This window comes from Acomys minous (assembly GCF_964271855.1).
Source record: "Acomys minous genome assembly, chromosome: 9".
NCBI classification, from domain to species: Eukaryota; Metazoa; Chordata; class Mammalia; order Rodentia; family Muridae; genus Acomys; species Acomys minous.
This window is the reverse complement of record NC_140490.1, coordinates 60,327,088-60,471,266: the sequence shown is the minus strand read 5'-3', so window position 1 is coordinate 60,471,266 and position 144,179 is coordinate 60,327,088. Positions and strand designations below refer to the sequence as shown.

General features: G+C 42.9%; 3 protein-coding genes across 6 annotated transcripts; 1 reads left to right on the top strand and 2 right to left on the bottom strand.

Annotated features, from left to right (window-relative positions):
- Positions 1-5,053: 5,053 nt before the first annotated feature.
- LOC311605019 (metallothionein-2-like) lies at positions 5,054-5,340 on the bottom strand (the record flags this gene model as incomplete). The annotated part of the gene is made up of 1 exon (XM_084795324.1): positions 5,054-5,340. One exon carries the CDS (start codon positions 5,338-5,340, stop codon positions 5,062-5,064), a length of 279 nt encoding a protein of 92 aa, XP_084651450.1. The 3' UTR covers positions 5,054-5,061.
- A 70,529-nt stretch (positions 5,341-75,869) lies between these two features.
- On the bottom strand, positions 75,870-105,417 carry SERPINB9 (serpin family B member 9). Of its 4 annotated transcripts, none has more exons than XM_084796423.1 (7): positions 105,292-105,417; positions 85,046-85,218; positions 83,688-83,825; positions 83,103-83,220; positions 81,207-81,349; positions 78,652-78,807; positions 75,870-77,249 (listed from the first exon to the last, which is right to left on the bottom strand). In XM_084796423.1, exons 1-7 carry the CDS (start codon positions 105,320-105,322, stop codon positions 76,851-76,853), a joined length of 1,158 nt encoding a protein of 385 aa, XP_084652549.1. In that variant the 5' UTR covers positions 105,323-105,417; the 3' UTR covers positions 75,870-76,850. The 4 variants fall into 4 exon arrangements, with proteins under 4 accessions (XP_084652549.1, XP_084652550.1, XP_084652551.1 ...); XM_084796424.1 differs by lacking the exon at positions 105,292-105,417 and adding an exon at positions 86,192-86,338 and having other exon boundaries at positions 76,341-77,249; XM_084796425.1 differs by lacking the exons at positions 75,870-77,249; positions 78,652-78,807; positions 81,207-81,349; ... (1 more) ...; positions 83,688-83,825; positions 85,046-85,218 and adding exons at positions 92,933-93,835; positions 96,457-96,612; positions 99,022-99,164; ... (1 more) ...; positions 101,959-102,096; positions 103,306-103,478 and having other exon boundaries at positions 105,292-105,347.
- Positions 105,418-141,778: 36,361 nt separating this feature from the next.
- Positions 141,779-142,739, top strand: LOC311605715 (prothymosin alpha-like). Its single transcript, XM_084796441.1, has one exon. It carries the CDS (start codon positions 141,932-141,934, stop codon positions 142,262-142,264), a length of 333 nt encoding a protein of 110 aa, XP_084652567.1. The 5' UTR covers positions 141,779-141,931; the 3' UTR covers positions 142,265-142,739.
- Positions 142,740-144,179: the final 1,440 nt, after the last annotated feature.

Below are 144,179 nucleotides of genomic sequence, written 5' to 3'. Positions count from 1 at the left end.
GGTGGGCCGTGGTTCCACAGCCCTGCTGGGTTATACACATACCACTGTGCAAACCGTTTCCCACAGCATGGTGCAGTCTTCAGTAGTGAAGTTGCTATGGTTTGGATAGCCACTAAGACGGCATGGGTTGGAAAGTCGGTCCCCAGTCCAGCACTCCTGGGTCCTGAAGAAAGCTGTCAGGCCATACGGACTCCACCCTCACAGATGGATTAATGGCAACCTCTTGCTTTCTGTAGCATCCTTTAGTCCTCCCCCTTTTCCAGCACCAAATGATTCCAAAAGGCTGGGCCCCGACACAGCCCCTCCACCCTGAACTTCTCAGCTTTCAGAAGCATGTACTGAACAAGTTTCTGTTTGTTAGGAATACTCCATTATGAGTTAACCGAAGCCTAAAATGGAAAGAGAGAAATGGCTTTGTCTCTGAGTCTCACTTTGTTTATAACCTCTCCCACTAGAATATGGCCAGTCCCAGAGCCTCCTTCCTAAGCCTGTTGCTTGCCAAGGGGGGTGGGGTCACCTGTGTGTTTCCCTGGGTACCTTCGTAACTTAGCTCCACTCGCCTTCCTAATAAGCCTGGAGGAAGCAAGATACATTATGAATTGCTTGGTATGGAAGGTGAGTCAAAACCCTCAAAGATCCGGTGTCTAAGAAGGAGCTGCTATGCAAAGCGGCTGATCTTTTGTTTTTATGGGACAGCAAGGTGAGCAGGCAAGGTCAGATCCCAGAGGTGAGGAGGGCTGAGGTTCCCTGTGGGGGAATTCTAAGGTAGAAGGGTGAGCAGAGAAAGCAGAAGGGAAAAGAGGAACTAGAGAGGCTGGAATTTTTATTAGTTTTTGCTCCTCTGTTGGGCAGGTCAACAGACACAAAACACAACAGCTATGTGGCAAAGAGGGTCTGAGTTGACACCTGTGGGTGTGTCCTCCCACTTCCTGCCCCTTTCCTGTAACCTCTCCCATTGTGTGACATTTTTCTCATAGTTCAGCTCAGAATGTGGGCTCTGGGGTGGGGGTGGGCGTGGGGGGGGGAGGAGACCACAGGGACAAAGTGTCACTGTCAACATGTCACTTCACATCGATATGACTAATTGCTGCTAGTGGTCATTGGTGACCTTGTGGCTGAGGAGACTTTTTTTTTTTTTCAGTTTTTTCACTGCAACCTTCCCACTCACAATGACAGACATATCTTCACCATCCCATCATGCACTTTAATACTCAACCACTAATATCACTTCCTGACAGGATTCCAGACATACAGAAGAGCTACACAACCACAATTCCTCCAGAGAAAAACCTCTTGGATTCATTTCCACCTCTGCACACTCCTGAGTTAGTAACCTTGTGAATTGTGTCTGTGTGTTCAGAAATCTTGTGTGCAATTCCAAAGTTAATCTTTTTTTGTTTTTTTTTTAACATTTCCAGAGAATTCAGATAACGTCCTGCTACAGCATAGAAGTGAACCTTAGCCTTACACAGAAAACATCAAATTTAATTTTGTTGTCCAAATTTGTGGAGTGGAGCTTGACAATTTGGTGTGCATATGCATGCTAGGGTTCAGGGATAGCCTAATAGTGACCACTTGAACACCAGTCTCAGATTGATGAACGTTTATTTGAATGTTGAACAATAACCGACAGGTCAGGGCCACAAACTGTGACATTGGTAACAGGAACTCATCAGTCAGGACCATGGCCTGAATTTAGGAATCAGACAGTGACATCGGTCTGCTTCTAAGGCAGGATTTTCATAAGAAAAACTGTAACCAGGTAACAACCAGATAACCAGGTGGGAAGCAAGGGGGAGGGGCAGCATTGCATCATTTTGACCAGTTAAACATAAGGAAGAATCGATTTTGTTCTGAGCACGATGTATCCAGGTGGCTAGACAAAGCAGTTTAAGCTGATTGACTGCGATTTGGAGCTCTTGGGGCTTTCCAGCTCTCTGGGAATAAGAAACATAGTAGGATATTCAGCCTTATCTGTAACCCAAGCAAAACATGCACTTATCACCTATTGTATTTTAAGCAGTAAGTGTTGAACCTTCCTGGTTTCCAGCATGTGTGGCCTGAGAACTTGGACTTAATTTCACCTTATAATCAAAATGGTACCTTGGAGTCAAAATGGCTTCTGATATGCTAAGAGCTGGTGTTAACAGAGGAACTATAGTTATGCTAGGAACTAAAGTAGGTTCAATGCAGGGGCTATAGAGTTTAAGCAGATTACAACATTACAGTGTGTAAAAGTCACATGATGATAGAAACCAATTTTCCCTCCTTAAAAATTAAATGATTTTGGATTAAAATATAATACTTGTATGCATTCCTTATATGCAAGTGTGATATTTCAATACATGTGTGCAATAGGTGTTGACCAGACCAGAATAATGTTTTCCTTTTCTTGTCATTGCTTTGTGTTTGAAGACCTCAGGTTCCTCTTACCTAGGTGTGCATAAATCATGCAACAGATTTATGTGAACTATGTTTTCCCATTGTGAGGAGGAAGACTAGAACTACTTCTGTTTTCTGGTAGTCTTATCCAGTCTTCCTCTAATTCTGGCCCTTCTCAGTCTCTCGTAATGACCATGCTGTGTCTAGGTTGACATTTTTACATGCTCTTACTTACAATCAGGCTGTTCTGTCCAGTGCATAGGGCCAACCCACCATGGACCAGACCCTTTGATATTGTGAGCTAAACACATCTTTCCTCATTAAGTTGGCCTCTTGGGTATCTTGGGCACATTTAGAAGTGATTAATTCAGCGTTTGCACCAGGCTTTGATATTATTTGTGTAGATTTAAGAAATAATAGTCATTCTAACTAAAGTGAGATGACACAGAGTTAATATCCAGAATATGTACAGAACTTAAAAATCTCAGCAGTAACAACAACAACAACAATTATTTCAACTTTAGCAATGGGGACACTATCAAGCTCTGCCTTGCCAAGGACATCAGATCATCTGGACCTTTTCAATTCTTCCCCAAACCTCTAAATAAAATAGTTTAATATCACCATCCCCCCAAAATGCAAAATGGGTAAAGGACATGAACAGATGCAACAGAAATATAACCCCTAGTGAAATAAATGTAGTAATTAAAAGTCTCAACCAAAAAGGCCCAAATAGTTTTAGTGTAGAGTCTTACTAGAATGTAAGAGAAGAATTAATGCCAATATTCCTCAATTTATTCTACAAAAAAGAAAGAAACAGAAGAAATTTGTTTTACGAACCCATCATTGTTCTAATATCTAAACCATATGAAGACCTCACAATGAAAGATTATTTCAGACCAAAATTCTCAATAAAATACTTGTAAACCAAATCCAAGAACACATCAAAAAGATCATCCACCGTAATCTCATACGGTTTATCCATAGATGCAGGGATGATTCAATATTGATAAATATAATGCACCATAACAGACTGAAAGACAAAAACCACATGATCATCTCATTAGAAGCAAAAAGGGCCTTTAACAAAATCCAACATCCTTCATGATAAAAATCCTGTTGAGACAGGGGCATAAGGGACACACCTCAGCATAATAAAGGCACTGTACACAAAACCCATAGCCAACATCAGCCTAAATGGAGAGAAACTCAAAACAATTCGCTAAAATTAGGAACAAGAACAGGTTGCCCACTCTCTCCATATTTATTCAGTATAGCACTTGAAGTTTTGTCTACAGCAACAAGATAACTGAAGGAGATTAAGTGGATAAAAGTCAGATGGCATAAAGTCAAAGCATCTTTATTTGCAGATGATATGATAGTATAAATAAGTGGATCCCACTAGGAAACTCTTAGAGCTGTTAAACACGTTCAGCAAATTATTAGGATACAAAATTAACTCACAAAAATCAATAGTCCTCCTGTACACATATGACACATGGACTAAGAAAGAAATCAGGGAAAAAACATTCTCCACAATAGCCTCAAGAACATTTTGGCATAACTAACCAAGCAAGGGAAAGACTTGTCTAATAAAAAAACTTTAAGACATTGAAGAAAAAAAAATTGAAAAAGATATCAGAAGATGGAAAGAACTCCCATGCTCATGGACTGGTAGGACTAATATGGTAAAAATGGCCACCCACCAAAACAATCTACATATTCAATGTAACTCCCTTCAAAATTCCAACACAATTCTTCACAGAAATTGGAAGGGAAAATTTCAACTTCATATTGAAACAGAAAAAAAAATACTCATCATAGCTAAAAACAATCCTGAGTAATAAAATAGCTGTTAGAGGAGGCAGTTTCCCCAATCTCAGATTGCACTACAGAGCTATAGTAATAAGAACACTATACTGTTGCATAAAAACAGACACATTAATCAATGGAAACAGACATAAGTATACACACCTATGGACCCCCACTTTTTGACAAAGAAGTTAGAAGTGCACACTGAAAAGAAGACAGCATCTTCAACAAATGATGCTGGTCAAAAACGTATGGTTGTATGCAGAATAATGCAACTAGAGCAAACTTATCACCCTGAACAACGCACAACTCTAAATAGATTAAAGACCTTACTGTAAGGCCAGATACATTGCGTCTGATGGAAGAGAGAGTGGGACATAGTTTTGAACTGATCGGCAAAGGAAAAGACTTTCTGAAAAGAACACTGGTAGCGGAGGAACTAAGATCAGCAATTAAATAATGAGACCTCCTAAAATTGAAAAACTTCTGTATGACAAAGGACACTGTCATTCAGACAAAGTGGCAGGCTACAGAATGGGAAATGATTTTTTGAAAGCAACTACATACATATCTGAGAGAGGGCTAATATTAAAAATATATTAAGAACTCAAAAAGCAAACCAAACCAAAACACTGATCACCCAGAAAACAAATAAATCAATTTACAAAACAGCCAGAAATTGGAAATAGCTTAGATGCCCATCAACAGATGAATATATAATGGAAATGTTGCAGTTTTGCACAATGGAATATTATTCAGCTGTTAAAAAATTGAAATCATGAAATTTGCTGGTAAGTGGATGGATATATATATATATGGTTTCTACACACTGTTCTATTTACTGTCAGTAGTTGGGATGTCTGGACTTCAGGCACAGCAGCTGCATTTGTCCAAAGCCTCTTTGCAGATGCAGCCCCAGGAGCACTTCACACAGCTCAGAGGGCAGCAGGAGCAACAGCTTTTCTTGCAGGAGGTGCGTTTGCACTCTTTGCATTTGCAGGAGCCAGCACAGGAGCAGCGTCCATCTGTGGCACAGGAGCAGCTGGGTCCATGGCCTGTGGTGGCCCTGGCTGAAGACCAATGAAAGACTGGTGGTGTTGGAGCGATAGGAGTAAGGGTGATCTTATTTTTATTTTTTAACCTCATTTTTTGTGTGTGTCTATATTATGATTTCCAATTTTGTGTTTTTAACGGGTTTCTGTGTGCGAGTGTGTGTGTGTGTGTGTGTGTGTGTGTGTGTGTGTGTCTATATCTATATGTACCTTGTGCTTTTTCTTTGGGCCTTTTTCTTCCGTTTGTTTTGTCAAGTCTGGTTTGTTTGTTTTTGTTTTATCTTATTACTACATTCTAGGCACCTGCTAGTAAAAGGAACTTTTATTAGCCTATTTCAATTGTTGTCTTGGAGATTTATTCTTTCTCATAACCTAGGCCTAGTCCTGGAAGTTTCTAGCCTCCATACAATCTAACCTAAGCCCAGAATGTTTTCAGCTTCTGAATCTTATTGCTTAATAAGCTCACTCTTTCTTGTTCTTACTGAGCTCTGGGCTGGCTGGTTCAACTCAGCTTTTCTGGCTCAGACTCCTCTCCCAGATGACTTGCTCAATCTGGCTTTTCTCTTGGCCTCTGAATTGCCCTGCTTAGCGTCAAACTAACTCTAGCAGTCTTTTCTAATCTTCTGGCTCCTTCTCATTTTCTGGGTCATTTGTTCTTCACCTGTGTCCAGCTCCTTTCTCTGCAACCTGTCTCTCTAGTACTGTTCAGGTGAAACTGCCTCCTCTCTCTTTCGTTCTTTGTGTTGCTTCCTTAAGTAGCTTCCCTTTCCTAATGCTGTGAGAGCCCATCTAACAGAAACAGGATGTCGCTGCCAAGGTCAAGCGCCGCATCAGTTTGCTGACCACTGCTATCTTCCCAGTGGATCCCTGCTCACACGGACTTCCTGAAGAGAGATGATGGATATGGGGCCACTAGGGAGAACAGGAGAGTGTAGATGGCTGGCAGAAACGAAAACGGAAGCATGTTATTACACCTGGTGCATGCAGGCTGCTCAGGTGCTGCCAGACAAAGCAAAGCCAGTGCTCTAGGTTCCTCTTGGCAGGCGTAGGGCCCGGGTTCTGCTCTCTCTGGGCTGTGCCTGGTCTGCCGCCCGGCCCCGCCCCACCTCGCCCCTCCCCGCCCCACCTCGCCCCTCCCCGCCCCTCCCTGCCCTTTGGCGCTGGCTCCCACCCGCACAGCTGCTGTGCAGGCTGGCTCCCGCCAGAGGGCGCTGCGGTTCATTGCCACGTGGCCCAGCCAGTAACCTCAACCTTATCTCCCCAGCCCTGCAATATCTTCTTGTAAGAAACAGGCTATTGTGCTTTGTGAAGCTGTCCGGAAGGTCTAACTTCCCCTGTTCTTTATTCTTTGTCAAGTTGTGGGTGAAGATCCTCGACCTTTCAAGGAAACCAGAAGTGGCTACCAACTCAATCAGAACACTGCACTACACCCCACCCCAGCCTCAGAAGACCTTTACAACACGTACACACGGTGGGAACAGTTTCTATATCTATCACCTTTCTAGCACTGTGACAAGATAACTGGAATAAACCAGTCAAAAGAGGAAGGCTTGGTTTTGGCTCATACCCTCAGGCGTTCCATCAGCGGTTGCTCATTCATATTTTCTTAGGAGCTGTTGTGAGACAATATATTATGGCAGTGAGCCCTTAGCACGGAACGCGTCTTGACAGCAACATCCTGTTTCTGTTAGATGGCTCTCACAGCCCCTAGCATGGATCTTAGAAGATCTTCATCCATAGACCTAAGAAAAACTAAGGGAAAGCTTGTGGAAAACCTTCAAGACTTAACTCACTGCACCTTTTAGTTGATTTTAAAATTTCCTAATTCTGCAGCTCATGCAGCCATATGCCGTTAGCCTCCCGTTACCTTTGCTGTGGATAGCATTTGCGGTCTGTGGCTTATGAAGATAATGCTTGCCTAGGATAGTTTTCATGAACACAGGGCTACCTTGGTCAAATCCTCCAGCTTTTCAGTTGGGCCTGTGGACATGCACAGAAGACTGCAAACACCAATCTCAGGTTGAACTAACTGCCATCTTCTGAACTTGCATCCCAAGGAGAGCCAGAGAGATTGCTTACACATGCCTAGATGATTGAGCACATGCTTTCAGTCACCTTCCCTGTACCTCAAAACACCCTCCTTTTCCTTCCCATAAGCACCCCTGAGACCTATCCATGGTGAAGCATATTTAGAATTTACTTTCCTATCCCCTTAAACTGTGTCAGACTTTTCTAGGGAACACACACACACACACACACACACACACACACACACACACACACACACACTCATTGTTCAGTGTCCAGTGAGTCGCCTGGGTTCTGCGTCAGTCAGGCTGGTCCAGGTGCAGCTTGCTTCTGGACTAGAACAAATGGACCTTGAGATCAAAGGTCCTGTTTCTCTCAGGAATGGCTAGAGTGATTTAGGAAGAGGCCCATGTGCTAGGCAAGGCTTCCAGGGGAAGTAGAAACGATTTTTTCATGGAGTGTTATAGTTTAGCTCATTTATAATAAAATTGCTGCTATCAGATGGCAGTGGAGACTCAGAAGCTCCATAATCCCATGATGATACCCAGAGTGTTCCAGCTCCTTGGTAAAGCTACTTGTTAAGCACAGTAGAGAAGCAGGTGGATGTATGAAACCAGGCGGCAGGCAGGTCTGGTGAGATGCAGGACCAATGGTGCCTCACCAGCTGTCAGCTCCAAGCTAGTGGTGATGGAGCAGGCTTCAGCGACTGCCAAAGCAGCTCTGCTGTCGCTGCCTTGACAGACAGTCAAGCCCTAGGCAACCAACGGTGATTCTTCCCCTGAGTAAATGGAGTCTCAGATGGTCATGACAGAGGAATAGCACAAGCAGCAGAGAACAACACAGTCAACTTTTATAAATCTTGGGCAGTGGGGAGGGGATTTAAGGGTGACTGTGTCTGATTTGCTGGGGCTAGAGGTGCCAGGATACTTAATCTACATGTAATGGCACAGTATCTCATTTTTATGCTGTACCACTGAAAATTATCACAAAAAGGAAAACAGTATTTAATTATCCCATGGGTCAGGGAAGCACTTCTAGGTCTGATTAAAGGTTAGGATCTCCTTACTATAGAGTGGGGAAATCCCCAGGTGCTTGCTCAACAGGTTTTACCAGGAGAGGGTCAGGCCTGTACTCTTCCCCAAGGTCTATTTGACTCTCCTTACAAGATCTAGGGTTCTCCAAATCAGGTGAAGAGGGAACCCTACTGTGGGGAGCTGCCCGTAGCGGCTCTTGGCTTAAAACATTGGGTAATTCCACCTTGTCTGTAGGTTCCATTTTCTATACCTCTGCCTGGCACGTAGCAGGCTGAGGTCAGCCCAGGCCACTCCACCTGGACCTAGGAACTGCTGCCTGACACGTAGCGGGCTCCTCCGGATCCTGGGAGGCTGCTTGCTTATCTTGCTTCCCTCAGAGCTCAATCCCTAATTTTGGAGTTCTTCCTGCCAAGGATGGATGGCTGGTTATCTGCCGTTAGGTTCCCACAGCAACCCTGCCCTTGCCCTAGATATTGCCTATATAAACCCTGTAAGAATTTTCAATAAACAGGGCTTGATTAGTGTTCAGACTTGCCCTCATTTCTTTGTGTCTCCTGTCCTTTACTTTCACTTCGGCACCCCCTCCCAGGTTCTGTTTGAAGACCCCGCGGGCCGGGGCACCCTGCTGAAAAAGGAAGTCCATTATATACTGACATCAGAGGCTTTCTGGAAATGTCAGACTTCAACATTTCCAGGAGGGTTTTACACACACACACACACACACACACACACACACACACACACACACACACACGGTATCTCATACACACACACACACACACACACACACACACACACACACACACAGAGTCATGGTCTGGGCCTCTGATGATTTGACCCTAGGAAGAATAACAGAAAACAGTGTTTAAATTCTGGTCCGTGATTAGGACCTTAAAGCTCTCTTCTCGTTTCTTCCAGATGCAACAGATTCTCTAGTTGCCTTCAAGTTGTTCCGAGGGCACCAGGGTTGCAGCTTTCCTGGATCATCTTTCACATTCAGGTGGGATTGTCAGAGACGCAGCTGTATTTGAGCCTCCCATGCCCCTTGTAAGTGATCCCTCACTCTTATTCTACAAGTAGCCCTGCTAAAAGCTCATGGTTCACTAAGTTGGATTTTGGCAGAATACATCACTATGGGGTCCAGATCTGGGGTAAGTAGGCATGAGTAAGTGAATGTGTATGTATGTGATGTGTGGCTCCCAGCTAAGGATAAACACGGTCAAGAGCCTAGTCCAAGCAGAGCATGGTGGCCTTCCTCAGGAAACAGCACTCAAGGCATTCGACAGCAGACATAAACAAGGGTCTGTGAATGTTTTTCCTGTTTTCCCTGGGACGTAAGAAAATGAAACAGAGCAGACTTCAGTTGCAAAAAGAAGACACACACACACACACACACACACACACACACACACACACGGAACTGCAACGGAAGAGGAGTGTGTGTGTATGTGTGTGTGCGTGCGTGTGTGCATGTTCTTTAAGGTTCTGGTGTATTTATGGCCAAAGAGGCAAGAATAAAAGGAAATAGGTCTTAAGTTTCCATCCACCCTCCCCTCCCTCGCTGACCCTTTCTCCTTCCTGTGTTTTGTATTTCCTTCTTCCCTTCATCAGAAGAAGGATCAGTTCTACTCCACGGCCCTCAAAAGTTCACTTAGCCTCACCGACTGCATGGGCTTCTCTGTTGAGATCCCACTGAGAACATGGAACTCTGTTTTCTATCGGTTTCCATTCCCTCTACCTCTACCTCTGCTTCCCAGATGCCCACCAGCCTCTTTTCACTGTCGTCATCCTCTGAGCTAGCATGTGAATTGTTTATTCATTAAATGCTTCAGTTGACGTGCAAGGAAATACGCTGGGTCCTGGAGATGGGAAGTGAAACTGTTTCAGCCTTCAATGAGGCTGTGTGGTGACCCTGATCACATGCTGGCAATTCAGTGCGAGCACAGCCTGTGTAGCACCTACCCATCTTCCTCCCTGCCTGAGTCTGGGTGCAGCCAGATCTCCTCTGCAGCTTGACTTTTATTGGTGTCTTTCTTAGTGCATCTTTTCCAGTGTTCATCCATCAGCCTGCTGCATGAATTTGGAGTTTCATGTCCTTTGTCTCCTGCCTCTGTCTTCACTATCAAATGCCCACACTTATACCCCAGCTACTGCTGCTTAGAATAAATATGATTTTAGACAAGTGATTAGCTTGATCTTAGGCAAGTTACTCCCTTTTCCACTCAATTCCACATGCACACACACACAAAAAAGTGATGAGTTCTGCCTTGCCTGCACATTCAAGTTGTTATAAAAACAGCAAAGAGAGTAGGAGAAGGGCAGATGTGCACAATATACAATGTATACTGTGGGAAAAATGTGCTGGCAATGTATACTGTGGGAAAAGTATATGGCAAATACCATATACAAAGAATATATACAATGAAAAATTTTAATGTATATGTAAATAAAAAACCAAACCCAATTGTGCGTGGTGGTGCACGCCTTTAATCCCAGCACTCAGGAGGCAGAGGCAGGTGGATCACTGTGAGTTCCAGGCCACCCTGGTCTGCAAAGTGAGTCCAGGACAGCCAAGATAACATAGAGAAACCTTGTCTTGAAAAACAAAAAACAAAAAACAAAAACAAAAACAAAAGCAAGAAAGAAAAAAAGAAAAACCAAACAAACAATCAAGATAATATGTTTTCACAGGATGTGAAGAAAAGAAACTCTCATACATGGTTTGTGGGAATACAAATCTGAACAGATATTATTGAAAACAATATGGAGTGTGCTCAAAAAATAAAAAATAGACCTACCATATGGCTTAGCAACCCACTCTTGGGTGTATAGGTAAAGAACATGAAATCAAAAGATGATAACACCGTGTATTTATTACAACACTAATCCCAACAGCCAAGTTACAGATCTATCTGGTCCATCAACAGAGGAACAGGAAAAGAAAGAGTGATGTGTGTGCAGAGGAGCAATGTAACTCTGCTAAGCTGTAAAGAGAAAGAAATCTTTCGTTTTAACACCATAGACAGATTTGGGGGGTGGGGAGTTACTTCATTGTCTGGTACCTGAGTCTTTGGGTGAGGTATATCTGGGCTGAGAACTTCTCTTGTTCTCAAAGATCTGCCTTTCCAGTTGTGGAAATTCTCGACGGACCTGCTGCCTACTGCGGTCCAGCTTGTATTAAAGACAGGTGTGTTTTTTCTTTGAGCTAGGGACTGTACTTCTTAAAGAATGACAAGTCCCAGGTACCTCCATGCTTTCCATTGTTTCTCATTTCCAAGCGTGTTTACATCGGTGGCAGAGAGATGACTGAGTTATGGGAAGCTTAGCAGAGGGGGCAGGGTTTATGGACAAAGGACAAGCTAGAGAATGCAGAAACACAGGACTAAAGCAGATTAGTCATTTCAAAGCCATTTTTCTGATAAGCCAGGCACAGGGAGACTGAAGAGCAAACAATTTCCTGGCTGGTTAACTCTAGTGCTAGGGTTTGGTTTGGACCTGGACTCCCCCAAAGGCCCATGTGGTAAAGGCTTAGTCACAAGCCTGTGGTACTACTGAGAGGTGACAGAACCTTTAGAGGGAACCTTTTTTTGCGGGGGAGGATTCTGGGTTATTAGGAGTGGAGGGTTATGCTCCAAAAGGGCTGATGGATCTCTGGGTCTCTTCCTTTTCTGGTCACTGTAGGGGATCAGGAGAATGGCTTACTACACTTTGCACTCCTGAAGTTACGTTCTCTCACAGGTCCCACAGGTCCCAAAATGCATGGGTCCAGACTCTGAAACTATGAGCCGCAATGAGCCTGGCCTTCAAGTACAGTGTCTTTGTTGTTGTTTGTTGGTTTGTTTTATGAATTCTGTCCCAGGAGAGAAACTGACTTACTTTTGTAAATCAGTCTCTCCTGATTTATCCCAAGGTCAGGTGAGAACTTAGATTTGACTTGGTAGCTTCAATTATTGTTGTAGACTCCATCTAGATTTTTCCATCCACTCTCTTAGGTATAGGGATTGAAGGAAGTTTTGATGCATGAAGTCCTGAATGAATGTGTATTACTGGCTTCGCATAGCCATATGTTGAGGACTCTAGTGCATCAGCCCCATGGTAGTGCCAAAGCGTGACTTACATGAGGCTCAGAGGGATAGCAGAGCTTTCCTCAGGGCCCTGAGTGCAGACATGAGACCACTGTCTCAAAACTAGCAACTGCAGCTTCTTCCTTCCAGGTGATTGGAGCCAGAGGTATCTTGTCCACAGAGACCTCCTACCTATACTATCAAAATCTCCCCCTGTGCTGTTCATAATAAACACACTGAGGTTCTGGGTTTCCACATAGTAGATATGGCTCCACACCCTACTGGACATCAGCTCTTCTGAACATGTGTCTGTGTCTAAGTCCTGTCTTCATTTTCTTGCAGCCTCTAGTCTGGGTTCTTAGACCCAGGCCATTCCAGTAGAGATAGTTAGGGCCCAAACTAAAGCCTTAGTCCCCCTGAAATGCAACAACGCCAAACTTTATTAGATTCTATCTATCTATCTATCTATCTATCTATCTATCTATCTATCTATCTATCTAACTAACCTGTAGCTAGAACCTTCCACCCTAACCCACAAAAACTATTTTCCTCATCTAAATGCTGGAAATACTTTCTACATTTCCCATCAGGCTCTCTGAATATGACTTAGCTCTGATTCATGAATGTCCAAATATGTTCCCTAAATATTTAATGTGCTTAGTGGTTTATTGCTTCTGTTTTAAAGCACACCACCCAGAATCTCCACGAGCAAGTGCTGAGAAGGCTCTGTTTTCCATAGAGGTACACAGGCACAGTGCAAAGCAAGTGTCCTGTGTCAGGACACAGAACTCGAGCCCCTTGACAAGTCATCTGTGTTGAAGGGTTCTTCCCAAAGGAAGCAATTATTACTGAAAACATGACAGGAAGGAGAAGGCAGGAGTTCAACTCACTAAAAAATATGAACTTGGGCGCAGTGGTCACGGGTCCGCATGGTGGGTGCGGGTCCGTGGGGTTTGAAAGATGAGGTCCTCAGTGCATTTTGAAGATGATTGTGTTCCAGAGCTACACAGAAATGTTCACCCCTGAGGGCGGCCTGATTGGGAGGAAACGCTTAGCGCAATGTATTAGAAATACCCAAGCATAGATCATCCAAGATGGTGTCAATCTCACACTGTGTATGATTCTGGAACAGCAGTGACTGCATAGTCACCAAAAGACCACACTGAGAGCTCCAAAATGCACAGCCGATGTTTCCCAGAAAGAAGGAAATCCCTTCATGTGGACTATCCATGCCCTCCCGCCACAGGACCATGGGACCACGCTCCGGTGAGCCCCCATGGGCCCTAACCCGCCACTGCCACTGCTGCTTCTTTTTGGGTTGCAGTGCAGACTAAGGAGATGGCGTTCCAGGAGGGGGTGCTGTTAGAGCTGAGCCAAATGAGGACCTCCACTCACCAGACGCGGCCGTGGTCAGTGCTGAGAGCTGGATCGTACAGGGGCATCACTGAGGCGGGGGGCCCATGGCAGATGGAGCATGTGATGGAACCAGAGACTCAGGAGGCAAGAGTCAACAGAGCCACAAGTTCCCCGGGGCAAGAAGCTGAGCTGGGTCAACATCAATGGTTTCTGTGAGCAACTCAATGAAGACTTTGAGGGGCCTCCACTTGCCACTTGCTTGAGGGCCAACAAAATCCAGTACCCACAGGAGTGGGAGGACATCCAGGCCTTGACAGCCAGCAACAATCTGACCAATTGAATCGGAGCAAGAGGGCTGGCCCTGAGGACACAGAAGTGGGAGAGCTGACCCTGAGAACATGAGAGTGGGTGAGCCAGCTCTGCCCTGATGATATGGGAGCAGGTGAGCTGACCATGCCCTGAGGACGCAGGAGAGTAGGCCCTGCCCTGAGGACATGGGAGCCAGCCCTAATCCAGTTCTCTGAGTGGACCTCATCCCAACATCTATCCCATGTATGACCTGCTGCAACACATGAAGGAGCCAAACCTGCAGATTCAAAAATTAAGAATCTCCTTGACACATGGCAACAACAGGATATCCAACAGCAGTCCCAGTGAGGATCCTGTAACGATAGTGTAGGCCTCAAACCAGACCCATGACTCATAGCAATGAACATTTGAAAGTAAACATATGTGGACAAAAGGCTATACTGTGTGACAAGATTTTTTTTGTTGGTTTTTTATTTTACTGGGGGGAGGAGAGGGATTTTGATGCATGACGTGTAAATCACAGATATTCAATAAAAGTTAAAAAAAATATGAAGTTGACTCAGAGTGCTCACATGACACCACCAAACAGAAGTCAGGCTCTTCTTGTTTATTAGAACTGAAAATGCAAGGGGGATGATTGTGATTCTTAACCTTCTATGTCAGTGGTACTGTGACCTCCACGTCGCCGTACATATCTCTGCTACAGAAAGTGGCATGAGAGGAACTGAGAATGTCACAGTTCTGGGAACTCCTTTACTGATGGACATCTAGGTTGATTGCATGTCCTTAATATCATGCATAGAGCTGTAGCGAACATGGATGAGAACATATGTATATAGAGTCCTGTGGGTATGGGCCCAGGAGTTGTATCACAGGGTTACATGGTAGCTCTGTTTAGCTCTTTGAGAAACTTCTGTGCTGATTTTCATAGTGACTGCTCTAGTTTACACTCACACAAACCATATAGGCTCCTCTTTTCACACATCCTCATCACCATTTGTTTTCTTTCTTTATTCTTAAAAGCTTTTTATCGACTCTTTGCAAATTTCACATCATGTACCCCAACCCCACTCATCTCCCTGTCCTGTTGTATCTGCTCTCCTTCCTTGCAACCTTTGTCCCAAAAGAAAAAGAAAGGCATATATATATATATATATATATATATATATATATATATATATATATGTAATACTGTACTTAGACATCAGTCATCAGCATAAGCAAGACCTTAGGTTACAACTCTTGCTTTGCTCCTCTTTATTTCTCATCTTCTTTATTCTCATTCTTTCTTGGTCCTCCCACTTGGCACCTCATTGTTCAGGGCCCTTCTTTTTATGGGTTCAGATCATGACAAGGCCCAGAGACAGTGGACAGTGTCACTCTTAGGCTGCAGGTCCTGGATTGTATAATAAGCCGGATATGGCCAAAATTCAGTATTTTGTTATCCAAGTAAAAGCCAAACTAATACAAAAGATAGTTCATTCCTTTTAGAACTTGACATCACCCATCTACCAGACTGGATGCACATTAGTCTTGGCTTTTGCCTTAGTTGGGGTTTCTACTGTTGTGACGAAACACCATGAACATCATTATGGGTAGGGAAGTGTTTATTCAGCTTACATTTTCACAACACTATTGATCATTTAAAAAAAAGAAGAAAAGTTAGGAATGGACCTCACACAGAACCAGGAGGCAGGAGCTGATGCAAAGGCCACAGTAGAGTGCTGCTCACAGACTTGTTCCTCCTGGCTTGTTCAATGTGCTTTCTTATAAACAGAGACCTCTTGTACAGGTGTGGTGTCACCCACAATGGGCTGTGCCTTCTTCACACATCAATCACTAATTAAGAAAATAGAGAACTAGGCCCATCCTCTCCCACTGAGGCCAGACAAAGCAGCCCAGTTAGGGGGATGGGGCCCAAAGGGAGGCATCAGAGTCAGAGAGGACCCCCTTTTCCATTGTTGGGGTATCCACATGATGATCAAAATGCACATATGCTACATATGTGTAGTGGGCCTAGGACCAGTCCATGCATGCTCTTTGCTTGGTGGCTTATTCTCTGGAGTCCTCATGGGCTCAGTTTAGATGACTCAGTAGGTCTTGTAGAGTTCCTGACCACTGTGGCTGTCTTTTCTGGGAGAGGATGCACATAGTTCTGCTTTGAGTTAATATACCAGGATGGGTTGGTACCCATGGGGAACCTGCCCCTTCTCTGAGGGGAAGGACAGGGGAGAATAAGGAGGACAAGTGTATGGGGGACTGGGAGAAGAGGCAGTGTGTTCCAATCAGGGAGTGAGTAGAATAACATTTTAAAATAAAAAATAAATACTGTAAAAGAAAGGCAGAGAGAGAGAGAGAGAGAGAGAGAGAGAGAGAGAGAGAGAGAGAGAGAGCTACATGCTATGGAGGCATTTCTCAACTGAGGCTTCTTCTCCAGTGACTCTATCTTATGTGAAATTGATACAGAACTATTCCATACAGCTTTCTAACTCTTGTCATGCGTTCAGTGTAACAGCACGATTTCCTTATGTATTGTGTGAGATGGGCTCCTGGCTCCATTATTTGGTGCTACCAATCTGGCTACAGAGAGCATCCAAGTCGCTGGCCTTTCATGGACTTGTGTGATGCTATCACTGGTATATGTCCTGGGATTGAACCTTCTGGAACACAGGTCAGTCCTATGCTGATGTCTAGGAGTACATCCTGGCTTAGCTTTATCATGTTCATAACCTCATGGCTCCCTATTACTCTATTTCCTGCCTTTTCCCAGTAAGGTTCCCTTCCTGGTAAGAAATTAATGGTGTTTTATGTGCATTTTTTCTGATTACAACTTACTCATTAATTTTATCTGAATTACAGGAATTTTTTATCCAGTTATTTGTACATGTGCTCATGGTTCAGGCAGAAAACAACTTGCTGGAGTCGGTTCTCTCCTCCACCAAATGAGTTCCAGGAAGAACTCAAGTTGTCAGGCATGGCAGCAAGACCTTTACCCACAGAGTCATCTCTGAGAGCCCTGATTACAGAGCTTTTCATCTGTCCTTCTTTACTCCCTGTTCAATCATGGTATTTTTCTTTCAGCCTTATGGTTTTGTTCAATATATGTCATTGAGTAACTCCTATCTTATCCCACAGTTTGAAGCATTGCATTTCCTTCTCATTGGTCATTAATTCATGATTCAAAAACAATTACAAATTATGGGACAATTGGATGTTCATATATAAAAGAATTGCATTGGGCTTCTATATCATACCACATATAAAATGTAATTCATACTGGACCTCTTAAATATAAAAGTCAGAAACCATTAAAGCCTTAGAGGAAAACATAGGGGCCGTTTTTTATTTTTCCTGACCTTGGCATTGGCTGTGGAATTCTTAGCTGTGGCCTGGATACAACATGATAAGAACAGAATTGATCAAGGGGCATGCCACTGAAAAACAAAATCTGTGTGCATGAAAAGAGATGGCCAAGAAAGCAAAGATACAATCAGTACAAAATGTCCACAATAGGAAAAGCGGCAGAGACAGAGAGGAGATTGGTGGTGATGCAGACAGAGGAAGGAAGAATGGAGAGGCATTACTTAATGCCTATGCAATGTGTGTGCAAAGGGATGAGCACATGACAATGATATGTCACTGATTCTTACCCATAAATTGTTGATATTGTTAAAAAAAAAAATCCCGAAAAGCCACAATAGCAGATACTATTCAATTTATTAAACATGCTTTTATTTTTTAAATTTCCTTCTATGTGTGTGAATATAAGCACACGAAGCGCATGCAAGACCCATTAGAAGCCAAAAAAAAAAAAATGACATCAAGGTCATGAAAATGGAGATTAAGAACCTTAGAGCAGTCATATGGTGGTGGGAAATGTGCCTGGGCCCTGTGTTAGAGCTGGAAGCTCTCATGACTATTGAGCCTTCCCTCAAGCTCCATTATGGTTCCCTTACACAGTGAGATCACTTCTAGTTGACTATTAGTTATTGGCTATAAGTTGCTCCTACCAGAGGCATAGCATAGGCTATAGGGCACCATTAGGTTTAACCTGGCAAAGAGCACAATGGTTGTTGTGATAGAAAGAGCCAAATGCAGGCATCATAAGATCAGGCTGCCAGGAGGAGGTTCCCTCAGCTTGGAACATGGCTTCCCCTTATTTGCACACCCTCGCAGAGTGATGAGGAGATGCTGAAGAGAGAACTGTGCCCTATGGAGTAAATGTGCCTTTATGGAGATGAGAACCTGCCACAAAACAGGATGCTGTTGGTTTTGTTGTGCCTGATGAAGAAAAGGAAGGGGTGGTCAGCACAGAACACTGGGCATAGGCTAGCACAATCTGGGGAAACGTGAGCAGCTGACCCTGCTGCAGCCTCAGTGCCGTCCTCATTGACCTCCACCACACTCTTGTGAACAAACATGGTCACACACAGGGCTCTCTCTGGAAACATGACTGATAAGTCAGCTGTGTCCTCGTGGAAGACATCCACTACTCCCAACTTCGGGAACAGAGATTTCATGTCATAATCCTCTTGCAGTGTAAATTTTGGAAGGTAAACATAAATCCAAGTTTTCTTCATGAAACCAGGTTTGGTCCAGGCTGTTAACTTCTCAAAAGTGAGATTGTTTTCCACCTGAAAAAGTAGAAGTAGAGACTTTGAGACTCATAATTGAGGTCTTGCCTAGAGCCACATGGGCACTTCATGGTCACAGAACCTCCAACATCTTATAGGGGGCACTGCCTAGTCACATATCCAGTGTGAGGGTCCCATTGTCCTGCTAGTCTCTATGTGGCTTCCCTGACAGGCATGGGCACCAAGCAACTGAGGATAGGAAGACCTGCCTGTCCTCCCCTAAATCACTGTGAGGTATCTTTGATTCCTACAGGTTTCCATGTCCAGGTGACTGTGGTTAAGGTTCTGTCTGATTTTGTTTTCTTGAACTAGACTTAGTTCCAAAGATAATAAATCATTTGTGCTGGAATAAAACTTAAACATCAAAATAGAAAGGACTCTTGGTGTGAGCCAAAGCAGAAGGGAGGTCAACCCAGGGGGGAATTCTAGTGCTCTGTGTGCTGTTATGGGTTGAGTGCAGAAATACATTTAAAGGCTCATAATGAACCCTTGTTCTGAAGCTTGTGGCAACTTTTAGCGAGGCACCTAATACTTTAGAGTGGAGATGGGGTTAGCTGAATAAAGGAATTAATTGCTGGAGGTGTACTTCAGGTGTGCATCATCCACCCTTTGCCCTTTCTCCTTTCTCTATTTCCCGAAAACTAAGAGGTCCATATTCTCTTCCACATTCACCAGACCAATGAGTGATGGAGCTAGGTAACTTGAAGTGAACTCTCTGAATCTCTTTGCTGAGAGAACTCCTTCCTCCTGTAGGTTGTTCATGTCAGGTGTTTTGTCAGGGATGAGAAACTAGCTATCACCATAGAGAAGCAATGCCACAATTAGGGAGCTGGATGGAGAGAGCCACGGGAGCTGTTCTGCTTACAAAGACCCCTGAGGTCCTTCATACTCCACCTCCCACCATGCAAAAGATGGTTCCCCACCCCCCGTGGGAAATCCTGCTACAAGGAAGTCCAAGGTGTGACACAATGACCTTCCTGACTCTGCCCTCCCAGCTGCACCCTCCTCTTCCTCTTTGTGAGACAAATGTAATAACTTTCTGGCTATTTTGTGTTCTCAGATATTACATAAAATAATGACAAAAATCATGACATAGATTATAGTACAGTGAGTGAGTATTTTCCATGCACTGTGCTATGTACTGCTTGAGTTCTCTTCATTTCGTCCTCTGTAATAAACATCTCTGAAGTTATGTCATTTGCCAGGTGCAGAGAACCCACAAAGGGAGCCCTGGACACAGTTTCAGCCCAAAGCCCAGAGCCCACACATAACTCAAGTGTGGGTCTGTGAGTACTACCTTCTCTAATAGCAATTGCCAAGGTGACAACATTGGGTTCTGTTCTAATGATAAGTGGTCCCAGGGATGCTTGATTTTATTAAAGACATTTAGAGTGGTCAATGATACAGACTCTTATTCCTCACCTTGCTGAGGTCCACACCTTCCTTTGGGAGCAGGACCAACAAGCTCAGCTCCATGCCCTCATAGGGAATCTCCAGTATTTCTGCCTGGACTTCCTCCACATAGGCGAGGTTAAACATGTTTTCCTGATTCATCATCTGCACTGGCCTTTCCTCCTTCTGTACAGACAAATACATGCCATAAACAATATTATTGAAAGCGTTCAAGATTTCCAAATTAGCTGCAGTTAATTTTGGCAGTCACTGCAATATCAACATTATTCATATTCATGTGAGCACTTAGAAAATATCTGCTAGCCTCTTTTTGGTTTTGTTACAAACGAGTGTAAGCCAGTATGGGATTGTATCTCTTAACATTTATCCTGTGTGATGAAACATCATGTCAAAAAACAACTTTGGCTGGAAAGGGTTGATTTTTTATTTCAACTCTCAGGTCACAATCCGACACTGTTGGCAGACAGATCAGGAACTCAGGCTGAAGACATGGAGAAAGACAACTTATTGACATGTCTCCATGGCTTTCCCACTCTGGTTTCTTACATAACTCAGAACCATATACCCAGAGTTGTGCACCATTCATAGTGTGCTGGGATCTCCTCAAGCAATCATAAATAAAAAAAATGCCCCAAAATTTGCCTTTAGACCAATTTTATGGAGGTAATTTCTCAACTATGAATATTTATTTTTCTAACTTTTCTCAGATTGACACACAGAAGTACACAAAGACATACATGGACCAACAGCCAGACACCACACAAACACACACACACACACACACACACACACACACACACACACACACGAGCAAAAACAAAAAGTGAAACCCCAAAATAATCAGTATATGAGCTAACTACAGAAAGATAATGCATTATCCAGAGAAGGATGTGGAACATTCAACCGTTACTATTTAAGAATCCTAGGTTTGGGTTTAAATGATCCACAAAGGCTCATGCTCCAAAGCCTTTGTCCCCAGATAATGACTACCGAGAGCTAACCAAACTTTCAGGAGGTGGAGACTAAGGGAAGGGAAGTTACATATTGGAAAGGATGTTCCCCTGAAGGACATATTGACCTGCAGCCCCTTCCTGTTTCTCTCTTTTGCTTCCTGACCGCTGTGAGGTGGGCAAGCCTCCACCATGCATTTCTGCCATGCTGTACTGCACCACCACAACCATGATTGGACCAACTGACCCAGAAGGAAACTTCAGGATCCATCAGTCTAGATAAACACTTCCTACTTTACGTTGACTATGTCAGTTAGTTACTCTAATGGAAAGAAGACTAATACATCACAACTAGAATTTAATCATTTAATACACTCAATATTATATCTAAAGAAACAGTGCAACCAACTATAAAAAAACCAGAAAACATTTTCATAAAGTAAACTGGAATATTTTCATGGCTTTGTGAATGAGACCACAGGCAGATACTTCCTCTCAGATAACAGCCTGGCAACAGGAGCACACATGCTCAAAGGTTACAATGGGTTACATCCTTCTAACCAATCACAGAATAGAAAGCTCAAGAGGACATATACTCACAGGCTTAGGGCAGAGCTACATCCTCATAGTGAATTGGAAGGAAGGGAAATCCCAAGTTAAGTTACTACAAATGTGAACCATATGGGCAGATCTCCACGTATCTTTGTGATGTAGAAAAAGTGTGATAATCCATCACACTGCAGAAAATGCTTTTTATCTCATTACAGGTTGGGAGCCTTCTGCCTAGAACCTTATGTATTTGCTTATCATTTATTCCAATTAGTTCATTTCTAATAATACTTAAGTAGTAATTAAATAAAGAAATGTGCCATTTGGGAAGATTTTAATGACAGTGAATGCAAAATTTTCCTACAGGTCATCCATAATATGGATTAAGTTTTTGAAAAAAAAAGTCATTTTTTCAAACTTTTAAGAATATGGCTAATAAAAAAGGGAATGGGAAGTTTAACATTCACAAACTCCAAAATGCATTAAGTTATATTTTATAGGAATTGGACAAAAGCTACTTTAATTCAAATTATACTCTAAATAACACTAAGATCTTTATCACTCGTTTTCTTTATTAAAAAGCTCTGAATACTACTTAATAATGATAAATTGAACAATAATTTAAATGGTTCTATTTTAAATAAAAAATGTGAAGTATGTATATGTTTGTGTATTCTTTCTACTTTGTGCCCATAAATAGATTATACTACATTAGCAGCTCAGTTTTCACTTTTTCTTGAACTTAATGGAACATTTAGTTTCTACTATGAGGCAAAACCAAAAGTTTTATGAGAAAATTTCAGAAGTAGTAAGAGTTATCAACAGAATACAAAATCACACAGGCAGTAAATACTATTTATTTATATATTAACTTCATGAAGTTTAGATTTTAATTCAGAAATAGAAATCTCAAAATGTTTTCTGTGCTCTCCTGAATTTCTTCTTCCTGGGCTCTGATGACCCCCAGCACTCACACAGGATATACAGTCTCTACTACTGAGACATGAGCTGCATAGTCATGATTACCACTTTGTAGGCCGTTTCTTCACTGCATGGACTTTTGGATACTGGTCCTTACCTCATTTATTTTAAAGGGCATTTCCCTGGTGGTTTCTCCATCAAAAGGTTGATACCACTTTCCTTTTAAATATAAGGCATTGACAAGAATCAGCCTGGTCCCTGGATCAACTGAGTCACCTGACAACAGCTCTGGAATTTTTCCTTTTGAGAAAGCAGAGACTTCATTTAGGTTCCTTAGTACAAATGTGAGAAATAAACTGATAGGATATTTGGGCAGATCCAAACATCATGTTTTGATATTTACTGAATATGGATAAACATATTAAAAATAAATCAAAACAATATACCAACGTCCATGTTTGACTAGAGGCCATGTACACTTGAAGAACATTGCCAAGGTGAGGAGAGAGAGAGACTTATAAGTCCCTCAAGGAAAGCAGGTTGGGGAAAAGCAGAAAAAAAACCAGCTTCTGGGTGGAGAAGAAAACAAGCCAGAAATGTGGAAGAGGTGAGAGGGGAGCAGGGTTACCCTCTGGAGTAGGTACTCCTGGTTCTCATCTGGACTGGCTATAGAATCAGCTAAGAGACATGTCTGGCCGGTCTGTGAGGTCATTTCCCAGAAGAAGTAAGTAATGGAGAGGAATCGCCTCAGAGTGGGCAACACCCTGTTGTGATGATTGATCCAAAGGCAAGAGAGAGAAGCAACAGTGCTTTGGTCTGCCTGCCTCTGACGTTGTTGCTGAGTGCACTGTACGAAGCACTGCACCTGCCAATTTTACCTGACAATCGATCTGCCCATCATGAGGACGAAGACTATTGGCTCTGCAGAATCCTCTAGGCCTTGCATGCCAGACTAAGACTGCTGAGGTGTCCACTGCATAGACTGAGCAGCTCCCACATTCTTAGCCCCTCCACATGAGGAAAGTCTACTGCTGAGTGCTCAGCTTATATTGTGTGTGTCCATCTATTTAAACTCATCTATAATAAGTATTCATTCTGTTCCTCTAGAGGACCTGACTAGTAAACTAATGTTAAATTCAGCGTCTCCTCTAGCACTCCAATGTCATGGCCAGTTCTATCCTCCCACAATATGTCAGAGACTCAAGGGCAGAAAGCAGCTCATGGAGGAGGTCTTCCTAGTCCACACTCTGGAGTGCTGTCCATCCCTGGAAGATGTAATGTAGGTGAGAAGATAGATTCCCATCTCCCCTATTAAGGAGTATCCTTTCCCTGATGAAGACAGTCCTTGCTAACTCACAATATCAAGTGTTCCCAAGAGGTAAGACTTCAAAAGAAATGGAAAAATAATTGTTGAATGAAAGAAAAAAATTTCGAGGATCATCCAAGTTGGCATCAATTGCACTGTGTCTGCTCTGCAGAACAGCAGTGACTGCACAGCCACCAAAGGACCATACTGAGAGCTCCAAAACACAGTGCTGGTGTTTCCCAGGAAGAAGGAAATCCTGTCATGTGGATTGTCCATGCCCTTCTCCCACAGGTCCGTGGGACCATGCTCCAGTGAGCCCCCAGGGACCCCGGATGCTGCCGCCGCCACCACAGGTGCTTTTTGGGTTGCAGCCTGAAGCAGTGATGGGCAAGGAGATGGCATTCGAGGCGGGGGTGCTGTCTGAGTTGAGCCCAAGCGAGGACTGCACCACTCACACCACAGGCCTCATGTACCTCCTCTCACTGGCCTGGGCTATGCTCAGTGCGGGGAACTGGATCGTGAAGATATAGATACTAGGGACAGCACCAAGGAGGGGGACCATGGTGTATAGAGCACGTGATGGAACTAGAGACTTGGGAGGCGAGAATCAACAGAGCCACAAGTTCCCCAGGACAAGAAGCTGAGCTGGGCCAACATCAGTGGTTTCTGTGAGCTACTTAGCGAAGACTTTGAGGGGTTTCTACTTCCCATCTGCTTGATGGCCCAGAAGATCCAGTATCCTCAGGAGTAGGAGGCCTTCCGGGCCTTGACAGCCAGCAGCAATCTGGCAAATTGGATGGGAGCAGGAGAGCTGGCCCTGTCTTGAAAACATGGGAGCAGCAGAGCAGGCCCTGCCATGATGCAACAGGAGTGGGAAAGCATGCCCTGCCCTGAGGACAAAGGAGCAGGAGAGCAGGCCCTGCCATGAGGACATAACAATGGGTGAGCTGGCCCTGTCCAAGGACAGGGAGCAAGTGAGCCAGCCCTGCCCTGAGGACACAGGAGCAGGAGAGCCAGCCCTGCCATAATGACATGGGAGTGGGAGAGTGGACCCTGCCCTGAGGACATGGGAGCAGGTGAGCTGGCCCTGCCATGATGACACAGGAGCAGGAGAGTGGGCCCTGCCCTGAGGACGCAGGAGCAGGTGAGCTGGCCCTGCCATGATGACACAGGAGCAGGAGAGTGGGCCCTGCCCTGAGGACGCAGGAGCAGGTGAGCTGGCCCTGCCATGATGACATGGGAGTGGGAGAGCCATGCCTGCCCAGAGGACAAGGGAGTGGGCCCTGATTCAGGGCTCTGAGTGGACCTAACCCAAACATCTACCCCATGTATGACCTTCTGTATGAAGGGGCCAGACCTGAAGATTCAAAGATTAAGAATCTCCTTGACACACGGCAACAACAGGATATCTGTCAGCAGTCCCAGTGAGGATCTGGTAACTATAGTGTAGGCCTCAATCCAGACCCATGACTCATAAAGTGAACATTTGAAAGTAAACATATGTGGACAAAAGGCTATATTGCACGATATACTACAGCTTCTGTGACAAGGAAAAAAAAAAGAAAAATTTTCATTCAGGGCTGACTTTAAGCAGAAATAGGAATGTACATAGCAATGTGAAGGCATCTGAATGGTTTAAATATCAAGCAATTGTCTCAGTGATCTGAAAGACCAAGGCTGCAAGATATCATCTCTGACATAAAAACAAGTAAGGTTCAATTCCAAATGGGAGGCTCTTTAGGTCGTTGTAACTGACAGCCCTGACAGAGTGTCTTCATTGGAGATCAAGTCTAGGTTCATGAAACAGAAGTAACAGCCCTGAAGCAGGGTGTATGGAGGTAGAGAGAGAAGTTTAAGGTGCTGAGGGCTGACCCAACACAGGATGAAGGAAGAAGCAGACTCAGGCAGGTTGTAGGGAAGGTTTTCCAAGGTAATCTCCACCTCAGAGATGGCAGGGTTACATGACCTGTGAACACTGCAGGACACCTGTGTCTTCTAATGAAATTGCTTGACTTGAAATCAGGCCCATGAGTTCTCAAGACATTTGCATCAGCCCCTCTGTCCTAGAGAAATACAGCAACATCTCTGTCTTTAAAATCTCAGTGTCTGAGTAGAACCTCAATGAATTCACTGAGCTCTAAATTCTACCATGTGTACTAGCTAGTCTGCATCATTTTGATGCTGTGAAGTAACAGTGAGATTGGTCCATGGTGAGAAGAAATAAAAATTAATAGAATGAGGAGGGGAGGAAGGTGAGGGGCAGGCATGGCAAGGACAAGACTGTGGGGTGTGAGTAACTTGAGATTCTGACCTTCAGTCTGTTTGGAGACCCACGTGTTTATGTGTTTCCTGGACTCCTCTGCAGCTGTGACAAAGGAGAGCTGCTCCATCTGTGAGTGATAGAACTGAAGACAGGACTCCTTAAAGGCCTTTGGAGAGAAAAACGTTCAGGAAGGTAAATTTCAAATAAATGTCAGGAAGCGCTCCAACTTTCTGAACTCTATGGCATTATAAAAACAAAACTATAGTGAGTGTAGATATCACTTTAAACTACAGACATCTTCATATACTAGGCCATTGCTGTGGGAAGAAACAGACATAAAGAAATAAAATTAAAAATAGATTTTAAATCTTTCAAGATTGAGGATGGTTACATAGGTGAGTCTCCCATTATGTAGCCCAAGCTGGCTTAGAACTCATGACCCTCCTGTTTCAGTCGTCTACAAGCATGCGATAAAGATATACGCCCTCATACTGGATAGCACTTAATCCTTACTTTTCTCAAGTTCTCTAGGGTCCTTCTCCTGGGATCTACAGCAACAAATATTTGAATACAATTGTTTCACTCTACTGGTACAAGGTACTTACTGGGAGCAATTCAAAAGTGCTCTCTGCAAAGAGCCTGTTGGCCATTCTAAGTGCATATTTTCTGCCTGGCTTGTTCAGGGTGTTCAGAAGCAACTGGAAGCCCTGGTGAATGTCTTTCTCTGGGTTTAAACCAAGTGCCTATGAAGAAAAACAATGAAACATTATTAGCTCAACGAAGAATCATTTTGTTGCAAAAGGAAATTTATAGGTAAAGGGAGTAAAGTCCCTGAGGATCTGAGTTGGATTCCCACAAAGCACATAAAGAGATGGGCCCACTGTGTGCCTGTAATCCAGTTTGGGATGGAGTGACAAGAGGAAGACACCCAGCATTGACTCATGCCTTCTTCATAAAGATGCAGACAAGGGCACATGTACGCACATATGCACACATCACACACACACACACACACACACACACACACACACACACACACACACACTATTAATGCAAGTTAGAACATAAAGACTAATTATGACGAAGCCTCTTCCTAGCATTTGTCTTCTTGTCCTCATGGTCTTAGTTTAGAAATGATTAAGTTGAACTGGTAGGGATGCCTGAGAGGATCTTCATAAAAAAGAAAGTCCTGGGCAACCACAGAGCAACAGTCACACCTTAACTCCATGGAACAGTATGCTAAGGGTTTTTTCCTTTGAAAATGCCTCCTGCCTGATCTGGAACTCCCATTCCAAACTCCCTGCCCAGATGTCAGAGACCCATTCCTAATCCTCTGGAAAGCTCTCAGGAGGCTTGTTAAAAGTAATCCACCTAAGGTCCACTCAGGATGGGGACTAGATAAACATGTTGTAGCCTCTTCAACACCTTAGCTGATACAAGGAAGGTTGGACAAAATTCAGAGCAGGAATTATGTTTCCTTGTCCTCAAATGATTACAAAGTGTTTTGCTCTAAAAATATGATAGGTCAGCGTGGGATGGAGGCACACACCTTTATCCCAGCACTTGGGAGGCAAGGCAGGTAGATATCTGTGAGTATGAGCTGGACTGATATACAAAGTCAGTCCAGGACAGCCAAGACTCTGCAGAGAAACACTGTCCCAAAAAATTAAAAAAAAAAAAAAGGTAGGTCTCAGCAACCTGTTTCAAGTAATTACACCATCTTCTTTGTTCTTACATTGCTGTACCTGAGACTGAATCTAAATTACAACCCTAACATCCTCCTCCTCGTTTAAAAATATTTTTTAAAAAGACCTTTTTTAAAACTTTTAAAAAGACTTTTAAAAAATCATTTTTTTAAAATTGAAAGTAATTTTTCCAGGACTTGGGATCCTCCCGTCTCAGTCTCCTTAGTAAGTGGAATTAAAGGCCTTTCCCAGCAGGCTCTGCATGAGATTACTATGCACCACTGTTATATGGAATCTGAACAAAATTTTGAGTGTGCCCCCCAAGCCATAACTCAGGAAATCTCATTTCCAGTGTTAGTGGAGGAGACTCTGTCTTCCTTCCTCTTTAGCTGCTGATCCATGAACCAGTGTGTGCACATTCCTACTGTGCCTTCTCAGAAGCTCTTATTCATGCAAAACAGGTGTAGGGGTGACACACAACTTACCTGAGATATCTGGGCTGCAGTCTCTCCCTTCGCCCCCAAGAGGACCATAGCTAGAGCAGAGGAGATGCTCACAGGAGAAAAACATACATTTTTGGAAGGGTCATGTTGACAAAGCATCTTCAACAGTTGGATGGCAAAGGTGCCATTGGCTTCACACACAGTGTTCATGATGCAGAGTCTGGAGGCAAAGGAGAAATAGTATTCAACAGTGAGCTGACATTTCACTGATTGGACACAAGGAAATATGGAACTGTACTTCTTGTTTTCACTTCAAAGCTCAAAATATTTTAACCTGGACTTCAAAAATGTTATTCTAGATCCCAGTCCTTGACTTTTAAATTCATCAGCTAAGTGTGGTCATGGCAGCAGGCCAAACTAGCTTCTGTTTCATCAGCACAGGTAAAAGGAAAGATCACCAGGAACCCATACACAGGACACAGCTGAGGGGCGTGCTCTAGTCTCTTTCCATACAGAGCAGCTCCTCTCTTCTGAAGATGGTTGAGTGTTGGATAAAGAGAAAGATGAAGGGAAGAGGAGTCAAGGCAGCAGACAGCCATGACGTCCAGGTCCTGTGGCCTGGCTGCATCAACTCTGCATTCCTGACTTTGCCTGGGAAGAATCCTCCTGAGTGATCCATGAGCCATTAGACAGTGTCCTCTGCCTTTTCCAGCTGCTATGACTGAGACATTCATTGGATGAGACCCAACAACAGGTTGGTGCTGTGCAGCAGGCAGTATTCTCCTAATGTCCAGGGGCCTTGAACCATCCAAAGGCACACAGGCTGCTGTTCCCTAGAGCATGCCTCACCTCCCAGAGGAATGGACAGCTTGCCCCAGGCTAAGTGACTGCTACTGTCACCTTAACCCAATTATGGATCCCATGACTGTGCTCTTACTGACTTATGTCATTTGACACTGGAAGTGTGATCCAGTGACTCTCTTCTGTTGTAAGAGGCAGGTGAAATATCTCAGAAAGCTTTAGATCACCACAACACATTCTTCTTCCCTTTTCCTGACAGAGGGACACAGCCTCCTGAAGTGTACCTAGACCTTTTGGCTCCTCCATTTAAATCCCCCTCCTAGTTTCTTCCGGAAAGTCTGGGCTGACTTATGTAAATGACTTAACCTCCGCTTGGTCCTCTTAACTGACCCAGCTTACTGCTCCTGCATTCCTGCCCATTCTTTTGTCATTTTCAAGTTTCATCTGAATCCTTGAAGTACTGTTTATTCCACTTAGGTTTTCATTACTCCATCCTTGTCTCTGAGTTCCAATTCCTCAGCCTTCCCACCTTCCCTGGGACAGGCCAGCCTCAGGGCCTCTGCTGTCCTCCCCTAGTGCAGCTGCCCCACCCAGGTCTGCTCTCCACTCCTAAGTGTCATCCTTTCTCTTAACAATTGTTGTCTCCACAACTCTCCCTGTTCTGGAACTCTGTGAAGGCAAGGGAGATGCCTGACCCTCTAATTCTAAGCCCCTGGGAGCCTGCTGAAGTAAGGGAGCTTTCTGTCAGTATGAAGTGAGTTATTTTGTAAATGGAAATGAGCAATGCTCAAGTTTGGACTAGACACTGAAAATTATTAACAGGGCCAGAAGTAAAAGAGATATTATTTTTATAAGATCTACAGAGAGAAAGTGAAGCAGTCAAATTACCTGGGTGTTAGAGCATTAGTTGATGCTTGAAATATGCCAGCAGATAAAAGATGCTAGTATAGAAATCCCCCATAACCCTGCAACACCAAGGCCTGCCTGAGGAGGAGCCAACACAGCTCTAGGCACCAGCCCTTGGTCCAGCCTGTGTGAGTGACATTGGTCAGTTGAGGTTTCTAGATCAGTCTCCTTTTAAAATGCACAACAAATACCGCATCCCAGCTGTCCCTTTTTCTAACTGCAATTTTGGATTTCACTCATGGACTCAGTGTCTACCTTATAAACACGGCCTCTGTGGGTACCCCAGCTGCAACCTGAGCCAGGCACACTTACCTTCTAAATTCAAGGCTTCTCTATGTAGCATTTACAGCTTGGATGCCTCCAGGAGCTCAGTAGTGTTTCTATCAGACTCTGCTGGCCTTTTATTCATTCCCTACAGGGCGGGGACTTCGTGTTTGGTGTCTCTGGTCATGGGAGGGGAGAGAAGCCTCCTCAAGCCCTGGCCTCCGCAGGAAGAATTTGGGTGGGGCTTGGGGACTAACTGGTCCCTTAGAAATTGTGAAAGGAGAAAACGTTTTTGCTGGATGCCAAGGGAGAATGTTTGCAGGATTTTAATAATGTTCTGAGGGGTTGTGGGTGGGTTTGGGGTGCCAACCATTTTTACACACTCATTCACTTTTCTGGCAAACACTAATCCAAACCATTTTCTGTTCCTCCACATCCCTCAGACCAGCAAATAGAGGTGCTTGTAAAGGGAATATATGGTCATGGGTGTCTTCTTTTGCTTTTCTGATGTTTCCAAGGCTCAGTGACTGGAAGATATGATTGAAATTATCGATACATCAGTCAAAGAAAATGTTAAAACTAAAAAGTTCCTGACACAAAACACCCAAGAAATCTGGGATACTTTAAAAAGACAAAAAGTAAGAATAATAGGAATAGAAGAAGGAGAATACTCCAAGTTCCAAAGCCCAGAAAATATTTTCAACAAAAATCATAGAAGAAAACTTCCCCAACCTAAAGAAAGAAATGTCCACAAACATACAAGAAACCTACAGAACTCCAAATAGATTTGACCAGAAAAGAAAATCCTCCTTCCACATAATAATCAAAGCATTAAATGTAAAGAACAAAGAAACATATTAAAAACTTCAAGAGAAAAAGGTCAAGTCACAAATAAAGGCTGACTTCTCAACAGACTATGAAGGCTACAAGGGCTTGGACAGAAGTCATGCAAACAGTAAGAGACCACAGATGCCATCCAGACAACTATAGCCAGCAAAACTTTCAATCACCATAGATGGAGAAAACAAGATATTCCATGAGAAAAGCAAGTTTAATCAGTACCTAACCCCAAATCCAGCCCTACAGAAGATAGTAGAAGGAAAACTCCAACCCAAAAAGGCTATCTACACCTAGGAAAACACAGGAAATAAATAACTCCACACCCACAAGTCCAAAACATAGAAACACACACATTCTACCACCACCACCACCAAAACAAAAGGAACTAGCATCCACTGGCCAGTAATATTTCTTAACATCAATGGCCTCAATTCCCCAGGAAAATGACACAGGCTGACAGAATGGATGCAAAAACATGCTCAATAATTCTGATGCATACACACCTCAGCAATAAAGATACTCATTACCTCAGAGTAAAAGATTGAAAAACTGTAGTCCAGGCAAATGGATGCAAGAAGCAAGCTAGAGTAGCCAGTCTAGAATCTGATAAAATAGACTTCCAATAAAAGTAATCAAAAGAGGTGGGGAAGGTTACTACATCCTCATCAGAGGAAAAATATGCCAAGATGATGTCTCAGTTGTGAACATCTATGCCCCATATGCAGGACCACCCACATTTGTAAAAGAAATGTTACTGAAATTTAAGCCACACACATTTCACCCAAATACAAAAGAATACACCTTCTTTTCAGCAATTCATGGAACAGTCTCCAAAATTGACCTCAAACTTGGACACAAAGCAAACCTCAACAGATACAAAAAAAATTAAAATAGTCCCTTGCACTCATCAGACCACCATGGATTAAAAATGGAACTCAACACCAAAAGAAACCATTGAAAGTCTACAAACTCATGGAAACTGAACAACTCCCTACCCAATGACATCAAAAGAATTCCTGGGCCATATGGAAACTCTACATTTAATATTTTTGATGAACTACATAATTAGTTTGAAAGCTTCTGTGTTATTATATTTCCCAGCCAGCAACTTATGTGTTTCAATTTCTCTCTGTCTCTTGTTTGACCTTTCTAATTTTAACCAATGTGTGTGATGTGACTACTCACAGTGGTTTTGATTTTATTTACCTGATTAATGATAAAGTCAGTCATAAGCTCATGTACTCACAGATGATTTATAGAGTTTTCCAAGGAATGCCTACTCAAAGTCCTTTATACATTCAGTTGAGGGGGTGGCTAATTGTCATTATCACTATCATCACCATCTCCATCACATCACCACCACCATCACCAATCATCATCATCATCATCACCAATCATCATCATCATCATCATCATCATCCTGGCATTGAATTGCATGACACCAGATTTTTATCTCTCTCTTTGACCCAGTTAAATCCTCCTAAGACTGAAGGCCCTTACCCACCATGAACATGTTATGTGACTCTGTCTTCTCTTGGGGACAGGATTATTGTTAAGATCCTCCTAGTCAAAGTCACGCTCTTGGTCTGCCTCTCCCTAGAACCTGTGTGACCTTTGTTAAGAAAACTCCCATATAAACAAACTGAAAAACAAACAAACAAACAAACAAACAAAAAAACACATGATCATCTCCTTACATGGAGAAAAGGCATTTGATAAAATCCAACACCCATTCATCTTTAAAGTTTTGGAGAGATTAAGGATGCAAGGCACATACCTAAACATAATAAAGGCTATACACAGCAAGCCAATAGCCAACATCAAAATAAATGGAGAGATACGCATGGAAATTCCTCTAAAATCGGGGACCAGGCAAGGCTGCCCACTTTCTTCATATTTCTTCACATGGTATATACTCACTTATAATTGGACACTAGCCCAAAAGGCATGACTATGAAAGTCTTCATTTACCAGGAGATTGGGATAGATGTGAGGACATCCTATTGGGACTCTAGGTGAGAGAAGTATGGGAGAATAGGGAAATAGAAGGACCCAGAGGGTCCTAGAAACCTACAAGAAGAACATCATGCCAGATGGATCTGGGCCCAGAGGGGTCTGTTCAAACTACAGCACCAGCCAAGGACAATAAAAGCAGTAAACATCAAACCCCTACTCAGATCTAGCCAATGGACAGGACATTCTCCCTGGAGCTTTGCTGTGGTGCACTTTGTCTTCTCCAGAGTGCTCACCCTTTTCCTCTTGGCTCTGATGTTTCCATAAAAGGATGTTCACACCAATGTTTTCTAATGCTTTACTAAGCAGGAAGTGACAGCAGATACAGAAATATTGTTTATCATGTGGCTTTCTTTCTCATCTTGCTTGAGGAAAGGTTTGGCTTGTTTATGTGCAGCATCTGCATCCCCAGGTTTCTCTATTTCCTCTGCTCTGAGATTCTATCTTACACCTATACAAATGGCTAAGATCAAAAACTCAGGTGACAGCACATGCTGGCTTGGAAGTGGAGAAAGGGGAACGTTCCTCCACTCCTGGTGGGACTTCAAACTTGTACACCCACTTTGAAAATCAATCTGGTGCTTTCTCGGGAATTTTGGAAGAACTCTACCTCAGGACCCAGCCATACCACTTCTGGGAATATACCCAAAAGATGCTCCAACATACATCAAGGACATATGCTCAACAATGTTCATAGCAGCTTTATTCATAATAGCCTGAATCTGGAAACAACCTAAATGTCCCTCAACAGAAGAATGGATAAAGAATATCTGGTACATTTACACAATGGAATACTACTCAGCTACTAAAAACAAGGAAATCTTGAATTTTGCAGGCAAATGGATAGAACTAGAAATGATCATCCTAAGTGAGATAACCCGGACCCAAAAAGACACTCATGGTATATATTCACTTATATGTGGGTTTGAGCCCTACATACATGTCCTCTGAGAGACTCCATCTAGCAGGGAATAGGGACAGTTACTGAGACTTGAAGGTGGATCTGGACAAAATGCCGAGAGTGTATGGGTGGCCTTGCCCGTTCACAGAGGAAGAGGTTGTATGTTGGATAGGGGACACTAGATAAGCTGAGGGCAGACATTAGCGGAGTAGGGCTGCCCTTTCTAAGGACTAGGGGAGGGAGGGAAAGGGGATGAGAAAGGGCATGGGATCAAGAGATGATGAGGGCGGGGGTAGGATTAGGAGGTCTTGAGGGAGGGGTTGGTAATTGGGATGTAAATAATTGAAACTGCAGAACAAGCAGGTAACTTATATTGCTAATCCCACTACACAGGAATAGCTCTAAGACTGGCGGAGATAGGAATGTAAATGCATAGAGAACCTTCATGCTGGCCACACATTCTCTGTGACTTATTGCTAGAGGCATTCTTAGTATGGCATGAAGGAAGATTTGCAGATGTCTTACTACTGTTCACACAAAGAACAGAATCATAGTTAATTGCTCTGTACATCCCACACACCCCATATGATTAGAATGTTAGAAATGTATAATGCTTGTGAAAAATTTTGTTTTCAGAACAAAAGAACTCGAAACCAATGCTGGATCAGGATTCATTCGCCTCAGCACGACAGACACTGAAATCCTGCCTTCTCCCTTGTTCCAGGCCCAGGTGCCTCTGTTGCTTTTACCCATCAGAATTGGTCAGCTTCGTGGACAGTGTTATAGAAAGCTTTTAATCCCAATTGGTCCAGCATTTCAATCTGCCCTACACTGGACCACAAATGCACTCCTTGGATTGATTAACCATTTTCTCCAATATTTTGGGTCCCTTCTATGGTGTTATATGCCCCAATTTAGTCAGAAGAAACCTTAAGGAAGCAATATCCCATTCCCTCTAAGATGGGTTGGGTAGGTTTCTGTTTGCTCTTTTGGTCTACAAATGCTTATTTTCATCCGGAAGTGGTTATAAGTTATTATAGGTCTTATACAGAGAGAAAACTAGGCTTAACTCAGGGATGTCTCTGTTTTCCTTTATCTTTCATCTGTAGGAAAGGAGATAAGAACTGAAAAAAAAAGAAAGAGGTATATAGAAATATAGAGGGAGGATAGAACAAAAGGTAGATGATTGAGTCTAGTCCTTAACTCAAGGTTATCTCTAAGTTATTGGTATAGAATTTTATATATTGATGCAGATCATGGTCATTCCAAATACTAGTCTGATTTAGCAAAGAATATATATATATCTTTTTTTCTCCTTTATTAATTTATTCTTGTTACATCTCAATGGTTATCCCATCCCTTGTATCCTCCCATTCTTCCCTCCCTCCCATTTTCTCCTTATTCCCCTCCCCTATGACTGTTCCTGAGGGGGATTACCTCCCCCTGTATATGTTCATAGGGTATCAAGTCTCTTCTTGGTAACCTGCTGTCCTTCCTCTGAGTGCCATCAGGTCTCCCCCTCCAGGGGACATGGTCAAAGGTGAGGCACCAGAGTATGTGAGAAAGTAATATCCCACTCTCCACTCCACTGTGGAGAGTGTTCTGTCCATTGGCTAGATCGGGGTAGGGGTTTAAGGTTTACCCCCTGTATTGTCCTTGGCTGGTGCCTTAGTTTGAGCGGGACCTCTGAGCCCAAATCTGCCTATCATAATGTTCTACTTGTAGGCTTCTAGGACCCTCTGGATCCTTCTACTTTGCCATTCTCCCATGCTTCTCTCATCTAGAGTCCCACTAGAATGTCCTCCCCTCTGTCTCAGTTTCCTGGTAAGTGAAGACTTTCGTGGGACATGCCCCTTGGGCTAATATGCAGATATAAGTGAGTATATACCATTTGAGTCTTTCTGCTTCTAGGTTAACTCACTCATTATGATTATTTCTAGCTCAATCCGTTTGTCCACAAATTTCAGGAATTCCTTGTTTTTAATAGCTGAATAGTATTCCATAGTGTATATGTACCACAGTTTCTTTATCCATTCTTCTATTGAGGGACACTTAGGCTGTTTCCATGTTCTGGCTATTATGAATAAGGCTGCTATGAACATGGTTGAGCATTTGTCCTTGTTGTATGGTGGAGCATCTTCTGGGTATATTCCCAAGAGTGGAATAGCTGGGTCTTGAGGAAGCCCTATTCCCATTTTTCTGAGATAGCACCAGATAGATTTCCAAAGTGGTTGTACTAGTTTGCATTCCCACCAGCAATGAAGGAGTGTTCCTCTCTCCCCACATCCTCGCCAGCATGTGGTGTTGCTTGAATTTTTGATCTTAGCCATTCTGATGGGTGTAAGATGGAATCTCAGAGTTGTTTTGATTTGCATTTCCCTGATGATTAAGGAGGTTGAGCATTTCTTTAAGTGTTTCTCAGCCATTTGATATTCCTCTGTTGAGAATTCTCTGTTTAGTTCCAAGCCCCATTTCTCAATTGGGTTATTTGGTTTGGTGGTGTTTAATTTCTTGAGTTCTTTATATATTTTGGATATTAGACCTTTGTCAGATGTAGGGTTGGTGAAGATCTTTTCCCAGTCTGTAGGCTGTCGCTTTGTTCTCTTGTCAGTGTCTCCTGCCTTACAGAAGCTTCTCAGCCTCATGAAGTCCCATTTATTAATTGTTGACATTAATGCCTGGGCTGTTGGTGTTCTGTTCAGGAAGTTGTCTCCTGTGCCAATATGTTCCAGGCTCTTCCCCACTTTTTCTTCTAAGTGACTTAGTGTCTCTGGTTTTATATATATATATATATATATATATATATATATATATATATATATATATATATATATATATATATAAAGTCTTACAGTTAGATATGATTCTATAGCCATATAAGGTAAAATAGTTAAATTAGGTCTTCAAAGGCATCAGAGGCCGACAGAATACAGCATTTAAAGATGTTTTTATTATTCTAAAGATTCTTTGGCAACACGACAAGTTAACTCCTGACAACACCCAGCCTGCTTGAAAAAAGATGATGACCATCAAAGAACATCCTTATGGAGTTGGCTTCAAATGTGGCAAACAAGGCTCTGGGCAAAATGTGCTTGTTTCTGCCACAGACAGAATTCTGCCTAAAAATGGGCAAGCTTAGATGCAAGCAGAGTTGATGGCTGAATTCTGGCAAGACAGGGTAAGCAAGTCCTCAATAGTTTCTGCCTCATGAATAAATCTGGCAGAAATACTGGGCCAGAAAGCCAAAGATGAGGCTCCAACATTACAGAGAGTGTTGGGTGACTGTTCAGGCAGTAAACTGTCTCAGTCATTTTTTTTTCATTTTGGAAGCTGCTAACCTGCACTACTGGTTCACTCAGGCATCTAAGTTTTATTCCTTCTCAAGTCTCTGCTGGGGATTGAAGACCAGATAGTTTATTTTACAATCAAGTTTAGTTGGATAGGGGATAAGATTTTTTTAGATCAAGATAAAGGATATAAAGTAATACAAATAAGATATGATAGATATTGAACTTCATTCAGAAATTTAGACCGAACAAGATAGGAAACATGTTTATTTCAAGTTTGAAAAATACAAATAGCCAAATCACTATGAATGTAGCATTTATATAACACACGATGGTCTCATAGTTCTTCCTGCTGTATGTAGTTTTTTTTAATTCATGTGTAATAAAATAAATATATATGTTGAAAAAAAAGCAAAACAAAAAAACCAAAACCACAAAGTTGCTGAGAAGCACTCATTCCCCTGGACAATTAATAGTGTTCCAATTTTTAGTTGTTTAGTTATGTAAGGGCAAGTGATTAAAACTATAGTGAATGAAGCCATATGTGACCAAGACACATAAGCAGAACTTCAGCATAGAAATAGGAACATTAGAAAGACTTCACACACAGGAAAACCTCACACTGTCTACAGGATTACTCACACAGTTCTCCTGGAGAATGTCAAGGTTTGATTTTGCTGTTCCTGAGAGCTCACTCAATGTCAAACTGTCTGTGGTTTTCACTCTTTGCTTTCCATTGTGACTAAAGGATGGCCTCTTTTCACCAACCTCTTCCTCCCTGGAGCTTTGCTGTGGTGTATTTTATCTTCTCCAAGGTGCTCACCTTGTTCATTTTGTCTTTGATGTTTCCATAAAAGGATGTTCATACCAATGTCTTCTAACCCCTGACCCAGCAGGAAGTCACAGTAGATGCAGAAATATTGTTTAGCTTGTGGCTTTCTTTCTCATCTTGCTTGAGGAAAGGTTAGGCTTGCTCATTGGCAGCATCTGTTTCCCCACTCACTGTCTGCTCTCCACCAGCAGAAGGGGGATGTCAACATCCTGTCCCTTTAAGTTTCTCTATTTCCTCTGCTCTGACCAACAACCAGTCCAACCATCTCCTGCCTTAACTTATGTTCTTTGGGCCACTTTTCACTTTGGTCCCACATCACTGAAACAGCTGGCCCATAGTTTTCTTCCTTTTTGTCCTTGTGTCCTCTGACACACAGACTCCTTTCTGCTCTGCTTTTCCTTCTTCCTCACCCTGCTCACCCCAGCCTCTTCCTTGTTATCCTCTTCTTACAAAAGGCCATGTGGTTTTATTTTGTTGGCTGAAATGCTCTGGCCTTGTCTGCTCCCAACTCCACAGCCCCCAGTTAGTGTTCTATCTGTAGTGTGTTAGAACATGGACCTTGCATGCTTAGGCTGTCAGCAAGATTGCTGCTTTACCATTCTTCTTTAAAACTGGTATTATGTGCACATCACCAACCTTCACAGACAGGATGAACTGGGATGGCAGGAGCCTTCATCAGACTCAGGGGTGCAGGGCTTCCTTCCTTCCTTTCTGCAATCTCCTTACTTTCTTGGTCTTTCTTTGCTTTCTCTAGACAGTATTTGTCAGACTTTTGCTTCTTTGCCTGACTAAAGATATAAGAATAATATTATATAAAATCTGTTTTTCAGTTTGTTAACAATAGATTTTTCTTGTCTTATCTACTATTAATTTTACTATGGACATTTATGTATAAATTTATGTATAGACATTTGTACTCTTGGAATTACTTTGGGGATAGCCTGAGGAATTTCTGGGCCATATGGCAACTCTACATTTAACATTTTTGAAAAACTGTCTAATGAATTTGAAGGCTTCTCTGCTATAATATTTCCCTACCAGCAAATTATGTGTTTCAGTTTCTCCCTGTCTCTGGCTTGTCCTTTTTTATTTAAACCGATGGGTGTGATGTGGTTACCCATAATGCTTTTGAGTTTTATTTCCCTGATTAATGATAATGTCAGTCATAAGCTCAAGTACTCATTGGCCATTTATAGATCTTTCCAAAGAATGCCTACTCAAAGTCACTTTTATTCCTTCATTTGGAGGGTGACTAATTGTCATTATCACCATCATCACCGTCTCCATCACCATCACCACAACCACCACTAGTACCACTACCACCACCACCATCACCATCATCTTCATCCCCCTATAATCCTGGCATTGAATTGCATGACACCAGAGTTTTAACTCTCTGCTTGCCCCAGTTAGCTTCTTCATCTCTATGGTAAATTTTAAATCCTCCTAAGACTGAAGACCCTTACTCCCTATGAACATGTTAGGTGACTCTGCCTTCTCTGTGGGACATGGCTAATGTTAAGATCCTCCTAGTCCTAGTCACAGTCTTGGTCTGTCTCTCCCTAGAACCTGTGTGGCTTCTGTTCAGAAAACCCCCTCTCAGGTCTTAATAGCTCCCATTTAAATTCCTTTATTCAGCATTCATCATTGACGACTTGACTGGTTCACTGAGATCTCTTTCTTAGGGATGGCTGGGTCCAATATTGATGATGCTCTCTCACTTTGGAGATAGTTTATTTTTAATCCCGTTCAGAAAGTGGCATGTCTTAATGTAGTTTTCTCTCAGTTCCTGTAGGTGAGAGACTGACTATAGCTGGAGTAAGTTCCTTCCCCAGCCAGCCTGTGGGTATCTGACTCTAAGTGCCTGTGGTTTGTGTACTGGACTTTGTGGGCCTTTGCTTTCTTGAGTCAGACTGTTTTTGCCTCCTTGACACCATGTGCTTGCTGTAGGCTGCCTGCTTCATGGCCTTTACTCACAGTGAATAAATAAGTTTGATTGGTGTCTCCTCACAATATTTCAAAGTTCCAGCCACCTATGATCCTTCTCATATCCTAGAATTAGAATGGGGACTGCACATTGGAAGAAAGCTAACTAGGAAGCTGCTCGCAGGCTACAAAGTGGCCAATCTAATGTGCTTTGAAAGATCTTACCTGAAAACAAATGTAATATCAGAAATAATACAGGAGAGTTTAACACATTTTATGTGAGTGTTGAGCTGTGAAAACTTGGTTTAACAGGGTACAACCTAGGCATGCCAAATAAGAATCATTATCAGACACTTTCATTATGATGAGCAAATAAATCATTTAAACTTGGTTGTGGTAGTACACGTTAGAAATGTCAGAATCAAGAGAGAAGAGAAAGTATATCTCTGTGAGTTCAAAACCAGCCTGGTGTACATACCAAGATCCAGACTGCCTGGACTAAAAAATGAGACTGTATCACAAACAAAGAAAGGATGTCCGGGAGGCAGGAAGACATTGCCGAGCTCTAAATCACTGCTGTGTTCAGCACTACTTACTTTTGCCCTGGTCTGACTCAGCACTCCAGACCTTTCCTGATGCAGGCTCTGTCTTTACAAAGACACTCCCACAGCATGGCTTCCCACTGCAGGGTTTCCACATACCTAGTTCAAGTGCAGTTCTATGTTGAATCAGGCCAAGATGAGCAAGGAGGAACTGATGTCCTGATCCATCTGTCCTGGTGATAGGCACTTTATGGAGCCCCTGTCAACCCCATCTCATTCAGCACTGACATCCTAAGGCATATTCATGTTACTGTGAGGATTGTATTTGCTAAGGTTGAGGTAAGGAGGACCTTGTGTGAAGTCTGCAGAAGCCATCCTATCTCTTTTCCTCCTACATGGTGGTAAGAGAGCAGAGACAGTGGGTCCCAGCATGACAACAACTCTTAGGAAAGCTGCTCTTCATCCATGCTCTCTAAAGCTTTTCTGTATTATCTGTTACTTGTGAGATGCTCAGAGAGCTAAGGCACTTCCTTTTTTTGAGTGGCTATTTCCTCCAATTTGAAATAGTCCTTCTTGGGGATATACATAGGGAGCTCTGGAGAGCAGAAAAAAGTTAAAAGAACTAATAAGGAAGTTCTAAGGGTCCAGAGTCCCTGCATTGAGGTTGTATGACAGTGAAAAATGGCTCTGGGAGAGGTCTCCTCAGTGGAACTGTCTTCAGGTTGCTCAAGCTGCTCCAATGATGGCATGGTAATGAGAAGTTGTTGTCTTTTTGTGGACTTGTATGATGCTATCACTGGCATATGGCCTGGAACTGAACCTTCTGGAACAGAGGTCAGTCCTATGCTGATGTCTAGGAGTACATCCTGGCTCAGCTTTATCATGTTCATAAGCTTATGGCACCCCGTTACTCTACTTGCTGTCTTTCCACAGTGAGATTAACATCCTGGTAAGAAATTAATGGTGTTTTATGTGCATTTATTCTGATTATAACTTACTGAATCATTTTATCTGAGTTATGGGAATTATAGGTTCAGTTATTTGTACTTGTGCCTACCAGGGTGCTCCTGGTTCAGTCAGAAGACAACTTGCTGGAGTTCTCTCCTCCACTCCGTGAGTTCCAGGAACTCAAGTTGTTAGGCATGGCAGCAAGACCTTTACCCACAGAGTCATCTCTGAGGGCCCTGATTACAGAGCTTTTCATCTGTTCTTCTTCACTCTCTGTTCATTCATGGTATTTTTCTTTCAACCTTATGGTTTTGTTCAATATATGTAATTGAGTAACTCCCATCTTATGCCACAAGTTGCTTTGCTTTTCCTTCTCATTGGTCAAAAGCATTTACAAGTCCAGGAAAAACTGGATGATCATATTTATAAGAATCACATTGGGATTCCTCATCACATCACATATAAAATAAAAATCATATGGAATCAGTGACCTCAATATAAAAGCCACAAGCCATTAAAGCCTTGGAGGAACACATGGGGACAGTTTACTCTGGCCTTGGGGTTGAGAGTGAAGGTCTTAGCTGTGGCCTGCATACCACATGGTGAGAACAGAATTAATCATGGGAAACGTCAAAGAAAAAAGAAATCTCTGTGCATCAAAGAACATGGTCAAGAAAGCAAAGAGACAACCAATACAAAATGTCCACAATAGGAAAAGCGGCAGAGACAGAGAGGAGGTTGGTGGTTATGCAGACAGAGGAAGGAAGAATGGAGAGCCATTTCTTGATGAATTCACAATTTTGCTTGAAAGGGGATGAAGACATGACACAGACATGTCACTGACTCTTACCCATAGATTGCTGATATTGTTATAAGAATAATTGTAACATATCCAGAAAATCCACAATAGCAGATACTATTCAATTTATTAAACATGCTTTTATTTTTTAAATTTCCTTCTATGTGTGTGAATATAAGCACACGAAGCACATGCAAGACCCATTAGAAGCCAAAAAAAAAAATGACATCAAGGCCATGAAAATGGAGATTAAGAACCTTAGAGCAGTCATATGGTGGTGGGAAATGTGCCTGGGCCCTGTGTTAGAGCTGGCAGCTCTCCTGACTATTGAGCCTTCCCTCAAGCTCCATTATGGTTCCCTTACACAGTGAGATCACTTCTAGTTGAGTATTAGTCATTGGCTTTAAGTTGCCCCTACCACAGGCATAGCATAGGCTATAGGGCACCATTAGGTTTAACCTGGCAAAGGGCACAATGATTGTTGTGATAGAAAGAGACAAATGCAGGCATCATAAGATCAGGCTGCCAGGAGGAAGTTCCCTCAGCTTGGAACATGGCTTTCCCTTATTTGCACACCTTCGCAGAGTGATGAGGAGATGCTGAAGAGAGAACTGTGCCCTATGTAGTAAATGTGCCTTTATGGAGATGAGAACCTGCCACAGAACAGGATGCTGTTGGTTTTGTTGTGCCTGATGAAGAAAAGGAAGGGGTGGTCAGCACAGAACACTGGGCCAGCACAAAGGAGGATATGATCCGTGGCGGACCCTGCTGCAGCCTCTGTGCCTTCCTCGTTGACCTCCACCACGCTCTGGTGAAGACACTTGGACACACTTAGACCCCTCTCTGGAGACATTGCTGATAAGTCAGCTCTGCCCTCTTGGAAGACATCCACCATTCCCAACTGTTGAAAAATGGATTCCATGTCATATTTCTCTTGCAGCCTGAATTTTGGAAGGTACACCTCAATCTCAGTTTTCGTCATAAAACTAGGTTTGGTCCAGGCTGTTAACTTCTCAAAAGTGAGATTGTTTTCCACCTGAAAAAGCAGAATTAGGGACTTTCAGACTCACAGTTGAGGTCTTACCCAGAGCCACATGGGCACTTCTTCCATCATTTACAGGGGCCACTGCCTATTCCTATGGCCAATGTGAGGGTCCCATTGTTCTGCTAGCTTGTTTGTGATTTCCTTATGGGCTTGGGCACCAAGGGATTGAAGATCAGAAGACTTGGTTGTCTTCCCCAAAATCACTTCAGAGAAATCCTTGATTGTGACAGATTTCCTTGTCCATGTGACTGTGGTTTTGGTCCTGTCTGATTTCATTTTCTTGAACTTACTTCAAAGACAATAAATCATGTCTGCTGAACTAAAAATTAAACATCAAAATAGAAAGGACCCTCGTGTGAGGGAGGGAGATCAACCCAAAGTGTAGTTCTGTTTGCTTTGTGTGCTGTTATGACTTGCAATGAGAAAGATCATCAAAGAACTATTGCTCTGAAACTTGTGACAATGTTTAGGGAGGCACAGAAAACTTTTGGCATGAGGTGGGTCTAGCTGAATAAAGGAATTAGTTGCTGGTGGTGGACATCAGGTGTTCATTATCAATCTTTTGTGTTTTGTCCTTTCTCCTCTTCGATAAACTAAGAAGTCCATATTCCTTTCCACATTCACCATGGCAACGTGTGATGGGCCCAGAAAACTTGACGTGAACTGTCCAAATCTGTTTGCAGAGATAAAGCCTTCCTCCAGTAGGTTATTCATGTCATGTGTTTTTATCAAGGTTGAAACCCTAGCTAACACTCTAGAGAAGCAATGCCACAGTTAGGGAGCTGAATGCAGAGAACCAGGGGAGCTGTTCTGCTTACAAAGACCCCTGGGATCCTTCATACTCCACTGCCCACCATGGAGAGGATGGCTCCCCCACTGTGGGAAATCCTGCTACAAGGAAGTCCAAGGTGTGACACAATGACCTTCCTGACTCTGCCCTCCCAGATGCACCATCCTCTTCCTCTTCTTTAAACAAATGCAATAACTTTCTGTCTATTTTATATTCTCAGATATTATATAAAATAATGATGAAAATCATGAACAGATTATATTACAGTGAGTTAGTATTTTGCAAGCACTGTGCTATGAACTACTTGAGTTCTCTTCATTTCATCCTCTGTAATAAACATCTCTGACCAATGTCATTTTGCAGGTGCAGAGAACCCACAAGGGGAGCCCTGGACACAGTTTCAGCCCAAAGCTCAGAGCTCATAAATAACTTGAGCCTTGGTCTGTGAGTACTAATTCTCTAATAGCCATTGCCAAGGTGACAACATTGAGTTCTGTTCTAATGATAAGTGGCCCCAGGGACACTGGATTTTCTCAAAGACATTTAAAGTGGTCAATGATACAGACTCTTATTCCTCACCTTGCTGAGGTCCACACCTTCCTTTGGGAGCAGGATGAACATGCTCAGCTCCATGCCCTCATAGGGAATCTCCAGTAGTTTTGCCTGTATTTCCTTCACTTTGGCGAGGTTAAATGATTCTTCCTGGTACATCATCTGCACTGGCCTTTCCTCCTTCTGTACAGACAAATACATGGCATAACACATTTTATGGAGAACGTTCAAGTTTTCCAAATGAGCAGCAGTTAATTTCAGAAGTCACTCAATATAAACAATATTCATCTTCAGATGAGCACTTAGAAAATATCTGCTAGCTTCTAGCCGATTTCATTAAAAATGATTGTCAGCCAATTGGGCCTGTGACTATTAGGGTTCTCCTGTGTGAGGAACATCATGTCAAAAGACAACTTGTGCTGGAAAGGGTTATTTCTTATTCCAACTCTCAGGTCACAATCAGACACCGGGGTCAGTCAGAGCAGGAACTCAGGCTGAAGCCATGGAGAAAGACTAGTTGTTGCCGTATCCTCATGGCTTTCGCAGCCTGGTTTCTTCCATAACTCAGTAGCACAGACCAGTGCTTGGACACTATCCATAGTGTGCTGAGCCCTACTCAAGCAATCGTTAACCAAGAAAATGCCCAAAAGTTTTATCTTTAGTCCAATTCTTTGGGGAGTAATTTCTCAACTTAAATTTCTTCATTTTGTACCTTTTCTCAGATTGGCACACAGGATCACACATAGACATACGTGGACAGAGATAGATGGACGAACAGACAGAAAGACAGACACACGCACTCACACCAAGAGCAAAACAAAAAAAAAAAACCCAAAATAATCAGGACATGAGCTAACTACAGATAGATAATGTATTATCTAGAGAAGGATGTGGATCATTCAACCGTTACTACTTAAGAATCCTAGGTTTGGGTTTAAATGATCCACAAAGGCTCATGCTCCAAAGCCTTTGTCCCCAGATAATGACTACTGAGAGAGAACCAAATGTTCAGGAGGTGGAGACTAAGGGAAGGGAAGTTACATATTGGAAAGGATGCTCCCCTGAAGGACATATTGACCTGCAGCCCCTTCCTGCTTCTCTCTTTTGCTTCCTGACCGCTGTGAGGTGGGCAAGCCTCCACCATGTATTTCTGCCATGCTGTACTGCACCACCACAACCTGGATTGGACCAACTGACCCAGAAGGAAACTTCAGGACCCGTCCGATTAGATAACCTCTTCCCTCTTTAAGTTGACTACCTCAGATAGTTTGTTATTCTAATGGAAAGAAGACTAATACATCACAACTAGAATTTTATCATTTAATATGGTCAAGAATTTTATCTAAAGAAACACCACAATCAATTTTAAATAACAGAAAACATTTTCATAAAGCAGACTGGAGTATTTTCATGGTGGTGTGAAAGGGACCACAGGCAGATACTTCCTCTCAGATAACAGCATGGCCACAGAAGCACACATGCTCAAAGGTTCATGATGGGTCACAACCTTCTAACCCACCACAGAGCAGAAAGCTTAAGAGCACATACAGGCACAGGACTGGGGTGGAGTTATACTGCCTCATAGCCCATCAGAGGGAAGGGAAATCCCAAGTTAAATTACTACTGCCATATCGACAGATCTCCATGTATGTTTATGATGAACTAACAGTGTGAAAACCCATCACAAAGCAGATAATGTTTTCAACACTTTACAAGTTGGGGGCCTTCTGCATAGACCCTTATATATTTGTTTGTCATTTTTTGAGTTGGTGCAGTTCTAATAATCCACCAGTACTATTTTAATAAATAATTGGGGCATCTGGGAAGATTTTAATTACAGTTGAACAATAAACACAAATATTTCCTACAGGCCATCTATAATATGGATTAAATTTCCCAATAAAAAAGTCACTTTTCCAAACTCTTTAAGAATACTGCTAATAAAAAAGGGAATGGGAAGTTTAACATTGATAAACTTCAAAATGCATTAAATTATATGTTACATGGATTGGACAAATTATACTCATATTGACTTTAGTTCAAGTTATACTCTAAATAAGATTGACTTCTTATTCGCTCCTTGTCATTATTCAAAAGCTATGAATACTACTAGTTAATAACAATTAATTGAACAATAGTTTAAGTGGTCTTGTTTTAAATTTAAAAAGGATGTATATGTTTGTGCATTCTTTTTACTCTTGTCAGGCTACATAAATGGATTATAATCCAATCACAGCTCAGTTTTCACTTTTCCTTTGACTTAAAGGAACATTTAGTTTCTACTATGAGCGAGAAACAAAGGTTTTATGAGAAAATTTCAGAAGTGGTAAGAGTCTCCAACAGAATACAAAATCACACAGGCAGTAAACGCTATTTATTTCCCTATTGACTACATGAAATTTAACCCTTTATTCAGAAGTATAAGTCCCAAAATGTTTTCTGTGCTTTCCTGATTTTCTTTTTCTTGGCCTCTGATGACTCCCAGCACCCCACACAAGATATACAGTCTCTACCACTGATCCATGAGCTGCATAGTCACTATTATCACTTTGTAGGCAGTTTCTTCACTGCATGGACTTTTGGATACTGGTCCTTACCTCATTTATTTTAAATAGCATTTCCCTGGTGCTTCCTCTCTCAAACGCTTGATGCCACTTTCCTTTGAAATATAAGGCGTTGACAAGAATGAGCCTGGTCTCTCGATCCACTGAGTCACCTGACAATAGCTCTGGAATTTTTCCTTTTAAGAAAGCAAAGACTTCATTCAGGTTCCTTAATACACATGTGAGACATAAACCGATAGGACATCTGCGCAGATCCAAACATGATGTTATGAAATTTGCTGAATGTGGGCAAACACGTTAAAAAGTAAACCAAAACAAAACTCCAATGTCCATGTTTGACTAGAGGTCATGAACCCTGGAGAACATCGCCAAGCTGAGGATGGTGAGAGACTTTCAAATCTCTCAAGGAAGCAGATTGAGGAAAAACAGAAAACACAGTTCCCGGGGGTAGAAGACCAGGAAATGTGGAAGAGGTGAGAAGGGAGCAGGGTTACCCCCTGGGGTGGGTACTCCTGGTTGTCATCTGGACTGGTTGTAGAATGAGCTAAGAGACTTGTCTGGCCGGTCTGTGAGGTCATTACCCAGAAGAAGTAAGTAATGGAGAGGAATCGCCTCAGACTGGGCAACACCGTGTTGTGATGATTGATCCAAAGGTAAGAGAGAGAAGCAATACTGCTTTTGTCTGCCTGCCTCAGATGTTGTTGCTGAGTGCATTGTATAAGCACTGCCCCTGCCAATTTTACCTGACAATTGATCTACCCATCATGAGGAGGAAGACTATTGGCTCTGCAGAATCCTCTAGGCCTTGCATGCCAGACTAAGACTGCTGAGATGTCCACTAAGTAGACTGAGTAACTCCCACATTCTTGGTCCCTCCACATGAGGATGGACAAAAGCTGAGTGCTCAGCTTATACTGTGTGTGTCCATCTATTTAAACTCATCTATAATATGTGATCATTCTGTTCCTCCAGAGGACCCGAGTAGTAAACTAATGTTAAACTCAGCGTCTCCTCTAGCACTTCATGGTCATGGCCAGTTCTATCCTCCTACAACATGTCAGAGACTCAAAGTCAGAAAGCAGTTCATGGAGGAGGTCTTCCTAGTCCACACTCTGGAGTGCTGTCCATCCCTGGAAGATGTAATGCAGGTAAGAAGATAGATTCCCTTCCTCCCTGTTAACAGCCATCCTTTCCCTGATTAAGACAGTCCTTGCTAACTCACAATATCAAGTGTGCCCAAGAGGTAAGACTCCAAAAGAAATGGAAAAATAATTGTTCTTCCAATACAGACTTTAAGCAGAAAAAGGAATGTACCTAGTGATAGGAAGGCACCTGAATGGTTTAAATATCAATCAATTGTCTCAGTGATCTGAAAGACCAAAGCTGCAAGATGTCATCTCTGACATAAAAACAAGTAAGGTTCAACTCCAAATGGGAGGCTCTTTAGGTCAGTGTAACTGACAGCCCTGACAGAGTGACTTCATTGGAGATCAAGTCTAGGTTCATGAAATGGAAGTAACAGCCCTGAAGCAGGATGTGTGGAGGTAGAGACAGAAGTCCTCTTCAGAGCTAAGGGTGGTGGGGACTGAAGCAATGCAGGATGGAGGAAGAAGCAGATACAGGCAGGTAGTTGGGGAGGTCTACCCAGGGGTCTCCATCTCAGAAATGGCAGAGTCACATGGCCTGTGAACACTGCAGGACACCTGTGTCCTCTAAGGAAACTGTTTGACTTGAAATCAGGCCCATGAGCTCTCAGGATATTACATCTGGCCCTTTTTCCTACAGAAATGCACCAAAAACTCTTGTCTTTAAAATCTCAGTGTCTGGGTAGAACCTATATGAATTCACTGAGCTCTAAATGCTCCCAGGTGTACTAGTTAGTCTGCATCACTTTGACTCTGTGAAATAACTGTGAGATTAGTCTGTGGTGGAAAGAAGTAAACATTAATAGAATGAGGAGGGGAGGAAGATGAGGGGCAGGCATGGCAAGGACAAGACTGTGGGGTGTGAGTAACTTGAGATTCTGACCTTCAGTCTGGAGACCCACGTGTTTATGTGCTTCCTGGACTCCTCTGCAGCTGTGGCAAAGGAGAGCTGCTCCATCTCTGAGTGATAGAACTGAAGACAGGACTCCTTAAAGGCCTTTGGAGAGAAAAACGTTCAGGAAGTTAAATTTCAAATAAATGTCAGGAAGGGCTCCAACCTTCTGAACTCTATGGCATTATAAAAACAAAACTATAATGGGGGTAGATGTCACTTTAAACTGCAAACATCTTCATATACTAGGCCTTTCCAGTGTAAAGAACCAACATAAATAAATAAAATTAAAAATAGATTTAAAATCTTTTAGATATCGGTATACAACTGCTGTCTTTGAGGAAGGTTACATAGGTGAGTCTCTCATATGTACCCAGGCTGGCTTAGAACTCATGACCCTTCTGTCTCAGTCTTCTACAAGCATGTGTTAAAGATATATACCCTCTTACTTGATAGTTGTAATTCTTGCTTTTCTCAAGTTCTCTAGGGTCCTTCTCCTGGCATCTACAGCAACAAGTATTTGAGTAAAATTGTTTCATTCTACTGGTACAAATAACTTACTGAGAGCAATTCAAATTTTCTCTCTGCAAATAGCCTGTTGGCAATTCTAAGGGTGTACTTTCTGCCTGGCTTGTTCAGGTGACCGAGAAGTGACTCGAAGCCCTGGTGAATGTCTTTCACTGGTTTGAAACCAAGTGCCTGTGGGGAAAAAAAGAAACATTATCACCTCAGCGAAGAATCATTTTGTTGTAAAAGGAAGTTTATAGGTAAAGACAGTAAAGGACCTGAGGATCTGAGTTTGATTCCCACTAAGCACATAAAAAGATGGGCTCACTCTGTGCCTGTCATCTCATTTTGGGAGGGACTGACAAGAGGAAGACACCCAGCATTGACTCCTTCCTTCTTCATAAAGAGGCACCCAAGGGTGCTTGCATGCATCCAAGTGAGCAGGCACACACATACATAATTAACATTGGTTAGGCCATAAAGACTGATTATGAAGAAGCCTCTTCTGAGCATTAATCTTCTTGTCTTCGTGGTCTGAGTCTGGAAATGATTAGGATGAGCAGTTATACCTGAGAGGATCTTCGTGAGAAAAGCTTTCTGGCAAAACAAAGAGCAACAGTGACACCTTACCACCATGGAACAATATGCTGAGGGTTTTTTTCCTCAGGCAAGTGCCTCCTTTCTACCATGGAATCCCCACTCCAACTCCCTGCCCAGATGTTAGGGACCCATCCCCTGGAATGTTCTCAGGAGGCTTGTTAAAATAACCTGCCTAATGCCCACTCAGGATTGGACTAGCTAAACATGTTGTAGCCCCTTCAACACCTTAGCTGATGCAAGGAAGATTGGACAAAATGCAGAATAGGAATTATGTTTCCTTGTCCTCTCATGATTACAAAGTCTGTTGCTCTTAAAATAACATAGAGCAGGCTGGGCTTGAAGACAAAAGCTTTAATCTCAGCATTTGGCAAGCAGAAGCAGGTAGACATCTGTGAGTTCAAGGCCAGCCTGATCTGCAAATTGAGTCCAGGAGAAGAAAGGCTGTAGGGAGGAATCCTCTCTCGAATAACAAAATATAGACAAATAAAAACAAGATAGGTCACAGCAACCTGTGTTTCAAATAATTACAACATCTTCTTTGTTCTTACATTGGTGTACTTGGGACTGAACTTAAGTTATAGCCATATTAACCTCCTTTATAAATCTTTGTTTATGGAAAGTAGTTTGCACAGACTAATCTTGGACTTCGGATCCTCCTATCTCAGTCTCCTTGGAAGCTACAATTAAAGGCCTGTTCTAGCTGGCCTAGCATGTGGTTACTATGCACCAATTTATATGAAATCTGGACAAAAATTTGAATGTGTCCCCCAAGGCATAACTCAGGAAATCTCATTTCCAGGAATCAAGTGTTAGTGGAGGAGACTCTGTCTTCCTTCCTCTTTAGCTGCTGATCCCTGAACCAGTGTGTGCATATTCCTACTGTGCCTTCTCAGAAGCTCTAATTCATGCAAAACAGGTGTAGGGGTGACACACAACTTACCTGAGATATCTGGTCTGCAGTCTCTCCCTTTGCCCCCAAGAGGACCATAGCTAGGGCAGAGGAGATGCTCATAGGAGAAAAACATACGTTTTCAGAAGGATCCTTTTGACAGAGCATCTTCAACAGTTGGATGGCGAAGGTGCCATTGGCTTTACACAGAGCGCTCATGATGCAGAGTCTGGAGGCAAAGGAAAAGGGAAGTCAACACAGAGCTGATGCTTCATTGATCAGATACAGGGAAATCTGGGACTCTAGATCTGGTTCCCATTTCAAAGCTCAAAAATGTTTTCAGTTGGATTTCAAAAATTCATTCTAGGTCACTGTGCTTCCACTTTTAAGGCTATCAGCTAAGTGTGGTCATGGCAGCAGGCAATACTAGCTTCTGGCTCATCTACACAGGTAGAAGGAAAGATCATGAGGAACCCATACACAAGACACAGCTGAGGGGCATTCTCTACTCTCCTTCTGTACACAGCAGCTCCTCTCTTCTGACAATGGTTGACTGTTGGAAAAAGAGACAGATGGAGAGTAGAGGAGTCAAGGCAGCAAAGAGCCATGACCTCCAGGTCCTGTGGCCTGGCTGCATCAATTCTGCATTCCTGATTCTGCCTAGGAAGAATGCTCCTGAGCTATCGATGAGGCATTAGACAATGTCCTCAGCCTTTGCCAGCTACTAAAAATCTGAGATGCTGGATGAGACCCAGACACAGGCTGGTGTTATCTACTGCACTGTGCAGCAGGCAGCATTCCCCTGCAGTGGCTGCTCAGGGGCCTTGAATCATCCAAAGGCACCCAGGCTACTTTTCCCTTGAGCATGTCTCACCTCCTAGAGGAATGGACAGATTGTTGCAGGCTAACTGACTGCTCCTGTCACCTTAACCCAGTTCTGAGTCACTGTGCATCCCATGACTGCGCTCTCGCTGTCAGATGACATTTGACACTCCAAGTGTGTTCCAGAGTTCTCCTTGCTATGCTAAGATGCAGATGAATTAGCCCAGAAAGCTTTAGATCACACCATCACATTCTTCTTCCCATTTCCACGAAGAGGGACCCAGCCTCCTGAAGTGTACCTAGATCTTTTGATCTTCCATTTAAATCCCCCTCCTAGGTTCTTGAGGAAAGTCTGGGCTGACTTATGTAAATGACTTACATTCTGGTTGGTCCTCTCAGCTGAGCAGCTTTACTGCCCCTACATTCCTGCCCATTTTTTTTGTCACTTTCAGGTTCCATGTGAATACTTGAAAACCTGTTCTTTCATCTTAGAATGCCATTACCTCTTCCCTGTCTCTGAGTTCCAATTCCTCAGCCTTCCCACCTTCCCTGGGACAGGCCAGCCTCAGGGCCTCTGCTGTCCTCCCCTAGTGCAGCTGCCCCACCCAGGTCTGCTCTCCACTCCTAAGTGTCATCCTTTCTCTTAACAGTTGTTGTCTCCCCCATTCTTTCTGCTCTGGAGCTCTGTGAAGGCAAGGGAGATGCCTGGCACCCTAATTCTAAGCCCCTGGGAGCACGCTGAAGTAAGGGGGCTTTCTGACAGTAAGGAGTGAGTTATTTTGTACATGGAAATGAATAATGCTCATGTTTGGACTAGACACTGAAGATCATTAATGGACCCAGAAGTAAAAGAGATAATATTTTTCTGAGATCTGCAAAGACAAGGGAGGCAGGCAAATTACCTAAGTATTAGAGCATTAGGCGATGCATGAAAGATACCAGTAGAATACAGATGCTAGTGTAGAAATCACCCATAATACTGCAGTACCAAGGCCTGTCTGAGAAGCCAACACAGCTCTAGGCACCAGCCCTAGGACCAGCCTGTGTTACACTGGCCAGTTGAGGTTTCTAGATCAGTTTCCTTTTTAAATGCACAACAGACACTACATTCCAGCTGACCCTTTTCCTAACTGCAGTCCTGAATGTCCCTCCTGGACTCAGTGTGTACCTTGTAAACATAGCTTCAGTGGGTCTCCCAATCCCAGCCTGAACCAGCCACACTCACCTCTAAATTCAAGGCTTTACTATGTAACATTTACTGCCTGGTTGCCTGCAGGAGCTCAGTAGTGCTGCCTTGCAGACTCTGCTGGCCATTTATTCACTCCCTACAGGGTGGGGACTTCTTGTTAGTGCCTCTGGTCATGGGAGGGGAGATAAGCCTCCTCAAGCCCTGGCCTTTGTAGGCAAAGTATGGGTGGGGATTGGGGACAAATTGAGCCCTTAGAAATTGTAAAGATAGAAAGAGTTTTTTCTGAATGCCAAGGGAGAATGTTTACAGGATTTTAATAGTGTTCTGAGGGATGAGACAGGGTTGAGAGTGACAATTATTGAAAATGATTTTCCCATACCCATTCTCTTTTCCGGACAAACACTAATCCAAGCCATTTTCTCTCTTCTACCCTTCCCATCTGCCAGCTAATATAATTGTGTGAAAATGAAAATTATGGTCATGTGTGCATTCTTCTTTGGCTTTTCTGATGTTCACAAGGCCCAGTAACTGGTGCACAGGCAACAGACTTGCTACTCAAATCCATCTGAGTAGTAGAATTTTTTTCAGGGATTTCAAACTCAAGTTAAACCAAAATTCTTGATTTTGCAACTGAAAGGAATTTCAGGAGGGGTCAGTTGGACCAGAGTTGGATTTGTTGAAAAGCCAACACATGTATAATGAAAAACCAGTCATATACAATGGGAGGCCATGTAGGAAAGACGATGAGACACACCTAGGCATGCAAGGAAGAGCCTGGCTCAGTGTCTTGGCAGTAACTACCCATGGGCCCTGGTGGCTCTCAATATTTACATCTTACAGAGTCGCTGAGAAACACTCATTCCCCTGCATAATGAATAGTGTTGCAAATTATAGCTGTTTAGTTGTGTTAGGGCAGGTATTTAACACTATAGCGAACAAAGCCATATGAGACCAAGACACACAAGCAGAACTTCAGCATAGAAATAGGAACATTAGAAAGACCTCACACACAGGAAAACCTCACACCGTTTACAGGACTACTCACACAGTTCTCCTGGAGAATGTCAAGGTTTGATTTTGCTGTTCCTGAGAGCTCACTCAATGTCAAACTGTCTGTGGATTTCACTCTACTTGCTCTCCATTGTGGCTAATGGATGGCCTCTTTTCACCAACCTCTTCCTGGTTGGTGAAGCACCGGAGCTTTGCTGTGGTGCCCTTTGTCTTCTCCAGGGTGCTCACCTTTTCCCTCTTGGCTCTGTTGTTTCCATAAAAGGATGTTCACACCAGTGTCTTCTAACCCTTAACCCAGCAGGAAGTCACAGCAGATGCAGAAATAGTGTTCAGGTTGTGTCTTTCTTTCTCATCTTGCTTGAGGAAAGGTTTGGCTTGCTTATATGCAGCATCTGCTTCCCCAGTCACGGTCTGCTCTCCACCAGCAGAAGGGGATGTCAACCTCCTGTCCTTTTAGGTTTCTCTATTTCCTCTGTTCTGACCAACAACCAGTCCGACCATCTCCTGTCTTAACTTATGTTCTTTGGGCCACTTTTCACTTTGGTCCCTCATCACTGAAACAGCTGGCCCATTGTTTTCTTCCTCTTTGTCCTTGTGTCCTCTGACACAGAGTCTCCTTTCTGCTCTGCTTTTCCTTCTTCCTCACCCTGCTCACCTCATCTTCTTCCCTGTTATCTTCTTCTTACAAAAGGCCATGTGATTTTCTTTTCTTGGCTAAAATGCTCTGGCCTTATCTGCCCTGCACCCCTGTAGTCCCCAGTTAGGATTTCTCTCTGTAGTCTATTAGGACATGGTACGGATCTGCACTTTAGGACACTACCCACCATGAGAACACAGACTCCACAGCAATACTCTTCTCTATCTACTTTATTTTCTTAATGAAAGTTACTGTTATCATCTTCACTGTGCTTCCTGCTTTATGGCACTTGGTCCTCAACCTTCTCCCACCTGGAGACTTTTTTGAAATCAAATTCTATCATACATTGGCTGCTTACGCTTGAAACCCTCAGGACTACAGCAGCTGCCCCTTGTACCAGAAATATCATTTTTATTTTTCATAAATAAGTGTGGCTTTAGTGGTACTTTGCATAGATATTATACTCTGGTAAGATAAAAGGATGGGTTAGATGGCTGGTACCCATCCCTTGCGCTGTTAATAGGATGTCCTTGAGAATCCCAGGAAGCTGCAGGTCTACATCTGGGAATGGAGAAGGACCATGGCCGCTTAGGCTGTCGGTAAGACTGCTGCTTTCCTGTTCTTCTTTGAAACTGTTCAGCATAGATTGGTATTGTGTGCACATCACCAACCTTCACAGACAGGATGAACTGGGATGGCAGGAGCCTTCATCAGACTCAGGGGTGCAGGGCTTCCTTCCTTCCTTTCTGCAATCTCCTTAACTTTCTTGGTCTTTCGTTGCTTTCTCAAGATAGTATTTGTCAGACTTTTGCTTCTTTTCTTGACTAAAGTTGTATGAATAATGTTATCTACAATTTTTCACTTTGTCAACAATAAATTTTTCCAGTTTTTATCTACTGTTAATGTTACTATGGGCATGTGTGTATAAAAGTATATACAGACCTTTGTACAATCCTGTGGAATTTCTGGGCCATATGAAAACTCTTCATTTAATATTTTTGCAGAATCAACGAATGAGTTTAAAGGCTTCCGTGTGATTATAATTCCCCACCAGCCAGTTATGCCTTTCAGTTTTTTCCTGTACTCGATTGTCCTTATTGATTTAAACCTATGGGAGCCATGTGACCACTAATAATGGTTTTGAGTTTTTATTTCCGATTAATGATGATGTCAGTCATTAGCTCATGGACCCACAGGCCATTTATAGATCTTCCAAAGGCTTCCTATTCAAAGTCCTTTTATACTTTCATTTGGGGGTGCCTAATTGTCTTTACCACCATCATCACCATCACCACCAGCACCACCAATATCCTTCTCCTCCTCCTCATAATCTTGGCACTGAATTGCATGACACCAGCTTGTTACCTCTTTGTTATTCCCAGTTAGCTTCTTCATCTCTATGGTAAATTTTAAATCCTCCTAAGACTGAAGACCCTTACTCAAGAACATGTTAGGTGACTCTGCATTCTCTTTGATATAACAACTTTTAAGACCCTCGTAGTCATAGTCACAGTCTTGGTCTGTCTCTCTCTAGAATCTGTGTGGTCTCTGTTAAGAAACCCCCATTTCAATCCTTCATAGTTCCCACTTAAATTCCTTCATTCACCCTTCGTCATTGGAGACTTGACTGATTCCCTGAGATCCCCTTTTCAAGGATGGCTGAGTCCAAAGATTGAAGGTGCTCCATAACTTGGGAGATGAATGTCTTTAAACCTTGATGAAAGGGGGGGGGGTTATCCTAAGGTAGTATCCTCTCTCCCCCATTAGGTGAGATACTGAGTATAGGTGGAGTCAGTGCCTTCCCCAGATAGCCTGTGGGTCTCTGACCCTAACTTCCTGTGGTTTGTGTAGTGGAATTTGTGGGCTTTTGTTTCCCTGTGTCAGAATGTGTCTGTCATCTTGATACTGCGTGCTTGCTCAGGCTGCCTGCTTTGGGGCCTTCACCTACAGTGAATAAATAAGTCTGATTTGTGTCTACTCTCAACTTTTCAACATCTTAGCCACCTCTGACCCTTCTCATATCCTAGAATTAGATTGTGGAACTTACATTGGAAGGAAGCTGACTAGGAAGCTGCTCACAGGCTACAAAGTACTGCACTGTAGTGGCTAGAAAGAGGTTACCTGAAATAAATGTTATATCAGAAACAATACAGGATAGTTTAATAAATTTTAAGTGAGGGTTGAGCTGTGAGGACTTAGTTTAATAAGATATAATGCCTGAATCACAAATAATAGCCATTATCAAACACTTTCATTATGGGGAACCAATAAATCATTTAAAGTTGGTGGTACACAGTAGTAATTGCAGCATCAAGAGACAAGAGAAAGTATATCTCTGTGAGTTCAAAACCAGCCTGGTATACATATCAATTTCCAGACTGCCTGGACTACAAAGGGAGACTGTATCACAAACAAAGAAATGATGTCCGGGATGCAAGAAGACATTGGTGGGCTCTAAATCAGTGTTGTGATTAGCCCTATTCACTTTTGCCCTGGCCTGACTCAGCACTCCAGACCTTCCCTGATACAGGCTCTGTCTTTACAAAGACACTCCCACAGCCTGGCTTCCCATTGAGGGTTTCTACATACCTATACAAGTGCAGCTCTATGCTGAATCAGGCCAAGATGGGCAGTGACATCCTGATCTTTCCTGGAGATAGGCACTTTATGGAGCCCCTGTCAACCCCATCTCACTCAGCACTGACATCCTAAGGCATATTCATGGTGTATTGTGAGGGTTTTATATGCTAAGGTTGAGGTAAGGAGGACCTTGTGTGATGTGTGGGGAAGCCATTCTATCTCTCTTCCCCTTACATGGTGGAAAGAGAGCAGAGCCAGTGGATCCCCGCATGACAAAAGCTCTTAGCAAAGCTGCTCTTCATCCATGCTCTCCAAAGCTTTTCTGTATTATCTGTTACTTGTGAGATGCTCATAGAGCCAAAGCACTTCCTTTCTTTGAGTGGCTATTCCATCCAGTTTGAAATAGTCCTTCTTGTGGATGTATGTAGGGAGCTCTTGAAAGCAGAATAAAGGTAAAGGAACTCATAAGGAAGTTCCAAGGGTCCAGAATCCCTGCATTAAGGCTGTATGACAGGAAAAATGGCTCTGGGAGAGGTCTCCTCAGTGGAACTGTCTTTAGGTTGTTCAAGATGTCCCAGTGATGGCATGGTAATGCAAAGTTGCTGTCCTCTTATGGACTTGTGTGATGCTATCCCTGGCATATGGCCTGGAAGTGTACCTTATGGAACACAGTTCTCTCCTATCCTGATGTTTAGGAGTACATCCTGGCCTAGCTTTATCTTGTGGATAACCTCATGGCACCCTAATGTTCTACTTGATGGCTTTCCCCAGTTAGACTAACCTCCAGGTAAGAAATTAATGGTGTTTAATATGCATTTATTCTGATTATAACTTATTGAATCATTTTATATGAGTTACAGGAATTTTTTATTCAGTTATTTGTACTTGTGCCTACCAGGGTGCTCATGGTTCAGGCAGAAGACAACTTGCTGGAGTCGGTTCTCTCCTCCACCACGTGAGTTCTGGGAGGAACTCAAGTTGTCAGGCATGGCAGCAAGACCTTTACCCACAGAGTCATCTCTGAGGGCCCTGATTACAGAGCTTTTCATCTGTCCTTCTTCACTCCCTGTTCATTCATGGTATTTTTCTTTCAGCCTTATGGTTTTGTTCAATATATGTCATTGAGTAACTCCTATCTTACCCACAAGCTGAAGCATTGCTTTTCCTTCTCATTGGTCAAAAACAATTACAAGTCCTGGGAAAACTGGATGATCATATTTATAAGAATCACATTGGGATTCTTCATCACATGTCATATAAAATACAATTCCTACTGGATCAGTGAACTAAATGTAAAAGCCACAAGCCATTAAAGCCTTGGAGAAAGATATAGGGACAGTTTACCGTGGCCTTGGGGTTGACAGTGGAATTCTTAGCTGTGGCCTGCAAACCACAGGATGAGAGAAGAATTAATCATGGCGAACTTCGGTGAAAAAAGAAATCTCAGTGCATCAAAGGACACGGTCAAGAAAGCAAAGAGACACCAATACAAAATGTCCACAATAGGAAAAGCGGCAGAGACAGAGAAGAGATTGGTGGTTATGCAGACAGACGAAGGAAGAATGGAGAATCGTTTCTTGATGAATTCAAAATGAGCTTAAAAGGGAATGAAGACATGACACAGACATGTCACTGACTCTTACCCATAAGCTGCTGATATTGTTATAATAATAATTGCAACATATCCAGAAAAGCTACAATAGCAGTTACTATTCAATTAATTAAACATGTCTTTTTTAAAAAATTCCCTTCTATGTGTATGAGGATAAACACACCAAGCACATAAGAGACGCAATAGAATCCAAAAATGACATCAAGGCTACCAAACTGGAGTTTTAGAAGCTTGGAGCAGTCATGTGGTGGTGGGAAATGTGCCTGGGCCCTGTGTTAGAGCTGGAAGCTCTCCTGACTATTGAGCCTTCCCTCAAGCTCCATTAAGGTTCCCTTACACAGTGAGATCACTTCTAGTTGGCTATTAGTTATTGGCTATAAGTTGCCCCTGCCACAGGCATAGCATAGGCTATAGGGCACCATTAGGTATAACCTGGCATGGAGCACAATGATTGTTGTGATAGAAAGAGCCAAATGCAGGCATCATAAGATCAGGCTGCCAGGAGGAGGTTCCCTCTGCTTGGAACATGGCTTCCCCTTATTTGTACACCCTCTCAGAGTGTTGAAGAGATGCTGAAGAGAACTGTGCCCTATGGAGTAAATGTGCCTTTATGGAGATGAGAACCTGCCACAGAACAGGATGCTGTTGGTTTTGTTGTGCCTGATGAAGAAAAGGAAGGGGTGGTCAGCACAGAACACTGGGCCCAAACAATCTTCAATTACTTCTATGGCGGACCCTGCTGCAGCCTCTGTGCCTTCCTCGTTGACCTCCACCACGCTCTGGTGAAGACACTTGGACACACTTAGACCCCTCTCTGGAGACATTGCTGATAAGTCAGCTCTGCCCTCTTGGAAGACATCCACCATTCCCAACTGTTGAAAAATGGATTCCATGTCATATTTCTCTTGCAGCCTGAATTTTGGAAGGTACACCTCAATCTCAGTTTTTGTCATAAAACCAGGTTTGGTCCAGGCTGTTAACTTCTCAAAAGTGAGATCGTTTTCCACCTGAAAAAGCAGAATTAGGGACTTTCAGACTCACAGTTGAGGTCTTACCCAGAGCCACATGGGCACTTCTTCCATCATTTACAGGGGCCACTACCTGTTCTTATAGCCAGTATGAGGGTCCCATTGTCCTGCTAGCTTGTTTATGACTTCCTTATGGGCTTGGGCACCAAGGGACTGAGGATCAGAAGACTTGGTTGTCCTCCCCTAAATCACTGAAGAAATATCTCTGATTCTGATGGATTTCCATATGCAGGTGACTATGGTTTAGGTCCTGTCTGATTTCATTTTCTTGAACTAGACTTAGTTCAAATAAAATAAATCATGTCTGCTGAACTAAAAATTAAACATCAAAATAGAAAGGACTCTTGGTGTGAGCCAAACCAGAAGGGACATCAACCCAAGATGGATTTCAATTTGCTTTGTGTGTTGTTATGGCTTTCATGAAGAAATACCATCAAAGACTCTTCATGAAGTATTGTACTGAAACTGTGGCAGTGTTTGGGAGGCATCAAAAACTTTAGGTGTGAGGTGGGTCTAGCCGAATAAAGGAATTAGTTGCTGGTGGTGGACTTCAGGTGTTTATTATCAATCCTTTGTCCTTTCTCTTCTTCTGATAAACTAAGAAGTCCATATTCCCTTCTACATTCACCACGCCAATGTGTGATGGGGCCAGGAAACTTGAAGGGAACTCTCTGAATCTGTTTGCTGAGAGAAATCCGTCCTCCTGTAGGTTATTCATGTCAGGTGTTTTGTCAAGGTTGGAACACTGGCTAACATGCTAGAGAAGCAATGCCACAGTTAGGGAGCTGGATGCAGAGAACAGGGGAGCTGTTCTGCTCACAAAGACCCCTGGGATTCTTCATACTCCACTGCCCACCATGGAGAGGATGGCTCCCCCACTGTGGGAAATCCTGCTACAAGGAAGTCCAAGGAGTGACACAATGACCTTTCTCACTCTGTCCTCCCAGCTGCACCTCCTCTTCCTCTTTGTTAGATAAATGTAATAACTGTCTATTTTATGTTCTCAGATATTAAATAAAATACTGACAAATATCATAACACAGATTATATTCCAGCACGTGAGTATTTTCCAAGCACTGTGCTGTGTACTACTTGTGTTCTCTTCATTTCATCCTCTGTGATAACCATTTCTGAAGTTATGTCATTTGCCAGGTGCAGAGAACGCACAAAGGGACCCCTGGACACAGTTTCAGCCCAAAGCCCACAGCCCACAAATAACTCAAGTCTAGGTCTGTGAGTGCTACCTTCTCTAATAGCAATTGCTAAGGAGACAACATTGGGTTCTGTTCTAATGATAAGTGGTCCCAGGAACACTAGATTTTTTTCAAAGACATTTTGAGTGGTCAATGATACAGACTCTTATTCCTCACCTTGCTGAGGTCCACACCTTCATCTGGGAGCAGGATGAACATGCTCAGCTCTTTACCCTTATAGGGCATCTCCAGTATTTGTGACTGTACTTCTGTCACGTAGGCGTGGTTGAACTTTTTTTCCTGATACATCATCTGCACTGGCCTTTCCTCCTTCTGTATAGACAAATACATGCCATAATCCATATTGTTGAGATAGTTCAGTGTTTCCAAATGAGCTGTAGTTAATTTCAGATGTCACTCAATATAAACAATATTCAATTCAGATGAGCACCTAGAACATGTCTGCTAGCCTCTTCTGATTTCATTAGAAATGAGTATAAGCTTATATGTGACTGTGTCTCTTAGGTTTTCCAGTATGACCAAATGCCATGTCAAAAAACAACTTGTGCTGGAAAAGGGTTTATTTTTTTATTCCAACTCTCAGGTCACACTCCCACACTGGGGGCAGTCAGAGCAGGAACTCAGGCTGAAGCCATGGAGAAAGACAACATTTTTACACACCCCATGGCTTTCCCAGACTGCTTTCCTCCCTAACTCAGTAGCACATAACAGGGCTTGGACACTATCCATAGTGTGCTGGGCCCTCCTCAAGCAATCATTAACCAAGAAAATGCCTAGAAGATTTGCCTTTAGAACGATTTTTTGGAGGTAATTTCTCAAAAAGTCCTTCTTTTTCTAACTTTTCTCAGATTGATACAGAGAATCACACATAGACACACACGGACAGAGAGACAGACAGACCAACTGCTGGACAGACATACACACACACACACACACCAAGAGCAAAACAAAAAATAAAACCCCCAAATTATCAGGACATGAGCTAACTACAAAAAGATGATGCATTATCAAGAAAAGCAAGTGGAACATTCAACCGTTACTATTTAAGAATCCTATGTTTGGGTTTAAATGTTCCAAAGCCTTTGTCCCGAGATAGTGACCACTGAGAGCTAACCAAATGTTCAGGAGGTGGAGACTATTGGGAGGAAAGTTACATATTGGAAAGGATGTTCCCCCGAAGGACATATTGACCTGCAGCCCCTTCCTGTTTCTCTCTTTTGCTTCCTGACCGCTGTGAGGTGGGCAAGCCTCCATCATGCATTTCTGCCATGCTGTACTGTACTACCACAACCTGGATTGGACCAACTGACCCAGAAGGAAACTTCAGGACCCGTCCGATTAGATAACCTCTTCCCTCTTTAAGTTGACAATGTCAGTTAGTTACTCTAATGGAAAGAAGCCTAATACATCACAACTAGAATTTTATCATTTAATATGGTCAAGAATTTTATCTAAAGAAACACCACAATCAATTTTAAATAACAGAAAACATTTTCATAAAGCAGACTAGAGTATTTTCATGGTGGTGTGAATGAAACTACAGGCAGATACTTCCTCTCAGATAACAGCGTGGCCACAGAAGCACACATGCTCAAAGGTTCATGATGGGTCACAGCCTTCTAACCCACCACAGAGCAGAAAGCTTAAGAGCACATACAGGCACAGGACTGGGGTGGAGCTATACAGCCTCATAGCCCATCAGAGGGAAGGGAAATTACTACCGATGGGGACCATATGGGCAGATCTCCATGTATGTTTGTGATGCATTAACAGTGTGAAAACCCAGCACAAAGCAGATAATCTTTTCAACCCTTTAGAAGTTGGGGCCCTTTGCATAGACCCTTATGTATTTGTTTGTCATTTTTCAAGTTGGTGCAATTCTAATAATCCACCAGTACTATTTTAATAAATAATTGGGTCATTTGGAAAGATTTTAATTACAGTTGGACAATAAACACAAAAATTTCCTACAGGCCATCTATAATATGGATTAAATTTCCCAATAAAAAGGTCACTTTTCCAAACTTTTTTTGAATATTGCTAATAAAAAAAGGAATGAGAAGTTTAACTTTGATTAAACTCTAAAATACATTAAATTATATGTTATAGGAATTGGACAAATTATTCTAATATCTACTTATTTCAAGGTATACTCTAAATAAGACTGACATTAACTTCTTGTCATTATTCAAAAGCTATGAATACTACTAGTTAATAACAATTAATTGAACAATAATTTAAGTGGTTCGTCTTTTAAATAAAATTAAATTAAAAAACGAAGGGTGTATATGTTTGGACATTCTTTCTACTCTGTGCCATGCTCCATAAATGGATTATACTTCATTAGCAGCTCAGTTTTCACTTTTTATTGAACATAAATGAACATTTGGTTTCTACTATGAGGCAGAAATAAAGGTTTCATGATAAACTTTCAGAAGTGGTAAGAGTCATCAACAGAATACAATGTCATACAGGCAGTAAATACTATTTATTTCTATATTGACTACATTAAGTTTAACCCTTCATTCAGAAATATAAGTCTCAAAAGGTTTTCTGTGCTTTCCTGGTTTTCTTTTTCTTGGCCTTTGATGACTCCCAGCACCCCACACAAGCTAAACTGTCTCTACCACTGATCCATGAGCTGCATAGTCACTATTATCACTTTATAGGCAGTTTCTCCACAGCATGGGCTTTTGGATACTGGTCCTTACCTCATTTATTTTAAATAGCCTTTCACTGGTGTTTTCTCTTTGAAACACTTGATGCCACTTTCCTTTGAAATATAAGGCATTGACAAGGATCAGCCTGGTCTCTCGATCAATTGAATCACTTGACAACAGTTCTGGAATTTTGCCTTTAAGAAAGCAAAGACTTCATTCAGGTTCCTTAATACATATGTGAGACATAAACCGATAGGACATCTGTTAAATTACAAACAACATCTTATAAAATTTGCTGAATGTGGGTAAACACTTTAAAAAGTAAATCAAAACTAAACTCCAGTGTCCATGTTTGACTAGACGTCATGAACCCTGAGGACCATCGCCAAGCTGAGGAGGGTGAGAGACTTGTAAGTGTCTCAATAACGCAGGTTGAGGAAAAGCAGAATAAACAACTCCTGGGTGGAGAAGAAAACAAGCAGGAAATGTGGATGAGGTGAGAGGGGAGCAGGGTTACCTCCTGGGTTGGGTACTCCTGGTTGTCATCTGCACTGGTTATGGAATGAACTAAAAGACATGTCTGGCCAGTCTGTGAGGTCATTTCCCAGAAGTAAGTAATGGAGAGGAATCGCCTCAGAGTGGGCAACTCCCTCTTGTGATTATTGATACAAAGGTAAGAGAGAGAAGCAACAGTGCTTTTGTCTGCCTGCCTCAGATGTTATTGCTGAGTGCACTGTACAAACACTGCCCCTGCCAGTTTTACCTGACAATTGATTTGTCCCTCATGAGAACGAAGACTATTGGCTCTGCAGAATCCTCTAGGCCTTGCATGCCAGCCTAAGACTGCTGAGGTGTCCACTAAGTAGACTGAGCAGCTCCACATCTTGGTCCCTCCACCTCAGGAAAGTCTACTGATGAGTGCTCAGCTTATACTGTGTGTGTCCATCTATTTAAACTCATCTATAATATGTATTTATTTCTGTTCCTCTAGAGGATTTGACTAGTAAAGTAATGTTAAATTCAGCGTCTCACTTAGCACTCCACGGTCATGGCCAGTTCTATCCTCCCACAACCTGTCAGAGATTCAAAGTCAGAAAGCAGTTCATGGAGGAGGTCTTCCTAGTCTACACTCTGGAGTGCTGTCCATCCCTGGAAGATGTAATGCAGGTAAGAAGATAGATTCCCTTCCTCTATAATTGATGCCTGAAAGAAAAGTTTTCTTTCAGTACCGACTTTCAGCAGAAATAGGAATGTACCTAGGGATAGGAAAACATCTGAATGGTTTAAATATCAATCAGTTGTCTCAGTGATCTGAAAGTCCAAGGGTGCAAGATGTCATCTCTGATATAAAAACAAGTAAGGTTCAACTCCAAATGGGAGGCTCTTTAGGTCAGTGTAACTGACAGCCCTGAGAGAGTGTCTTCATTGGAGATCAAGTTTAGGTTCATCAAACAGAAATAACAGAGCTGAAGCAGGATGTGTGGAGGTAGAGACAGAAGTCCTCCTCAGAGCTAAGTGGACTGAAGCGATACAGGATGGAGGAAGAAGCAGATACAGGCAGGTAGTTGGGGAGGTCTACCCAGGGGTCTACATCTCCGAGATGGCAGAGTCACATGGCCTGTGAACACTGCAGGACACCTGTGTCCTCTAAGGAAACTGTTTGACTTGAAATCAGGCCCATGAGCTCTCAGGATATTACATCTGGCCCTTTGTCCTTCAAAACTGCACCAACTGCTCTGTCTTTAAAATCTCAGTGTCTAAGTAGAACCTTCATGAATTCACTCTAAATGCTCCCAGGTGGACTAGCTAGTCTGCATCACTTTGACTCTGTGAAATAACAGTGAGATTAGTCTGTGGTGGAAAGAAGTAAACATTAACAGAATGAGGAGGGGAGGAAGGTGAGGGGCAGGCATGGCAAGGACAAGACTGTGGGGTGTGAGTAACTTGAGATTCTGACCGTCAGTCTGTTTGGAGACCCACGTGTTTATGTGTTTCCTGGACTCCTCTGCAGCTGTGACAAAGGAGAGCTGCTCCATCTGTGAGTGATAGAACTGAAGACAGGACTCCTTAAAGGCCTTTGGAGAGAAAAACGTTCAGGAAGTTAAATTTCAAATAAATGTCAGCAAGTGCTCCAATATTCTGAACCCTACGGCATTATAAAAACTAAATTATCACTTTAAACTACAGTAGATTTCACTTTAAAATACAAACATCTTCATATACTAGGGCTTTCCAGTTGAGAGAACAAGTAAATAAATAAACTTAGAAATAGATTTTAAACCGTCTTTGAGGATAGTTACATAGGTGAGTCTCCCACTATGTAGCCCAAGCTGGCTTAGAACTCATGACCCTCCAGTCTCAGTCTTCGACAAGCATGCGATAAAGATGCATACCATCACACTGGATAACACTTGTCCTTACATTTCTCAAGTTCTCTAGGGTCCTTCTCCTGGCATCTACAGCAACAAGTATTTGAGTACAATTGTTTCATTCTACTGGTACAACTTACTTACTAGGAGCAATTCAAATTTTCTCTCTGCAAAGAGCCTGTTGGCCATTCTAAGGGTGTACTTTCTGCTTGGCTTCCTCAGGTGACTGAGAAGTGACTCGAAGCTCTGGTGAATGTCTTTCACTTGGTTTAAACCAAGTACCTGTGGGAAAAAAAAAAGAAACATTATCAGCTCCCTGAAGAATCATGTTATTGCAAAAGGAAGTTTATAGGTAAAGGGAGTCAAGTCCCTGAGGGTCTAAATTTGATTCCCACTATGCACATAAAAACATGGGCCCACTGTGTGCCTGTAATCTCACTTTAGGATGGACTGACGAGAGGAAGACACCCAGCACTGACTCCTTCCTCTTCATAAAGAGGCACGCAAGAGCTCACACAAGCATGTATGCATGCATCCAAATGAGCAGGCACACACATACCTAATTAATATTGGTTAGACTATAAGGACTAATTATGAAAAAGCCTCTTCTGAGGCTTAATCTTCTTTTTATTTTTATTTTATTTCTATCATTTATTTATTTTTCAATGAACATTTGTTTCTTTTATTCATAAAACATTAGACTAACCCCTCTGTCAAGATCCTTTTCTTTATGATTTTACACAAAGGCCCTTAAGTTGTATCAATTATAAAGCATGTAAAAAAGAACATCTTTACAATTTACAAATGGGAGCTTTGTACAAGAGTCCTCTATAAAATTCGTCAATGTAAAAAAGATGCTGGAGCTGAATGCAAGGCATGTTCCTTCCAAGTCAAGAGAGAGGAGTAGAAGACACTCAGGTCATAAACGTGATAAGGACAGGATCAGAATGGTGCTGAGAGACGAAGGGGAAAAATCAAGCAGATGCTCTGAACATTCTAGAGACTCAAAGAGAAATCAGGACCGGAGGAGAAACAAGTCCCCAACAAAACACAAATACTTCTAATGACAACTGAGCATTAATCTTGTCTTCATGGTCTGAGTTTGGAAATGATTAGGATGACCAGGTATACCTGAAAGGATCTTCATGAGAAAAAACTTGTGGCACACCACAGAGCAACAGTGACACCTTACCACCATGGAACAGTATGCTGAGGGTTTTTTCTCAGGCAAATGCCTCCTTTCTGACTTGGAACTCCGACTCTAACTCCTTGCCTAGATATTAGAGACCCATTCCTAATACCCTTGAATGTTCACGGGAAGCCAGTTAAAATAACCCGCCTAATGCCCGCTCAGGATTGGACTACCTACACACATTGTCGCCCCTGCAACACCTTAGCTGATGCAAGGAAGGTTAGACAAAATGCAGAATAGGAATTATGTTTCCTTGTCCTAGATTTATTACAGAGTCTGTTGCTCTTAAAATAACACAGACCAGGCTGGGCTTGAAGGATCACACCTTTCATTTCAACATTTGGAAGGCAGAGGCAGGTAGATATCTTTGAGTTAGAGGCCAGCCTGATCTACAAATTGAGTCCAGAAAAAGAAAGGCTACAGGGAGGAATCCTGTCTTGAATCACCAAAAAGTAAAGAAAGAAAAACAAGATGGGTGTCAGCAACCCTTGTTTCAAATAATTACAATATCTTTGGTGAACTTGGGACTGAACCTAAGTTATAGCCATAATATTCTCCCTCCATCTTTTATAAATCTTGTTTTATGGAAAGTAATTTTCCCAGACTATTCTTGGACTTGGGATCCTCCATCTCCGTCTCCTTAGAAGCTGCAATTAAAGGCCTGTTCTATAAGGCATAGCATGTGATTACTATGCACCATTATTTTATGAAAATTGGACAAAATTTTGAGTGTGCCCCTCAAGTCATGACTCAAGAAAAATCTCATTTCCAGGAATCAAGTGTTAGTGGAGGACACTCTGTCTTCCTTCCTCTTTATTTCCTGCTCCATGAACCAGTGTGTGCATATTCCCACTGTGCCTTCTCAGAAGCTCTTATTCATGCAAAACAGGTGTAGGGTTGACAAACAACTTACCTGAGATATCTGGGCTGCAGTCTCTCCCTTCGCCCCCAAGAGGACCATAGCTAGAGCAGAGGAGATGCTCACAGGAGAAAAACATACATTTTCAGAAGGGTCCTTTTGACAGAGCATCGTCAACAGTTGGATGGCAAAGGTGCCATTGGCTTCACACAGAGTGCTCATGATGCCTAGTCTGGAGGCAAAGTAGAAATGGTACTCAACACAGACCTGATGCTTCATTGATACAGGGAAATCTGGGACTCTACTTCTGGTTCTCATTTCAAAGCTCATGAGTATTTTCAATTGGATTTCAAAAATTCATTCTAGGTTACAGTCCTTCCACTTTTAAGGCTATCAGCTAAGTGTGGTCATGGCAGCAGGCCATACTAGCTTCTGCCTTATCTGCACAGTAGAAGGAAAGATCATCAGGAAACCCATACAGAGGACACAGCTGAGGAGTGTGCTCTAGTCTCTTTCTATACACAGCAGCTCCTCTCTACTGATGAAGGTTGACTGTAGGATAAAGTAAATTCTAGAGGGAAGAGGAGTAAAGGAAGCAAACATCCATGACCTCCAGGTCCTGTGGCCTGGCTGCATCAACTCTGCATTCCTGACTCTGCCTGGGAAGAATGCTCCTGAGCTATCCATGAGGCATTAGACAGTGTCCTCCACCTTTGCCAGCAACTAAAACTCTGAGATGCTGGATGAGACCCAGACACAGGCAGCATTCCCCTGCAATGGCTGCTCAGGGGCCTTGAATCATCCAAAGGAAGCCAGGCTGCTTTTCCCTTGAGCATGTCTCACCTCCCAGAGGAATGGACAGCTTGTCCCAGGCTAAGTGACTGCTCCTGTCACCTTAACCCAGTTCTGAGTCACTGTGCATCCCATGACTGTGCTCTCCCTGTCAGATGACATTTGACACTCCAAGTGTGTTCCAGAGTTCTCCTTACTGTGCTAAGATGCAGATGAATTAGCCCAGAAAGCTTTAGATCACACCATCACATTCTTCTTCCCATTTCCACAAAGAGGGACCCAGCCTTCTGAAGTGTACCTAGATCCTTTGATCTTCCATTTAAATCCCCCTCCTAGGTTCTTGAGGAAAGTCTGGGCTGACTTATGTAAATGACTTACATTCTGGTTGGTCCTCTCAGCTGAGCAGCTTTACTGCCCCTACATTCCTGCCCATTCTTTTGTCACTTTCAGGTTCCATGTGAATACTTGAAAACCTGTTCTTTCATCTTAGAATGCCATTACCTCCTCCCTGTCTCTGAGTTCCAATTCCTCAGCCTTCCCACCTTCCCTGGGACAGGCCAGCCTCAGGGCCTCTGCTGTCCTCCCCTAGTGCAGCTGCCCCACCCAGGTCTGCTCTCCACTCCTAAGAGTCATCCTTTCTCTTAACAATTGTTGTCTCCCCCATTCTTCCTGCTCTGGAGCTCTGTGAAGGCAAGGGAGATGCCTGGCACCCTAATTCTAAGCCCCTGGGAGCACGCTGAAGTAAGGGGGCTTTCTGTCAGTATGGAGTGAGTTACTTTGTAAACGGAAATGAGTAATGCTCATGTTTGGACTAGACACTGAAGATCATTAATGGGCCCAGAAGTAAAAGAGATAATATTTTTCTAAAATCTGCAAAGTAGATAAAAGACGATAGTGTGGAAATCACCAATAGCACTGCAGTACCCAGACCTACTGGAGAAGGAGCCAACACAGCTCTAGGCACCAGACCTAGGAGCAGCCTGTGTGACACTGGCCAGCTGAGGTTTCTAGATCAGTTTCCTTTTAAAATGCACAACAGACACCACATCCCAGCTGACCCTTTTCCTAACTGCAGTCCTGAATGTCCCTCCTGGACTCAGTGTGTACCTTGTAAACATAGCTTCAGTGGGTCTCCCAATCCCAGCCTGAACCAGGCACACTCACCTCTAAATTCAAGGCTTCACTATGTAGCATTTACTGCCTGGTTGCCTGCAGGAGCTCAGTAGTGCTGCCTTCCAGACTCTGCTGCCCTTTAATTCACTCCCTACAGGGTGGGGACTTCTTGTTAGTGCCTCTGGTCATGGGAGGGGAGATAAGCCTCCTCAAGCCCTGGCCTTTGTAGGAAAAGTATGGGTGGGGATTGGGGACAAATTGAGCCCTTAGAAATTGTGAAGATACAAAGAGCTTTTGCTGGATGCCAAGGGAGAATGTTTGCAGGATTTTAATAGTGTTCTGATGCATGGGATAGGGTTGGGGGTGACAATTATTGAAATTGATTTTTCCCATACCCACTCTGTTTTCCTGACAAACAGTAATCCAAGCCATCTTCTGTCTCACACCCTTCCCACCTGCCAGCTAATAGAATTCTTTGTAAAAGAAAATTATGGTCATGTGTGCATTCTTCTTTTGCTTTTCTGATCTTCACAAGGCTCAGTAACTGGTGCACAGGCAACAGACTTGCTTCACAAATCCATCTGCAGTGGTAGAATTCTTTTCAGGGATTTCAAACTCAAGTTAAACCAAAATTCTTGATTTTGCAACTGAAAGGAATTTCAGGAGGGGTCAGTTGGACTAGAATTGAAATTATTGAAAAGCCAACACATATATAATGAAAAACCAGTCATATATAATGGGAGGCCATGTAGGAAAAGACGATGAGACACACCTAGGCATGCAAGGAAGAGCCTGGCTCAGTGTCTTGGCAGTAACTACCCATGGGCCCTGGTGGCTCTCAATTTTTACATCTTACAGAGTCGCTGAGAAACACTCATTCCCCTGCATAATGAATAGTGTTGCAAATTATAGCAGTTTAGTTGTGTTAGGGCAAGTGTTTAACACTATAGTGAACGAAGCTATATGAGACCAAGACACCCAAGCAAAACTTCAGCATAGAAATAGGAACATTAGAAAGACCTCACACACAGGAAAACCTCGCACTGTTTACAGGACTACTCACACAGTTCTCCTGGAGAATGTCAAGGTTTGATTTTGCTGTTCCTGAGAGCTCACTCAATGTCAAACTGTCTGTGGATTTCACTCTACTTGCTCTCCATTGTGGCTAATGGATGGCCTCTTTTCACCAACCTCTTCCTGGTTGGTGAAGCGCCGGAGCTTTGCTGTGGTGCACTTTGTCTTCTCCAGGGTGCTCACCTTTTCCCTCTTGACTCTGTTGTTTCCATAAAAGGATGTTCACACCAGTGTCTTCTAACCCCTCACCCAGCAGGAAGTCTCAGCAGATGCAGAAATATTGTTCAGGTTGTGTCTTTCTTGCTCATCTTGCCTGAGGAAAGGTCTGGCTTGCTTATGTGCAGCATCTGCTTCCCCAGTCACAGTCGGCTTCCAACCAGCAGAAGTAAATGTGAACCTTCTGTCCTTTTAGATTTCTCTATTTCCTCTGCTCTGACCAACAACCAGTCCGATCATCTCCTGTCTTAACTTATGTTCTTTGGGTCACTTTTCACTTTGGTCCCACATCACTGAAACAGCTGGCCCATAGTTTTCTTCCTCTTTGTCCTTGTGTCCTCTGACACAGAGTCTCCTTTCTGCTCTGCTTTTCCTTCTTCCTCACCCTGCTCACCTCAGCCTCTTCCCTGTTATTCTCTTCTTACAAAAGGCCACGACGTTCTCTTTTCTGGACTGAAATGCTCTGGCCTTATCAGCCCTGAACCCCTGTAGTCCCCAGTTAGTTTTCTATCTGTAGTGTGTTAGGCCATGGAACGGGTCTGCACTTTAGGACACTACCCACCATGAGTGCACAGATTCCACAGCAATATTCCTCTCCATCTACTTTCTTTTCTTTTTTCTTTTTTAAATTAATTTATTCATGTAACTTCTCAATTGTTATCCCTTCCCTTGTATCCTCTTATTCCTCCCTCCCTCCCACTTCCCCCTTCTCCCCGCCCCTATGTCTATGATTGAAGGAGACCTCCTCCCCGCCCCCATATATGCTCTTAGAGTATCAAGTCTCTTTTTGGTAACTTGCTATTCTTCCTCTGAGTGCCGCCAGGCCTCCCTATCCAGGATACGTAGTCAGAAAAGGGCACCAGAGTTCGTGGGAAAGTCAGATCTCACTCTCCACTCAAAGGTGGAGAATATCCTGTTCATTGGCTAGGTCTGGGTAGGACTTTATTTGCTTAATGACAGTTACTGTCATCATCTTCACTGTGTTATCTGCTTGATGGCACTTGGTCCTCAGCCTTCTTCCTGGAGAACTGTTTGGAGTCAAATTCTACCATACATTGGCTACTTAGGCTTGAAACCCTCAGGACTACAGCAGCTGCCCCTTGTGCCAAAGCTCTCATTTTTATTTTTCATAAATAAGTGTAGCTTTAGTGGTGCCTTGCATAGATATTATACTCTGGTAAGATAAAAGGATGGGTTAGATGGCTGGTACCCATCCCTTGCGCTGTTAATAGGATGTCCTTGAGAATCCCAGGAAGCTGCAGGTCTACATCTGGGAATGGAGAAGGACCATGGCCACTTAGGCTGTCGGTAAGACTGCTGCTTTCCTGTTCTTCTTTGAAACTGTTCAGCATAGATTGGTATTGTGTGCACATCACCAACGTTCACAGACAGGATGAACTGGGATGGCAGGAGCCTTCATCAGACTCAGGGGTGCAGGGCTTCCTTCCTTCCTTTTTGCAATCTCCTTAACTTTCTTGGTCTTTCTTTGCTTTCTCTAGACAGTATTTGTCAGACTTTTGCTTCTTTGCCTGACTAAAGTTATATGAATAATGTTCTCTATAATTTTTTTCAGTTTGTCAGCAATAGATTTTTCTTGGTTTTATCTAGTGTTAATTTTACTATGGACATGTACGTATAAAAGTAGGTACAGACCTTTGTACAATCCTGTGGAATTTCTGTGCCATAAGAAAACTCTTCATTTAATACTTTTGCCGAATTAAAGAATGAGTTTAAAGGCTTCTGTGTGATTATATTTCCCCACCAGTCAGATATGCCTTTCAGTTTTTCTCTGTACTTGCTTGTCCTTATTGATTTAAACCTATGGGTGTCATGTGACCACTAATAATGGTTTTGAGTTTTATTTCCCTGATGAATGATAATGTCTGTCATTAGCTCATGTACTCACAGGCCATTGATAGATCTTCCCAAAGAATGCCTACTGAAAGTCCTTTTATACTTTCATCTGAGAGGGGGGTGCCTAATGTCATTACCACCATCATCACCATCACCACCACCATCACTACCACTACTACCATCCCCACCCCCACCCCCACTGTCCTCCTCCTCCTCCTCATAATCCTGGCATTGAATCGCATGAAAACAGATTGTTATATATTTGTTATTCCCAGTTAGCTTCTTCATCTCTATGGTCAATTTTAATTCCTCCTAAGACTGAAGACCCTTACTCCCTAAGAACATGTTAGGTGACTCTGCCTTCTCTTTGGGACATGACTACCGTGAAGATCCTCCTAGTCCTAGTCACAGTCTTGGTCTGTCTCTCCCTAGAACCTGTGTGGCCTTTGTTAAGGAATTCCACTTTCATGCCTTCATAGCTCCCACTTAAATTCCTTCATTCACCCTTCATCGTTGGAGACTTGACTGGTTCACTGAGATCTCTTTCACAAGGATGGCTGAGTCCAAAGATTGAAGGTGCTCCGTAACTTTTGAGATGAATTTTTAAAAATCCTGTTTATGATGTGGCTTGCCTTAAAGTAGTATTCCTTCTCCTTTTTTAGGTGAGATACTGAGTATACCTGGCGTCAGTGCCTTACCAAGATAGCTTGTGAGTCTCTAACCCTACCTTCCTGTGGTTTGTGTACTGGGCTTTGTGGGCCTTTGCTTCCCTGGGTCAGAACGTGTCTGCCATCTTGATACTGCGTGCATTCTTCAGGCTGCCTGCTTTGGGACCTTCACCTATAGTGAATAAATAAGTCTGATTTGTGTCTCCTCACAATCATTTTAGATGGTTGTGGTAATACACACTAGTAAGGCCAGGATCAGGAGACATGAGGAACTATATCTCTGTGAGTTCAAAACCAGCCTGGTGTACATAGCAAGATCCAGACTGCCTGGACTACAAAATGAGACTGTATCACAAACAAAGAAAGGATGTCCAGGATGCAAGAAGACATTGGTGAACTCTGAATCACTGCTGTGTTCAGCCCTACTCACTTTTGCCCTGGCCTGACTCAGCACTCCAGACCTTTTCTGATGTAGTCTCTGTCTTTACAAAGACACTCCCACAGCATGGCTTCCCACTGCAGGGTTTCCACATACCTCTACAAGTGGAGCTCTATGTTGAATCAGGCCAAGACGGGCAATGACGAACTGACATCCTGATCCATCTCTCCTGGAGATGGACTTTATGGAGCCCCTATCAACCCCATCTCATTCAGCACTGACATCCTAAGGCATATTCATGGTGTACTGTGAGGATTTTTTTGCTAAGGTTGAGATAAGTAGGACCTCATATGATGTGTGGGGAAACCATCCTATCTCTCTTCCCCCTACATGGTGGAAAGAGAGCAGAGCCAGTTGGTCCCAGTATGACAACAGCTCTTAGGAAAGCTGCTCTTCATCCATGCTCTCCAAAGCTTTTCTGTATTATCTGTTACTTGTGAGATGCTCAGAGAGCTAAGGCACTTCCTTTCTTTGAGTGGCTATTTCCTCCAGTTTGAAACAGTTCTTCTTGGAGATTTGTGTGGACAGCTCTGGATATCAGAAAAAAGATAAAGGAACTCATAAGGAAGTTCCAAGGTTCCAGAGTCCCTGCATTAAGTTTGTATGACAGTGAAAAATGGCTCTAGGAGAGGTCTCCTCAGTGGAACTGTCTTCAGGTTGTTCAAACTGCTCCAATATGGCACAATAACGCAAAGTTGCTGTCCTTTTGTAGACTTGTGTGATGCTATCATTGGCATATGTCCTGGAATTGAACCTTCTGGAACACAGGTCAGTCCTATGCTGATGTCTTTCAGTACAACCTGGCTTAGTTTTATCATGTTCATAATCTCATGGCACCCTATAACTCTACTTGCTGGCTTTTCCCAGTTAGATTCCCTTCCTGGTAAGAAATTAATGGTGTTTAATGTGCATTTATTCTGAATATAACTTACTGAATCATTTTATATGAATTACAGGAATTTTTCATTCAGTTATTTGTACTTGTGCCTACCAGGGCGCTCATGGTTCAATCAGAAGACAACTTGCTCGAGTCGGTTCTCTCCACCCTGTGAGTTCCAGGAGGAACTCAAGTTGTCAGGCATGGCAGCAACACCTTTACCCATGGAGTCATCTCTGGGGGCCCTGATTACAGAGCTTTTCATCTGTCCTTCTTCACTCCCTGTTCATTCACGGTATTGTTCTTTCAGCCGTATGGTTTTGTTCAATATATGTCATTGAGTAACTCCTATCTTATGCCACAAGTTGAAGCATTGCTTTTCCTTTTCATTGGTCAAAAACATTTACAAGTCCTGGGAAAACTGGATAATCATATTTATAAAAATCACATTGGGATTCTTCATCACATCACATATAAAATAAAAAACATATGGAATCAGTGACCTAAATATAAAAGCTACAAGCCATTAAAACATTGGACGAAAACATAGGAGCAATTTACTGTGGCCTAGGGTTTGACAGCGGGAATTCTTAGCTGTGGCTTGCATATCACATGATAAGAACAGAATTAATCAAGGGGAACTTCAGTGAAAAAAGAAATCTCTGTGCATCAAATCAAAATGTTCAAATGGAAAGGTGGAGAGACAGAGAGGAGATTGGTGGCAGATAGAGGAAAGAAAATGGGGAGCTGTTTCCTGATGAATACACATAATCTTTGAAAGGGGATGAAGACATGACACAGGCATGTCACTGACTCTTTTTCATAAATTGCTGATATTGTTATAAGAATAATTGCAACATATCCAGAAAAGCCACAATAGCAGATACTAGTCAATTAATTAAACATGTCTTTATTTTTTTAATTTCCTTCTATGTGTGTGAGTATAAGCACACCAAGCGCATGTGGGACCCATTAGAAGACAAAAATGACATCAAGGCCATGAAACTGGAGTTTAAGAAGCTTGGAGCAGTCATGTGGTGGTGGGAAATGTGCCTGGGCCCTGTGTTAGAGCTGGAAGCTATCATGACTATTGAGCCTTCCCTCAAGCTCCATTATGGTTCCCTTACACAGTGAGATCACTTCTAGTTGGCTATTAGTTATTGGCTGTAATTTGCCCCTGCCACAGGCATAGCATAGGCTATAGGGCACCATTAGGTTTAACCTGGAAAAGGCCACAGTGGTTGTTGTGATAGAAAGAGCCAAATGCAGGCATCATAAGATCAGACTGCCCGGAAGAGATTCCCTCATCTTGGAACATGGCTTCCCCTTATTTGCCCACCCTCTCAGAGTGTTGAAGAGATGCTGAAGAGAGAACTGTGCCCTATGGAGTAAATGTGCCTTTATGGAGATGAGAACCTGCCACAGAACAGGATGCTGTTGGTTTTGTTGTGCCTGATGAAGAAAAGGAAGGGGTGGTCAGCACAGAACACTGGGCCAGCACAAAGGAGGATACAATCCATGGCTGACCCTGCTGCAGCCTCTGTGCCTTCCTCGTTGACCTCCACCACACTCTTGTGAAGACACTTGGACACACTTAGACCCCTCTCTGGAGACATTGCTGATAAGTCAGCTCTGCCCTCTTGGAAGACATCCACCATTCCCAACTGTTGAAAGATGGATTTCATGTCATAATCCTCTTGCAGTATGAATTTGGGGAGGTACACATCTATCTCAGGGCTCTTCATAGAACCAGGTTTGGTCCAGGCTGTTAACTTCTCAAAGGTGATATTATTTTCCACCTGACAAAGCAGAATTAGAAACGTTCAGACTCACAATTGAGGTCTTATTGAGAGCCACATAGGCACCTCTTGCTCACAGAACCTCCATTATATTGCAGTGTGTACTATCTATTCAATATCCAGTTTGACGGTCCCACTGTCCTCTTAGATTGTATGTCACTTCCCACATGGACATGGGCACAAAGCAGCTAAGGATAGGTGGATCTGTCTGTCCTCCCCTACACCACTTCTGAAACATCTTTGATTGTGACCGGTTTCCATGTCCAGGTGACTGTGGTTTAGGTGTTGTCTTATTTGATTTTCTTGAATTAGATGTAGTTCAAAGGCAATAAATCATTTATGATGAAATAAAAATTAAACACTGAAATAGAAAGGACTCTTGCTTTGAGGCAAACTGAAAGGGAGGTCAACCCAGAGTGGAATTCTATTGCTTTGAGCACTGTTACGGGTTGAATGTAGAAATACACTCAAAGGCTCATAATGAACCCTTGTTCTGAAGCTTGTGGCAAAATTTAGGGAGGCACCTAAAATCTAAAGAGTGAGGTGGTTCTAGCTAAATGAAGGAATTAGTTGCTGGAGGTGTACTTTGTGTGTTCATCATCAATCATTTGTCTTTTGTCCTTTATCCACTTCCTGCAAACTAAGAAGATCATATTCCTTGCCATTTGCACCATGCCAGGTGTCAGATAACTTGAAATGAACTCTCTGAAATTGTTTGCTGAGATAAATCTTTCCTCCCGTAGGTTAATCAAGTCAGGTCTTTTGTCAGGGTCGAAACACTAGCTAACATGCTAGAGAAGCAATGCCACAGTTAGGGAGCTAGATGCAGAGAACAGGGGAGCTGTTCTGCTTACAAAGACCCCTGCAGTCTTCCATACTGCCCACCATGGAGAGGATGGCTCCCCCACTGTGGGAAATCCTTCTACAAGAAAGTCCAAAGTGTGACATAATGACCTTCCTGACTCTGCCCTCCCAGCTGCACCCTCCTCTTCCTCTTTGTTAGACAAGTGCAACAACTTTCTGTCTATTTTATGTTCTCAGATATTATATAAAGTAATGACAAAAGTCATGACACAGATTACATTACAGCGAGTGGGTATTTCCCATGCACTGTGCTGTGTACTACTTGAGTTCTCTTCATTTCGTCCTCTGTAATAAACATTTCTGACCAATGTCATTTGGCAGGTGCAGAGAACCCACAAAGGGAGCCCAGGACACAGTTTCAGCCCAAAGCTCAGAGCCCACACATAACTCAAGTCTGGGACTGTGAGTGCTACCTTCTCTAATAGCAATTGCCAGGGTGACAACATTGAGTTCTGTTCTAATGATAAGTGGTCCCAGGGACACTGGATTTTCTCAAAGACGTTTAGAGTGGTCAATGATACAGACTCTTATTCCTCACCTTGCTGAGGTCCACACCTTCATCTGGGAGCAGGATGAACATGCTCAGCTCCATGCCCTCATAGGGAATCTCCAGTATTTCGGCCTGGACTTCCTCCACATAGGCGAGGTTAAATGTTTTTTTCTGATACATCATCTGCACTGGCCTTTCCTCCTTCTATATGGACAAATACATGACATAAACCATATTATTGAGAGAGTTCCAGGTTTCCAAATGATCTGCAGTTAATTTCAGGAGTTACTGCAATATAAACAATATTGCTGTTCAGATAAGCACTTAGAAAATGTCTGAGAGCTTCTTCCTGGTTTCATTAAATAAGAGTATAAGCCAGTATGAGACTATTTCTGTTATGGTTTATCCTGTGTGGTGAAACATCATGTCAAAAAAAACATCTTTCAGTGCAAAGGGTTTATTTCTTATTCTAACCCTCAGGTCACAATCTGACACTCGGGCCAGTAAGCAGGAACTCAGGCTGACGCCATGGAAAAGCCTAATTGTTGGCATGTCCCCCATGGCTTTCCCAGCCTGGTTTCTTACATAAGTCAGGACCATATACCCAGTGTTGGGCATCATCCATAGTGTGCTGAGCCCTACTCAAGCAAACGTCAACCAAGAAAATGCCCAAAAGATCTGCATCTAGCACAATTTTTAGGAGGCAATTTCTCAACTTAGAGTCCTTATTATTCTAACTTGTTGCAGATTGACACACAGATGTACACACAGACACTCACTGACAGACAGGAGGACAGCCAGACAGACACACACCACGCAAGAGCAAAAACAAAAAATGAAACCCCAAAATTATCAGGACAGGAGCTAACTACAGAAAGATGATACTTTATCCAGAAAAGGAAGTAGAACATTCAACTGTTAATACTTAAGAGTCCTAGGTTTGGGTTTAAATGATCCACAAAGGCTCATGCTCCAAAACCTTTGTCCCCAGATAATGACTCCTGAGAGAGAACCAAACGTTCAGGAGGTGGAGACTAAGGCAAGGGAAGTTACATATTGGAAAGGATGCTCCCCTGAAGGACATATTGACCTGCAGCCCCTTCCTGCTTCTCTCTTTTGCTTCCTGACCGCTGTGAGGTGGGCAAGCCTCCACCATGCATTTCTGCCATGCTGTACTGCACCACCACAACCTGGATTGGACCAACTGACCCAGAAGGAAACTTCAGGATATATCAGACTAGATAAACACTTCCTGCTTTAAGTTGACTATCTCTGATAGTTTGTTATTCTAATGGAAAGAAGCCTAATACATCACAACTAGAATTTTATCATTTAATATGGTCAAGAATTTTATCTAAAGAAACACCACAATCAATTTTAAATAACAGAAAACATTTTCATAAAGCAGACTGGAGTATTTTCATGAATGGGACTACAGGCAGATACTTCCTCTCAGATAACAGCATGGCCACAGAAGCACACATGCTCAAAGGTTCATGATGGGTCACAGCCTTCTAACCCACCACAGAGCAGAAATCTCAAGAGCACATACAGGGGTGGAGCTATACAGCCTCATAGCCCATCAGAGGGAAGGGAAATCCCAAATTTAATTACTACATGATGGGGACCATATGGACAGATCTCGATGTATGTTTGTGATGCACTAACAGTGTGAAAACCCATCACAAAGTAGAAAATGCTTTTCAACCTATTACAAGTTGGGGGCCTTCTGCATAGAACCCTGTTTTTTTTATCATTAATTGCAATTGGTACAGTTCTAATAATCCACCAGAATCATTTAAATATAGAAGTGGTATATTTGGGAAGATTTTAATTACACTCGTTGAAAAAAATTGCAAAATTTTCTTACAGGCCATCCAAAATAAGGATTAAATTCCTCAATAAAAACATATTTTACCAAACTTTTTTAGAGTATTACTAATAAAAAAGGGAATGCAAAGTTTAACATTCATAAATTCAAAAATTCATTAAATTATATTTTATAGAGATTGAACAAACTATTCTAATATCTACTTTAATTCAAATTATACTCTGAATAAGACTGAGATCTTATTCACTCCTTGTCATCATTAGAAAACTCTGAATACTATTTTAAAATGATAAATTGAACAATAGTTTAAATGGTTCTTATTTTAAATTAAAAAAATGTGAAGGGTGTATATGCTTGTGCATTCTTTCTTCTCTGTGTCATGCTCCGTAAATGGATTATAATACATTAGCAGCTCAGTTTTCATGTTTTCTTGAACTTAAAGGAACATATACTTTCTACTATGAGGCAGAAACAAAGGTTTCATGATAAATTTTCAGAAGTGCTAAGTGTCATCAAAAGAATACAAAGTCATACAGGCAGTAAATACTATTTATTTCTATATTGACTTCATGAAGTTTAACCCTTCACTCAGAAATATAAATCTCAGAAGGTTTTCTGTGCTTTCCTGATTTTCTTCTTCCTGGACTCTGATGACCCCCAGCAACCACACAGGATATACAGTCTCTACCACTGATCCATGAGCTGCATAGTCACTATTATCACTTTGTAGGCAGTTTCTTCACTGCATGGACTTTTGGATACTGGTCCTTACCTCGTTTATTTTAAATAGCATTTCCCTGGTGCTTTCTCTCTCAAACGCTTGATGCCACTTTCCTTTGAAATATAAGGCGTTGACAAGAATCAGCCTGGTCTCTGGATCAACTGAGTCACCTGACAACAGTTCTGGAATTTTTCCTTTTAAAAAAGCAGAGACTTCATTCAGGTTCCTTAATACACATGAGAGACATAAACCGATAGGACATCTGCTCAGATCCAAACATGATGTTATGAAATTTGCTGAATGTGGGCAAACACGTTAAAAAGTAAATCAAAACAAAACTCCAATGTCCATGTTTGACTAGAGGTCATGAACTCAAGGTGAGAGACTTGTAAGTCCCTTAAGAAAGCAGGTTTGGGAAAAGCAGAAAAAAACAACTCCTGGGTGGAGAAGAAAACAAGCAGGAAATGTGGAAGAGGTGAGAAGTGAGGAGGGTCACCCGCTGGAGTGGCCGCCGCTACTGGTTCTCATCTGGATAGTTGTGGAATGAGCTAAGCGACATGTCTGGCCGGTCTGTGAGGTCATTTCCCAGAAGAAGTAAGTAATGGAGAGGAATCGCCTCAGAGTGGGCAACACCTTGTGCTGATTGATCCAAAGGTAGGAGAGAGAAGCAGACGTTGTTGCTGAGGCACTGTCCAAGAACTGCCCCTGCCAATTTTACCTGACAATTGATCTGTCCCTCATGAGGACAAAGACTAGTGGTTCTGCAGAATGCTCTAGGCCTTGCATACCAGACTAAGACTGCTGAGGTGTCCACTACATAGACTGAGCAGCTCCCACATTCTAAGCCCCTCAACATGAGTATGATCAACAGCTGAGTGCTCAGCTTATACTGTGTCCATCTACTAAAACTCATCTATAATATATATTCATTCTGTTCCTCCAGAGAACTTGATCTCCCACAACATGTCAGAGACTCAAAGGCAGAAAGCAGTTCATGGAGGAGGTCTTCCTATTCTGCACTCTGGCGTGCTGTCCATCCCTGGAAGATGTAATGCAGGTAAGAACATAGATTCCCTTCCTCCTTGTTAACAGCCATCCTTTGCCTGATTAAGACAGACCTTGCTAACTCACAATATCAAGTGTGCCCAAGAGGTAAGACTCCAAAAGGAATTGGAAAAATAATTGATGAATGAAAGAAACTTTTTCTTTCAGTACTGACTTTCATCAGAAATAGGAATGTACCTAGTGATAGGAAGGCATCTGAATGGTTTAAATATCAGGCAATGATCTCAGTGATCTCAAAGTCCAAGGCAGCAAGATGTCATCTCTGATATAAAAAAAAGTAAGGTTCAACTCCAAATGGGAGGCTCTTTAGGTCAGTGTAACTGACAGCCCTGACAGAGTGTCTTCATTGGAGATCAAGTTTAGGTTCATCAAACAGAAGTAACAGCCCTGAAGCAGGATGTGTGGAGGTAGAGACAGAAGTCCTCCTCAGAGCTAAGTGGACTGAAGCGATACAGGATGAGGGAAGAAGCAGATACAGGCAGGTAGTCGGGGAGGTCTACCCGGGGTCTCCATCTCAGAGATGGCAGAGTCACATGGCCTGTGAACACTGCAGGACACCTGTGTCCTCTAAGGAAACTGTTTGACTTGAAATCAGGCCCAGGAGTTCTCAGGATATTGCATCTGGCCCTTTGTCCTACAGAAGTGCAACAGAAACTCTGTCTTTAAAATCTCAATGTCTCAGTAGAATCTTTATGAATTCACTGAGCTCTAAATGCTCCCAGGTGGACTAGCTAGTCTGCATCACTTTGACTCTGTGAAATAACAGTGAGATTAGTCTGTGGTGAGAAGAAATAAAAATTAATAGAATGAGGAGGGGAGGAAGGTGAGGGGCAGGGATGGCAAGGACAAGACTGTGGGGTGTGAGTAACTTGAGATTCTGACCGTCAGTCTGTTTGGAGACCCATGTGTTTATGTGCTTCCTGGACTCCTCTGCAGCTGTGGCAAAGGAGAGCTGCTCCATCTCCGAGTGATAGAACTGAAGACAGGACTCCTTAAAGGCCTTTGGAAAGAAAAATGTTCAGGAAGGTAAATTGCAAAATAAAATTTCAGCAATCTTTGCAACAGTCTGAATATTATAGCATTAAGAAAAAATAAAACAAAATGAGTGTAGATAACACTTTAAGCAACAAACAGCTTCAAGAACTCGGCCTTTGACAGTGGGAATAAGCCAACATGAATAAATAAAAGTTACAAGTAATCAATGTTGAAACATTTCAAGGTATCATTATAGAATTGTGATCTTTGGGGATGCTATATAGGTAAGTCTCGTTATGTAGCCAAGGCTGGCCTAGAACTCATGATCCTTCCGTCTCAGTCCTCTCAATGCAGATGTTATAGATGTATACCCTCATACTGGCTGAAACTTAATCCTTACATTTCTCAAGTTCTCTAGGGTCCTTCTCCTGGGATCTACAGCAACAAATATTTGAATACAATTGTTTCACTCTACTGGTACAAGGTACTTACTGGAAGCAATTCAAAAGTGCTCTCTGCAAAGAGCCTGTTGGCCATTCTAAGCGCATACTTTCTGTCTGGCTTGTTCAGGTTACTGAGAAGCAATTGGAAGCCCTGGTGAATGTCTTTTTCTGGGTTTAAACCAAGTGTCTGTGAAGAAAAACAATGAAACATTATAAGCTCAGTGAAGAATATTTTTGTTGCAAAAGGAAATTTATAGGTAAAGACAGTAAAGACCCTGAGGATCTGAGTTGGATTCCAACTAAGCTCATAAAAAGATGGACCCTCTGTGTGCCTGTAATCTGATTTTTGAATGGACTGACAAGAGGAAAGTACCCAGCATTAACTCCTGCCTTCCTCATAAAAAGGCACACAAGAGTGTGTGAGAACATGCAGGCACACATGCATGCAGGTATGCAGATGCACACATACACATACAACTGATGTAGGTTATACCATAAAGACTAATTATGCAGAAGCCTCTTCTAAGAATTTGTCTTCTTGTTCTCATGGTCTGCATTTGGAAATGATTAGGATGAGCAGGTATGCCTGAGAGGGTCTTCATGAGAAAAAAAATTCTGGCAATCTACAGAGCAACAGTGACACTTGACCACCATGGGACAGTATGCTGAGGGTTTTTTTTGTCCTCAGGCAAATTCCTCCTTTCTGCCCTGAAACCCTGACTCCCACTCCCTGCCCAGATGTTAGAGACCCATTCCTAATGCCCTGGAATGTTCTCAGGACGCTTGTTAAAAGTAACCCACCTAATGTCCATTCAGGATGTGGACTAGCTACACACATTGTAGCCCCATCAACACCTTAGCTGACACAAAGAAGGTTGGACTAAATTCAGAGCAGGAATTATCCTTCCTTGCCCATGAATGGTAACAAAAATGTGTTGCTCTAAAAGTAAGATAGGGCTCAGCAACTTGTGTTTTAAATAATTGCACCATCTTCTTGGTTTTTACATTGCTGTACCTGAGACTGAACCTAAATTATAACCATAACACCCTCCCTCTCTCTTTTAAAAATCTTTTATCATTGAAAATAATTGTCCCAGGTTAATCATGGGCTTGGGATGCTCCTGTCTCAGTCACCTTAGCAGCTGCAATTAAAGACCTGTTCCAGCAGGGCTAGCATGAGATTACTATGCCTCATTGTGACATGAAATCTGGACATTGTTTTGAGAATACCGCCCCAAGTTATGACTCAGGAAACCTCATTGCCAGGAAAAAAGTGTTAGTGGAGGAGACTCTGTCTTCCTTCCTCTTCAGCTCCTGCTTCATGAACCAGTGTGTGCATATTCCTACTGTGCCTTCTCAGAAGCTCTTATTCACGCAAAACAGGTGTAGGTGTGAAACGTAACTTACCTGAGATATCTGGGCTGCAGTCTCTCCCTTTGCCCCCAAGAGGACCATAGCTAGAGCAGAGGAGATGCTCACAGGAGAAAAACATACATTTTTGGAAGGGTCATGCTGACAGAGCATCTTCAACAGTTGGATGGCAAAGGTGCCATTGGCTTCACTCACAGTGCTCATGATGTCTGTAGGCAAAGGAGAAATGGTACTCAACACAGAGCATATGGTTTACTGATCTGACAAAAGGAAATCTGGGACTCTAGTTCATCTTCTCATTTCAAAGCTTATAAATATTTCTAATTAGATTTCAAAAATTCATTCAAGGTCCCAGTCCTTCCACTTTTAAGGTTATCAGCTACGTGTGGTCATGGCAATAGTCCTAACTAGCTTCAGTCTCATCTGCGCAGGTAGAAGAAAAGATCATCAGGAAACCCACACACAGGACACAGCTGAGGGGAGTTCTCTACTCTCCTTACATACACAGCAGCTCCTCTCTTCTGACGATGGTTGAGTGATGGATAAAGAGAAGAATGGAAGGGAGAGGAGTCAAGGCAACAAACAGCCATGACCTCCAGGTCCTGTGGCCTGGCTGCATCAATTCTGCATTCCTGACTCTGCCTGGGAAGAATGTTCCTGAGCTATCCATGAGGCATTAGACAGTGTCCTCCACCTTTGCCAGCTGCTAAGACTCTGAGATGCTGGATGAGACCCAGACACAGGCTGGTGTTATCCACTGTGCTGTGCAGCAGGCAGCATTCCCCTGCAGTGGCTGCTCAGGGGCCTTGAATCATCCAAGGAAGCCAGGCTGCTTTTCCCTTGAGCATGTCTCACCTCCCAGAGGAATGGACAGCTTGTCCCAGGCTAAGTGACTGCTCCTGTCACCTTAACCCAGTTCTGAGTCACTGTGCATCCCATGACTGTGCTCTCACTGTCAGATGACATTTGACACTCCAAGTGTGTTCCAGAGTTCTTCCTACTGTGCTAAGATGCAGATGAATTAGCCCAGAAAGCTTTAGATCACACCATCACATTCTTCTTCCCATTTCCACGAAGAGGGACCCAGCCTCCTGAAGTGTACCTAGATCCTTTGATCTTCCATTTAAATCCCCCTCCTAGGTTCTTGAGGAAAGTCTGGGCTGACTTATGTAAATGACTTACGTTCTGGTTGGTCCTCTCAGCTGAGCAGCTTCCTGCCCCTACATTCCTGCCCATTCTTTTGTCACTTTCAGGTTCCATGTGAATACTTGAAAACCTGTTCTTTCATCTTAGAATGCCATTACCTCCTCTCTGTCTCTGAGTTCCAATTCCTCAGCCTTCCCACCTTCCCTGGGATAGGTCAGCCTCAGGGCCTCTGCTGTCCTCCCCTAGTGCAGCTGCCCCACCCAGGTCTGCTCTCCACTCCTAAGAGTCATCCTTTCTCTTAACAATTGTTGTCTCCCCCATTCTTTCTGCTCTGGAGCTCTGTGAAGGCAAGGGAGATGCCTGGCACCCTAATTCTAAGCCCCTGGGAGCCTGCTGAAGTAAGGGGGCTTTCTGTCAGCAAGGAGTGAGTTAATTTGCAAACGGAAATGAGCAATGCTCAAATTTGGACTAGACACTGAAGATCATTAATGGGCCCAGATGTAAAAGAGATAATATTTTTCTAAAATCTGCAATGTAGATAAAAGACGATAGTGTGGAAATCACCAATAACACTGCAGTACCCAGACCTACGGGAGAAGGAGGCAACACAGCTCTAGGCACCAGACCTAGGATCAGCCTGTGTGACACTGGCTAGCTGAGGTTTCTAGATCAGTTTCCTTTTAAAATGCACAACAGACACCACATTCCAGCTGACCCTTTTCCTAACTGCAGTCCTGAATGTCCCTCCTGGACTCAGTGTGTACCTTGTAAACATAGCTTCAGTGGGTCTCCCAATCCCAGCCTGAACCAGGCACACTCACCTCTAAATTCAAGGCTTCACTATGTAGCATTTACTGCCTGGTTGCCTCCACGAGCTCAGTAGTGCTGCCTTCCAGACTCTGCTGGCCATTTATTCACTCCCTACAGGGTGGGGACTTCTTGTTAGTGCCTCTGGTCATGGGAGGGGAGATAAGCCTCCTCAAGCCCTGGCCTTTGTAGGAAAAGTATGGGTGGGGATTGGGGACAAATTGAGCCCTTAGAAATTGTGAAGATACAAAGAGCTTTTGCTGGATGCCAAGGGAGAATGTTTGCAGGATTTTAATAGTGTTCAGAGGGATGAGACAGGGTTGGGGGTGACAATTATTGAAATTGATTGTCCCATACCCATTCTCTTTTCCTGACAACCAGTAATCTAAGCCATCTTCTCTCTCACACCCTTCCCACATGCCAGCTAATAGAATTCTTTGTAAAAGAAAATTATGGTCATGTGTGCATTCTTCTTTTGCTTTTCTGATGTTCACAAGGCCCAGTAACTGGTGCACAGGCAACAGACTTGCTACACAAATCCATCTGCAGTGGTAGAATTCTTTTCAGGGATTTGAAACTCAAGTTAAACCAAAATTCTTGATTTTGCAACTGAAAGGAATTTCAGGAGGGGTCAGCTGGACTAGAATTGAAATTATTGAAAAGCCAACACATATATAATGAAAAACCAGTCATATATAATGGGAGGTCATGTAGGAAAAGACGATGAGACACACCTAGGCATGCAAGGAAGAGCCTGGCTCAGTGTCTTGGCAGTAACTACCCATGGGCCCTGGTGGCTCTCAATTTTTACATCTTACAGAGTCGCTGAGAAGCACGCATTCCCCTGCATAATGAATAGTGTTGCAAATTATAGCTGTTTAGTTGTGTTAGGGCAAGTGTTTAACACTATAGTGAACGAAGCTGTATGAGACCAAGACACACAAGCAAAACTTCAGCATAGAAATAGGAACATTAGAAAGACCTCACACACAGGAAAACCTCACACTGTCTACAGGATTACTCACACAGTTCTCCTGGAGAATGTCAAGGTTTGATTTTGCTGTTCCTGAGAGCTCACTCAATGTCAAACTGTCTGTGGATTTCACTCTACTTGCTCTCCATTGTGGCTAATGGATGACCTTTTTTCACTAACCTCTTCCTGGTTGGTGAAGCACCGGAGCTTTCCTGTGGTGCCCTTTGTCTTCTCCAGGGTGCTCACCTTTTTCCTCTTGGCTCTGTTGTTTCCATAAAAGGATGTTCACACCAGTGTCTTCTAACCCCTCACCCAGCAGGAAGTCTCAGCAGATGCAGAAATAGTGTTCAGGTTGTGTCTTTCTTGCTCATCTTGCCTGAGGAAAGGTCTGGCTTGCTTATGTGCAGCATCTGCTTCCCCAGTCACGGTCTGCTTCCAACCAGCAGAAGGAAATGTGAACCTTCTGTCCTTTTAGATTTCTCTATTTTTTCTGCTCTGACTAAAAACCAGTCCGATCATCTCCTGTCTTAACTTATGTTCTTTGGGTCACTTTTCACTTTGGTCCCACTTCACTGAAACTGCTGGCTCATAGTTTTCTTCCTCTTTGTCCTTGTGTCCTCTGACACAGAGTCTCCTTTCTGCTCTGCTTTTCCTTCTTCCTCACCCTGCTCACCTCAGCCTCTTCCCTGTTATTCTCTTCTTACAAAAGGCCACGACGTTCTCTTTTCTGGACTGAAATGCTCTGGCCTTATTAGCCCTGAACCCCTGTGGTCCCCAGTTAGTTTTCTATCTGTAGTACGTTAGGCCATAAAACGGGTTTGCACTTTAAGACACTACCCACCATGAGTGCACAGATTCCACAGCAATATTCCTCGCCATTTACTTTGTTTTCTTTTTTCTTTTTAAAATTAATTTATTCATGTAACTTCTCAATTGTTATCCCTTCCCTTGTATCCTCTTATTCCTCCCTCCCTCCCACTTCCCCCTTCTCCCCTCCCCTATGTCTATGATTGAAGGAGACCTCCTCCCCCCCATATATGCTCTTAGAGTATCAAGTCTCTTTTTGGTAACTTGCTATTCTTCCTCTGAGTGCCGCCAGGCCTCCCTATCCAGGATACGTAGTCAGAAAAGGGCACCAGAGTTCGTGGGAAAGTCAGATCTCACTCTCCACTCAAAGGTGGAGAATATCCTGTTCATTGGCTAGGTCTGGGTAGGACTTTATTTGCTTAATGACAGTTACTGTCATCATCTTCACTGTGCTACCTGCTTGATGGCACTTGGTCCTCAGCCTTCTTCCTGGAGAACTGTTTGGAGTCAAATTCTACCATACATTGGCTACTTAGGCTTGAAACCCTCAGGACTAGAGCAGCTGCCCCTTGTGCCAAAGCTCTCATTTTTATTTTTCATAAATAAGTGTGGCTTTTGTGGTGCCTTGCATAGATATTATACTCTGGTAAGATAAAAGGATGGGTTAGATGGCCGGTACCCATCCCTTGTGCTGTTAATATGATGTCCTTGAGAATCCCAGGAAGCTGCAGGTCTACATCTGGGAATGGAGAAGGACCATGGCCACTTAGGCTGTCGGTAAGACTGCTGCTTTCCTGTTCTTCTTTGAAACTGTTCAGCATAGATTGGTATTGTGTGCACATCACCAACCTTCACAGACAGGATGAACTGGGATGGCAGGAGCCTTCATCAGACTCAGGGGTGCAGGGCTTCCTTCCTCCCTTTCTGCAATCTCCTTAACTTTCTTGGTCTTTCTTTGCTTTCTCTAGACAGTATTTGTCAGACTTTTGCTTCTTTGCCTGACTAAAGTTGTATGAATACTGTTATCTATAATTTTTTTCAGTTTGTCAGCAATAGATTTTTCTTGGTTTTATCAATTGTTAATTTTACTATGGACATGAACGTATAAAAGTATGTACAGACATTTGTACAATCCTGTGGAATTTCTGTGTCATAAGAAAACTCTTCATTTAATATTTTTGCCGAATTAAGGAATGAGTTTAAAGGCCTCTGTGTGATTATATTTCCCCACCAGTCAGATATGCCTTTCAGTTTTTCTCTGTACTTGCTTGTCCTTATTGATTTAAACCTATGGGTGTCATGTGACCACTAATAATGGCTTTGAGTTTTATTTCCCTGATAATGTCCGTCATTAGCTCATGTACTCACAGGCCATTTATAGATCTTCCCAAAGAATGCCTACTGAAAGTCCTTTTATACTTTCATTTGAGGGGGTGCCTAATGTCATTACCACCATCATCACCATCACTACCACCATCACTACCACTACTACCACCAACACCACCACCACCACTATCCTCCTCCTCCTCCTGATAATCCTGGCATTGAATTGCATGAAAACAGATTGTTATATATTTGTTATTCCCAGTTAGCTTCTTCATCTCTATGGTCAATTTTTTTCCTCCTAAGACTGAAGACCCTTACTCCCTAAGAACATGTTAGGTGACTCTGCCTTCTCTTTGGGACATAACTACTGTGAAGATCCTCCTAGTCCTAGTCACAGTCTTGGTCTGTCTCTCCCTAGAACCTGTGTGGCCTTTGTTAAGGAATTCCACTTTCATGCCTTCATAGCTCCCACTTAAATTCCTTTATTCACCCTTCATCGTTGGAGACTTGACTGGTTCACTGAGATCTCTTTCACAAGGATGGCTGAGTCCAAAGATTGAAGGTGCTCCATAACTTTGGAGATGAATTTTTAAAAATCCTGTTTATGATGTGGCTTGCCTTAAGGTAGTATTCCTTCTCCTTTTTTAGGTGAGATACTGAGTATACCTGGAGTCAGTGCCTTACCAAGATAGCTTATGAGTCTCTAATCCTACCTTCCTGTGGTTTGTGTACTGGGCTTTGTGGGCCTTTGCTTCCCTGGGTCAGAATGTGTCTGCCATCTTGATACTGCGTGCTTTCTTCAGGCTGCCTGCTTTGGGGCCTTCACCTATAGTGAATAAATAAGTCTGATTTGTGTCTCCTCACAATCATTTTAGATGGTTGTGGTAATACACACTAGTAAGGCCAGGATCAGGAGACATGATCTCTGTGAGTTCAAAACCAGCCTGGTGTACATAGCAAGATCCAGACTGCCTGGACTACAAAATGAGACTGTATCACAAACAAACAAAGAAAGGATGTCCAGGATGCAAGAAGACATTGGTGAACTCTGAATCACTGCTGTGTTCAGCCCTACTCACTTTTGCCCTGGCCTGACTCAGCACTCCAGACCTTTTCTGATGTAGTCTCTGTCTTTACAAAGACACTCCCACAGCATGGCTTCCCACTGCAGGGTTTCCACATACCTCTACAAGTGGAGCTCTATGTTGAATCAGGCCAAGACGGGCAATGACGAACTGACATCCTGATCCATCTCTCCTGGAGATGGACTTTATGGAGCCCCTATCAACCCCATCTCATTCAGCACTGACATCCTAAGGCATATTCATGGTGTACTGTGAGGATTTTTTTGCTAAGGTTGAGATAAGTAGGACCTCATATGATGTGTGGGGAAACCATCCTATCTCTCTTCCCCCTACATGGTGGAAAGAGAGCAGAGCCAGTTGGTCCCAGTATGACAACAGCTCTTAGGAAAGCTGCTCTTCATCCATGCTCTCCAAAGCTTTTCTGTATTATCTGTTACTTGTGAGATGCTCAGAGAGCTAAGGCACTTCCTTTCTTTGAGTGGCTATTTCCTCCAGTTTGAAACAGTTCTTCTTGGAGATTTGTGTGGACAGCTCTGGATATCAGAAAAAAGATAAAGGAACTCATAAGGAAGTTCCAAGGTTCCAGAGTCCCTGCATTAAGTTTGTATGACAGTGAAAAATGGCTCTAGGAGAGGTCTCCTCAGTGGAACTGTCTTCAGGTTGTTCAAACTGCTCCAATATGGCACAATAACGCAAAGTTGCTGTCCTTTTGTAGACTTGTGTGATGCTATCATTGGCATATGTCCTGGAATTGAACCTTCTGGAACACAGGTCAGTCCTATGCTGATGTCTATCAGTACAACCTGGCTTAGTTTTATCATGTTCATAATCTCATGGCACCCTATAACTCTACTTGCTGGCTTTTCCCAGTTAGATTCCCTTCCTGGTAAGAAATTAATGGTGTTTAATGTGCATTTATTCTGAATATAACTTACTGAATCATTTTATATGAATTACAGGAATTTTTCATTCAGTTATTTGTACTTGGGCCTACCAGGGTGCTCATGGTTCAGTCAGAAGACAACTTGCTGGAGTAGGTTCTCTCCTCCACCACGTGAGTTCCAGGACGAACTCAAGTTGTCAGGCATGGCAGCAAGACCTTTACCCACAGAGTCATCTCTGGGGGCCCTGATTACAGAGCTTTTCATCTGTCCTTCTTCACTCCCTGTTCATTCATGGTATTTTTCTTTCAGTCTTACGGTTTTGTTCAATATATGTAATTGAGTAACTCCTATCTTATGCCACAAGTTGAAGCATTGCTTTTCCTTTTCATTGGTCAAAAACATTTACAAGTCCTGGGAAAACTGGATAATCATATTTATAAGGATCACATTGGGATTCTTCATCACATCAAATATAAAATAAAAAACATATTGAATCAGTGACCTAAATATAAAAGCCACAAGCCACTAAAGCGTTGGACGAAAACATAGGAGCAATTTACTGTGGCCTAGGGTTTGACAGCAGGAATTCTTAGCTGTGGCTTGCATACCACATGATGAGAACAGAATTAATCAAGGGGAACTTCAGTGAAAAAAGAAATCTCTGTGCATCAAATCAAAATGTTCACAAATGGAAAGGTGGAGAGACAGAGAGGAGATTGGTGGCAGATAGAGGAAAGAAAATGGGGAGCTGTTTCCTGATGAATACACATAATCTTTGAAAGGGGATGAAGACATGACACAGGCATGTCACTGACTCTTACCCATAAATTGCTGATATTGTTATAAGAATAATTGCAACATATCCAGAAAAGCCACAATAGCAGATACTAGTCAATTAATTAAACATGTCTTTATTTTTTTAATTTCCTTCTATGTGTGTGAGTATAAGCACACCAAGCGCATGTGGGACCCATTAGAAGACAAAAATGACATCAAGGCCATGAAAATGGAGATTAAGAACCTGAGAGCAGTCATGTGGTGGTGGGAAATGTGCCTGGGCCCTGTGTTAGACCTGGAAGCTCTCCTGACTATTGAGCCTTCCCTCAAGCTCCATTATGGTTCCCTTACACAGTGAGATCACTTCTAGTTGACTATTAGTTATTGGCTGTAAGTTGCCCCTACCAGAGGCATAGCATAGGCTATAGGGCACCATTAGGTTTAACCTGGCAAAGAGCACAATGATTGTTGTGATAGAAAGAGCCAAATGCAGGCATCATAAGATCAGGCTGCCAGGAGGAGGTTCCCTCTGCTTGGAACATGGCTTCCCCTTATTTGCACACCCTCTCAGAGTGTTGAAGAGATGCTGAAGAGAACTGTGCCCTATGGAGTAAATGTGCCTTTATGGAGATGAGAATCTGCCACAGAACAAGATGCTGTTGGTTTTGTTGTGCCTGATGAAGAAAAGGAAGGGGTGGTCAGCACAGAACACTGGGCCCAAACAATCTCCAACCACTTCTATGGCGGACCCTGCTGCAGCCTCTGTGCCTTCCTCGTTGACCTCCACCACGCTCTGGTGAAGACACTTGGACACACTTAGACCCCTCTCTGGAGACATTGCTGATAAGTCAGCTCTGCCCTCTTGGAAGACATCCACCATTCCCAACTGTTGAAAAATGGATTTCATGTCATATTTCTCTTGCAGCCTGAATTTTGGAAGGTACACCACAATCTCAGTTTCTGTCATAAAACCAGGTTTGGTCCAGGCTGTTAACTTCTCAAAAGTGAGATTGTTTTCCACCTGAAAAAGCAGAATTAGGAACTTTCAGACTCACAGTTGAGGTCTTACCCAGAGCCACATGGGCACTTCTTCCATCATTTACAGAGGCCATTGCCTGTTCCTATAGCCAGTATGAGGGTCCCATTGTCCTGCTAGCTTGTTTGTGACTTCCTTATGGGCTTGGGTACCAAGGGACTGAGGATCAGAAGACTTGGTTGTCCTCCTCTAAATCACTGAAGAAATATCTCTGATTCTGATGGATTTCTATATGCAGGTGACTATGGTTTAAGTCCTGTCTGATTTCATTTTCTTGAACTAGACTTAGGCATAGCATAGGCTATAGGGTACCATTAGGTTTAACCTGACAAATTAAACACTGAAATAGAAAGGACTCTTGCTGTGAGGCAAACTGAAAGGGAGGTCAACCCAGCGAGGGATTCTATTGCTTTGAGCACTGTTACAGGTTGAATGTAGAAATACACTCAAAGGCTCATAATGAACCCTTGTTCTGAAGCTTGTGGCAAAATTTAGGGAGGCACCTAAAATCTAAAGAGTGAGGTGGTTCTAGCTAAATGAAGGAATTAGTTGCTGGAGGTGTACTTTATGTGTTCATCATCAATCATTTGTCTTTTGTCCTTTATCCACTACCAGAGGGATAGCATAGGCTATAGGGCACCATTAGGTTTAACCTGACAAAGGGCACAATGGTTGTTGTGATTGAAAGAGCCAAATGCAGGCATCATAAGATCAGGCTGCCAGGAGGAAGTTCCCTCATCTTGGAACATGGCTTCTCCTTATTTGCACACCCTCTCAGAGTGTTGAAGAGATGCTAAAGAAAGAACTGTGCCCTATGGAGTAAATGTGCCTTTATGGAGATGAGAACCTGCCACAAAACAGGATGCTGTTGGTTTTGTTGTGCCTGATAAAGAAAAGGAAGGGGTGGTCAGCACAGAACACTGGGCCAGCACAAAGGAGGATACAATCCATGGCGGACCCTGCTGCAGCCTCTGTGCCTTCCTCGTTGACCTCCACCACACTCTTGTGAAGACACTTGGACACACTTAGACCCCTCTCTGGAGACATTGCTGATAAGTCAGCTCTGCCCTCTTGGAAGACATCCACCATTCCCAACTGTTGAAAGATGGATTTCATGTCATAATCCTCTTGCAGTATGAATTTGGGGAGGTACACCTCTATCTCAGGGCTCTTCATAGAACCAGGTTTGGTCCAGGCTGTTAACTTCTCAAAGGTGATATTATTTTCCACCTGACAAAGCAGAATTAGAAACGTTCAGACTCACAATTGAGGTCTTATTGAGAGCCACATAGGCACCTCTTGCTCACAGAACCTCCATTATATTGCAGTGTGTACTATCTATTCAATATCCAGTGTGACGGCCCCACTGTCCTCTTAGATTGTATGTCACTTCCCACATGGACATGGGCACAAAGCAGCTAAGGATAGGTGGATCTGTCTGTCCTCCCCTACACCACTTCTGAAACATCTTTGATTGTGACCGGTTTCCATGTCCAGGTGACTGTGGTTTAGGTGTTGTCTTATTTGATTTTCTTGAATTAGATGTAGTTCAAAGGCAATAAATCATTTGTGATGAAATAAAAATTAAACACTGAAATAGAAAGGACTCTTGCTATGAGGCAAACTGAAAGGGAGGTCAACCCAGAGAGGAATTCTATTGCTTTGAGCACTGTTATGGGTTGAATGTAGAAATACACTCAAAGGCTCATAATGAACCCTGGTTCTGAAGCTTGTGTCAAAATTTAGGGAGGCACCTAAAATCTAAAGAATGAGGTGGTTCTAGCTAAATGAAGGAATTAGTTGCTGGAGGTGTACTTTGTGTGTTCATCATCAATCATTTGTCTTTTGTCCTTTATCCACTTCCTGCAAACTAAGAAGACCATATTCCTTGCCATTTGCACCATGCCAGGTGTCAGATAACTTGAAATGAACTCTCTGAAATTGTTTCAAGTCAGGTCTTTTGTCAGGGTCGAAACACTAGCTAACATGCTAGAGAAGCAATGCCACAGTTAGGGAGCTGGATGCAGAGAACAGGGGAGCTGTTCTGCTTACAAAGACCCCTGCAGTCTTTCATACTCCACTGCCCACCATGGAGAGGATGGCTCCCCCACTGTGGGAAATCCTGCTACAAGAAAGTCCAAAGTGTGACATAATGACCTTCCTGACTCTGCCCTCCCAGCTGCACCCTCCTCTTCCTCTTTGTTAGACAAGTGCAATAACTTTCTGTCTATTTTATGTTCTCAGATATTATATAAAGTAATGACAAGAGTCATGACACAGATTACATTACAGTAAGTGGGTATTTCCCACACACTATCCTGTGTACTACTTGAGTTCTCTTCATTTCGTCCTTTGTGATAACCATTTCTGAAGTTATGTCATTTGGCAGGTGCAGAGAATCCACAAAGGGAGCCCAGGACACAGTTTCAGCCCAAAGCTCAGAGCCCACACATAACTCAAGTCTGGGTCTGTGAGTGCTACCTTCTCTAATAGCAATTGCCAGGGTGACCACATTGAGTTCTGTTCTAATGATAAGTGGTCCCAGGGACACTGGATTTTCTCAAAGACGTTTAGAGTGGTCAATGATACAGACTCTTATTCCTCACCTTGCTGAGGTCCACACCTTCATCTGGGAGCAGGATGAACATGCTCAGCTCCATGCCCTCATAGGGAATCTCCAGTATTTCGGCCTGGACTTCCTCCACATAGGCGAGGTTAAATGTTTTTTCCTGATACATCATCTGCACTGGCCTTTCCTCCTTCTATATGGACAAATACATGACATAAACCATATTATTGAGAGAGTTCCAGGTTTCCAAATGATCTGCAGTTAATTTCAGGGGTTACTGCAATATAAACAATATTGCTGTTCAGATGAGCACTTAGAAAATGTCTGAGAGCTTCTTCCTGGTTTCATTAAATATGAGTATAAGCCAGTATGAGACCATTTCTGTTATGGTTTATCCTGTGTGATGAAACATCGTGTCAAAAAACATCTTTCAGTGCAAAGGGTTTATTTCTTATTCTAACTCTCAGGTCACAATCTGACACTCGGGCCAGTAAGCAGGAACTCAGGCTGAAACCATAGAAAAGCCTAGTTGTTGTCATGTCCCCCATGGCTTTCCTAGCCTGGTTTCTTACATAAGTCAGGACCATATACCCAGTGTTGGGCATCATCCATAGTGTGCTGAGCCCTACTCAAGCAAACGTCAGCCAAGAAAATGCCGAAAAGATCTGCATCTAGAATAATTTTAAGGAGGCAATTTCTCAACTTAGAGTACTTATTATTCTAACTTGTTGCAGATTGACACACAGATGTACACACAGACACTCACTGACAGACAGGAGGACAGCCAGACAGACACACACCACACAAGAGCAAAAACAAAAAATAAAACCCCAAAATTATCAGGAAAGGAGCTAACTACAGAAAGATGATACTTTATCCAGAAAAGGAAGTAGAACATTCAACTGTTAATATTTAAGAGTCCTAGGTTTGGGTTTAAATGATCCACAAAGGCTCATGCTCCAAAACCTTTGTCCCCAGATAATGACTCCTGAGAGAGAACCAAACGTTCAGGAGGTGGAGACTAAGGGAAAGGAAGTTACATATTGGAAAGGATGCTCCCCTGAAGGACATATTGACCTGCAGCCCCTTCCTGTTTCTCTCTTTTGCTTCCTGACCGCTATGAGGTGGGCAAGCCTCCACCATGCATTTCTGCCATGCTGTACTGCACCACCACAACCTGGATTGGACCAACTGACCCAGAAGGAAACTTCAGGATCCATCAGTCTAGATAAACACTTCCTGTTTTAAGTTGACTATCTCAGATAGTTTGTTATTCTGATGGAAAGAAGACTAATACATTACAACTAGAATTTTATCATTTAATATGGTCAAGAATTTTATCTAAAGAAACAGCACAATCAATTATAAATAACAGAAAACAATTTCATAGAGCAGACTGGAATATTTTCATGAATGGGACCACAGGCAGATACTTCCTCTCAGATAACAGCAGCATGGCCACAGAAGCACACGTGCTCAGTAGTTCATGATGGGTCACAGCCTTCTAACCCACCACAGAGCAGAAATCTCAAGAGCACATTCAGGCACAGGACTGGGGTGGAGCTAAACAGCCTCGTAGCCCATCAGAGGGAAGGGAAATCCCAAATTTAATTACTACATGATGGGGACCATATGGACAGATCTCGATGTATGTTTGTAGATGCACTAACAGTGTGAAAACCCATCACAAAGTAGAAAATGCTTTTCAACCCATTATAAGTTGGGGGCCTTCTGCATAGAACCCTGTTTGTCATTCATTGCAATTGGTACAATTCTAATAATCCACCAGAATCATTTAAATATAGAAGTGGTATATTTGGGAAGATTTTAATTACACTCGTTGAAAAAAATTGCAAAATTTTCTTACAGGCCATCCAAAATAAGGATTAAATTCCCCAATAAAAACATATTTTACCAAACTTTTTTAGAGTATTACTAATAAAAAAGGGAATGCAAAGTTTAACATTCATAAATTCAAAAATTCATTAAATTATATTTTATAGAGATTGAACAAACTATTCTAATATCTACTTTAATTCAAATTATACTCTGAATAAGACTGAGATCTTATTCACTCCTTGTCATCATTAGAAAACTCTGAATACTATTTTAAAATGATAAATTGAACAATAGTTTAAATGGTTCTTATTTTAAATTTAAAAAAAATATGAAGGATGTATATGTTTGTGCATTCTCTCTTCTCTGTGTCATGCTCCATAAATGGATTATAATACATTAGCAGCTCAGTTTTCACATTTTCTTGGACTTAAAGGAACATATAGTTTCTACTATGAGGCAGAAACAAAGGTTTCATGATAAATTTTCAGAAGTGCTAAGAGTCATCAAAAGAATACAAAGTCATACAGGCAGTAAATACTATTTATTTCTATATTGACTTCATGAAGTTTAACCCTTCACTCAGAAATATAAGTCTCAGAAGGTTTTCTGTGCTTTCCTGATTTTCTTCTTCCTGGACTCTGATGACTCCCAGCAACCACACAGGATATACAGTCTCTACCACTGATCCATGAGCTGCATAGTCACTATTATCACTTTGTAGGCAGTTTCTTCACTGCATGGACTTTTGGATACTGGTCCTTACCTCGTTTATTTTAAATAGCATTTCCCTGGTGCTTCCTCTCTCAAACGCTTGATGCCACTTTCCTTTGAAATATAAGGCGTTGACAAGAATCAGCCTGGTCTCTGGATCAACTGAGTCACCTGACAACAGTTCTGGAATTTTTCCTTTTAAGAAAGCAAAGACTTCATTCAGGTTCCTTAATACACGTGTGAGACATAAACCGATAGGACATCTGCGCAGATCCAAACATGATGTTATGAAATTTGCTGAATGTGGGCAAACACGTTAAAAAGTAAATCAAAACAAAATTCCAATGTCCATGTTTGACTAGAGGTCATGAACCCAAGGTGAGAGACTTGTAAGTCCCTTAAGAAAGCAGGTTTGGTGAGATCTGATTCTCACATGAACTCTGGTGCCCCTTTTCTGACCATGTCCCCTGGATGGGGAGGCCTGGTGGCACTCAGAGGAAGGATAGTAAGTTACCAAGAAGAGACTCGATAATCTTAGAGCATACATAGGGGGTGGAAGTCTCCTTCAATCACAGACATAGGGGAGGGGAGAAGGGGGGAAGTGGGAGGGAGGGAAAAATGGGAGGAAACAGGGGAAGGGCTAACAATCAAGATGTAATATGAATAAATTAATAAAAAAATGGTAAAAAAAACAAATTTCATAATGTCATTTTTAACAGCTGAGTAATACTCCATTGTGCAAATACTATATTTTCTTTATGCAATCTTCAGGTGAGGGACATCTAGGATTTGGAATAAATATAAATGATCTAAGTCCAAAAAAAAAAAAAAGAAAGAAAGCAGATTTGGGAAAAGCAGAAAAAAAAACAACGCCTAGATGGAGAAGAAAACAAGCAGGAAATGTGGAAGAGGTGAGAAGTGAAGAGGGTCACCCACTAGAGTGGCGGCCGCTACTGGTTCTCATCTGGATAGTTGTGGAATGAGCTAAGAGACATGTCTGGCCGGTCTGTGAGGTCATTTCCCAGAAGAAGTAAGTAATGGAGAGGAATCGCCTCAGACTGGGCAACACCTTGTGCTGATTGATCCAAAGGTAAGAGAGAAGCAACAGTGCTTTGGTCTGCCTGCCTCAGATGTTGTTGCTGAGTGCACTGTCCAAGCACTGCCCCTGCCAATTTTACCTGACAATTGATCTGTCCCTCATGAGGTCGAAGACTAGTGGCTCTGCAGAATCCTCTAGGCCTTGCATGCCAGACTAAGACTGCTGAGGTGTCCACTGCATAGACTGAGCAGCTCCCAGATTCTAAGCCCCTCAACATGAGGATGGTCAACAGCTGAGTGCTCAGCTTATACTGTGTCCATCTATTAAAACTCATCTATAATATATATTCATTCTGTTCCTCCAGAGAACTTGATCTCCCACATGTCAGAGACTCAAAGGCAGAAAGCAGTTCATGGAAGAGGTCTTCCTATTCTGCACTCTGGCGTGCTGTCCATCCCTGGAAGATGTAATGCAGGTAAGGACGTAGATTCCCTTCCTCCCTGTTAACAGCCATCCTTTCCCTGATGAAGACAGACCTTGCTAACTCACAATATCAAGTGTGCCCAAGGGTAAGACTCCAAAAGGAATTGGAAAAATAATTGATGAATGAAAGAAACTTTTTCTTTCAGTACTGACTTTGAACAGAAATAGGAATATACCTAGTGATCAGAAGGCATCTGAATGGTTTAAATATCAGGCAATGATCTCAGTGATCTCAAAGTCCAAGGCAGCAAGATGTCATCTCTGACATAAAAACAAGTAAGGTTCAACTCCAAAGGGGAGGCTCTTTAGGTCGGTGTAACTGACATCCCTGACAGAGTGTCTTCATTGGAGATCCAGTCTAGGTTCATGAAACAGAAGTAACAGCCCTGAAGCAGGATATGTGGAGGTAGAGACAGAAGTCCTCTTCAGAGCTAAGTGGACTGAAGAGATACAGGATGGAGGAAGAAACAGATATAGGCAGGTAGTCGGGGAGGTCTACCCAGGGGTCTCCATCTCAGAGATGGCAGAGTCACACGGCCTGTGAACACTGCAGGACACCTGTGTCCTCTACGGAAACTGTTTGACTTGAAATCAGGCCCATGAGTTCTCAGGATATTGCATCTGGCCCTTTGTCCTACAGAAATGAGCCAGAAACTCTGTCTTTAAAATCTCAGTGTCTGGGTAGAACCTTTATGAGATCACTGAGCTCTAAATTCTATCAGGTGGACTAGTTAGTCTGCATCACTTTGACTCTGTGAAATAACAGCGAGATTATTCTGTGGTGTGAAGAAGTAAAAATTAATAGAATGAGGAGGGGAGGAAGGTGAGGGGCAGTGATGGCAAGGACAAGACTGTGGGGTGTGAGTAACTTGAGATTCTGACCTTCAGTCTGTTTGGAGACCCACGTGTTTATGTGTTTCCTGGACTCCTCTGCAGCTGTGGCAAAGGAGAGCTGCTCCATCTGTGAGTGATAGAACTGAAGACAGGACTCCTTAAAGGCCTTTGGAGAGAAAAATGTTCAGGAAGGTAAATTGCAAAATAAAATTTCAGCAATCTTTGCAACAGTCTGAATATTATAGCATTAAGAAAAAATAAAACAAAATGAGTGTAGATAACACTTTAAGCAACAAACAGCTTCAAGAACTCGGCCTTTGACAGTGGGAATAAACCAACATGAATAAATAAAAGTTACAAGTAATCAATGTTGAAACATTTCAAGGTGTCATTATAGAATTGTGATCTTTGGGGATGCTATATAGGTAAGTCTCGTTATGTAGCCAAGGCTGGCCTAGAACTCATGATCCTTCCGTCTCAGTCCTCTCAATGCAGATGTTATAGATGTATACCCTCAAACTGGCTGAAACTTAATCCTTACATTTCTCAAGTTCTCTAGGGTCCTTCTCCTGGGATCTACAGCAACAAATATTTGAATACAATTGTTTCACTCTACTGGTACAAGGTACTTACTGGGAGCAATTCAAAAGTGCTCTCTGCAAAGAGCCTGTTGGCCATTCTAAGCGCATACTTTCTGTCTGGCTTGTTCAGGTTACTGAGAAGCAACTGGAAGCCCTGGTGAATGTCTTTTTCTGCGTTTAAACCAAGTGTCTGTGAAGAAAAACAATGAAACATTATAAGCTCAGTGAAGAATATTTTTGTTGCAAATTTATAGGTAAAGACAGTAAAGACCCTGAGGATCTGAGTTGGATTCCAACTAAGCTCATAAAAAGATGGACCCTCTGTGTGCCTGTAATCTGATTTTTGAATGGACTGACAAGAGGAAAGCACCCAGCATTAACTCCTGCCTTCCTCATAAAAAGGCACACAAGAGTGTGTGCGAACACGCAGGCACACATGCATGCAGGTATGCAGATGCACACATACACATACAATTTATGTAGGTTATACCATAAAGACTAATTATGCAGAAGCCTCTTCTAAGAATTTGTCTTCTTGTTCTCATGGTCTGCATTTGGAAATGATTAGGATGAGCAGGTATGCCTGAGAGGGTCTTCATGAGAAAAAAATTCTGGCAATCCACAGAGCAACAGTGACACCTGGCCACCAGGGGACAGTATGCTGAGGGTTTTTTTTCCTCAGGCAAATTCCTCCTTTCTGCCCTGAAACCCCGACTCCCACTCCCTGCCCAGATGTTAGAGACCCATTCCTAATGCCCTGGAATGTTCTCAGGACGCTTGTTAAAAGTAACCCACCTAATGTCCATTCAGGATGTGGACTAGCTACACACATTGTAGCCCCATCAACACCTTAGCTGACACAAAGAAGGTTGGACTAAATTCAGAGCAGGAATTATCCTTCCTTGCCCATGAATGGTAACAAAATATGTTGCTCTAAAAGTAAGATAGGGCTCAGCAACTTGTGTTTTAAATAATTGCACCATCTTCTTGGTTTTTACATTGCTGTACCTGAGACTGAACCTAAGTTATAACCATAACACCCTCCCTCTCTCTTTTAAAAATCTTTTATCATTGAAAATAATTGTCCCAGGTTAATCATGGGCTTGGGATGCTCCTGTCTCAGTCACCTTAGCAGCTGCAATTAAAGACCTGTTCCAGCAGGGCTAGCATGAGAGTACTATGCCTCATTGTGACATGAAATCTGGACATTGTTTTGAGAATACCGCCCAAGTTATGATGCAGGAAATCTCATTGCCAGGAAAAAAGTGTTAGTGGAGGAGACTCTGTCTTCCTTCCTCTTCAGCTCCTGCTTCATGAACCAGTGTGTGCATATTCCTACTGTGCCTTCTCAGAAGCTATAATTCACCCAAAATAGGTGTAGGGGTGACACGTAACTTACCTGAGATATCTGGGCTGCAGTCTCTCCCTTTGCCCCCAAGAGGACCATAGCTAGAGCAGAGGAGATGCTCACAGGAGAAAAACATACATTTTTGGAAGGGTCATGTTGACAGAGCATCTTCAACAGTTGGATGGCAAAGGTGCCATTGGCTTCACTCACAGTGTTCATGATGTCTGTAGGCAAAGGAGAAATGGTACTCAACACAGAGCATATGGTTTACTGATCTGACTAAAGGAAATCTGGGACTCTAGTTCTGCTTCTCATTTCAAAGCTTATAAATATTTTTAATTAGATTTCAAAAATTCATTCAAGGTCCCAGTCCTTCCACTTTTAAGGTTATCAGCTACGTGTGGTCATGGCAACAGTCCTAACTAGCTTCAGTCTCATCTGCGCAGGTAGAAGGAAAGATCATCAGGAAACCCACACACAGGACACAGCTGAGGGGCGTGCTCTAGTCTCCTTCCATACACAGCAGCTCCTCTCTTCTGACGATGGTTGACTGTTGGATAAAGAGAATAATGGAGGGAAGAGGAGTCAAGGAAGCAAACAGCCATGACCTCCAGGTCCTGTGGGCTGGCTGCATCAACTCTGCATGCCTGACTCTGCCTGGGAAGAATGCTCCTGAGCTATCCATAAAGCGTTAGACAGTGTCCTCCACCTTTGCCAGCTGCTAAGACTCTGAGATGCTGGATGAGACCCAGACACAGGCTGGTGTTATCCACTGTGCTGTGCAGCAGGCAGCATTCCCCTGCAGTGGCTGCTCAGGGGCCTTGAATCATCCAAAGGAAGCCAGGCTGCTTTTCCCTTGAGCATGTCTCACCTCCCAGAGGAATGGACAGCTTGTCCCAGGCTAAGTGACTGCTCCTGTCACCTTAACCCAGTTCTGAGTCACTGTGCATCCCATGACTGCGCTCTCGCTGTCAGATGACATTTGACACTCCAAGTGTGTTCCAGAGTTCTTCCTACTGTGCTAAGATGCAGATGAATTAGCCCAGAAAGCTTCAGATCACACCATCACATTCTTCTTCCCATTTTCACAAAGAGGGACACAGCCTCCTGAAGTGTACCTAGATCCTTTGATCTTCCATTTAAATCCCCCTCCTAGGATCTTGAGGAAAGTCTGGGCTGACTTATGTAAATGACTTACATTCTGGTTGGTCCTCTCAGCTGAGCAGCTTCCTGCCCCTACATTCCTGCCCATTCTTTTGTCACTTTCAGGTTCCATGTGAATACTTGAAAACCTGTTCTTTCATCTTAGAATGCCATTACCTCCTCTCTGTCTCTGAGTTCCAATTCCTCAGCCTTCCCACCTTCCCTGGGACAGGCCAGCCTCAGGGCCTCTGCTGTCCTCCCCTAGTGCAGCTGCCCCACCCAGGTCTGCTCTCCACTCCTAAGTGTCATCCTTTCTCTTAACAGTTGTTGTCTCCCCCATTCTTTCTGCTCTGGAGCTCTGTGAAGGCAAGGGAGATGCCTGGCACCCTAATTCTAAGTCCCTGGGATCCTGCTGAAGTAAGGGGGCTTTCTGTCAGTAAGGAGTGAGTTACTTTGTAAGTGGGAATGAGCAATGGCCAAATTTGGCTTAGACACTGCAGATTTTTAAGGGCCCCAGACGTATGAGAGATATTTATTATTTTTGCAAGATCTGAGAGGAGAGGGCAGATGGCCGTCAAATCCCCTAGATGGTGGTGCCTGAGAGGATGCAGAAAAGATGATGCCAGTGGAAAAATCCCCCTTCACCCTGCAGCACCAAGGCCTCCCTGAGGAGGAGCCAACACAGCTCTAGGCACCAGCCCTAAGACCAACCAGGCTGCTATGGCCAGCTGGGGTGTCTAGAGGAGTCTCCTTTTAAATAGCCATCAGACACCACCTCCCAGCTTTCTCTTTTCCTAACTGCAGTCCTGTACCTTCCTCCTTGACTCAGCCTGTGAGTAGTAAACCTGACCTCTGTGTGTCCCCAAAGCCCCAGCCTGAGATAGGAACACTTACCTTCTAAGTTCAATGCTTCTTCACGCAGCATTGGCCGACTGGATGCCTCCAGGAGCTCAGTGGTGCTGCTGAGGAGACTTCCCTGCTCCTTTATCCATTCACTGCAGGGCAGGACTTCTTGTTTAGGGCCCCCGGTTAGGGGCGGGGAGATAGCTGCCTCAGGCTCTGGCCTCTGCCGAAAGAAACTGGGTGGAGGTTGGGCAAAAACTTAACAGAAAGTGAAACTAACAGGAGCTTTTCTAGGCCCTCTGAGGGGGTGGGGAGTGAGGGGAAAAACCTCACACCGTTTACAGGACTACTTGCTCAGTTCTCCTGGAGAATGTCAAGGTTTGCTTTTGCTGTTCCTGAGAGCTCACTCAATGTCAAACTGTCTGTGGATTTCACTCTACTTGCTCTCCATTGTGGCTAATGGATGGCCTCTTTTCACCAACCTCTTCCTCCCTGGAGCTTTGCTGTGGTGCACTTTGTCTTCTCCAGGGTGCTCACCTTGTTCCTCTTGGCCCTAATGTTTCCATAAAAGGATGGTCACACCAGTGTCTTCTAACCTCTGACCCAGCAGGAAGTCACAGCAGATGCAGAAATATAGTTCAGGTTGTGTCTTTCTTTCTCATCTTGCCTGAGGAAAGGTTTGGCTTGCTTACGTGCAGCATCCGCTTCCTTAGTCACAGTCTGTTCTCCACCAGCAGAAGGAAATGTCAACCTCGTGTCCCTTTAGGTTTCTCTATTTCCTCTGCACTGACCAACAACTGGTTCAACCATCTCCTGTCTTAACTTATATTCTTTGGGCCGCTTTTCACTTTGGTCCCACATCACTGAAACAACTGGCCCACCATTTTCTTCCTCTCTGTTCTTGTGTCCTCTGACACAGAAACTCCTTTCTGCTCTGCTTTTCCTTCTTCCTCACCCTGCTCACCTCAGCCTCTTCCCTGTTATCCTCTTCCTACAAAAGGCCACGTGATTTTCTTTTCTTGGTTGAAATGTTCTGGCCTTGTCTGGCCCCGACCCCAATAGCCCCAGTCAGTTTTCTATCTGTAGTGCGTTTGAATATGGAAAATATCTGCTTTTTAGGACAGTACCCAACCTTAGAGCACAGATCTCATAGCAATACTCTTCTCTATAGACTTTATCATCCTTAAGAAAGTTACTGTCATCATCTTCATTGTACTTCCTGCTTGATGGCATCTTTTCCTCATCCCTCTCCTGCCTGGAGAATTTTGTGGAATCAAAACTTACAGTATTTTTGCTGCTTGGGCCTTAAAACCCTCAAGATTACAGCAACTGCCCCTCATGCCCAAGCTCTCATTTTTGCTTTTCATAGAGAAATGTGGTTTTATTGGTGCCTCACATAGGTATTATACTCTTGTAAGATAAAAGTACGGGTTAGAAGACTAGTAGACATCCCTTCTGCTGTTAATAGGATGTCCTTGGAGAGTCCTATGAAGCTGTGGTCTACATCTGGGAAAGGAGAAGGACCATGCATGCTTAGGCTGTCCATAAGATTGCTGATTTACCATTCTTCTTTGAAACCGTATTGCATAGGTTGGTATTGCGTGCACATCACCAACCTTTACAAACAGGGTGAACTGGGATGGCAGGAGCCTTCATCAGACTCAGGGGTGCAGGGCTTCCTTCTTACCTTTCTGGAGTCTCCTTAACATATTTGGTCTTTCTTTGCTACCTCAAGGCAGTATTTGTCAGACTTCTGCCTTTTTGCCTGACTAAAGGTATAAGAATACTATTATCATCTAGAATACATTTTTTCAGTTGGTCAGCATTAGCTTGTTCCTGTATTTTTATCTACTGTTAATTTTCCCATGAACATTTATGTACAGACATTTGTACTCTTGAATTACTTTGGGGATGGCCTGAGGAATTTCTGGGTCATATGACAACTCTACATTTGACATTTTTGAAGAACTACCTAATGAGTTTGAATATCTCCCACCAGCAAGTTATGCATTTCAGTTTCTCCTTGTGTGTGGTTTATGTCTTCTTATATTAACCAATGGGTGTGATGCAGTTACTCATTATGGTGTTGGGTTTTCCCCCTGAATAGTAGTGATGTCAGTTGTAAACTTCTTCTTTACAAGAATGCCTACTGGCCTACTGATAATCTGTTTCTACTTTGATTGGGGGGGGGAATATCATCATCATCATCATCATCATCACCATCATCACCATTATTATATTGCCATTGAATTGTATGATACCAGAGTTTTAACTCTCTGTTCCAGTTAACTTCATATCTATGGTAAATTCTAAATCTTCCCAAGAATGAAGACCCTTACAACCTATGCACATGTCAAGTGACTCTGTTGTCTCTGTGTGACGTGACTAATGAAAAAATCCTACTAGTCATCATGTCTTGGCCTATCTCTCCCTAGAACCTGTGTGGCTTCTATTAATAACACTTCCTTTTGGGTCTTCATAGCTCCCACATGAGTTTCTTTAATCAAAATTAATCATCAGAGACTTGATTTGATTCCACGTGATTACTGACATGAGAGTAAGATAAGCAGATGTCCTGAGTGAGAAAGAGGTAAGCAATCTAGGGCTGACCCTACCTATCATTGTCCCAGTATTGTCTGACTCTACTCTGTCCTACAAGCTGGTCACACAAGTTGGGAATCTCTTTCTTGGAGTCAGTTTTTCTCTGGAATCCTAGTTTCCACCAACATGGTGTTTCTGGGGAAATGAAAATTCATTGGGGAACAATGTTTAAATAGTTGTTATACAAAATGAAGAACAAATGTCTCTTTAGAATATCCTCCTCTGTCAGACAGGCCAGTTACAGTTCTCCATTTAGTTCTAACACCCCAACCTTAGGATGTCACAGGTGTCTGTCTGAAAAAAATGTCATAAAAAAGAATACAAGTGGGAACAAAGATAAGAACGTACCCAGTGGGAATTCAAGATGGCAGCGAGTGGGGTGGACTTTGTTTAGAATCCAGAGTAATTGAGTCAGGGATTTGGACTATTTTCTCAGCCAGGAACACAAAGCTTCCTGCTCCACCATAGCAGGAGAACTTCACTGTTCAACAGAAAGAAAATATGGAAAACCTGTGCATCCCTGAACTTGCGGAAAGCATGGAACCCCTGGAGAGCAACCACCGGGACAGCAGCCGCTCAAGCAGGTAGCTGGGAATGCAGGGAGGGTCCCGCCTGTAGAGGTGATTGACATGATGTCCAGAAGATCTGGACAATACTATGTCTAGTGGGAACAGAGAGCTTGTTTCTGGGCCCACCTGTCCACAGAGAGACCCAGATCCCTCCCAGAGAGCATGAACTCCCTGGAGAGCAGCCGCCACTCAAGAAGGTAGTTGAGGACATAGGCAAGGTCCTCCCTGCAGAGGTGATTGCATCGGTGTCCGGAAGATCTGGACAATACTAGGTCCGGGGGAACAGAGAGCCTGTTTCTGGGTCCACCAGTCCATAAAGAGACCCAGAGCCCACACAGGGGACCAGGCAGCTGTGGATACACCCTCCAGCTGCAGCGCTAAAACTGTGCTCTCAGCTTGTCTGTTCTGTTCCACAAATTTAAAGGAAGGGTGCACACTTTCCAACAGCTGGACAGGTTTCCACCAGTGATAACCAGGAGCTTTGTACCTGGGACTGAACTGTGGGCAGTGTAACTCTAGGCTGGAGCTGCTAGCCCAGGAAAATGGGTGGTTCTGATCTCAGAATGACTAGCAAGTTCTGAGAAAGCCTCAGGGGCTGGAGACCATGGGAGTGTGAGCACAACCAAAACCCAGAGCCAAGGGAGTTTGCATCAATTGCACCTCCTGTCTTCCTCTCTGACCACATGTGGGCTTGCCAGCCCAGGGGGCATGGAGAGCATACATCAGGCCTGCCAGTCCTCAGAAAGACCCACAGCCCACAAAGTCCCAGGCAGCTGCATACAAACCTCCATCCACAGCTTTAAAGCTTCCCACCACCTAGGGTGCATGCCTGTGTGCATACTATACCTCCTCACCCTCTGTCTCCCTCTCTGGCTGCTCTGTGGACCTGTTGGCCCAGGTGGAATAGAGAGCGTGTATCAGGGTCCCAACATTAGAGACAGCAAGATGACTAGAGGTCAGCACAAAACCACAAACAACAAAAACCAAAAAAAAAAAATATGGCATCTCTAGACTCCAGCTATCTCAATGAAATCAACCCTGAGAACTCAAACACAACTGAAACACAAGAAAATGACCTCCAATCCATGGTAATGAAGATGATAATGGAGGAAACGATTAAGATCTGAAAACAAATGTAGGAAGATGCAGCCAAACAGATTGAAGACATTAAAGAGGTCTATAAAAAGGCACTGGAAAAAAATCCAGGAAAAGACAAACAACCAGATGAAGAAAATCAATAAAACAGTCTAAAATCTGAAGGCCCATAGAAAGTCACTGGAAGAAACTCGAGAAAACACAAACAACCAGATGAAGGAAATTGATAAAACGGTTCAAGATCTGAAGATGAAAATGGAAATGATAAAAACAAAGACAGAAGAAAGACGAGAGCAAGAGAACTGAGAGAAGCATGCAAGTTATACAGACCTAAGGTTCTCTAACAGAATTCAAGAGATCGAGGAACGAATCTCAGCAGTAGAAGATACTATGGTGGAACTTGAAACAGCCATTAAGAAAATGCTAAATCTGAAAATTTCCTGACACAAAACATCTAAGAAATAAAGGACCTCATGAAAAGACGAAATCTGAGGATAATAGGAATTGAGGAAAGAGAAGACACCTGGCTCCAAGGACAATAAAATATCTTCAACAAAATCATAGAAGAAAATTCCCCCAATTTAAGCAAGGAGGGGCAGATAAACGTACAAGAGGCTTATAGAACACCAAATAGAATTGACCAGAGAAGAAAATCCTCCCACCATATAATAATCAAAACACAAAATATACAGCATAAATAAAAAATATTAAAAGCGACAAGGAAAAGGGCCAATTAATATTTAATGGCAAACCTATCAGAATTATACCCGACTTCTCAGGAGATACACAAACACATATTACATACATATATTTACATATATATATAGTACAAACAAACCCATACACACATATGTACAAACATACTACATACAAATATGTACAAATATATATAACAAACAAACTCCCACATACATATATACACAAACACACAGTACATAAATATATATGTACATATATAATACAAACACACACATATATACACAAACAAACACACACTACATTTATATGTGTGTGTATAGAGTGTGTATTTGTATTTGTCTGTATTGAAATAATGTTTCACTAAGTAGCTCCTGTTAACTCAGAATTTACTTTGTAGACCAGACTGGCCCTGAGCTCACAGAGATATGCATCCTTCCGCTCCCCGCCTGAGTACTAGAATCAAAGCCTTTTAAATTTCTGTATGACAAAGTGGCTAAATTTATATTTGTGTACTGCATGTCACTATAAGTCAGGGAAACTGTGAGAATGAAAGAGAAAGGTCATGGCTCAGAATTAGTCCTGATACAAGTGGAATAAAAACATGAGAAATGCTTTGATCATCCAGGGAGGGAAGGTCACAGTTGAGGGATTCAGAACAAGGTCTGCCGGCATGAGCACTGCCTATCCTCCTGAACTGTGTTGACTGCCTGTCCAGCATTAGCTCCAGTCGTCAGACCCATCACTCCCTCTACTTAGCTGTAAGGAAGCAGCTTTCACTTACCTCGTTTCCCTCTCCAGCTTGGGACCGTATGTTAGCACTGGCATTACAGAGCACCATTTTCCAGGAAATTCTGTCCCATGACCATGAGGAAGAAAGCACATGAACAAAAAGGAGCAAGTTTTCCTTCAGTCAAATGGCCTGGGTGCTCCCACATCAATCACTAGCTTAGAAAATGTCCACAAGCTTGCCCACAGACATATCTAGTGGGAATGTTGTGTCAGGTTTACACAAATCTAGCCAGCCTACCATGCATAAGATAGTGAAGTTGGACACACCACTTAGAAACCAGAGTGTGTAACACCTATTCTACATGGAATGGAGAAGTTTTGGAACAAAGCATAGATTTTAGGTTTGGTCCCTGAGGCAGCATTTCAGCCAGTGCCATCTTTTTGTGCTGTTTAGCTGCCTGTTGTGATCGTCTACCTGATTTCTGTCTCACCAGCACACAGCCTCCTGCACATCAGCTCTACTGGCCTCTCTTAATTCTTTTCAATAGCAAAGGCCGATCTCATAACTTGGTTTTTATGCCAAGACCGCTTAATGTCCAAAAGAAAGCAGAGAACCTGTGTTCTGTGCTGTGCTGTGCTGGAGGCAAGTCCTACCAGCAACCATGGTTGACAAAGGAGTCAGGGATCTTATAAAGCCACACTGTGTGCTGGATGAGACCCCACTATTTTGCCTTTTGTCTATTTTTTTTAAATTTAATCATCTCCACAAAGACATCTCCAAATGTAACCTCATTTTGAGGTACCAAGAATTTGGACTTCAATATGTGAATATGGAGGGACAAAACTGAGCTCATGGTGATTCAAATACATGCTAATGTCTCATAAATATGGGGACCCCAGCTTGCCCCTCCATTCAGAATTCAGAATGCTGCAATTAGAAAAGACACCACTGGCCCAAGGGGTTGTACATTTTCCTTGCAATTCATCTAGTTATGTCATTATTTGTATGGATTCATAGTTGTGTACAGAGTAAGGCAGCCTTTAACAACTTGCACCAAATATATTTTATTCTTCAATCTAATGATCTCCCAACTGATCTGCTTCAGCATTTTATTCCCTTTAAACATGTGTAAGGGGACATGTGCTTGGGGAGGTGAGCACATAATGCATCTACTGATTCCAGGGGAAAAAATATCATCCATGTCCTGTTCTGTCATTTTCTTGAGGCGGGTTATCTCACTGAACCTGGAGCTAGGCTGACAGTCAGCAAGCCCCAATGATTCTCCTGTCTCCACTCTCAGACACTACAGGATTTATGGGTATGTGTGTGGTCAGACCCTGTCTTTTTATGTTGAAGTTTGTTGGTTCAACTCAACAAAAGCTCTTACCTACTGAACAGTCTACCTAAGACTTTTACTATTTTTTTGTCCTTAGACAGAGTGACCTAACTTCCTTCAGGAGGCTGTATGCCTTAAAGGATCCTCCACCTCATGTGGGAGCACCAGCAGGTGTCTGTGGCCCCAGTGATTCAGTAAGAACATCCCTCAAGTGAGGAGTTCAAAGTTCAGGCACCCAAGGAACACAAAGAGGCTAAATAACAAGGCGCTCAAATCACTGGTGCCATGGCTGTGCACCACCACAAGCAACTTATGTGGCGTTTTAACATATCTGAGTTATGTGCTCTTAACAAACTGATGGCAAACCACTCTACACCATGACTTTTGTTATTCTTACATTCCAAGGGACTACAGAGAAGTCCTTGGAGTTTGCTTTAATACCCAGCACTGCATTTTTGAGGTCAGAATGTCATAATAATGATTCTAAAGCAGCAAACAGCTAATGTTGTGGCTGACACTGGAAGAAGGGTCTTAGAAAATGCTAATTAATACAGTATGATGTTAAGCCAGTTGGGGCAATTTCACACTTAGTTCTAGCTTTTGGGGGCTCTGAGGGAGAAGGATCACTGGTGCCCAGGAGGCCAAAACCATCCCTAAAATAGAAAAAGACAATAACATAAATATGTGGGCTGTCTTCCACAGTTTACTGGAAATTCCTTTCATTCCAAATATTATAACTAATGATAGAAGTGGGATCTGGCCAAGGGTTAACAAAATAAATTATTAATATGAGAATAACAGCTTCTCTTGTCTCCTACACGCCCACAAAAATAATACACGAGAGACACAAACCCCATTCAAAAATGAAGTAATAATTAAAAGAATATGGATTAGATTATTTATCAGTCCGTTCTATGTCTTCTTCCACTGTGTTATTCTTAGGATGTTACAGCATCTATGGAAATATTTCCCTCTCTGGCTGATTTTCAAGGGTCTTTCCATATGGTGGACAAACTGAGCTCAAAGAGAAAATGTTTTTCTGAGATTTCCCACTATTGTCCAGAGGATCAGGAATCTGGACTCATTACAGTATCTTAGAGTGTCTTTTTCCAACAATCATAACTTCAGGATCAGAACAATGGAACCGTGCTGTTAGCCTCAGGGTCAGGCAAGCACACAACACAGTCACAGTGATAGCACAGCTCAGGCCTCACCCAGCCACACTTCCTGTGAACCTTCAAGTTCACTAAAACTACCGCTTCTGAGTAGCAGTCTTATCTGTGACCTTGTCATTGTGTTTCTGGATTCCTCTGTATCTTCATTAAAGGGCAGTGCCATTGTAAGAGCTTTTAAGGCTGAGATCAAACATCATGACTAAAAGCATCCATGTGAGAGAGAGGGGTTTACCTCAGCTTATGACTCCCAGGTCACACTCCATCAGGGAGAGCAGTCAGGGCAAGAACTCAAGGCAGGAACCTAGAAGCAGGAGCTGAGGCCAAAGCCATGGAGGTGTGCTGCTTTCTGGTTGCTCCCCAAATGCTGCTCAGCCTGCTTTTTTCTACCATCGAGGTCCTTTGCATAAGGTGTGGTACCACTCACACTGGGCTGTGACCTCCTATATCAATCATTACAAACAATCAATCAAACAAACAAACAAGCAGCAACAACAAAGTACTGTGGACTTTCCTACTGACAATCTAATAGAGGGGATTTTTTTTTCAGTTGAGGTTCCTGTTTCTGGGTTATTCTAGCTTGTGTCAAATTGAAAAAACAACAACAGAAGCCAAAAACCAAAGCAGGGCAGACAGCCTGCCAACCACAATCATCTCCAATAGGATTTTAGGCATAGGCTTAAATGCAGCAGCACTGATGACAAGGATGTGTCTAAGTCTCCTGGAATAACTCTAAGAGTCTAGGGACTCAGAAAGCCAGGGTCTCCAAGTGAGCTCATGAATCTTACAAGCACATGTGTGTATTGTTTGGCGAGATTTATTTCAGCCTTGAATATCAAATCCTGAAAGGGATTTTCTGTACTAAGGAATTTTATATTTATATATCAAGGTAACTAGATATTCAAAATTAAAGCTTCAGTTGCCCAAACAGAATTTTATTTGTAAAAACTGGTCCGTCCAAAGTATGGGTTAATAGTCAGAGCAAAGGAATATGCTAGAACCAATAAGAAGGGCTAAGAAGAAGAAGAAGAAACAAACAAAACAAAACCAAAAACAACAGTGTAGAAGAAATTGATGAATAAAGCAGTCAACAGCAGCGATGATTCAGATAATGACTGAATACAAGGGGCTGCAACCAGCCCACCCACCAGAACTGGTCCAGAGAGACAGTCACTGAGGTTCTGCTAGGTGAGGCAGTGAGTCAAAGGGAAGAGCAGGTTTGGGTACAGATGATGGACATACTGCAACTGATACTGGGAGAAGGAGATGGAGAGACAGAGGGGGAGGAAGCTAAAATAAACTCAAAACTATAATACAAATGTATAACAAGGTATTATTTAAGGCAGAATAGTGGTACCACAGTCACACTCTTCTGCAACCCCTTTTTCCCCTTTAACAATAAATAACAGTACTTATATGAATCAAGTTCCCCCCTATTAAAGGCTTAGTACACAGTGCTTCCTACAGCTACTTGATCTTCCTCTTGATCCTTTTCTGGCTTCCAGGAACTAAGCATTTTCCTGCATGCCACCTTCCCTGCCCTGATATGTCTTGCTGTCAGAGGCTCAGTGAAGCTTACAGTGAAACCTCCAACATCAGGCCAGGTAAGCAGGACCACTTTATAAGTAACTGGTGGAGGGTTTTGCTGCAGGAATGCAGAGCTGACTTACACTGTGAAGTTAAGAGGATAAGCCTGCCTCAGATCCTAGAGTAGCAACTTTTTCATAAAATCATGATTAGGGCCCATTGTTTGGTTCAGAGTCTACATTCACAAACATGACTTAGAGCACCTACTGCTTTCTAGTTCTTTCTCCCTGGTGTAGCAAGTATGTTTATTAAGGGGATGAAACTAAATAAAACCTGTACCTTCACACATTCTAACTGACTTAAAACTCACTCATTTTTGAGGTCACACAGTTAGACAAAACTTTAGTACTCTCTCAATAGCTCTTCTGTGGAGATCACATCAGCCATGTGAGTTTCAGAGACATGGTCTCCTGATTTGTTGAAGACACTGCCTCTTCCTTGCCCATTCAGATACCTAACGGGTGACTGGAATGGGATTCAAAGCCTTGGTCTTCACATTGTGTCTGAAACCTTTGCTGCCTTAACCTTTGAGTTAGAGACTTCTGCACAGCTCTGCACACAGAAGTGTTAAACATCCTAGGAATGTTTTTTCCCCTGAAATTGTGAAACAAGGTTAAAGACCTAGATTTGCCTCATCTCTCATGCTTCAAGGCTAATGATAACAATCGTTTGTCTGACAGGAAATGACAGGCCATGAGTGGACCGTAAGAGGGTTCTGGAAAGGCCTCTCCTATTCCCAAAAAAAGTATAATTGTTCCTCTCCTTTCTTCACCTGCCTTTTCCCCTTTCTGATCTTTTTGTTGTTGTTGTTTCCCAAGAGCTAGGGTTTTAAGGCGGGCATGGTGCCGCATGTCTTTAATCCCAGCATTCTGGTGGTAGAGGCAGGCAGATCTCTGTGAGTCTGAGGCCAGCCTGGTCTACAAAGTGAGTACAGGACAGGCTGTTACACAGAGGCACACCGTCTCAACAAACTGAGAAGGGGTGTGTGTGTGTGTGTGTGTGTGTGTGTGTGTGTGTGTGTGTGTGTGTGTGTGTAATTCCTTCATTAGGTTGCAAGTATTTACAGTGTTTTTATGTTTTGGTTATTAATGAAGGATGTATATTCTCAGTTCTCTTTAATACATACCTAAAATGTAACTACTGGCATCTTAGAGTTAATATAGCTGTGAGGAAACACCACCAAAGCAACTTGGAAAAGAAAGGGTTTATTCAGCCTATGCTTCCACATCATCACCTGAAGTCAGAATAGGAAGGAACTCAAACAGGGCAGGAACCTGAAGGCAGGAGCTGATGCAGAGGCCATGGAGGGATAGTGCTTACTGGCTTGCTCAGCCTGCTTTCTTTTCCTGACCACCAGATCAGGGATAGCACTTCCCATAATCGGCTGGGCCCCACCCCATTGTTCACTAATTTAGAAAATACCTTATAGCTAGATCTTATGGAGGTATTTTAGGTTCTCTCCTTTCAGATAACTCTAGCTTGTGTCAAATTAAAATAAAACTAGCCAGCACCGCTGAGAACTAAGGCAATTCCATATTTAACTTATTTGGGACCTCTTAGATCTGTTTCTAAGGACAGTGTACCATTTCACAAGCTCACGGTGACATCCTAACACATATTATTACTTGTCTTCCCCTACTCCCCAAGCCATCTTATTTTTAAATTAGCATACAATGTATTTGATAATATCATAGTGCATACAACCCATTAGGTAGCATTATGTTCTTTTTAGCAAAGTATGGTTTAGTAGATTCATTGCCTTCTTGTCTCCTTCACTTCTCTGAGTCCTTCTCCTTGCAACTTCCCCTCCTCCCCCTCTGTGTCCTTCATGTGTTCACATTACAAGTGTCCTTAAGGTCTTTCCTTCTCAGGAACTCTTTTTGTTTTTCCCTTTATCTCTTTTCTATTTATTTTTTAAGGATTTACCCACATTTACACACATACACATTTACATATCAAGCTAAGATCAACCTGTAAGAAGGACTATGATTGTTTTTCTGAGACTGGAACACATGGCTTACTGCAGCACTCTTGTGATCTATCCATCTTTTTTGGCAATATTAATTTGTTTTTATAACAGAGTAAACTTCAGTTGTGCACATTTATCATAACTGGGTAGCTTGAACGGGCATGGACCCCATAATTTCATTCATTGGAATGCTTGGCTTCCAGTCAATGGAACACTTAGGGAAGGATTGGGGGCTGGCTTGTTGAAGTAGATGTAACCTCCTTGCAAGAGGTGTATCACTTGGGTTGAACTTTAAGAGGCCCAGTCACTCTCTTTTCCTGCCCGCTGCTTGTGTATCAGATGTGAGCTCTCACCTACTTCAGCGTCGTGTCAGCCTGCTTGCTGCCATGCTTCTCACCCTGACAATCACCTCCGAATCTGTAAGTAAGCCCCGACTTAATGTGGTTCTTATCACAGCAATAGAACAGTTATTAAGACAGATGTTGATACCAGGGACTGGGATATTGCTGTGACAGGACTTGCTGTTAATGCTTGGCTAATGCTCTGGAGAGGGTCCAGGGTAGTTTCTCTGGTCTTGGATGCGGATGCCCTTCCAGTTCACTTTATCTCTTGGGTGGCCAGAGCTGATGGCTCAGGCAACCGATCAGGACTAAAAGAAGAAAAAGGAAGGAAGGGAGGAAAGAACCCAAGGTTTCTTTTCTAGGGACTAGCTGTACTGCGGCCGAGGAGGAGAATTTAAACTGACCACATTTTTTTCTATAGCTGAGGCTGTAAAAGCGGCTTCTGGCTAGAAACTGCACAGGAGTCATAAAAGGAGGCTCTTTGATCTGTGCATAGGCCTCTTACAGCTGGTGTAAACTTAGGCTTATTAGCTGTAGAAGGCTGATGGCCCTGAGTCTGCTAACTTATTTGCAAATCTACAGAGAAATAAGAATAAGAGAGACAGAAAATAAACCACTTACGCATATACATTCTAGAGAAGAGGATCAGGAGAAAAGGTGGATGAAGTCAGGCATCTTAACTTCAACTGAAGTTAAGCTGCTCAATTTTCTCTCCCCAATTTTCTCCTCACCACGTTTACTGTAGACCATACTTATACTTCTGAGAAAAGGGAATTACCTCATAGACAAAAGAGTACAATTAATCACAAAAACAGATGAATTCTAAAATATAACAGGTTACATGTTTTAAAGCTAAACATTTCTTATCTATGTATCCATTACATAAGCTCATGGTGAGTTCAGAATGACGAAGGTTGGCAGGGTCTAAGGTTAATAGGGTTTGAAACTTACAAGAGTATACAACTTATCAATTAGGACAGACCTGGCTATACATTATCCAGCTATCTCTTAGTTCGTTATGAGCTCAGGACAATAATTTTGTCTGTCTTTCATTCTAAGAAACAGAGTAAATTCAGACATCTCTAGGTAACTTCATTCCACATAGGTTCACATGGAGTTTAAACAAATCTGGCTATATTTATGGTGAAATACCAGGATTCATGGTGCCATCTGCAGTGGAGGCTTATCTGAAGCCACAAATCTGCTGGTAGGCTATCCTGGTGAGGCATCTGGAGGTCCACAAAGGTATTTATTGCAGCCATAAACTAACTTTAACTTTTAAAACTATTTGAGCCAAATCAGGAATTCCATAATCAGGGATTAATTCATCTGAATAGCAAACAGTACATCTTCAATAAGATCCTCTAGGAAGTTTGCTCAATCAGAGCTGGTCAGTACCCAGAAAATAACAGTTCACACCAATGCCAGATGTATTTACTTTTGGTTTTACAAAACAGGGTTTCTTTGTGTAACCTTGGCTATCCTAGACTCACTTTATAGACTGGGCTGGCCATGAATATAGTCCTGGCTGCCCTGGACTCACTTTGTAGACCAAGCTGGCCTTAGACTCACAGTGATTCACCTGCCTCTGCCTCCCTGGGTGCTGGGATTAAAGGAATGCGCCACCATGTTCGGCTCTAATGCCAGATTTTAGAGAGATGCAGCAAAGCATAATTGACAGGGTAGTCAGAAGTTGGAGGTAATTCTGGGGTACATCACAAGACAGACCTTGCAAATATTGGATCATCTCCAGAGATCTCTCATGCCTCCTGGACTCCCTCCAATCAATGGCTCCTGACAGCACGTCAGAAACTGGAAGCAATTTGGGGGTACATCATGGAATAAGACACTGCAAACACCAGATCACCTCCTAGACAGCCCACATGCTTAGTGAGCTCCCTTAACAGGGCGGCTCTTGGCAACTTGCCACACTGTTTGTTAGAAAAATATGGAAGTCCTTAGGACTTTAGACTAAAAAGGTGTTAGAATGCTTTGTATGGGGCTTAATGAGTCATCCTGGTAGGAATAGGGAAGACAGTGTTGCTGAGGACAATTTGGACTATGGATGCTCAGGTCAAGAGGCTTCAGATGGAATTGAGATCAGACCATCAAAGTGGCCTGAAGATCATTCTTATGATTTGGTGGGGGTGGGGGTAGGGGTGAGAGAATGCAGAGAGATGCTTTTGCCCTTGTCCTAAGAATCTGCCAGAGACTAAATTGAAGAGTTTTGAGTTAATGTCATTGGCAGAGGAGCCAATGTGTTGGTTGTATCACATGGTTATTAGTGATCACTCTTATGCAGATCTCCAGTGAAAAGGAACAAGCAGGGCAAAGAGAAATATAAAATGTACAGATTGCAGAGAAAAAGAGAACCAGAAATTTACATGTTGCATCCCAGTCTTGTGATCCCATAGATGCTAAGTTTAACTGAAGTCCTGATTCAAAATGGAATAAAGGAAATGGTGCCCTCAGTGTATGACCCCACCCAACTAAGCTTCTAACTTGTAAAAAGGAGTTAAGGGAAAGATTAAGCAGCAATGGAAACCATGAAAAAGGGAAAGAGTATGCAAATACAATACAAGGAGATAAGGGATGGCATCAGGCAGCTTTGATCATACGGTGTGAGACTTAATGATACTGGTATAAATTGTTTGTGGAATTTTCCTTCAGGGTTAAGTGAAGCCACAGAGGGAAGTATACTGCAGACAGCAAAGCTGGAAGGGAAGAGTCATCTAATAACCCCTTGAGCTCAGATGGAGTTGCAGAATTGGCGTTTGCCCTTCTAGGTTTCATGATTACTTTGGACTTTGAAACAGTGTTGAGACTGTGAAAGACTCTGGGAATTTTTGACCTTGGACTGGCTGCATTTTGCATTATGATACAGCCATGAGCCTGTGGGTGCCAAGGGGTGCAATGTGGTGGTTTGAATGAGAGTGGGTGCCATAAACCCATATGTTTGAATGCTTAGCCTCCAGTGAGTGGAACTGTTTGGGAAGGATTAGGAGTTGTGACATTGCTGAAGTAGGTGTGGCCTTGTGGGAGGTGCTGTGTCACTGAAGATGGCCTTTGAGGTTTCAAAAATACATGTTAGCCCCACCCCCACTCCGTGTGTCTGCCTGCAACTTGAGATTAGACATGGGCTCTCAGCTCCCTCTCCAGCATCATATGTGCCTGTCTTCCTGCTGCCATGCTCCTTGCCATGTAGCTCATGGCCTCATCCTCTGCATTGGCAAGCAAGTCCTCAAATACAGTAATTTCCCTACAAGTCATGTTGGTCATGGTGTCTCCTTACAGCAATAGAACAGTAGCTAAGCTACCATATTTCATTATTTATTCATCTGCTGATGGTCATCAAGCCTAATCTCATTTTCTTCCTATTTGGAATAGACCAGCAGGGAAATATACATTAAAACTACTTGAAAATCATACCTCATCTTGGTCAACATAGAGATCTTAAAGAAATCTAACAAAATGAACCAAGGAGTTGGCTCATGGGTAAAAACATTTACTGCTCTTACAGAAGACTCAGGTTTGGATCCCAGCACCCACATGGCAACACACATTAAGTCTAACTATATTCCAGACAGTTCAATGCCTTCTTTTGACCACCTTGGGCTCAAGCATGTTAATAGTGTACATATTTATACTTAAGTATATGCATATATACATAAAATTAAACAAATTAATTAAAAAAGAAATCTAATATCAAATGCTGGTAAAGACATGAGAAAGAAAAACCTTCATTCACTACTGATGAGAATGCAAACTAGTACAGCTATAATGGAAATCAGTTCAGAGCTTTATTAAAAAATTAAAAACAGAACTATTTACCTTAGAACCCAGCCCTACCACCCCTTGGCAAATACCCATTGAAGATTATTTTGGAAAATAGAAAATTATGTCTCTCTGTGTGTCTCTTTCTCTGTCTCTCTGTCTCTCTGTCTCTCTGTCTCTCTGTCTCTGTCTCTGTCTCTCTCTCTCTCTCTCTCTCTCTCTCTCTCTCTTTCTCTCACTCACACACACACACACACACACACACACACACACAAATGCACACATGCTCACGCACATACACAGTTGCTAAAAAATATTTAAGCCACTCAGAAACATACGCTCTAAACCAACATCTTGTTGCATATCTGTAATCCCAGCACTCAGGTAGCAGAAAGGAACAGAGAATTTTAGGTCCATGGCTAACCTGGAGAACATTGTGAGCTCTGTATCAAAAACTGAAGGCTGGGATGTACCTCTGTGGCATAGTATTTGCCTAGCATGCATTAAGTGTGATCCCCAGAGCCACAATATGTAGAAAACTGTTTTATATTAAATATTACATATTATTTATTTTCCTAGTTATATACATACTATATATATATGTGTGTATATATATATGTATATATGTGTACGTATATATATTATATATATGTATACATATATATATATATAATCTAGCTGGAAGAATTAGAAAATAAGACGTGATTTCTAGCATGCATTTCCCCTTTTATAAGCAGATCAGTCATCACCTGATTGTTTATCTTCCATACAGATTACAAGTGAACCACAAAGTTTCTTGCTAAGTTTCTTTGAAGTTGGCCTTCATGATGTCCTGGCAAGTATTTCTGATCCCTTAGGGGCACAGTGTGGTGAAGATCTTACAAGTATGCTGCAAATATAAGGCCTTACTGGTTTCTGCTAGGGAAGGCTGGCACAGCCAGGAGCAAAGTCCTACCTGACTGTACCTTCAAATTGTCCTTTCCTTCATTTTCAGAACTTTATGACATATGTGACATACTAAGCATGCTCAGAGGATTCCTATCTATTTTAACCTTTCAGTCATGTGTTCTACCACCTTAAACAAAGAATGCCCCATGTGCCTGTCATCACTCCTGCTTACATTATGACATTTCACTGAACATTGTTAGGAATGTTGCTCCTTAACTGAGCATGCTCAGTAATGTGCCCAGACTGAAAACACTTTCACATACAAATATGCATAGGCTGGATGAGGAATGGTGCCATGGGTACTGCTTTAGATGTATTTCCTATGCTGTCCATGCCTGCTTAAGGTTTCTCTGATTTCTGTGTCTTGACTTTGTTTTATTGGATTTACACTCACCAGAATAGAAATCTACTACATTGTTCTAAACACAGCATTGTCCAAAGTTCCTTTTGAAATGAAGCTTTCTAAAGTAGTTTTTTTTTTAAGGGGAGCACCTCGCATTTTATAGAATAGTAAATTCTAGGGCCAGGCTTGGTGGTGCATGCCTTTAATCCCAGCACTTGGGAGCCAGAGGCAGGCGGATCACTGTGAGTTCAAGGCCAGCCTGGTCTACTAAGTGAGTCCAGGACAGCCAGGGCTACACAGAGAATCCCTGTCTCAAAAAAAAAAAAAACAACCCAAATAAATAAATAAAGTTCTAAAAGACACAGTAGCTTTCTGAGGATAGAACAATATACTTTTGAGATAAAATTCTTTTAAGCTTCCCACAGTGGGTAAAAACATAAGCCAAGAAAATATAGTAGCAGTATAATTTCACAGCCCTAAGCACTGTGATAGCCAAGGAATCTCCACTGTACCAGGCTGTCTTTTAGGAGCCATGAACCTCTAACCTAACCTCCTGAAAGGTGGGCTTACCAGAATGATGTACCTAATGTGAGATGATTACCCTCTTTCACTGGTGTGTATGACCCTGCTGTTGCTGTGTAACAGGGAGTTAGACAGCTCCTTTATCACTGAGTGTGGGGGAAGGAGGCAGCTCCTTGAATAGCTGAGGGGAGTCAAGCAGTTTCTCATGCAGCTGCCGATTCCAAAGAAAACAGATAGTCACAATCTCTACCTTAAAAAAACCTCTCCCCCAGTCCCTTCTGGTTTTCTGATTTGGCTTTAAGACTCTCCTCCGTGCTAGTAGCATTAGTATATTCATCTTCTGGACAATGTGTCTCTGATTTAGCTTTAAGACTCTCGTCCTACTAACAGTAATAAATTCATCTAATTATAATTTGGGCTACTTCTGTCTTAGTTATAGTTTTGTTGCTGGGAAGGGACACTGTGACCACAGCAAGTCTTATAAAGAGAAGCATTTAACTGGGCCTGTCATACAGTTTCAGAGGTTTTAGTCCCTTATCATCATGATAATGGAAACACGGCTGGAAACATGGTGACCTGCAGGCAGATATGACGCTAGAGGAGGAGCTGTGAATTCTATATCTGGATCCACAGGCATCACAAGGAGACTGTATCCTACACTGGGCATAGCTTGAGCATATATGAGACCTCAAAGTCTGCCTTGAGTGACACACTTCCTCCAAGAAGGCCACGCCTCCAAGGAGTTCCATTCTCTATGGGTCAAACTTTCAAACACATGAGTCCAGGGGTGCCATAAGTATTGAACCCATCATGAAGTCTGTGGTCTTTTCCTGCTGGTGTTTAACTTCATCACCCATAACGAAGAGTTCATTCTAGAACAAAAATGTTTAAAATCTGTCGGCTGTCACCTAGTAACTGCTGAAAGTCAGGCCTATCTACCTTTGCTTAAACTCGAGTCTCTCCTCACACTTGAGAAAGGTAAGAAAATAAATAACTAGGTTGCAAGCAAGCACTGGATCCTACAGGTGATGTCGGGAATAAAAGATACAACTCAAGTGACAGCATATGCGGGCGAGGATGTGGAGAAAGGGGAACATTCCTTCATTGCTGGTGGTTGTATAAACTTGTACAACCACTTCGGAAATCAATCTGGTGCTTTTTCAGAAAACTGGGAATAGGGCTTCTTCAAGACCCAGCTATTCAATACCTTGGAATATACCCAAAAGATATTCTACCACATCACAAGGACATATGCTCAACCATGTTCATAGCAGCCTTACTCATAATAGCGAGAACCTGGAAACAACCTACATGTCCCTCAGTGGAAGAATGGATAAGGAAACTGTGGTAACCTTCACACTATGGAATACTACTCAGTTATCCAGAAATTTGTGGGCAAATGGATGGAACTAGAAATGATCATCCTGAGTGAGTTAACCCAGACCCAGAAAGATACACATGGCTTATACTTATAATTGGACACTAACCGACAATATCTTTTTGGTTCAGCTAGAGTGACTACTGCTTCCTGTTGATTTTTATGTCTTATTTTTGAGATGTTTCTTGGTCAGTTTCTCTCACAGATAACTCCATGTTCATCATAAATGAGGCCAGAGACCATCAGTTGTCTGTCCTCACAGAAAGAGCAGGAGAGTCTATTTAGAAAGCCAACCTCTGCTTTGCAGTATAAGCCCCTCCTCCTAGGGAATGGAAGGCCTGGAGAGGCAGGCTTTAACCCTCTTCCACGCACACATCCTAAAAAACTATTCAAAGAGCTCATATGTTACAGAAGGTAAAGTGAGATGCCTTGGGATTCATATGTGGATCTCCCAGTGAGGGGTACCACACATCAATATTTTCTTAGAAATCAACTGTGTGCTCACTGTGTACAGCAAGTCCAGCCACTATTGAGCTGGGAAAGAAGCTGGTGTGGCTTCCTGTGGGTTTGTCTATGGTGGTGAGGCAAGAGAGGAGGCCTCAGATGGCTCAGTCTCTCAGACAGGAAGAAAGAAACTGAAACTCTTAGTCCACAGATCACTGTCTAGACCACAGACAGAGAGCAGCAACCACTAGAGTGCAGAGGAAACAATGTAGGAGCCATAGTTGATGGGATTGCATGACCAAGCTGTGTCACTGAACCCTCTTCCAGATGTGGAATGCTGGTTTCAAGGTAGTATTGCTTTTTACCTATTTGGTGTTTTGTTTATAATTTTATTTTTTGTTTTTTTTTTTTCAAGACAGGGTTTCTTCATATATCCTTGGCTATCCTGGACTCACTTTGCAGATCAGGCTGGCCTTGTAATCACAGAGATCAGCCTGCCTCTGCCTCCCTGAGTGCTGGAATTAGAGGTATGCACCACCTTGCCCAGCTGGGTCTTGCCTTTTTTAAGCAGCAGTTGGATCCATGTTAGATGCAAACACTGAGGCAGAATGCCTCTGCCTTGTCTGTGCATATACATACTACACTGTTCTGGTCTTACTCTGGCCATCCCTAGCTCCTGCCCCATCATGTTGTAGGTGTCTAATTCCAGCACTTGGGACATAGAGGCAGATAGATGAGATGTTCAAGGTTATACGCAGCTACAAAGTACATTTAAGTTCACCCAGGGCTACTCTTCTAATAGTACGGGCATGGCTGGTGCATCCTGAGGTCCCTGCGCCTGATTCCTCACTTTCTTACAGCTGAAGCTGCCCCCCAGTGACAGACATCAGAATCCCAAAGGAATGGGAAGGGACCAAGAGGGACCTAGTGATCTGCCAGGGGCTGTAAGCTCTGCTACCCCTGTGGCCACTTATTGGCTGGCTGTCACCAGATGTTAGAGATATGGCTGAGCTATTCTCAGGTGGTGTCACAGACCTCAGGACTTTAAAGCTCAAGTGCTCATGACGGTTGATGGCCCAAGGACAATTTCAGGTTTTGTTCATTTGTGTTATTGTTGTTGTTTATTCAACTCATGGTCTGGGGAAATGTTTCAAAATTCGATTTCTGTGGGACTAGCAAGACATAGAAAAAAATTTGTCAAGGTTTCTGTGCCAGAGGAAATTGGAGTGTGGGTTCACTTTTCCTCCCTTCCTCTTTGTTTTGTTGATGTTCTGAGGAAAATTTGCTCAGCCCCCGAGTTATAGGGGCTTGTCATTCCTCCTTCCTTCCTTGACTCTATTTTAGGAATCCCAAGTTTGGAAATCTAGCATTCCCTTGGCGTCAGGAAGCTGGGTGAGGTTTGGTTCTTCTGCACTGCTTTTAGAGTGCATGGGGATCTTTGCTTGTGATAGCAGTGCACCGGAGGCTGCCTACTTCCTGCAGCCTGTGGTTTAAGTCTGTGGTGTGAGGTCTGACTATCAAATAACACAAATAACACTTGAGTTAAGGTCCCATCAGCAGTGCTGGGGCTCCGTTTCATGCTGTGATTACAGGAATGGCCACTGTTAGAGTTTGAGCACTACCCTAAATAACTGTATCCACTATGGCTTCTGTCACCACAATAAGAGGGTGCATCTGGTTCACACTTGGCTTCTTAAACTAAATTCTTTTGAATTCTTGCATCTGTTTCCATGGATTTCACACATAGGCAACCAGAATCAACAGATAGAAATCAACAGCAGATAGAAACTACTGAGGGGAAAGCCAGGTAATCCTAGCATTCAGGAGACTGAGGATGGAAGGTAGAAACTGGAGGTCAGCCTCAATGACTATAGGGTGAGACCCCAATTCAAACTATGGGTGGACTGTGTTTCCTTTTCCTCTCTAAATAATATGGTACACAGGCATCATTTATCTGTCATTTACATTGTACTGGGTAATATAGTTTATCTAGAGATGATTTAAAGAATACAGGAAGATGTAGATGGGTTAAATCAAATACTGTTTGATTTTAAATTTAATTTTTTGCATATCATGTGTGTTTGCTTGAGTTGGTACATGCATGTGGGGAGGGTCGTATGTGTACACATGTGTGTGAGGCCCATGGTTAGTGTTTGGTTTCTTTTTTATTATGCTTTCTCCACTTTATATTTCCAGGGAGTGTCTCTCAGTGAACCAGGAGCTGGCCATTTTGGCCACTTTGGCTGCCTATCTTGCTCAGGAGATTCACTGTCTCCTCCTCCAGAGGTATGGATTACAGATGGATGCTGTATCTGCCTGGCTTTTATGTTGGTTCTCAGTCATGTTTGTGAGGCAAGAGATTTACCATCTTAGGCCTGTGCCCAGCCTACTACTTGAGCACCTGAGGATTTTGGCATCTTCAGATTCCAACTAACAGTCTTCAGACATCTGGGAATGACTAAATTTATTCCAGGACAATTACAGTCCAAAGCACCTTATAACAATTCAATAAATCATAGCTTGCTCAGTGCAGAAACAGTAGTTGGGATCAGAGCAGAGTCAACAGTTTTCCCCATATCTGAAACTAAGGCATGCAAATGGATGTTGCACAATCTCATTAAAGACCAAATGATCCTATTTCAGAGCTTGCTAGACCTGGGTCAAAAAGACACCAGAACAAGACAATAGTGTGTATAACTCCTGAGTTTATTCATCACCTTCCTCCCCTTTCAGAGGAAAAGAACAGTGTGAACCAAACAAGGGCACAAGCACCCATTAAGCCAGCATTTAAATGGCCACAGTTGGTAGGGAAATGAAGGCATCCTTAAGGAAATCAGGAAGCACAACTGAGTGGTGACTCCTGACTTACTAGCTTATCCATTGATCAGTCAGTACCCAAAGGTGGTGATACTGCTGCAAAGAAAATGATCCTGAAATAGACTCATGAGGGTGCTTGTAAAAGCATGCAGCATTAGTAACATATTTTATTGTGTATTAAATTGTTTTCTTTTAAAAAAATAATGTGATAACTACTGTGTAGTCCCAGCTTTCACTCCACAGCCTGGAGCATCCTAGGCAAGTGTTCATCCACAGATCTGTATTGCCAGCTCCTGGAATGGTACCTGAGCAGCACTGAAGACGTTCAAATTACATGATGATTTGTGTGTGTTGGAAGTGAGCATGGGATGTTTTTAGTCTCTGTGTAATTGATTGCTGAAGCTTTCCATATTGCAAGCTGAAAGTGCAAATTGTTTTATTGTTACGTAATAGGTTATTTTCCAATTCATGTCTCTGAACAATCAAGGATTTTAGGCAAGGTTTTGATCTAGAGGAGAAGGGAGTAGTGGATTAAAATATATATGAATTGTAGACATTCAAGGTTTTAGTTATTCTGGTCACAGACATAGTTGTTTTATTTATTTTTTCTCCCTGTTCTCATAGATCCATACTCAGCTAACAGTCAAAGAGCCTTTTAAGTCATTAAGATTAAGTCCAGGACAAGCTGTTGGGGATGGACAGGACATTCCTGCAAATGTTTGGAGTGAGAAGGTTGCTGGAGGAAGTTTCTCAGTGTCAGTATGCGGAAGAAGAGCTCAGACGGGGCCACAGGTGCAATGTTCCAGGGACAAGTTCCTCAGAGCCAGGGTTGAGTTCAGAGCAAGACAAGGAGAGAAGGTGGTCTGGGACCAAATGCCGTGAGACTTCTCAAAGGCAAAGCTGATGACTGAAAGCAGTGAAGCAATGGCTAAAAGATTCAAATGTAAAAATCACACCCAGCCTATTCTAGACTCGGGGAAACTCTCAATGGAACGGAAGGATAATGATCAGTTCATAAAAACCAATAAATTCAAATAACTGATTGGGCAGCATGTGCCATCAGGATAAGGGAGTGAAGCAGGAAGTTCTTTTTGTCCAGAAGAAATAATTCTGGCAAGAGCATGAGCTGTGCAGAATGTACAGAGTAAAGATCCAAAATTGGGTCTCATGGATGATGTGGTCCATGAGCAGCAGATGTATGGACTAGTTGTAGCCATGAGCACACTTGCATAATGAAACAGAAGAGTAGTGAGCTGAGCCCAGGTGAATGCCTGCAAGTGAAAGTGTGTCTCAAAAGAGTCAAGTGCTTGGAAACTCTCAAGGGGGCCCTTACTGCATGGTCCACTTGGGCAGCAAGTGTCTCCAAGCTTGCTGCTGGTGCTCTCAATAGCAGCAGCTGGGTTTTCAGTTCCAACACTTAGCTGTACTCACAGCCTTTCTATTAACAGAAGCCAGGAGATGAGCAGTATTGTGTCCATGGACTAGATATGTTGAACCCTGCCTGTAAGGCTCTTTTGTTGCCACAAAGCTAGGATGCTTGAGATCAGCAGCTCAGAGCAAAGTAACCAGTTATAAAGGAGATTCTTATTAGCCAATAAGAACAGGTCTGAGAATCAAGAAAAAAAATCTAATACCAGTTAACTGCCATACTCTGTAAGAGGCCATGAGTGTGTGCTCAAGGGTTTGGGGCTGGATGTCTTATCTTCAGTGTCTTTGACAGGTTGACCACAGCTAACAGCCAAGCCATACCCTGTGTCTCCTCACATGCCCTAGATCTGGGTTCCCTTCCCTTGCTTGTAGACACTTCCTTTTTCTTTTTCTTGCTCTACCTATTCTCACAAACTACTGAGGGGCATCATTGGAGCATCTTAGAATGCTATGGCTGCTAAGCTGGGCAAACAGGCCTTTGTTACCTATCTTTTGGTGATGTTGGAGCAGACAGGCCCTGCTTCTACAGTCTCATGCTTCCAGCCTCCTCTAACACACTTGTAGATTTCTAGGCTGGTGAGTCTATTCCCCTCTTTTGACCCCTCACCTGACTCTTTTTGGCTCACCATGTAATTTATTATGTCTTGCACATCTGAAAGACATGGCTCTGGGCCTGACTTCACCTGTCTGTTCTAAGCAGGGCTGTATCATTTATTAAGTGCGATCTTTACCTTCCAAGTTTACACATCAACATGTATTTATGTCATGTTGATTTTAATCCCTCGTTCCAGGCTCGCCATCATAGATGCTCTGTGGGAAGCAAATGACATTTTTGCCTTAAACCTTTTGAAACTCCTGGATGAAGACAGCTCCGAAAATGTATTTTTCTCACCCATGAGCATCTCCTCAGCCCTGGTCATGGTCTTCATGGGAGCAAAGGGAAGCACTGCAAGCCAGATGATTCAGGTAACCAGCACCATTTCCCAGCAGCTAAGCATCATTGACTGTCAGTTGATCTGGCTCAGATCTCAAAGTGACTGCTCTTTCTGAACAACAGCTGGTGACACAGGGGCATCGGTGCATATAATGGAAAGGATGTATTTCCAGGGGATCCTGGTAGGGAAAGTAAGTGTGTGTGTGTGTGTGTGTGTGTGTGTGTGTGTGTGTGTGTGTTGGGGGTGAACAGCCATGGTAAAAGAGACCTCAGGTAGCTGTGAGCATGACCAGGCTTCAGTGAAACAGCTCATTTAATAGGGAGAATAAAGGCTCCTTAAAACGTTGGCAGGTGGGTTGTGGCTTTTGGGGTGAGTATGCATCATGGGCCTGGGCTAGTGCACTATGGATGCCTCATTTGCTTAAGAAAGAATTCCAGGTGCTGCTGAATATGCCTTTATAAGGGGACAGGAAGTTTAACTTGCTACTGGCTGCATGACCTCTTTGCAGAAAGCAATGGCCAGAGCACAAGACTATGCTCTGGGATATGCAGGCCTGGGGCAGGAGAGGAAATGCTCCTATTCCTGCAGATCTCAGGACAAGATTTCCAGCTATTGGACATGCCTCAATGTCATTCTTAACTCCAGGCCAGCTCTCCCTGGTCCCACAGCTCCCTGGCTCCATGGTTCCCTGGCCCCCACAGAGGCTGGGGGGTATTAATAGGAAGGCTGGGAATCACTTGGAGCAGGAGCACCAAAAATTTGGCACTAAGTCTATCTGTGACCTCACTATCTGTTCTCTGGCCTTTGTAGGCCTCAGCACCCCTACAAAGTATACTGGGCTGTTCCTTTCCATAACCCAGAAGTTTCTAACCACATTCAGTCAGGTTTGGCAGGGAGACCCGTAGCATACCAGGTGAGGCTTTTCTTGGGTGCAATGCTTTAGGTATAGAGACATGTGGATTACAGAGATAATCTTCCCAGAAAATATGGGAAAACACTGTGGGATGAGCACAGTACACACTTTCTTTAGAAATGAGCATGGGCAGGAATTTAAGTTTTTTTTCTTTCTCAAGTCTCTGAGGGTGTTAAAGAACAGATAGTTTAGTTTTACAACCACGATCAGTTGGTTAGGGGATAAGATGTTTTTAGATCAAGAAAAAGGAATTAAGTTAATAGAGATGAGATATGATAGATATTGAATTTCATTCAGCAATTTAAACCCAACAAGACAGGAAAGATGTTTACTTCAAGTTTGACAAATGCAAATAGCCAAATCACCATGTATGTAACATTTGTAGAACTAATGATTGTCACATGGTTCTCCCTGCTGTATGTAGTTTGTTTTATGCACGTGTAATAAAATAAATGTATATGAAAAAAGAAATGAACATAAGGACTTGTGTTAGTCATGTAGGTGTGTGTAACAAACAGCACTAACTGTATAGTTTAAATAACAGAAGATTTTATTCTTACTGTTCTACAGGCTAAAGTCTAAAATCAAGGGGTTGACATTTATGGTTGCCAATGGCTCCTAGATAGTAGCTAGTCCCTGTGTCCCCACAGTACATTTCCTGTTTGCTGTGACCTGATTTCTTCTCTTACAAGGACACTTATCAGATTGGATTAGAGTTCACCCTCATGACCTCATGATTTTCTTACAGGCTGATCTCCAAATATGGTCACAATGATTATTTAGAGAGAAAGCAAAAAATCACAGGGGCAATGTCTCGTATTTCTTTCCACCACAAACAACTACTTCGGCCAATATTTACCACACGATAGGCCTTGTTCTCTAGACTGGAGTTGTCATTACGTCATTCTTCTGTCCTTGCCAGCTATAAATCCAAAGCGAACACAATGAGTTCAATTTCAGGTTTACTCCATGTCCCATCTATTTCTTTAGAGGTAGCCATTCTGGTGCGCAATGGGTAGAAGCAACGCTGTTATAGTTTCTCAGAATCCAGGGTCTTGTGCAGCTTCCTCTGCTCACTGTGAAACCAGACAAGCTGCCATCAGTCACTGGTCTCTCTCAGTAGCACAAAAAGGTCCAGGGAGTCTGATCTCATGGATGAAGTGCCAGTGGCTGGGGCTATGGTTCTCTCCCAAGCCCGGGGTGGATCCCAGGGCCTGGAGGATGCTTGACAAGCTCTCAGCATTGAGCTGCTCCCTAGTCCCCCCCTCCCAGCCACCATATCACCCCACAGCCACACTCCCTGCGCAGTGTAGAGCCTCATCATCATCTGAGGAGCCCTGTGGGACAGCACTGTCCTAAAGTCTTGAACTCCCCTCTAGGTGGAAAAGGAAATAACTTATGAGAAGTTCATAGAGTGGACGAGGCTGGACAAGATGGACGAAGAAGAGGTGGAGGTTTTCCTTCCGAGGTTTAAGCTGGAGGAGAACTATGACATGAAGGATGTGCTGTGCAAGCTGGGCATGACGGATGCCTTTGAGCCTGACAGGGCAGACTTTTCTGGAATGTCTTCCAAGAAGGGCATGTCTTTGTCCAAGGTCATTCACACGTCCTTTTGGAAGACAATGAGGAGGGCACAGAGGCTGCAGGTGCCACCAAGGCCAATGTAGGTCTTAGGTCTGTGCTCTCCTGCTTCTGTGCGGACCACCCCTTCCTTTTCTTCATCCAGCCCAGCAAGACCAATGGGACTGTGTTATGTGGCTGGTTTTCTTCCCCTGGAGAAAGAGTGCTGCTGTGTCAGCCCATGGCTTTTGCCCACTCTCTCTCCCATGATACGCAATGTGTTTGTGGATCAATAAATGTTACTAAAAGTCTGTGCTTGGTGGTCCACACCTCTAAACCCAGCAGACGAAGGTGAAAGACTCAGAATTCAAATGGGGCCAGCTTCAGTGACATAGCAAGTTCAAAACAAGCCTGGTCTACACTAGACCATTAACAAAAACAAAACAAATGAAAACTAAATTTATTAAAGGAAGAAAGAAAATGCCTACATCTGTATGCTTTATAAAAACCAAGTGTTTATCAAGTTCTCAGTTCTGCCAGCTGGGAAACAGTCCTGCACAGCTCCAGTGAGGCCCCCTGGTGGATGGGATAACAACAGCGGTCAGACAAGAATGTTGGGCAGTGTGTGAGGTTCAGATTTATTATCAACAAGTCATTTTCATAGGACTTAATCCAGCCCCTTGATACCTACAGCAATCCTTTCCTAGACCATGACCTTCAAGACAAGTGACTTTACCACCATGTGGGAGACTACAAGGTCATCCTGTGGCCCCTTGTGAGGTAAACTTCATCCAAGTCGGTACTCTTTATCCTCTGTAACACTCCTGGAATGTGTGTGTGTGTGTGTGTGTGTGTGTGTGTGTGTGTGTGTGTGTGTGTGTGTGTGTGTGTTTATTTAGTAATTTATTTTTACAGTATTGAGAATTTACCATGGAGCCTTACAGAGGCAATGCAGGTGTTCTCTACACTGAACTATATCTGCAATCTTCTTCTTTAAAAAAATGTTTTCCCCCCATGAGAGAGTTTTACTGAATTACCAAGGCTAAATTTAAGCTCTTTCTGTAGCTCAAATACATCTTGAACTTGAGACCTTCCTACCTCAGCTTCCCGTGTAGCTAGGATTACAGGTCTTTGCCACCATGCCTAATGTTCCTGGTATTTTGTAAAGCATTTGGAAGAAGGGGATTCTAGGCAGAGGAGCTACTTTGTAAGATGACTCTACTGCAAGGAGCACCTTTGAAATCTGAAAGCCTGAGGTCCACATCCCAGGGACTTCCAGTCGTCCCCTGAAGTAACTGGTGAGAGTACTCAGGCCTTCAGAAAGGAGGGCAACTCCAGACCCCTGCTGCCCAAGGCAACCTTGAATGTAATTCTATTCCTTTCTGGTACCATTCTGACTTCTACCACCGCACCCTGCATCTGGAAGATTCCTAGCGTGTAAGCTAATTTGTGCTAAGACTACTTAATAACTACATGGCATGGAACCTTTCTCTTTTGCCCCTGTACCCAGCTCTAAAAAAATTCCTATACTGACAAGGGATTTCCTTTGTTCCAGAGTGCTGAAGGATTTCATTTTCCTTCTCCCTACCTCCTTCCTCTCCCCTCTCTCTCTTTGTGTGTGTGTGTGTGTGTGTGTGTGTGTGTGTGTGTGTGTGTGTGTATCCTTGGCTCCCATTCTGAGGGTATTTGCATATGGGATACAGGGCAAGTTTTGCAGACAGATGGGAGTCATGTTCAATTCTCAAATGGATTCTGAGTGTGATAGTCCACAAGCCACACAGACTGTGCGAATGCACTTTAACTCCTTACTGCTGTTGTTTTGGACATGGAATGGTCCTCACATACCCATGTGTTAAATGTTCAATCTCAAACGATGCCCCTGTGGAAATATTGAAGCATTTAGGAGGTGGGGCCTAGTAGAAAAAAGTTAAATAAATGGGGCGCGCACTTTGCACGCTTGTGTGCTCTCTCTCCTCTCCCCTTTATCTCCTCTCCTCTCTCCTTCCCCTCTTCTCTCTTCTTGCCATGATCTGAGCTGTTTCCTCCACCTTGTGTTACTGCCATGACTGTCTGTCCCACCACATGTCCAGAGCAACAGTGCCAATGGATTCTAGATGGAAACCTCTAAAACCATGATCCACAATAAACTGTTCCTCTTTACAAGGTGATTGCCGCAGGTGTTTCTCCACAGGGACAGAATGCCAACTTTACACTTACCTATACTTAGTGTAGGCTTGAAAGCTCAAGGATCATGTAGGAAGCATGAGTTTACCTCAGGAATATGAAATTGATGCACTCACGGTCATTTTCTCTTTTACAGAATAAAAGCTCAAAATCATTTGAGCATCTTACCAAATGCCAAAATTAGCTCTCCATCACCCTAGAAGCTCTGTGGTTGACAGGCACAAGCAACAGAGGCACTTTGTTGTACCTTTCTTTAGTGAACTAAGCAGGAGCTAAGACTGAACCCTATGGGTTAAAGAATGTGGCCTCCCAGGGAGCTGTGTTCTCAGCCCAGCCCTAGTAGGCCCATTTTTGATACTTTTTACATTTTTAATCAGCCAGGCAATATAAAGTTCTCTACATATAATATTCCACCTGAAAAACAAACATTTCTCTTTTCCTACCTCCCTCTCATCACCTTCGCTTTTTTTTCCTTTTCTCTCCCTTCCTCCCTGCTCCTGTCCTTTCTCTTTCCCTTAGATACAGTTTACCTAGTTTTAAACTCTACATTCTCTTACACCAGGCTTCTAAATACTTACTATCACACTCAGCTTAAAGCAATTGTTTAAATAGTTATAATTATAGCGTTGTTTTTAAGTTTGTAGACACGTTTTATTTTTTTCTTATTTAAAATATCCTTTGGTTTTACAGTCACTTGGATACATTTTGAAAGGTGTGTATGTGTGTGTGTGTGTGTGTGTGTGTGTGTGTGTGTGTGTGTGTGTGTGTATGTGTGAGTGTGCATGTTGCTGCAGAGGCCAGAAATGGCATCAGATCCCATGCAGCTGGGGATATAGGACATTTTAAATCCCCAATTTTTTTGTGCTGGAAACCAAACTCTGACCTTCTGAAAAAATAGCATGTGCTTTCAACCATAAAGGAACAGAATTCAATTTCCAGCTCACAACTATCTTTAACTCCAGTCTGAGGGGAGCTAATGTATCCAGGTCCTCACTTGGGTACTCTTTTGGGGGCACAAAGCTGATTGCATAATTAGTTCTATTAAAATTCAAGCCATGAAATTATACACACACAACCATATTTCTAAGAGAACACAGTGAAGAAGCAGCTGGGACTCACTCTCTGTCTTGTGAAGACTGGGAGGACTGCTCAGCCACCAGGGGCAGTGATTAAATTTGTCTTCTCTTCCTCTGGCCAGGGGTACAAATTCTAACTCATCTTTCATCAGATTTGAAATCACTGACCATCTCTAAGTAAAACTCCCCTTTAGGACCTTTATGTGTCTGCGATTTTGCCTGCATGATGTATGTGCCTAGTGCCCACAGAGGCCAGAAGAGGACATTAAATCCCCTGGGACTGTAGTTAAAGATAGTTGTGAGCTGGGTTTGAATTCTGTTCCTCTGCAAGAACAAGTGCTCTTAGCCACTGAGCCAACTCTACATTCTGATCTTTGACTCTTAATGGTCAAAGCTGCCTGGAGTTTAGCTCCTGGAGTTCTCTGGTTTTACATACACTTTTTGGAAACACATTTGTTTCTCCTCTCATGCTTACAAGAAACACGAACACACAGCTGAAGTCAGATCAGAAAATAACCTGCACATTTTTTTTCGAAAACAGTCATAATTTGTTTATGCGTATAGGAGCTCTGCATAACATCTACATACCTGTCTCAGGTGGTTTCAGTGAAGACTGTCCCCAACAGGCTGGGGTACTTGAACACTTGGCCCTCAGTTGGTGGTGCTGTTTAGAGAGATTTAGGTTGTGCAACATTGCTAAAGGAAGTGGAGGCTTTGGGGGCTCACAGCCTCACCCTACTTTCAGTTCATTCCCTCTGCTTCCTGCTTGGGGTTGCAAGAATTGATCTCTGACATTTCTACCTGTGCCATTGTGCTTGCATCTTGCTGCCATGCCTCCGTGCCACGACAGACTCTGAGTGAACTCCCTGGAGCCATAAAGCAAAGTAAGTTCTTCCTGAAGTTGCTTTTGGTCATAGTGTCTCCACACAGCAAGAGAGACATGTAGCTAATACACTACCTATCTATTCCTAGTCTGGAAAGGAAGCCACAGGGGCTTGGCCTTGTTTCTTCCATAGATTCCATAGAGCCTGAGGGAAACACACAGATTCATCTGCATTCGTCTCCTGGGTAGGATGAGAGAATCTATCTACCTAAACCTGTAATTTCATGATGTTGTCCTGGGAGCAACAGAGGGAGCTGTAGCCCTTTGATGCTACAGACTGGCTCAGTCAGGGATAGGTCCTTGGGAAGGGGAGTTCTTGAAGTGTAGGTGAACAAAGATAGGCTGGTGACAAACAGAGGGACTCAAGATTGAGTTTGCATCTGAGTATATTTTGCAGCCAACCAGTCTAAATGTTTAAACTTACATTTCAAAAGCAGGGGGACTAGCGGTTACATCTTCCCAGAGAGTAGATTCACGGAAGTCAGTGAGCAATCAAGAATACACAGTATAGGTACAGAATGCAAAGTTATTGTGTTGTAATATTTTGAGGTACAACTCTGAATGTAACGATACAGGGTACAGAACACACAGCAAAGACGCTGGCACTTCTAAGTTACTGGCTTGGAATTAATATGCATGTGCTCCCTTTGTCCAGGGTCAGTGTTCTCTCCCTAATGAAACTTATGCACCTGTGTGTCAAGACAGTTTTTTCCTTTAGTTCCCCTTTCTGATATCTGAGCACCATTATCTGGATTTTTTTTTAAATACTGTATTTCTTTGTAAGCCATACTATAACTTATTAACTAATGATTAATTTCTAATCATGTTTCTTTTAATAAGTGGAAGTGAAAGCAGAACTCCTCTGGGCCTGGACAGTCCCTGGCTGCAGCCCCAAGTCAGCGTGGTCTCCTAGCAACCGTGGTTACACCTGAGAAGTCCTGATTTGGGAGTGAAGTAGATTTAAGAAGAAAGAATAGATTCCAGCACAATGAGAGAAAAAAAACTGCAGTTTTTCTCCTGGAAGAAACGCCAGCCGCAGTCCAGGAGACTTTCCTCTTTTCGGGGGTCTTAGCCTCAGGCCTGTGTAGCATTTGTCACACAGACTCTACTGGAGAGGTCGTGACACTTTGACCTTATTCCTTCTCAAAATTCATGACAGGCTCCTAGAGATGCAAGGAGAGAGGGAGAGTGAGGTGAGATGTACAGTGACATTCCCTGGGAAATATGGTCACACGTAAAGGTTGGAAGACTACCTAAAGGCTAAGGACACCTCCTTACAGTGTTACTGGCTTATCTCTGGAAGCTATGTGTCTCTTCATCTAACACAGGAGTCCAGGGTGCTTACGCTACCCCAAGGACTCAGCTTCTCCCTCTACAGGACAAAAGACCCAAATTAGAGATTGTTACATTAGCCGGGCGTGGTGGCGCACGCCTTTAATCCCAGCACTCGGGAGGCAGAGACAGGCAGATCGCTGTGAGTTCAAGGCCAGCCTGGTCTACAAAGTGAGTCCAGGACAGCCAATGCTACACAGAGAAACCCTGTCTGGAAAAACCAAAAAAAAAAAAAAAAAAAGTATTGGTTTGGCCTAAGATTGCTAAACAAAGACACAGAGCCTGAAGCATACTTTAAAGCTACCAGCACTACGCTGGGAAAAACTAAACTAATACAAATCTATTCCTAAGCTATGGTAGACAAGCTACTCTAAACTAATATATAATACATATACCCCCAAGTATTTGGCACTATGATGCTCCACTGGCCATTCCCTGCCCTGCCCTTTTTCATAGTCAGCCTTCTTTAGTGACAGATGTTACATCCCCTCAGCACACCTCCACAAGAGATCCACCCACAGGGCTTGCTTAGATCCACAAAGCCTAGAGCCACAGTTAGAAAAGTCATGTCTGAGGCTGACTGGGAACCGAGAAGCCATGGATGTCCTCCCAGAAGGTCCTGCTTTGGTTTCTCGGATTCTCTACCCCCTCCGTGTCAAAAGATGTGAATGAATACTTACATACTTAACAGCTCAAGGCCACATCCCTACAATGAATGCAAATGTCCTTCATCACTGCCTGAGGAAGCTGAAAGCTATATAAAAAATTACCATCTGTTCCCCAAATACCTGAACATAGCCCTGAAGTCCCTTTTTGAAAGCATTTACTAAAACGGAATTAGAATTCTGAGTCATTTCTTCTCTCTTGATTCGTGTAAGCATGATCTCTAGTACACTTCAGTGCCTTTCCCCAAAATGAAAAATCCCATAGGCCTGTATCCCAGTCTCTGTAAAAGGATCAAGTCCACACTCAGATGTCCCATAGCTGACCTAATTGTGCTGTCATATTCTTGCTTTCCATCTCTCCAACTGCCCTTTCCCTGCCCTATCTCCTTTCCTCCCTTTCCTTTTAAAGCATCTAATAATCTCTACACAGTTGTGTTTGCCTCATGCTGGACCCTCTTACCGACTGCACTGATTAAAGTGTCTTCTTACAATTTTAATTGGCATCTAGCTTTGCCTATGGCACAGACACTTGCAAGCATCAGTTGCAGAGCTGTGAATGGTGGAGGGGAGTCTGGGACGGGGTTGTAAGCCTCTGCATCATAAGATTGAACCTCATCAGGTAACTGTGTGAAGACTCTGGTGTGTGTCTGGACCCTGTCTGTTCTGCCTGTCATGGTCCTGTTTTACCTTTCCTCAGTAAGAAGGAAGCAAACTGAAGCCATTTTGGACAAAACTTCCATTTTGAATAAGGCATCAAACAAAGTTTAAAATTCTAAGACCTTTCTGGGTGACTGACATCCTGGTTAGCAAGTTGAGACATGAATGCTGAGCAAGTTGCCCTGCCACGGATGAATAAACCAATAAAATGGGAACAGGTGCCACAAAGAAATGTTCCTAGGAAAGTCCCCTATCCCTGAGTACTGACTGGCAGAAAATGTAACTGTACTTTGATACAGATGAGTGTGGCTTATGTGATTTTCCTGTAAAAGCTCTGTAACATTCTGCCTTGGGACCACAGTTCAGTTCTGTTCTGCATCCCCAATCCATCAGTAATGGCTTCAATACAATAAACTTTTCCTTTCTGCACTTACTAGGTGTTTGAGTTATGTTGAATTCAAGTAGACCCCATATTCCTCTTTCTTACATTGCCTATAACAGCAAGCTCCCATGTTGTACATATCATAATGGAGCCAGGGATCTTCGTGAAGCACAGATGTGATTGCATTTGTCCTCACTTGAGTAACATATGAGAGTGCCCCCTAGACTAAAAACGAAAAGGAAATCCCAGTGTGAGAATAATTTTTTGAGTCAATTTGGGTAGCCTGTCACACCCAGCTTCTGAATAATAGAGTTTGGTATTTGGTCAAATGCCATTGTAGATATAGCTGAATGCCTTTAGAGGAAACGACCAAGGTCTCACAACTACCTAATGGATCATTACTCATCCCTGAAAACCAGATGCCAGGCCATATAAACACACCAAAGAGCCTTATATGTGTATTAAATTAAATTATATGTATATTAAATTGAAGGGTCCAATGTATGTAGTTCAGGTGATTTGACATTCTAGAAAATGTGAAACTACAGAGTGAGAAGAGCAGTGGTTGGCAGGGGTTGTGAGCATGGCAAGGAACTCAAACTCCATGGAATGAAGAAAGGACCAGAAGGGAGATAAAATCTTATTTTCAAGAAGCAGCTGGAATCAGAGGATGAAGTAAGGTGGTACCCCAGGCACCAGCAATAAAGGAAACATAGTTAAACATTTTAATATGGAGGAGAGTGAGCATATTGTAAGAATGAGATAATGACTCCAGTGGAGTAGAGGAGATTAAAGACAAAGGAGAGGGGCAAGTAGAGGACCTGTGTCAGCAAAGATGAGGTCAGAAAAGGATGCTGTTGGCCTCTCCTCCATAGGCAGGAATGAAGAGAATTCCCAAACCTCTTCCCTCCTCAGTGAGCTGCCCTGAGATGGACGAATTCTGTGGCCATTTTACCTACTTGCGTTTTTCCACAGTGACAGGAGTGACGTTCCTTTAAGTTTTCCTTGACACACTCCTGACACATCAAGGATGGCTCCCAGCAATTGCCTCTGATGCTCCATCTGAGTACCTGAACCTGTCTACAGTTCCTTTGTTGTCTTCCCTCTTTCCTCAAAGAGAGTAGCACAGATTTTTGGGTTAAATTTAGGTTAAAGAGCAGTGCAGAAAAAGAGAGATGAAAAAGAGAGAAAGAAATGCCAGGTTGCATGTCGCCAAGGCTGAGTCCTTCAGGGAAATGATAAATACTGGAAGAGGTGGAGATCTAAGGTGGTCAAAGGAAAAAAAAAAGAGAGTTGCCGTTCTGTAGGAGGCTACCCAGGAGGGCAGCTGGTGACATCAAGACTCAGCTTTGTTTCTCCTCTCACAGATGAAGAAGTCCCACATGATATATGTACCTTCACTGGTTCCCTTTCCAGAGGTCTACTAGCTTTCCTATCATATTTTGGTCTTTCCAGTAAAAACAAGACAAACAAACATGCAAACAAACAAACAACAAAACCAAACCAAAATGGCATTTCATGTTGGAAATTTAGCCTGGCTTGTGCAAGGCACTGAGTCTGAACACCAGCGTTGACCTCAACAAACAACACCCTCCCTTTCATGTCCTTCACCAGCCTCTCCATTGAACTTTGACACCTGTTTCTGAACTCTGTTGACCTTCAACCCTATGCTCTTCAGGCTCTATACCGTGCTCTTGCCCACATATAACTTTCCAGGGCCCCACGATGCTCTCAGTGGAAATCCCCAGGAACGAGGGGTTTCTTCTCATAGCTCTCCTCCACCACACCCTCCAGGTAATTTCCCATGTGGAGCAGGAATGAGCTCCCAGGGTCTCCTCTCGAGAGCTGCTACCATGAGTTCCTCCTAACATTTTTACAGCCCCTGGTCATCTTGGATTCAGGATCAGTTGGGGTGTCTGTGGATCTACATTGGCATCCCACAGGCAGCTTCATTTCTGCAACGTCAGGTATGCAACCCTTTCAATATAGGCTATATATGCTGCCTGTGTTCCTTAATCATGGGACATCATTTTCCCTCTGTATATATCTTGATAGTCCATGGTACCCTCTAGTTATGAATACATCCTGAAATTGATATTAAAAATTGATACCACTATCTGATAACCTGATGTGACTGACTGATTATGGGTTCAACAATCTGTTGTGACCACACTATAGACAAAACAAAGATATGTAACTGGGTCCTGCTCTGCGCTCACTGCAGCCGCCTTCGTCTCCTGCCTCCTTTTCCTCCTCCTCTACCGCGGGCTCCGGCAGCTTTCTCGCCAGAGTCCTCGAACTCGATTCCTTTTTCTCTTTCGCTGCATCTCGGACCACCGGCGTGCCCCACCATGTCAGACGCGGCAGTGGACACCAGCTCTGAGATCACCACCAAGGACTTGAAGGAGAAGAAGGAAGTTGTGGAGGAGGCAGAAAATGGAAGAGACGCACCTGCCAATGGGAATGCTATCGAGGAAAATGGGGAGCAGGAGGCTGACAATGAGGTAGATGAAGAAGAGGAAGAAGGTGGGGAGGAAGAGGAGGAGGAGGAAGAAGGTGACGGTGAGGAAGAGGATGGAGATGAAGATGAGGAAGCTGAGGCTCCTGCGGGCAAGCGGGTAGCTGAAGATGATGATGATGATGATGTTGACACCAAGAAGCAGAAGACTGAGGAGGATGACTAGACAGCAAAAAGGAAAAGCTAAACTTAAGGCCACCGTGACCTATTCACCCTCCACTTCCCGTCTCAGAATGTAAACGTGGTCACCTTCGAGTAGAGAAGCAGGCCCCGCCCGCCCCCACAGCGGGCAGTGCCATCCACAGATGACATGCGCTCTCCACCACCCCACCAAAACCACAACATGAATTTGCAACAGAGGAGGAAAAAAAAAAAAAAGAACCAAAACTTCCCAGGCCCTGCTTTTTTTCGTAAAAATACTTTAAAAGGAAAATTTGTATTTTTATTTACATTTTATATTTTTGTACATATTAGGGGTCAGCCATTTTTAATGATAACGGGTGACCAAACCAGCCTTCAGAGCGTTCTCTATCCAACATCTGACTTTACTTGTGGTGTGACCATGTTCATTATAATCTCAAAGGAGAAAAAAAAACCTTGTAAAAAAAAAAAAAGCAAAAACAACAACAACAAAAAAACAATCTTATCCGAGCATTCCAGTAACTTTTTTTTGTGTATGTACTTAGCTGTTCTATATGGGATGGTTAAAAAGGCCAAAGAGAGAAGATTTCTTTCCCCTTTTTTTTTGTCTATGAAGTTGCTGTTTATAATTTTTTGGCCTGTTTGATGTATGTGTGAAACAATGTCCAACAATAAACTGGAATTTTATTTTGTTGAGTTGTTCTAAAAAAAAAAAAAAAAGATATGTAACTGGCATAAGTTAGTTTGTGATGTCCAGCACAACAGAAACAGACATGGGAATCAAATCTTTAAAATTTCCTTTATTCACATAGCCAGAAGTCTGAGAAGCCAAGGGGAAACCTGCCTTCATCCTGTTGGGGGATTTATTTTTTTATTTTTATGTATATACATGTTTCTCCCAAATGTATTTCTGTGTACGCTGTGCATGCAGTGCCCAAGGCAGCCAGAAGAGGGCACCAGATCCACTGGGACTGAAGTTCCAGCTGTGAGTTGACAGCAGCCATTCAGGGGCTTAATTAAACCAGTGTTGTTAACCATGAGTCATCTCTCCAGCCCCGACTGCTAGACATTTCCCCCTTTGTTATCATCTCTCTTTGTGTATGAGAGGGTTCACATGCACCAAAACCATGGAGTCTCACATTTCTCTCTGATTCACCTTCTGAATTACATCCAGGTTGACTCAGAACAATAAACTGTTGGCAGCATGTACACACTGGGCTGTAGTTTACCGAGTTTCTTTCCTGTCGTTGTGATGAAATACTCAGGGTTTATTTTCAGCTCACACTTCCTGGTTGCAGCCCCTCATAGTGGGGAAGTGGGTGCCTTGGATAAGAATGAGCCCCATAGGCTCATACATTTCAATGTTTGACTATACAGGTTAGGAAGAATTCGGGGTATGGCATTGCTGAAGGAGGTGTGTCACTAGAGGTGGGCTTTTGAGAAAGTCAAAGGCCACTCATGCTCTCTTCCTGCTACATGGCTTGTGGATCAGATGTAAGTTCCTAGCTACTGTTTCAGGGCCCATCTGCCACCATTTATCTTTGCCATGATGGTCATGGACTGACCCCTCTGAAACTGTAATCAAGGGCTTAGTTAAATGCTTTCTTTTATAAGTTGGCTTGGTCATGGTGTCTTTTCACAGCAATAGAAGAGTAACTAAGATAAAAAAAAAAAAAAGAATCAGTGTCCAAAACTTGAAATACTTGGTCACATGACATTTAGAGTCAAGACGCAGAATTTAAAAAACGCCTGTCTCTATCAGTTTCCCTCTCCTTTTCTCTCCCCTCTTCTCTCCTCCTCTCCTTTCCTCTCAATTCATTCCATTCAGGATCCCTGTCTGAGAATGGGGCCACTTATAGTGGGCAAGCCTTCCTGTCTGAATTAACAATTATCATGATAACGCCCCCGCCCCCAGGTTCATATCCCAAATGATTCTCTGT

Coding starts and splice junctions, on each gene's coding strand:
- LOC311605715 (XM_084796441.1), top strand. CDS start 141,932: ATGTCAGACGCGGCAGTGGACACCAGCTCTGAGATCACCACCAAGGAC.
- SERPINB9 (XM_084796423.1), bottom strand. CDS start 105,322: ATGCTGCGTGAAGAAGCATTGAACTTAGAAG. Junction 85,219..105,291: donor AGAAGCATTGAACTTAGAAG/GTAAGTGTTCCT, acceptor CTTTGCCTACAG/ACATCATGAGCACTGTGAGT. Junction 83,221..83,687: donor GCACTTTTGAATTGCTTCCA/GTAAGTACCTTG, acceptor TTCTTTCCAAAG/GCCTTTAAGGAGTCCTGTCT.